We start from the raw sequence: 126,687 nt of genomic DNA on the forward strand, positions 1-126,687 counted from the left end.
CTCATAAACACACACATATACAAATCCATATAGGTAAGAATCCTTGAAGAATAAAGCAGAAAACATCCCTTTCTGTTGTAGGAGGGAATAAGATTTCTGTACATTTCGGAAGGCTTCCTTCCATTTAATCTTACTATAAAAAAATCAATTCAGCCTGATCCCTCTGCGCTTTCATATGTCAAGTTTCACTGACGTCAAAGGGAGTGCCGCATACAGGACAAGTACAGGATTAAGCACGACACAATGTTTGGCATGGTAGGTTTCCTCAAAGATCTACTTAGAGTTCTTACCAGGGAAATTAAGTCAGTCAGCAGCACCACCGAGGGACTGGGATTTTCATTACGTGAATCTTCATTTTATTATGTTATTTCTATTAGTAGGTATGTGGTACATGCTAAGCACACACAGACATACACCCACAAATAGAAGGTCCATGGTTCTTAAATTCAAATACTTATTTTCTTTGATCATTCAGCAGTTAGTGTTTGCAGGCTTGAGCCCATGCCAAGAAGCTGCTATTAAGAGCCTGGCATTGACTTGGGCTCGTTGGTTCCAGCCTCATGCTTTTCTGTCTCCTGCCTGCATCACACTCCTCTAATCTGGGACTATGGCTTTATGGCAGAATGCAATGCCTCAAAGAAAGCCATAAGCTACCCTTGAGAAGCTGGATACTGGAAACAGTATAGTCCAGATAACACCGCACACTGGTGAAGCTGCTTACCAGTGACAAAAAGCAAGGTGTGTTAGCAACAGCGAAAGGACATAATACACATCAGCACAGTACCTGCAGTAGCTCAAGCATCTCACATAAATCCACACTATGCACCATAAACCTGCCCCTCTCTGCCACAGTTCTGCTGAAATCAGAGGAATGACGCATACCAGTAAGGCCTACTTGCATGTACAGAATGTGTAGGAGCAGTTCCTAAAGCAAATGTTCACAAATCCTGTGGCGACAGAAGCATTATAAATATGTTTCAAGCAATACAAATACAGGGAACAGATTAGATAATTAATGTAGCCATTTGATTACTCATGACTGACATTAACATTTTGGGTAGAAAAGATGCCAGTGTAATCTTGTCTCCCATTTCTGTCATTACTGGTACCACGTACTGTGAGGGTTTTTAGAAACTAATAAGAACAGATACTTTTCTTCATCTCTCCTCTATTTCTTGGAGTTAGATCACACCTGAATATGGTAAACAAATGGGTGTTTCTAGATTGGATGGTACTTTTGAATCATATTAGTAAATCCAAATAGAAGCAGCATCAATAGTTTCAGTAAGTGCAAACTGTTCCCTCACCCAGATACCTCCACATCGTTTATGGTACCCGTTCCTGGGCAAGGACAGTGCAAAGCCTATACATCATTTAGGCCCCATTTGAATCCTGCTTTGACAGCTTACGTCTCACAGCACATTTGTTGACTGTGTGCATCCTGTTTGTGCATGATTTATGAAGTTTCCTGAAATATATTTTTATGAACATTATTATTATTTGTGAAGCACTGCAAATGTCAGTACAGATGGAAAAATGGCACAGATTCTTCCATATTAAAGCTTTTTTCTTCTTAGTAGTCAATTGCCAAATTTTACAAGTATTCTGGCTGCAGGAGTAGTGACATGTCAAACATGCATCAAACCACAAGATAGTTTCAGCAGAAGTGCATACAATGATCATGTTGTAAATTCACCTTTTAATTTTCATGGTAGAGTTGCAACTCTGTCTGAAAATCTATTTGCAGTCATATTTTTACATCTTCATCCCTGTTTCTGTTCAGTGCTGAGCAAGATCCAGAAGAACCCTGCATCATTCTGATTCATTCTAGCTATTCTGGGACAGTTAAATGCAATTATAAAAATAAAAATAGTATTTGGTCCTTCAGCAAGGTCAGTTAGAGCCCTTCCTTCTATTAAAAAAATGATCCTTTGCCACTAAATTCTAATGAGAGAATAATACAAGTATCAACACTGCAAGCTTTACCACGTATCAGTGCAGTAGAAAGAGCCTGCCTACCTCTCTGCTGACTTCTGGCCATTGCTGACACAGGCTGCTTTGAAATACACATTTTGATACACTTTGAAATATACCATATTTAGGTAACCTGGTAGGCAAAAATGAACAAGCTTGACTACAGGAATAAGCTCAGTTTCCAGACTAAAGCTATCTGTCATGATTCAATTAAATTACATCCACATGATAAAGCCCTATGCAGTGTAAATCTAATGTCACCAAAGGCATTTTATTCTTGTTTTAGTTAAGTTCCATGACTTTAGGGAAATATTTGTGTACATGCTTTCTCATTCCAGGCTAATGTATTGGTTCACCAACTGTATTCCGTGCTGTTTTGAACTGTCTCACCACCTGGGCTTTACTTGTCTGGGCTTGACAGCTCCAGATGCTATTTCCCTGTTTATGTGCTAGTATGCCTTCCTCTTTACACATGAATGTGCCAGTGGTCATCATCCTGACTTCTCCCTATGTACCTTTTTGCAAATACGCTCCATTAGTCTTGCAAACTACCTTCTTGTGGCTTCTGTGATTGGCTTTGCACCATGTGGTGAGCTTGAAGCAACTCACACTGGAAGTCTGTTACCAAGACATACATAAGAGTATGGCAAGGCATTGGCAGCAGAAGCTCACCAGCATGACTCAGAACAACACTGCACAAGCAAAGGATTTAAAAGTGGTTTATAAACTAATCAAAGCCATCAGCTTCCAGCTGGTCACTAGGCAAGTCACTTCCTATTCCTCTGAGGACAAAATCTTGGCAAGAGATGCCAGCACTGTTTGGAAGGTACGGGAGATAACACACACGATCACTCTAGAGTTCCTGCCCACCAAGGTCAGCAAGTCAGAGATTTCTCCTTTAAAAAGTTCCCAGCAGCCAAAAGGTTCTTGCTTCTGAGATCCTCAGTGAGTTCAGCTGGCCCAGTGCAGAGCCCTCACCTTTGAGGAGGCTGGGCAGGACACCGTGATCAGTTAGCTTTTTAGGCAGAACAGATTCTGGAAATTCCAGCTTCATGTTATTCTCTATAGCCAGTCTGCAGAGATGATAACGCATTTGACACAGTGGTCAGCTGGGATTTTTGCACAGAGAAGAACCACTATATATAAATGCCATGCCTTGGCTCAAGTAGAGAGAAGGAGGCTTCTGTCAGCAGCTGATGCAGTCTGGGAACCCCAGACTTGCAGAGCTTTTCTCTGGCTCCAGAATAATCATCCAAAAGGTATAAGTGCCTCAGCAGTACTATCTCCTGGATTATATTCTGCATATGATCATCTCAGTTTTCTTTTCTCTCAGCTTTTTAGATACTCCTTGGATTCCTGAAATAATAGATAATGGCTTACTGACATGTGAGCAATATCAGGTGCTTCCCAGTCCAAATATCACAATGTGGCAACTGCTCAGAATTTATAGGATGAGCTGGTCCTCCACAGGACTGTGAGATATCTGTTGTGCGGCCATTTCAGGGGAAAACCTATTATATGGACATAATGAACCATGTAACAAGTGGCTTTTTGCATGCACGTATGTCAAACTGTTATCTCCAAACCCCTAATTCAATTTTTTTCTTCTTCAAAATAAACCTGCTCATGTCACCAAAATCCTAAATTGTATACACTACCCAGGATTGGGAGAATATGCTTAACCTGAATGGAATCGAGAACAGAACCTAGTTGCAAGGGAGGGTTTAGGCAGAGACAACAGAAATATCTAAGTCAAAATGTCATTAGATTATTACCTCTATACAGAACCCCAAAACTGTGCATTTTTCAATTGTCATCTGGACCAAAAAATTACATCTTGTTAGAACATGAAACATTTTTATTGTACTGGTACACTAAGTGTTGGTCTTGATGAAAATGAACAGACTGTCCTCTCCTCTAGTCAAAAATAGTTCAAGTAGCACATAAGTGCTCATAGTTGGACTCAACAAATACTCCAGCTATAGGAACTCTAGAGTGAGTGCAGCAGGAGTTAGAAGGGAATTCTCAGAAGACAGAACAGAAAGTTCTCAAGGAAACTTTTGTATCTTTCCAACAATGAAGTAAAAGGTGGGAAATCTGTTTATGAAACTGAACTACAGAGGAGAGAAACAGAAACAAAAAGAGAGGAGTACCTAAGAATAAATGCTAAGAGATAGCAGTGAGAAAAAAGGATCTAACCTTACCTGTAAGTACAGCTGAAAGACATAACAGAAAGTATGTTTTGTGAGAAAGTTTAGTGTTTACCTTGGTATCAATTATTATCATACAAACGTTCATATACTTGAGTAATTTTATGCATATGAGTAATTCCATTGGGTTCTCTGATGAGTTAATTAATGCCATCTGCCCTGCCAAATGTAAATCAACTAAATCACTTGCACTTAAAAAAACCCCAAACAACCACCATATCCCTTTCACCTTCATTGCAGGTAAAAACGTAAAATATAGGAAGACGTGAGATTTTAATTTCTGTGACAATTTCTTACCTTAATTTAAAAAAACACCCTGTGAGGTATTCTACTTTTGTTATTAGAGATCATGGCATACTCTGCTTTTGCTTGCTGAATGTGTAAAGTGAAGACACTGAAAATGGTATTCAACCAGATACCCCTGTAATGGGCATTCTAAGATTTATTTTCTATGAGATCCTATACTAAGCTCTTAATTTGAACACAGGAATGTTTCTTCTCAGGGCAAGAGAGAATGGTGACATGCTCCTCTTTTACTCATTGAAGAACTTTCTACCCCAGTTATAAACCATGTCATAAAAATGCTCATGGATTGGGAAAAATAGTACTAGGTGAGCAAAAAGACTGTGACTGCTGTGTGTAGAGCAGGTGAGGTTGCACAGGAGCTCTGTGAGGTGCCAACAGGATAGGAGTTAGGACGAAAAGCCATGGCTTTCAGAAACGGTTTGTGCTTGCAAAGAGATGGATGGTGGCTGAACACCAATGACGGCACTGTGTGAAACTGCCAAGTGTCACGTCACAAGGTAATAAATACTCTATTGATTTTGTTAGTTTCTCTTGCTAAAGTTTCACATCCAATGAGCAGGAAGTTGCACAGCAAAACCTATTAATAACAACAGACCTGCACCTAACTTTGTCCAAAAGCCATTCACGTGAATCTGTGATTTTTGCCATTGATGGGTGTGAAGAAGAGTGATGGGTATGAACCCTAGCCTTCCATCGAAAGCCTACAGCTGAGGCCTCTAATTCTAATGAAAAATTACAGTTTGGACTGGCCAATCCTAGCAGCTGTGTGAATCTGTCACTGAATTGGATGTGGTTTCAAAGTAGTAATGAAACCTGCCAACGTTTGCAAGTACCTCATAAACCAATGAAATAGCCACATAATACATACTTCTTCTTTATTTCCTGGGAAAATAATTAAGCTTTGTTTTGACAAAATGTTTGTTGGTTTGTTTAAATTTCTGTCTAGGAGTAACTTCTAGTAAGATACTGAGAAATCTGTTTTGCCATATATTTCTATGTAAAGCTGCCACTAAATGACAGCTTCTGCATTCCCAAGAAATTCTCTGATATGCTGAGTTATTGGGCAAAGGACCGTCAGATTTTTTAGGGTTAAGTATAAGTCTGGATTGTAACAGGAACTACACCTCAAGCTTGTGTCTCACACCTAATCTTTCTGTCCCTACACTATTACGTGCTCACTCATTCTCTTCTTCCTAGGTAAAAAATCGTCATTATTCTCCTACTTATGTCAGCATTGTATGAGATGCCTTACTCAGTAATAAGGAAACACCTACTGACTTCAGAAAGAATGCTTTGGAACTTTTCCTGTTCTTACATTTATGTACTGATTTTTGGATTTTGAAGGCTATACAAGCCAACAGAAAGTACACACGTCATCATAGGCTGCTTTTGTTTACATTTCCTCTCATCCACTTCATCTTCCTTTCTCTCATTCCAGAAATGTATGAGACCCACCCACACACACAGACATAACTTTTCAGGTTGTTGTATGACTCCAAGGTTGGACTTTTTTTTTACTGTTTTAGGGAGGGCTTTTTTTTTTACTCTGTTTTAGGGAGCTACACTGCATTCAGCAGAGACGAACAATGACTTCACTCACGAAAAATGAAAATAAACTTACCTGCTTCATTTTTAGTTCTCCTTTTTGGCAAGATACTTCATTATCTGGGAATGGAAAATCTGGTTTTGGAAAATGTGGCAGTGAAATATTGTTGATTTAAAAATAAATTCTATCCACTGAAATTGAAAAAGGAAAGCTTGTTATGGGTACTATGTATGGTTCAGGCTTTGTATTTACTCAGCCAAGGTTTAAGCCTAAATTGGTGGTTTTAAATAGCTTAGTACCACAGCTGCTATCCATCTCACAAAGTTCAAATCAGTTCAACCTTTTCACTGGCATGTGGAATCAAAGCAGACTGTAAGACCAGGCTTGTAGGTCTAGCTAAACTGTTTTCAGCACAGACTGGGAAAAAGTAAAGCAAAGGTGCTTTCACATCAGTTTTCTGAATTTTGACCCGTGAGGCTGCTGATGGCTTCCTCACTCACTGACAGAAAGTGCCAGGATGCATATTTCAGGTATGGTACCTCTCAAACAATTTAAATTGGAGATAATACTTCATCTCCTACTCAGGGCAGAGCATGACCCCAGAATGTCCTCTGCAGATTGGAGGCTGAGGTGATGTGAAAAGGAAAAACAGTTGGAGCTGGCTGAACCAGTTTTCACTCATTTCACTAACAGCTGTCAGGAAGTTATTGAAAAATTCAGTCCCTGAGAATGGATAGTATCACTTGTTAAATTAACCATGTTTAGGACTTTGTGTTGAAACATATATTGTCTGCACTCCATTCTATTCCTTTCTATTAAAATCTTCTACATGCTCATCCATCCTGGAGACCAGTGATGCAGATTTCACAGTGATATTAATTCTGTTTGCCTAGGATGAATATTACTGTGCAGTTACATTGCAAACAGCCAGGCTAACTAACAACATTAGAGTGTCACCCTACAATGCTCCCTGCAAATGATTAAAACACACTAGTGACAGAAGTTAGCTTTGCCACAGTTTTTTTATGGAAAATACAGTTTTAGGTAAAGCGAAGTGGGCTACCTGCTGCTGTCAGAGGAAAATGGTAATTATCTCCAGAAACAAGCAGTGAGGTGACAATATTTTCAAACAGCATAGGAAAGCGTAGAAAAGGATGATTGCTCATGGCTTTTCATGTTTTTAGCATTTTAAGATGTTTGCTTTGGGTATGTGAGTTAAGACCCATTAAAAATAATGAAAATATTCATGTTAGAAATTCATCAGAGTTTCAGACACTCTACGAAGTCAGGGAGTGTAAACTGCTTCTACAAGTTCCTTTTGTTCTTCATATCTGTACAAGCCATACATTTTTATTTTTCAGAAGTAGAAAAAGGAGGAAAATTAAGAATTACTACAAAATTTGTCTCTGGTTTACAGCCAGAAGACCCTACTTGTAGGTGGAATGCAAGGACTTGGTCTTCTACAAGAATGAATACAAAGTAGAGGTTTTGAATTTGGACTGATCTAAACTAATCAAAACTGAGAATTATGTTATCTTAATACTTATAATTTATCGTATTTTGATTTATGACGTATCTCACAAAATGGACTTTTTCAATCCAGAAATCAAAGTTCAGTAATGTAGCTACTATTTTCATGTTTCATTATTTTAATGATATTTCTCACATGCAGCTCTGAAAATTTCTATTCAGTAAACATTAGCATTACTCAATCTTCTTAAGGATTCTGATCAGATTAGTATTCTCCCAGGACTGATATACTACACAAAACTGGTTTGATAATGCAGCTCAGCTCATTGTAAAAAGCCTTTCAAAATGTAGAAATAACTGTACATTGTGTATTAAATTGTCTGCTATTACAGATATCAACTGCAAATAAATTATGAGCAGATACCACTTATTTTATAACAAAACATTACATAAACTATGTTTGCCTTTAACTTCTAAGTATCTTTGTATATTGGACTGGCAGCAGGATATAAACTCTTTCCCACCGCTTGTTTTAACCTGAATATTCTTCCAACAATGGAAGTCAAACAGAATTCAGACTATAGGAATTAATTACATCTCATTGCCAGAGTTCAGAGGAGAAATAGTCCTGATCCCCTGAAAGAAAGCATACAGATTTCTTGGAAATAGATTACTAACACTGAGAACAGATGTACCTTCATCTTCTTGATCTTGCTGCTTACAAAAGCTGATTTCCACATTTCATTCCATTATCAACCACATGACTTTTGGTAGTCATGATTTTGTCTGTCAGCAATTCCCTGGGAAGCAGGCTTGGCTGACCAGTTAAACTATGTATGTGGCTTTGTCAGAATGTGCAGCTGACATTTTTTTGAATAAGTTTAATTTTAACATGCAAATTGTTGGTTACAAAAATGGTGAAAAAAACCAATATAATAAGTTCACAGCAGTGGAGACGCTTAGCACAGTGATGTATTGACCCAGAAAAAGGTCCGTAATAGTGCTGTATAAGCCATTATAGCTCTTTCAGTGGCAGTGATGTGTTGCAATTACCAGTGCTGGGGAGAAATCCTGTAGAAAGGGATGAAGGCAGAAGGGTGGCAATGCAAGGACGAAGCTGTGTACAGCCAGTCTAGAATACAGGGTGCTGTAATAAAATTAATAAAAAGACAATGGCACTGTTTTGTGACTTCTCAAATAACTTCATATTGTGAATTAGGACTACCGATCAACCTTCCACAATGGGGAAGTATTAAAAATGTCTTGTTTTCCTAGAAGACATCACATGCTGTGTCTGCTGAATCCTTCCTTTCTATGGTCAGAAAAAAGCATTATGGCAGTCAATTTGACATTTCTATACACAGAGGAGAAAATTATGAAACTGCCTTCCAGAATGCAAAGTAACACTGAAGGGCAACTGACATAGCTGCTGCACTGAATAAAAATAGCTAGTGAGGTTAACTGTGCACAGTCACACAGGATATGCTTTATTTGAAGAAAGCACTCAGATGAGGATTGTCATTTAGCGCAGGGATGGTTTTACAATATGAAGTGGAAGCATTCGAGCTGATTTGCTGGCAGTAATAAGGCCAGTCATCTTCTGTTTGAAAAGGAAAGAAACACTCCTCAGACCGCGTTATCTTGGTCAGACATACCTGCTGACAGGCTGGATTAAAGTCAATTTGTCAATGAATCCAGATCAAGTTGTATGAGATGAAAGATCTCTCTGGTAGAGCACCAGTGTTCCTGCATTCATATGCTGCCAACACTTATTTTAAGAAATCAAAAAAGTGGTTTTCAGGCAAACAATAGAACAAATTCCATAGCATTTATCACTATACAAAGACAGGAAAAGGAAGAAGTAAAAACTAGACTTTTACATAGCTTCCATGAGTTTATTATAACCTCTGACACAATCAGAAACACAGACTTGAAGATTCCTGAAAAGCCTCTCTTGTCCAAGAGGAGCTATTAATTTTGAAACATGTCCATGATGAGGTGCAAGGTAGACTAAAGGCCAGTGAAGCCTTTTCAAGCACTTTGTTGTTTTAAGGAACATCAAAAGAGGATGCATCTTAGAGCATGTCCTGCTTGTCCTGCTTAGGACATGGGGCATGATGATTTGTAACCTCCAAAATAGGTCCTCAGACTCAATTCAAACTGCAAAAGTTTGGTTTTTTCATACAGCTTTGTAGAAGGGATTAATAGAAATTGTTCATGTTCATGATTCCCTTACTGATGGCCTACTCGGAGCAACATTTTATGCCTATGCTCACTTTGGAACAGCTCTGAATAAATCATTAAGATTATTTGTCAGAAAGTTTTGGATAAGAGTGTGCTTCTCTTTTTGTATCCATCAACAGAACTGAATTTTAAGTCATTAATGAGTCCACTTACATTATAAGCACCTTGAATGAGAATGCCTGTGTGTCTCTAATGGCAATCTTCTGCAAAGGGAAAGAACCATCATTTCTGATGCTGTCTCAAACTCTCACAGTGAATATGTGGTCAACACAGGATCAGGCACTCTACTAGACTAAAGCTCTACCAAGCTATTGTACCTACCTCTCTGCCAGACAAGTATGAAGCCTCACTATTTAACAGAAGATAAATTTTTTCACAACCAACATGGGATAATTTATAAGGTGATATAATAAGCTGATCTATGATGAAGTCTGGTAGCATACTGACTGCATTGTCATCAAGACATTATTGATATTAGTTCCACCATGACAGGCAAAACACATAACGCATTTTAACGCATTTTGACGCTTGAAGGACTAAGCAGCTCTTGTTAGGGAAAGTAAGAGTGTGAAAAGAACTGTAGCTGATAAGAAAGAGCTCCAAGAATCTGTGAGCCACAACCCAAAGCTTCATCTGACTGGTCGTGAGACGTACCAGATCCTTTGAGAAGCTGAGGGAAGGAAGAATTCTTGGGATAGTTCACACATGACAGCAGCTTCTCACTGTGGACAGGGCCGGGCTGTGCTTGCTTCATGCACACCAACTGCTGCTGTGACTAGCCGGATTCATCAGCTTGTAGTAGCTCACTTCTTCCCACAGCTAGAGGCTACTCATGAGATCTTATGCTAGCATAGACTCATTGTCAGTCAAATGGCACACTACTCTAGTACAGAAGCTGTGCTTGAATTGCTTGCAGGTTACAAGAAACTTACATGGCAAAATCTGGCCATCTCTACCCCAAAAGACATATTTGACTAGGTGCAGTCAATTCATATCAATTATCTGCTGCACACAGAGACTAGGATGAGGCAAAAGCCCCTCTGAGCGGGAACACCTTGCTTTTGGAATGGAAAGCACACAAGACTAATCAATAGCGTCAGCAGAACAACAGCTGCAAACAGAAGAGCTCTGAACACCATTGCAAGTTGTGCAATAAAGGATGTTTATTGCGTATAGACCTGCACAGTCATTTATACACTCACTGACCTTGTAAACTCACCCTCTCTGCTTCATGATTATTCTTTACAAGTGATGTACAACAACAACAGTCTGACATTTCACCACAATAAGGGTTCTGGGGAAAAGGTTACCCAGGATCCACTGTGTAGTTAAACTATTCCAGACCCAAGAAGCTACTACTAAACTGAAAGACACTCTGGACAGTAACTGTATGGTGCTTCACTAACAAATTACTATTTTGTCAAATTGTATAATTTGCCCATTTACAATAATATTCCAGTGGCAGCATCAGACCTACACAAATAGTGAACTGCCTTTATCCTTACTTGTAGAAGAATCTATAACTGTGCTTAGAAAAGAATTGCAGTAATGCTAAGTTCAGAATCCATGGATTTTTTTAATATGTCTGTTGTATAATGAATATACACTCTATACTGTATTAAGGGCAAAAACATACAGTGACATTTCAAAGCCTAAGCAATCTTATATGCAAGGTGTTTTAAAACTACCTCTTAAAATAATTTTATCAGAATAAACCTAAATTTAAATTCAACATTCTCTGAACTTTCCGCTTGAATATATTTTTATGCATTATCTGTATATTTTTTGCCAATAAACCCCTGTAGCTGATAACCAAACTGAATTTTCTCTGAAAGAATCACTCACCTCCTTCCCAAGAGAGCAACCACCAACATCATCCTTAAATCCCTCCCACTTCTGTGTTTGACTCTACCTTACGCAAGAATGAGGTAGTGGGTGTGGATAGCTCAGAATCAGGTGTATGGGATAATTGTATCTTGGTCTTCATTAAAATTCTAGTCACTGAAAAGTAGATTTTCTTCAATGAGTTGAGTGTAGGCATTTCATACAAACTTGTGTCCTCTTACATAGCAGAGTTAGGAAACATGACGTTAACTTACCTTGCCAGCCTTAGGTTTGGTCAGAACTGAGACAGGATTCAGGAAAGGAATTTGTATCATCAAAGTCTATTTGCTCTACCTGTTCTACACCCTGCAAATTAATATTTCCATGCGAGCATAAACCTATATAAATGCTATGCTGTATTTATCCGTCATTACATACCAGGAAGAGTTTATACAATGGCAGCAGCATGTGACTGCAATGACGTAATTAAAAAGGAATATTTTTTTGTTAAGAAGACAGGTAAGAGATGACAGGCTAGCCTTTAGTGTTAATAAAATGCTAAATAAACCTGACTGCCTGGGATTTGACTCTGAAACAAACTAAATATTTTGTTTGATTACAAGGCATGTAATAGCTTGTGGATATGGTATTGATCTGACACATCTTCTATTTTACGTTAATATTTGTACAGGGGACGAGCAGGGTTTTTAGCTTAAGCATCCTTAATATAAAAGTCGGAATGGTTAAGGTAATAGCATAGACACACAATATAACATTTATCACCTTTTCTCCTAACTGGCTCCTACTTTAATTTCCAGGATTCATGAACTACCAGCTTTCTCATAATACATGCTGGTATTAGTAATTCATGTTTTCTATGAGTATTGTCCTTCAGTCTAACTTTCTTCTACTCATAAATTATGGTTACTTCAGTAAACACTATTTTTGTCCCAAAAATATCCGCATTTCTTCTGAAGCATCTCAGTCTCTGTCTTGGTCCCACTCTTGATTCAATCTTTCTGAATTCTGGATGTGTTTTATCCTCATCCTACAATCTAGAAGGGCCAATTTTGGAGCAGACATTTTCCTTTCTCCAAATTCTCCATCACATTGTTACCTCTTTCCCTTAAGAATGCCTTTCTTTCCTTTCCCACTTCAACTCTCCTTCTGTGGCTAATTCATCCAAATCATCCAACCCTTTTGTCTCTGTTTTTCTGACATGCAAACATTCAGCAGTTCATCTTGCTCTGTTCTTCACTGTGATTTGATGAATTTCTGATAGTATCAGTTCATGCCTTATTTTTCAAGCATTTTAGCTTGGCTTTTGATCTTCCTGGCTGCTTCCCAGAGAGATCAGTTAGAACTAAATGTGCATTTGTACCTCATTTTCCATTTTCCACAGTGCATATGCAGCTTTTGAATCTTCCGGGAAGACAGCTAAACTCTTCACATAAAAGACTTGTCTACATTGCAAGCACTTTTCCTGTTAAGTGACATCTGTACTCCATTCCCACAGATAAGATTTCAAAGCCTTTATATGTCTCTTGATGGCAGCCCAAGTTAGCGGACTTATCTTGTGAGGTAATAAGATCTGAATTAGCAACATATTCTTATGAGAATATATCTGAGTTAGAAAACTAAAACCTGTGGGGTTTTTCCTATAATTTCTCAGGTTGAATGTAAGAGAGAGAGGAGTAACCAGGATCAGGCAGACTGTTCACATTTCTGTGTCTTCCAGGCCTTGTACAAACTGTCTATTCATTTCCCCTGACACTCCTCTGTTTTCTGAAAACTGTATAGCCATACCATACTGGTAGTTAATCTTCATTTTTCCTCAAAGACTTTCATCATTAATATTAATTCTTGCCCTCTCAAATCAAGGAAGACTCCCAAACTGAAACTCACTGATGTTGGAAGTAAACTAGATTTCTAGTAGGTAGATGGAAAGAACAGCCCTGGAAAGATTACCTTAGCAAAATCTCCAGGCATCATTTTGCCGTGATCTTGCAACCCCCACTGCAGCTGAATATCTACAGGTTGCTCTATCAATGACGTTAGCAGATCAACATGCAGCAGTGTGAGGCTAAGGATGTCAATCAACTGTTTGTCTCTCACACACATCATGACCCTTACTACAACTTTTCAATAAGGTCCTATCCAGTGCATGGAGCACAAAACTCTCTCGCTATCTCGCTATCATTCTCTGGCAAGTCTGATTTACAAGAAGAGGATGTTTCTGAACAGCAGACTACAATCTTGTGAGATCAGAGTACACCTAACCAGGAACAATATGCTTAGTAAGTTTTTTCCAACATGCTGCTCCAAAATGGACATCTTACAATTTTTGGGGGGAGGACTGAAATTAGAGGTGATCTGGGAGAGGAAGGACCACAAGACTGTGAAAGCTCCCTAAGCTGTAGCATTAGTGGAGTCAAGCTTCCTGCTTTCACAAAAGTTGTCTGTTATTTCTGTACAAAACATTTTGACACAAAAGGGATGAAAGCATAGGTAATGGCTATTTTCATGAAGGTTATTGTTACACATATGGAGCACTTAGTTTTAGCTTAGAGGAAAAGACGGGTAAGTACCTTCCCATACTTCTTTTCCTTTCCTTACCCTGCTGATCCCCCCTAAGCTACGTTCTTTCCTACCAGAAAGTGAAAGTGAAAAAAAATTCAGCACCGAAGCCCTTCCTGCATTATAATTCCAGTGCATTATAATACCACTGTTGCGATTTTACATGAACAAGCGCTTTGTAGGTGAAGGCAAATGTTTTCTAAAATTGGTGAGAGCCAGCGGGTACAGAAAAAGTCAGACCATGACATGTAGGTCTGTTTAACATGTCACAGTTTTCAGTCCTACAGTTATCAGGCATTAGAGTCTTGGGTTGCATGGAAAATGTCCAGGAAGACAGGATGAGTAGAAGCAAGATAGTGTTGACAAAGTGGTTCCGAACTCATAAATCACCATGGCTGAAATGCTCCTTGTGACCCACTCTTACGAAATCCGGGTACTACAGTCTGCAGGTTTCACTTCTTGTTCTTTTTTGCAGGTCCAAGCACCATGGCTTTTCAGCCCTAAGACCACTCCAGACCATACAGACATTATCAGACGTTGCAAAGTGCAGGATTTGGACGCCCCTGGGGTTGCTGGGTAACCAGAAATTCCAGGCATTTGGGGAAGGGAGGTACAAACTGCGAAACAATGAGCTCATGTGCTCAAGCCCCTGCTGCACTCTACAAGGTGTGCTAAACATTTTATGAGGGGGCAAAAAAAAGAAGGTCTCTGCAGAGAGGCAACAAATTATTGCTATTATGTAACTGCTATTAGGCAGGCTGCCTGCAAGCCCTTGTTGAACCTCAGTTTCATGAACTTAGGGTTAATTCTTTCACTTTTTAGATTATTAGTATGTCCTGCCCTGCTTGTATTATTTCACTGGCTACTCTTGCTATATTTATTTGCTTAATACTTTTTGTTTTCTTGTATAGTTTTAAGCTTACAAAGAAATAAATATTGATACTTAAGGATAAGTGTTTCACAAAAATTCAAGGAAACCTCAGTGCCTTGGAATATAAATCTAGAGGTACTATAATTACACAGTCTGTGAGAGAATTCAACACAAATTGTTGCTAACAGAAAAAAACCCAATATGCAGATACAAAAAGAAAGTAAGTCTTTTTTCCATAAAATGCAAAGACAATGCAAAGAATGCAAAGACATACCTAGTCACAGTTACAGCAGCTCCACTTTCTAGGCTTCCAACATAACTTGAAAACTAAGCAACATACAGATAAAATAACATGTCAGATGACCATTGTCAATACAAACACGCAAGTATTTGCATTCAGTCACTCACAGACTTCATCTTGCGGTGACACCTCTTACATTCCATGTCTCTGTTTCTTCACGTTTAACAAGTATTGCACAATACAGGCTATCTTAGATGCAGTCAAAAACTGTTGGTGTACAGACCCCATCAAATCAGGTAAACTAAAAATACCATAGCATAGTTTCTCTTCTCATAAACAAGGAAAGGAGAAACAGTGATAATAAGCTTACTGATGCTTACTGAGTCCGAGATTTAGGGGAGACAGGAAAGACATTCTATAGGTTAAAAAGTCATACAGAAGAAATCATGCTTTATAAAAACAGGCAGTGAATGCAATAGTTCTAGAAAAGAGCTCCAACTCTTACGTTTTATGGCATGTTAATGCCTGGTGACAGAAAAAAGCAGTGACTTGGCCAGCCCCGGGTGCTGCATGTCTCTCTCCAGTTTTCCTTCTGCCTGCCCTGAGAGACCTCGCAAATGAAAGCAGCGTTGAGCATTTCTCCCTTGGCTGTGCAAAGGTCCCATGAGCACAGCTTCTGTAATCACCTGCCACTGTTGCTGGAGTCTGCCAGGGAGCAAGTGGAGGGAAGCTCTTCCCACAGCTTACTAGGGGCACTCCTCAATTTAGACCAGGTTTAATTCAATCTATGTTATGCAAAGGAGATGTTGACTCAGAATTATTCCTGAAGCTATAGAAAATATGACCTATCTAACAGAAATTGTTCCTCCACTATATTGGGATTCATCTTGATTCGTTTTTTCTTCCTTAGGTGAAAGACTTTGGATAAATGAGACAGATACAACCATCTCTTGTTTACTCCCTGAAACACAGCAGAACATGCCATACAAGACCACTGCCTCTGGAGGTCTGGCCCTGCTGCACCTACAGCGTGAGTTGCAGAACCACTGCAAGTCCATGAATTTTTGGCCCTTTGACCTGTACCAGAGAAGACTTGATAGTCCTTCCGCTGACTAAGGCTTTACATTTTAATCCCTGCCACCTAACAACAATGAGTCTTTCTTCTGCCTCTGACAGGGTTTATAAGGTCTGTTTCCGGTTTCATCATGGAAATTTAATTACTTGGATACAGCGGGCACAGCACAGGGCATACAGATTCGGAGAGAGCATCTGAAGGGCTACAGGGAAATGCACAATAGGGCTGACCCAAGAAGACCCCAAAACAACGGAGCTCAAAACCAGAGCGTATTTAGAAGGCGCAAGTTCAGCCGCATTTGCCTGCGTGCTGCCTGCATTATCACTGTCCTTCAGATGTGCATAGAAAAGTGGTTTATGTTCCATCTCTACTGCAGTGGGTCTTGTGACTGTATGGAGCTGTATCAGTGACGACACCTCTATAACGATGAGAAGTTTCTCTGAAAGGTGAAGGCAAAGGACTACATCTGTGCAACTAAATCCACCTTACATATAGAGGGGGAGGGATGATTGTATCAAACATAAAAACATTGCAAAAGCCTCGACACATCCCCTGCAATTCCTCCATAGTGAGTTCAAATCCCCATTAATCTGCTCCCTGCTTTCAGCTCACAACCCAATTACACCTCCCTGCGCCCCACATTTCTCAGCCCGTACGCTCGGCCCGTGCCACGGTGGATGCTCAGCCCAGCGTGAGCAGAGCCCCCTCTGCTCCCCGCTTCCCAGGCCCAGGGAGACGGCAGAGCCTGTGCCCCAGCGGGGGCCGGGGTTTACTCTTGTTCACTGCCGCAGCTGTGATGAAATGGAACCGTTCGGCATCGGCTAACCCCTGACATGTGATGCGGACTGATGAAAGTGTGGGATACAAGCCATGTTTGCGTCTAAATCTGCCAACCCCTGCATTCACTTCTCCGTATAAATTAAAGTAGACTCTAACAACGGGCCACTGGTGCTGTTCACAGACTGTCAGGAGCGCTGCCACGGGCAAGGCAGACTAACCACAGGGTTAACTGCGACTCCTAAACCAGGGCTGCGTGTGCGCGAGGGAGGAGGCGCCGCCGCCCACAACGGCCCGCCTCAGCGGGAGGACGGCGGGGCGCCGCGGGCAGCGAGCCCGGCCGAGCCGAGCCGAGCCGAGCCGAGCGGAGCCGAGCCGAGCCGAGGGGCGGAGCCGCCCGCGGCCGCTGGGTCGCTGCTGCGGCTTGGCGGGCGCTGCGCGGCTCTGCCCCGGGCGGGACGGCGGCCTGGGGCCCTGCCGCCGCGGGGCCGCCAGCAAACGGGCGCGGCCTCCTGCCTGGCCGGGCTCATTTTCAGGCCCTGGCACTGAGCGTTGCGGCATCAACATGGAGGCAGGACGTGACAGGAAACGTCCTTCCATTTCTTCTCTTTCTGTGGAAGTGCAGGCTGGCCGGCGCCCAGTCATGGGTGGCTCTGCTTTGGGCTGAATCTGTAGCAAATTCTGCCTCTCACAGACGCCTACCTTAGAAATACCTAGGCCTGTGTTTATGAAATTCGAAACGTCAGCACATAAACAAGTAGAAACGAATTGTCGTGAATGACTTCACGAGTAAAAGGACTTGCTCAAAGCTGTCCCGTCTGCCTGTGTGGGTCAGGCCGCCATTTCCAGCCAGAGGGAGGTGATGCTTCTCTGAAAGAATGCCAGGCTCTTTTACCCGACCAATGTACCCGCAGTTACCAGAGTAACACCTCTTCGAAATCACTCCATCGGTTAGATCCAAGTGGCCCAGAGGCTCTGGAGACAGTCGTTTTGTGTAGGATGCGGGAGCTGCCATGAGACGTACGGCACTCAACCCCATGACAGTTCATAGGGAGGATTTCTTCTTTTACTGACCTGTGTAAGGCAAAGACTGTGCTCTTTATCTGGACATTAAACTCGGAAAAATGCATGATCTTTGGCACACTTCATCAAGTATTTTCTTCTGCAAAGAAGAGAGCACAGTTTCTTTAAAATGTGACATTTCACACCGAGAGTATGATATCAGTTGGCTGGAAATTCGCTGACCATGACCAAAAATGTTTCTCCACACTTGTTTGTGTGGTGAATGCTGCTGCAAACATCTTTTTTTTTTTTTTTTTTAGTTTAACCAGCTCTGCTACACCCCTACTTGTATCTACTGTCTTCAGTTTCATCAACTACCAGCAACTACTCTACACATTCAAGACCCATTACAACTGTCTCCTGTGCTGCTTCTCATCTATCGTTCACCATTTGGCACTATGTCTGCTAAATGTCTGACCCAGTGGACCAATTCCAATCACATCTATCTAAAAATGCCTGGTTTGTGGTAGAACAACTATTGTTCTAAAAAACCCACCATGTGAGATGAGTCTTGCTGAGGTCCTAGAGACCACAAATCTGTTCGAGAACATCCTTGGAATACACATGCCTTAATGACGCAGTTAGAGGTCACATCTCAGAAACCAAAGAGAGAGTTGGCAGAACTGTCTTAGCTATATGCTCTCTTTCCACCCAAACCCAAGACATAAGTTAAGGAAATCGGAGAAGAAAAAACCATTGTTCCCACATAGGAAGGGTTAAGGCAGAGTTACCTAGCAAGTCCCTCACTTCAGTGGTGAGCAGAGACAGAAGATTTATTTTAATACAGTGCAGCACATATATCCGGTATTATTGACTACGGTGTTAAAGCAAAACAGTAATTTGATCAAGCCTTTGAGCAGCTATAAACAGAGCTGCCAGTTTATTTCATTCCTATGAGAAAGCTTAAAATTCCCTAGCTAGAGTGATGGAAGCCACCGGTAGCATTTTGCATCTCTTTCTCAGGACTCTTGCTATGTTTTTCTCAAGCCTCATTTTCAGTGCAATCCCCCCTGCCTGTTTTAGCCACTTGCAGCCACGTTTCTCTGCATTCATGGGTGTGTGCATTTGCCACTGCCACCACTGCCACACACAGAGGTGGAATTGCAACAGCCAGCCTGCAGACTGGGGTAGTACGTGGCACTGATGGTCTGGCTGGTGTGAAGACATTGTTCCCGGAGCACCAGTTGCACAGCCCTGAAAATCTGCCCCGGTGTCCCAGCCCTACACAGGGATGGCATTGTTTTAATGTCTGAAGCAAAGTCCTGAGCACTTAAAACCTTACCAGGAAGTCTGCTATTAAAGATCATCTGGGGCCTGGCATTAGATAGTAAGTCCATTTGAGGGCAAGGACAGTGTATTTATTTCATGTGTATACAGTACCTAAGTACCTACTACAGCTGGGTTACGCCTCATGATTGAAGGTGTTGCCACCATACATGTAGATGAGTATATGAATGGCGGATAACTGTCTCTGCAATAATGAAACCCAACACATGGGGAGGCAATGCGAGCTCATCATTATTAAATGGTGAAATCCTAGAATAAAAGAAAAACTGCCAAAATGCAATGAGCCATTGCTCATTTATGCTTTTCCTGAGAAGAATCAAACTAACAGTTTTGAATTGCCTTTGCCTAATACCATTCTTGAGGTCCTGTACACCTTCATGCTCTATTTTGATTGGGATAACTGGCCTTTCCAGATCAGACTTGGAAGATTATTTGTCATGCGGGTTTTACACTTAACCAAATAGCAGATACATTTTTTTTTCAGTAAAGCAATTTGAGCTCAAATCTTCCCTAGGCAATTCTGGAGAAGAAAATTATTCCTCTTTTCAAATACATTGATTTTTTTTTTCCAAAAATTTCATTTCCTGAGTTTTCATTAATCACTGAATAATGAGAAAGGCTTTAGTTAATCAAAACCTACCTTGGCACGATGTCTGAAACTCACCTGTTAATCTAGTACCTCCTAAAGTTACTATGCTTTTCTTCCAGTCCAGTCATGCTCATCCATTCAAATCCCCTCTGCCTGGCTCAGAACTGGAACCTGAACTTGGCTTATCCACCTCTCAGCAAAGAGGCCTCCTCAGCAGTTTAGACAGCCAGGAAACAGGTTTCTCTTAATTTCTTCTTTTGGAACTCTTCCCCGTGCATACACACGACTAAACCTTAATTGTCCCCAGAGAAAAAAAATGGGGAGAGGGTGACTTCTACTGGCTGAAAGTGGGAAAGTCTCTGCTCTGATGAGTATGTAAGTATATCCACAAAACAGAGCAGTTGTTTTACGGGGAACAGAAGCCATTCTGGGGCACCCCAGGTGCAACAATTCAGCTTTCCACCAGTTTCTCACTGGAAATGTTTCCCCTATTGAAAGACCAGGACGATGCAGATGCAGTATTAATACTGTGGTCCCTGGGCTTTTTGTGCAGGACTAAGCATATTCTGAGCTTGGCACACAAGCCACAGTAAAAGGACAATACCCCATCTTTTTTTTTTTTTTTTTTTTTTTTTTTTTCTTTTTTTTTTCCAGGTTGGACTCGATGATCTTACAGGTCTTTTCCAACCGTACTGATTTTGTGATTCTGTGATTCTGTGATTTTAGACACTGTCTAACCATATATAGAGGGCTCTGTTTCATAGATAACAATGGAAATGGGAGATAAGTGTTGGATAAGAGAAAACATGTCAGTGAAAGCCAGCTGATTCAAATTTTCCATGGAGCACTTTTTCACACTGAAAAGTGCATGGAAAGACTGATTTGGAACACTTTTATTTTGAATTTATCGGATTGGCTTGGGCTCCCGAGAACTGAAACAGAACTGCAAAACAAGTTAAAATGCTTCAGTCTGACATTTTGAATTTTTTCCCACTTATTTCATTCTGAAATATTTTGGTTTAAATTTTTTTTCTTAGAATTAGCTAGACACCAAGATAATTTCAGGAAAAATAAGCCCCTATTATCCCTGTCCTCCTGAAGCAACCTGAAAAGTCTTTTTGAGACAGAAACTGAATTTTGTTTTGGCTTCAGTGAGAAAACTTAAAAAGCTTTGGTTTCAGTTAACGTTTTTTATTATTGTTTAAGTTCAGCTACAGAACTGAAAGCTCAGTTGCTTACAGAGCTACACATTAGGATGAAGGTGCTTTAGTACTCCACAAATCGGCAGTAGCAGCCCATCCCCATCAGTGTTGATGGCTTTGTAGGCATCACAGAAGAAATTAGCTTTCAGGAGAGCTTAGAAGGAGAGCAATGCAGTGACGACCTGGAATTTGGCAAGGGAAAGCATGAAAGAACTGGATGGGGGTTTGATGGAGGACAGGATCATCAGGAAAGCAAAGAAAAGGCTGATTCTTCTCTCGCTGAAGAAAGGGATTGCATCAAGCTGAACTGCCATGGTCTTTCCAAGGCAAAGCCCATGGTCAGTGGGTTGATGATAACATCCCCTCAGATTCCACAGGAAAACAGGGCCAAGGGTAAAGCAGCCAATGTTTGCAAGTTCAGTGTAAGCAAGCATCCGGAAGACCAGAAACTTCAACCCAACTAACTGAGACTGCAAAGCAGATCTAGAGGTTACCCCAGAGCAACGTCTTCTATGAGCTTATGAGCTTCCCAGTGCTTTTCCCAGGTCACGGAGCTGTCTCTCAGCTCTGCCAACTGGTGGGCATGTGCTCGTGGAGCTGATGAACCAGCCAGCAAAGCCTCCTGCCAGGGGCGGGATGCCTCTTGCACCCTCTGCACCGCCAGTACAAGGTGGAGGAGAGGCAGCACAGGCTTCAGCACTGCCCTCACACCTGCGGTTGTCACCCGAAGGGACTTTTTTCCTTTTGCATGGGGGTGTGTGTGTGGGTGTAGGTCTGAGGGAGGTGCGGGGCCACCCCAGAGTGGTAGGAGCACTCGGCCCTGGCACCTGGTGGGCAGATGCCCCACATTTTCCTTTTTTGTTCTGGCTCAGTTGTGCGTGAATGAAATCTGCTGGCAAAACCAGCAGGGCACGGGGGCCTCTCTCCTTGCCTCTGCCAAGAACGTGCCAGGGCCACATCGTGCCCCTGGTAGCTCAGAAGTCACAGCTTAGCTGAGAAATCCAGACAATAAAAATAAATCAGCACCTACAACAATAGATTCAGAAAGCACTGATGGAACCATAAAGGCAGGAATAGGCATGATTTAGTTCATCTTTCTTTGGGAAATATAATTCAAAAGGAATTGCTTATAGCACAGAAGAGAGAACTCTTACCAGCAGTGACTACAGTATTGCTTGGCCCCTTCTAATAATGTGTAATAACCTCAGAGAACTGTAAGTTTACAGGGATTTACAGGGCCCCTTTGCCATGCAGTACGGCTCGACAGAGAGCCCCTGGGTAGCTATGATGCAGTCCTTTCCAAAACCTGAGCAGCATAATCCCTCACTGTCCCTTGCTACCTACCCAGGTTTACAGGCCACACACACTCCCTTGGGCAGAGCCACCGAGCCAGCCGGGACTGCGCTGCTTGCAGGACTTAAGCCCCTCTTTCTGCAAAACACCCCGCTGAGCTGTCTGGTTTCATCAGTTTGCACTGAACCATCCTGGAGTGCAGAAAAAAAATACAGAGGCACCAGACTAGATCCCTTCTGTATAGGGCCTAGGTGTTTTTGTCTTTTTTAAAAAAAATTATTTTCTCTAAATTAACGCAGGTGAAATATGACCTTTCTAAGAAATGCCAATATTGTTTAAAGCTACTTGGAACAAAACCTTGCTGCTTATTTGGGATTCAGACAATACAAGCCAGCATTGGGGTTGCCAACTGACATGAACCAAAAAGCAGGACTTTGCCTCTTTATTTAAATAGCAGGTCAAATAGCTAAAAATAGTGATTCATGTGACCTTGCCAGGGTGTCTGCTTACCCTTGTACAAACAGAGCTTCAATAAGTACAAAATTAAAACTGCAAAATTTGGAGCGGTATTTTTCTCCTGACATAGGTTGTCTCCCAAATGCAGGAGCAAGCTTCCTACCTGGGGCCATCTTGGTGCATCACAGAAATATTTCATATACTTAGAACAGTGTTCAAAGTGTTGAGAGATGGACAAGCAGAGTCTGTTACACACCTGGGCTTCTCGTTCTTCTCAGCCTTCTTGGATTTTGTCAGTTGCTGATCCCTGAAAGCGCCTTTTCTCTCTTTCTCCTCCTCATTCCTGGTTTACTTCCACTTCCTTCTGCATGTGTGTTTTCTCTTTCTGTTTCCACGGTTTTCATCTGCCTGGGAAGAGCCTGCAGACCTTCCCATTCAACAGTATTATTAGATGGGTAAAGCCATGGTAACCTTGAATCAATTCTCATTTTAATCAAAGCTAGCTCCTTTTACCTTCTTTCTGCTGACAACGTCTTCAGTTGTTCAAGGCACTTGAGAGAGTCTGCCCCGCTTTCTGCGGTGACCGGAGACAAAGCTACAGGCACCTGAAATAAAAATGTAGAAGTTACCAGGTGGCAAGGGCCTCCCTGGAGTAGTAAGCTGCTGCTTGCCAAATTTCTACCTCAGCTCTTAAAAGCAGATCACTTGGATTGGTTTTTACTATCCCCATTTTGCACAGTCCCCTGCCCCAAAATAGACTTCACGAAGCTCTGATGAAGTAGGATCTCAGCTCAACTTTTCTGAAGTGGACAGCTACTAACAGGACAGCTCTACCATGGGATCATGGCACAAAGTGTAAAGGCAAACCTCCATCACCCTTACTCTTCAACTTTTGCAGAGCTGCAGGCTGATGACCTTGCTTTCCCTTTCATCACAGGATTTTAGTCCACACCAAGAAAGAAGTCCTTTCTTAAAAGACACAAATGCATAGGACCTTCTCTGAAGAGGACCAACTGTTTCTCGCTTCGGTTAGTAACATAACGCTCTCACTTCCCAGTCCACACTTTTCTGCTTTGTTTCTGTTCCAGAGGCACACGTTCAGGGCATTCAGCACCACTTGAGAAACAATCTTTCAATTTTTTCTTACTACGTATCATTCTGGGGAAAAGAACACAGAAGATCTAATGCCGGGAAGAGGCGCAGCAGCTACTTGGAGTCTGTTTCTGCTGGGTCCTGTGTCTACAGTGAAAAGAATTATGCCTCAGCGCAGGAATTTTTAGCTGAGAGAAGGAAAACGCTTACGCAGAAGCAAGCACCTGCCTGCTTTTTACTGTTCACCTCACAGGAGACACTGGAGCATATTTCATTCCTGCTCTCAGTGAGGAGAAGACTCTATACATTTCAGCCTCAGCTTTACACTGGAAACTATACCGTTATGCACGATACATGTTGTCACAGTGTTTGTGGACCTGATATGCCTCTCCTGTTTCTGTTTCCACCAACATATCTCCCCCAGCTCCTTGGAGGAGGATGAGCAGAGAGGGTGGTGTGTCCAGAAGTGTTTCTGCCTGATGCTCTGGATCTGCTTCTCCTGAACGGCCATTTTGCTCTTCCAAGCACAGCTCTAGAAAGCAAAGGCATGTGCTGTGAAGTCAGTTCTTGGAACTGAAAAACAACTAAAGCAAAACCCACCTGAAGCCCTATAGCAGTTTTCTTCTTTGCCTTCTGATGCCCTATTTTCTGCCGTGTCTGCTGTGCTGAATGGAAATGATTTGGAAAATGACATCTCAGTCAGCACATTCCAGAAACCAGTCGAGGCCCTCAGGCTTGAGCTCATCCTGAAGAGTAAACCATTCATGCCCTGAGAGGCAGTGACTGAACAGAGGCCATGGGACAAGCGGGGCTGACAGAACAACACTCTACGTTCAGCCCCACCAGAAGCAACATTGAGGTAAGAGCTTCACTCTCAAAACATCTGCTTGATCACAGAATCACAGAATCACAGAATCACTAAGGTTGGAAAAGACCTGTAAGATCATCAAGTCCAACCATCAACCAACACCACCATGCCCACTAAACCATGTCCCACAATGCCTCGTCCACACGTTCCTTGAACACCTCCAGTGATGGTGACTCCACCACTTCCCTGGGCAGCTTATTCCAGGGTCTCACCACTCTCCCAGTAAAGAAATTTTTCCTAATATCCAGCCTGAACCTCCCCTGGTGCAACTTGAGGCCATTTCCTCTAGTCCTGTCGCTAGTCACTTGGGAGAAGAGACCAGCACCCACCTCTCTACAACTCCCTGTCAGGTAATTGTAGAGAGCAATAAGGTCTCCCCTCAGCCTCCTCTTCTCCGGGCTGAACAACCCCAGTTCCCTCAGCTGCTCCTCAGAAGACTTGTGCTCCAGACCCCTCACCAGCTTCGTTGCCCTTCTCTGGACACGCTTCAGCACCTCAATGACCTTCTTGTAGTGAGGGGCCCAAAACTGAACACAGGATTCGAGGTGCGGCCTCACCAGCGCCGAGTACAGGGGCACGATCACCTCCCTGCTCCTACTGGCCACACTATTTCTGATACAGGCCAGGACGCCGTTGGCCTTCTTGGCCACCTGGGCACACTGCTGGCTCATATTAAGCTGGCTGTTAATCAACACCCCCAGGTCCTTTTCTGCAGGGCAGCTTTCCAGCCACTCGTCCCCAAGCCTGTAGCATTGCATGGGGTTGTTGTGACCAAAGTGCAGGACCCGCAATTTGGCCTTGTTGAACTGCATACAATTGGCCTCAGCCCATCAATCCAGGCTGTCCAGATCCCTCTGCAGAGCCTTCCTACCCTCAAGCAGATCAACACACCCGCCCATCTTGGTGTCGTCCCCTGCAACTTGCTAAGGGTGCACTCAACCCCGTCATCCAGATCATCAATAAAGATATTAAACAAGACCGGCCCCAAAACTGAGCCCTGGAGGACTCTGCTTGTGACCTTCCGCCAGCTGGATTTCGCTCCATTCACCACGGCTCTCTGGGCTCGGCCGTCCAGCCAGTTTTTTACCCAGCGAAGAGTGCACCTGTCTAAGCCACGAGTCGCCAGCTACTCCAGGAGAATACTGTGGGAGACAGTGTCAAAAGCTTTACTAAAGTCCAGGTAGACAACATCCACAGCCTTTCCCTCATCCACTAGGCAAGTCAGCTGGTCATAGAAGGAGATCAGGTTGGTCAAGCAGGACCTGCCTTTCATGAACCCGTGCTGGCTGGGCCTGATCCCTTGGTTGTCCTGCACGTGCCCCGTGAGCACCCTCAGGATGAACCTCTCCATAATCTTCCCCGGCACCGAGGTCAGGCTGACAGGCCTGTAGTTCCCCGGATCCTCCTTCCGACCCTTCTTGTAGATGGGCGTCACGTTGGCAAGCCTCCAGTCATCTGGGACCTCCCCCGTTGACCAGGACTGTTGACAAATGATGGAGAGCGGCTTGGCAAGCTCCTCCACCAGCTCCCTCAGCACCCTTGGGTGGATACCATCAGGCCCCATAGACTTGTGAGTGTCCAGGTGGCATAGCAGGTTGTTAACAGCTTCCTCCTGGATTATGGGGAGTTTATTTTGCTCTCCATCCTTGTCTTCCAGCTCAGGGAGCTGAATACCCTGAGGATACCTGGTGTGGCTATTAAAGACTGAGGCAAAGAAGGCATTAAATACCTCAGCGTTTTCCTCATCCTTGGTGATGATGTTCCCTCCTGCATCCAGTAAAGGATGGAGATTCTCCTTGGCTCTCTTTTTGTTGTTAATGTATTTGTAGAAACATTTGTTGTTATTCCTTACGACCGTGGCCAGATTGAGCTCTAGCTGGGCTTTTGCCTTTCTAATTCCCTCTCTGCATGACCTAACGAGGTTCTTGTACTCTTCTTCAGTTGCCTGCCCCTTCTTCCAGAGGTGGTAAACTCTCCTTTTTTTCCTGAGTCCTCAGTCACCCCACCGCCTCTCCTTCCTTGCCTATCCCTCCTGAAGAGCTTATAGCCATCTGTTGCAGCACTCCAGTCATGCGAGTCGTCCCACTATGTTTCTGTGATGGCAACTACGTCATAGCTGTCCTGCTGCACAATGGCTTCCAGCTCCTCCTGTTTGCTGCCCATGCTGCGTGCATTTCTGCCTGATGCCCCAAATAAAAGTGACGGTGCCAGCTACATTTATTAACTAGCCAGCAAAGTGGTAATTTTCCTCTCTGTATCAGGCCAAGTGTTCTTCTGAACACGATGCACAGCTCTGGCCAGCTACCAGATGAATGATCAGTTCCTTTTTGAAGCCTACTAATGATAATACTGAAAAAAAGAGCACTACCTGAATTCTAGCTGAGATTAAAAACATGTTGCAGAAAATTGGACCAATGTGTCAGCACTTTTCTATTGTGTTCTAAATTAATTTCATACTAAAATGAATATACTAAGGTGGGCAAGATGACAGGATGTTGACATTTTTGTCCTTGAGGCAACAGTGACTCAGTAATGACTGCTTTCGTCTGAGTGACATATTCTGTACGATGTAGATAGCTGAGTCAGAAATAAGGCTCTAAACAGCTATGTGTTTTGCGGCCAGAAGCTGATGAGATCACACCTGCATGCAAAGACAAGTTTCCAAATATCAAATAACTTCACTACCATGAACAGGAAATGGAGAAATGCCTTCCAGGCAGCTCTACATTCAAATGAGCTAGGTGAATACTGATATTTAAACACAGCTGTGCAATAGCTTGTGTTAATTTTACCCTAAAGACTGCAGTTCACATCATATTTGCACTCAAGTGATATCATTGTCATCGAATTCTCATAAAAAATAAGCAGACATATTTGTATGGCATACTAATGTGAGCTAAGATTTTTATGCAGTGGCAAAAATGTTGACCCTAGCTTATTTCTATAGTACCCATTAATCATCAGGAGACATAAGAAGTTCTATATATGATAGTACAAAAGCATATAAAGCAACAATTTCAGTATCCCTACAATGGCTGTGGAGAGACATAGTGTCCCTTAGAATTGACCTGTAATGAAATGTTGTGTTAAGTGCTCCGCATCGTCCTAAAGGACAGTCAAATTAATTATCCCTTGCGTGAAGCTTTCTTTTGTGAGTTCTTCCATGCATGTGTATCGACAGTAGATACACAATATGTCTAGTGTAGTGCCCAAGCACTCCACAGATGCCCTGCTTCAAACACTGGGCATTTGGTAGTGAGGAGAGTTAACCTCATTTGACAGCAGCTGGTTGCTGGATTCCTATTCCCACCCTTTACTTTCATGGAAGCTCAGTGTCTAGACAAAATTATACATCTAGTTTTTCTCAATAGCCAGCAATGAAATACAAGCATTTGAGAAGGTATGGGTTTATCTCACAGATATCAAGCACATCTTTTGGCACAGGCTCAGTCCTTCTCTGAAGGTAAACCCCTTTCTGCTGCAGCACAGCTCCAGCACACTTTCTGTGAGTGAAAGTGAGGTTTCTAGTGCACAGATAACCATGCTCCCGTACTTCTGCTTTATGCTTTGTGGCAGTCCATATCAAACCAAAAGAAACACTCAGCAGACATCTGAAAAAATGCACTCCATATGCCTGGAAAAACACAGATTATTGTATCCTCATTACCAAAACCACTTGGAAAGCAATCTTACTCTGTCTTCATGATACATTAAACCGATGTAGTCCATAATCCCAGAGCTGCTTTCTGATGACTTACATCTACAGAGACACACTTGTTCAGCCTCCCAGGAGGGGAGTCCTAGACACTGACCTAGACTCCACTTTTAATTGATGACCACAATCCCTGTTAAGCTGCCACCTCTACCTGGTACTAATAGTTTTTCGTCATTAAAACCTGGAGGGAGTCAGTAAACACTGACTGTACATTTATGGTATGTACTTGGTTGAAATATAGGACACAGCAGAATTTTGAAACAGGGAACAGTCGATCCAGCCTTGAGCAGAGACCGGCCCCGGATGCTAGTGGCAGCCCCTCTCCTGACGTTACCCAGCAAGAGCAGCTCATGCTGCAAAATGTGGCAGGGAAAAGTGACCAGGACAAAGCTGGGGACCAGCTGCAGGTCCTTGTCTCAGACTGACCCAGTCTTCTGGCTGCATTAGGTAGTACGGGGCTTCAACATTGGTACCACAGGTTTAATTGCCCAGAAAGACTTACTTGAGAATTGCATTCAGCTAGAGCTCTTTCATGCTCCCAGAACCTCAAAGAAAAGGAGAAATAGCATCATACTCCATTACTACTAACCCATGGGACAGACAGGCTTCTAAACCCTTCCACACCATGTGGGGAAAGTCACAGACATAGGACAAAGCATCATGGATGACAGCATCTCTGCAAAGGTTATGGCTTCTTCTCTCCTTTTAGAGGAGCCTGCACGCTGCCTTCTTGCTGCTACCCCCCACAGCTCACTGAGATGTATCCTGTGCTTCAGCCAGAAGGTTGTGCCACATCTGCAGTCAGTGCTTTCCTGGGGCAACATGGCAGTCTTCCTTGGGAGACGCATTTCACCAGGACAGAGCCTTGCAAACAGTGGCCTAGATTCTCAGGTCATAGAAATCAGCAACAGTCACTGCTGTGACATGCTAACTGGTACAATCCTGATTTCTGACCAGAAACATGTCTCTACTCTTCTCCTGCCCTCTGCCGTTTACACGGACATTGGTATCAAACACTGAAATCACAGAAGTATGTGAATCTGTATGTTCATATTTCATCAGACAGCATAGCAGGTAGTGTGTGCTCCAGGCAAATTTTGTAGTAATTGCTTTCCAGGATAGTTTCAGGGCAAAGTATATGGTGCAACATTGACTTCTTATTGTGCTTAATAAATTCTGAGCTGAAGAGACAACAGGGTTGGCTTGAGCAGGCAGAGGGACTGCTTTGTTCTCTCTGCCAACTGCGTAAAGCATCCCAGGAAGGGTGGGAAGTGACTGGGACACGTCTGCAGCCCCCGGGGCTGCACTATTTGGGGCTGCTCTGCTTCTTAGTTTCCCTTCACCCCATGGTTTACACAATGGGGTTCTGCAGACAGTTGTTCGCTAAAGGAGGCAACTGCTGTTTCTATTGCAGCCAGCAAAGGCAGATTCCTCTCTAGTTTTTCATGAGAGTGCCTACCACTACCTTTTACCTGGACGTTATATGAAGAAGTACGAAGTTGGTGTTAAAACAGTAGAGTTAAGAAAAAAAGATACATATGGGGTTCTGTGGAAACTCCATCTCTGGACTCTATTGCCAAGGTTCATCCTCTCTCTCCCTATCCCATAACAAGAGATAGCCTTTCCATTTGGGCCACTGCTTTGGCTAGAGACAACATGCACTCCTGATCCTTATGGCAGCAGCACAGGGAAACCTGCAGCAAGAGAGTGGCACTGACTGTGTGTGGCACAGATATGGGCATAAAGAATTCAAGGAAAGCCACACGTACTCCTGAACAAAACACAGTGGCTTAGGAGCTCCTTGCTAAGCATATGGCAATACCACATTCCTGCTGATTTGAAACCCAGATCACAGCTTCATCACTAAATTGCTGACAGAAAAGTGAAGACCATCCCTGCTGAACACTGGAAGATAGGACCCTCAGCACAACCATTGGGGTTAGACAGGATGCTTTGTTGACCCAGCACTGGCCCCAGCCATGGCCTCAGTGCCTGCAGGGATGGCACTGAGCCAGCATGGAGCAGCCCTGGGGAAAGGCAGGCTCTGACCAAGCAGCACTGGCTGGCACCGGGACCCTACTTCCCAGCCTTGCTTGGGCCAGCTGGGCACTGTCCTGAGCCCTGCGAGTGTGTTCCATGGGACGATCCTCCTGGTCTCAGCAGGATGGGCCAGGTGAACTGCTGCTGTGGCTCCAGGTGGGCTCCCCCTGTGGCTCAGGGACACACCGGCACAGCCAGGCCCCACAGCAGCAGTGTTTCTCATGCCTGCCACTGTCTGCTCTGCAGGAAGGCTCTGGCCCCATGGAGCAGTGTGCACCCATCTCAGTGTTACCCAATGTCAGCTCCGAGCTGGTGCTCAGTGAGGGCATGCGGGTGACCCAGGGCCACATGATGAGGGACAGGCTTCTTCTCCTCTTCAGGGAGTCACTGCTCATCACCAAATTAAAGACTCTTAGGCCACAGCTTCCTCTCCCCAAGCCATGGCCCTGAGACCAGGACAGGGACACCCTGGGAGCAGCCTGACCTTGGTGCTGGATGCACCAATGTCTGCTCCAATGGCAGACATATGGTAGAGGTGAGCGACTGTGCTCTTAGCTGCCAGCATGTGCCCAAGGGGCAGTGCCCATGGGCAGTTGCTGCCACCAAAGCCTGAGGGCCTCTGCCAGGCAGGACTCCCCAGGGGCCCCCAAGGAGGCCACCTCGAGGTCACTTCCTGCCACTCCTCTCTGCAGACCTGGCATCACCTTGCACCTGCAGCTCCACCTAGCCCTGGGCAAGCTGTGGGTGGTAAGCAGCAGGAACGAGGCAGCCAGGGATGAAGAGGAGGGGGAGTAAGGCATTGCTGAGGACAGCAACTCCCTTGTCCTCATCTGGTCCTGCATTGCCACTTTCTGGTGAGTCTCGGTGCCCTCGTCCTCATCTGGTACTGCATTCCCACTTTCTGGTGAGTCTCAGTGCCATGGCCCTCCTCACACTGTCAGTGCTGATGGGTACCTGCAAGAGCAAGTAAACCCGCCTGCCACCTTGTGAGCCAGAATCCCAGGGTTGCTCCTTGTGGTGCTGGCGGGAGTATTCAAAGCCTCACCTGGAGCCCTTGGCATTGCAGGGCTTCCTCCAAAACATCCTCTCAGAGCTCCTCTCGGTTGACCTATATGAGGAGTGGATGCGCGCTCTGTGGAAGCTAAGCAAGCAGGATAAGGTGGCAGAACTGAAAAAGTAAGTGTGGCAAGTGGTCTGCCTGCTCTGGAGGAACTGGTGGAGACCAGGGACTTGCCTGCAAAGCGACTGTCTCCTTGCAAAAGCTATGTTTTCTGCCAGCTCACTGTTGCTGCTCTGCGGTTGGATTTCGGGGAAATTGGCACAGAGGAACATTTCTGTCATTAGAGCACTTCCTAAAGACAGTGGAGATTGCTCCATGAATTGACTTGCGTCAGAAGGTGAGAGAAGTGGCAGTTCTTAGTAAAGGTCATCCCCCTGCTGTAGAACACATGTGGCCAGGGAACCTTCTCTTGAGTGGGCTTGGATGAAATCAGGAGCTGGGAAGCAACGCTGTGCCTCCTTCCTGATGTGTGGGAGCATTGAAAGCTGGCTGAGAGCACCCGGAAAGCTATGCAACACAGCTGCTGGCTTCCAGGTGCCCTAGGCACTCCGAGGTGACCTGTGTAGGCAACTTTATGTGTCTACTTTATCAACATTATGTTCCCGTTCCCTCAGGGTGGCAACAAGTTGCCTGCAGCCAATCTCCTCCTCCTCAGGTGGTTACTCTCCCTGCTCCACCACATCAGCCAAAACTGTTCCACCAGCCGGATAAGCTCCAGCAATCTGGCCATCCATATTGGGCCAAATATGCTGATCCCAGCCAAGGACAACCTGCTTCTACTGGAAGTGTTAGTGGAGGTGACCGGCAAGGGTATGCTGTATTTACCAGCTGGCTACAGCCTTCCGGGCTCATCAGAGCTTTGCTGTTCAGAAGCATCTTGCTGCCTCCTCTCTTGAACAAATGCTTGTGGAGTAGCTGCCTGAAAGAGCAGCCCCACAGCTGCAGCATTCTGTGCAAAAGCAAGGGTCAGAAATGGGAAAGGCTGTCTGGTATGTTTTCAGCCACCTGGGTTGAAACACATGGTTTGATGTGTGCAGGTGACAGGCCTGGTGGAGTTTCTCATCGAGAACTGCAGAGAAATCTTTGGGGAGGAGATGTGTGGCCTTTCCAGGCCACCACCTAAGGAATCAGCAGCACCCATCAACAGCTCCACAGGTATGAGGATGGACTGAGGATTGTCACAGGCTGGGGATTCTGGTCCTATTCCTTAGTGTGTTCCTGGCTGTCATCTGTGCAACAGACCTGCTGAGCCCTCAAAACTTGACAGAGGTGCCTTGCTCCTGGAAGGCTTCCCACACATTCAGAGTAGCAGGATTCACAAAGCAAATATCATGGCCACTCTTCTGCATCTGCTCTTCACTTGCACATTCTTGCTCATGAGTTGGCGAGCCTCATTGACAGGGCTTTAAACTAGATTTGAAGGGGGAAGGGGATGAAACCAGGCTGCCTAGAGATGAGCCTAGGGGTGGTGTGCCGATGTTGGGGGTGAAATCGATAGCTCAGCTCAAGTGCATCTACTCCAAAGCACGCAGCATGGGCAGCAAACAGGAGGAGCTGGAAGGCATTGTGCAGTAGGACAGCTATGACGTAGTTGCCATCACAGAAACATGGTGGGACGACTCGCATGACTGGAGTGCTGCAATGGATGGCTATAAGCTCTTCAGGAGGGATAGGCAAGGAAGGAGAGGCAGTGGGGTGGCTCTGTATGTTAGGGAGTGTTTTGATTGTCTAGAGCTCAGTGATTGTGATGACAGGGTTGAATGCTTATGGGTAAGGATGAGGGGGAAGGCTAATAAGGCGGATATCCTGCTGGGGGGGTCTGTTATAGACCACCCAACCAGGGCGAAGAAGCCAACGAGGCGTTCTACAAGCGACTGGCAGAAGTCTTGCAGTCGCAAGCCCTTGTTCTTGTGGGGGACTTCAACTTACCGGACGTCTACTGGAAATATAACACAGATGAGAGGAAACAGTCCCGGAGGTTCCTGGAATGTGTGGAAGATAACTTCCTGACGCAGCTGGTAAGGGACCCTACCAGGGGAGGTGCCCTGCTTGACCTGCTGTTTACAAACAGAGAGGGTCTGGTGGGAGAAGCGAAGGTCGGAGGCCGTCTTGGGCTTAGCGACCATGGAATGATAGAATTCTCAATTCCTGGCCAAGTAAGGAAGGGGGTCAGCAAAACCACTACGATGGACTTGCGGAGGGCAGACTTTGGCCTGTTCAGGACACTGGTTGACAGGGTCCCTTGGGAGATGGTACTGAAGGGCAAAGGGGCCCAGGAAGGCTGGACCTTCTTCAAGAAGGAAATCTTAAAGGCGCAGGAGCAGGCAGTCCCCATGTGCCCTAAGAAGAGCCAGCGGGGAAGACGACCGGCCTGGCTGAACAGGGAGCTTTTGCTGGGACTCAGGAAAAAAAGGAGAGTTTACCACCTCTGGAAGAAGGGGCAGGCAACTGAAGAAGAGTACAAGAACCTCATTAGGTCATGCAGAGAGGGAATTAGAAAGGCAAAAGCAAAGCTAGAGCTCAACCTGACCACGGTCGTAAGGAATAACAACAAATGTTTCTACAAATACATTAACAACAAAAAGAGAGCCAAGGAGAATCTCCATCCTTTACTGGATGCAGGAGGGAACATCATCACCAAGGATGAGGAAAACGCTGAGGTATTTAATGCCTTCTTTGCCTCAGTCTTTAATAGCCACACCAGGTATCCTCAGGGTATTCAGCTCCCTGAGCTGGAAGACAAGGATGGAGAGCAAAATAAACTCCCCATAATCCAGGAGGAAGCTGTTAACAACCTGCTATGCCACCTGGACACTCACAAGTCTATGGGGCCTGATGGCATCCACCCAAGGGTGCTGAGGGAGCTGGTGGAGAAGCTTGCCAAGCCGCTCTCCATCATTTGTCAACAGTCCTGTTTAACAGGGGAGGTCCCAGATGACTGGAGGCTTGCCAACGTGACGCCCATCTACAAGAAGGGTCGGAAGGAGGATCCGGGGAACTACAGGCCTGTCAGCCTGACCTCGGTGCTGGGGAAGATTATGGAGAGGTTCATCCTGAGGGTGCTCACAGGGCACGTGCAGGACGACCAAGGGATCAGGCCCAGCCAGCACGGGTTCATGAAAGGCAGGTCCTGCTTGACCAACCTGATCTCCTTCTATGACCAGCTGACTTGCCTAGTGGATGAGGGAAAGGCTGTGGATGTTGTCTACCTGGACTTCAGTAAAGCTTTTGACACTGTCTCCCACAGTATTCTCCTGGAGAAGCTGGCGACTCGTGGCTTAGACAGGTGCACTATTCGCTGGGTGAAAAACTGGCTGGACGGCCGAGCCCAGAGAGTCGTGGTGAATGGAGCGAAATCCAGCTGGCGGAAGGTCACAAGCAGAGTCCCCCAGGGCTCAGTTTTGGGGCCAGTCTTGTTTAATATCTTTATTGATGATCTGGATGACGGGGTTGAGTGCACCCTTAGCAAGTTGCAGGGGACGACACCAAGATGGGCGGGTGTGTTGATCTGCTTGAGGGTAGGAAGGCTCTGCAGAGGGATCTGGACAGCCTGGATTGATGGGCTGAGGCCAATTGTATGAGTTTCAACAAGGCCAAATGCTGGGTCCTGCACTTTGGTCACAACAACCCCATGCAATGCTACAGGCTTGGGGACGAGTGGCTGGAAAGCTGCCCTGCAGAAAAGGACCTGGGGGTGTTGATTGACAGCCAGCTGAATAGGAGCCAGCAGTGTGCCCAGGTGGCCAAGAAGGCCAACGGCGTCCTGGCCTGTATCAGAAATAGTGTGGCCAGTAGGAGCAGGGAGGTGATCGTGCCCCTGTACTCGGCGCTGGTGAGGCCGCACCTCGAATACTGTGTTCAGTTTTGGGCCCCTCACTACAAGAAGGTCATTGAGGTGCTGAAGCGTGTCCAGAGAAGGGCAACGAAGCTGGTGAGGGGTCTGGAGCACAAGTCTTATGAGGAGCAGCTGAGGGAACTGGGGTTGTTCAGCCCGGAGAAGAGGAGGCTGAGGGGAGACCTTATTGCTCTCTACAATTACCTGACAGGGAGTTGTAGAGAGGTGGGTGCTGGTCTCTTCTCCCAAGTGACTAGCGACAGGACTAGAGGAAATGGCCTCAAGTTGCACCAGGGGAGGTTCAGGCTGGATATTAGGAAAAATTTCTTTACTGGGAGAGTGGTGAGACCCTGGAATAAGCTGCCCAGGGAAGTGGTGGAGTCACCATCACTGGAGGTGTTCAAGGAACGTGTGGACGAGGCATTGTGGGACATGGTTTAGTGGGCATGGTGGTGTTTGTTGATGGTTGGACTTGATGATCTTACAGGACTTTTCCAACCTTAGTGATTCTGTGATTCTGTGATTCTGTGATCAAGCAGATGTTTTGAGAGTGAAGCTCTTACCTCAATGTTGCTTCTGGTGGGGCTGAACGTAGAGTGGTTGTTCTGTCAGCCCCGCTTGTCCCATGGCCTCTGTTCAGTCACTGCCTCTCAGGGCATGAATGGTTTACTCTTCAGGATGAGCTCAAGCCTGAGGGCCTCGACTGGTTTCTGGAATGTGCTGACTGAGATGTCATTTTCCAAATCATTTCCATTCAGCACAGCAGACACGGCAGAAAATAGGGCATCAGAAGGCAAAGAAGAAAACTGCTATAGGGCTTCAGGTGGGTTTTGCTTTAGTTGTTTTTCAGTTTGTTTTTCAGTTCCAAGAACTGACTTCACAGCACATGCCTTTGCTTTCTAGAGCTGTGCTTGGAAGAGCAAAATGGCCGTTCAGGAGAAGCAGATCCAGAGCATCAGGCAGAAACACTTCTGGACACACCACCCTCTCTGCTCATCCTCCTCCAAGGAGCTGGGGGAGATATGTTGGTGGAAACAGAAACAGGAGAGGCATATCAGGTCCACAAACACTGTGACAACATGTATCGTGCATAACGGTATAGTTTCCAGTGTAAAGCTGAGGCTGAAATGTATAGAGTCTTCTCCTCACTGAGAGCAGGAATGAAATATGCTCCAGTGTCTCCTGTGAGGTGAACAGCAAAAAGCAGGCAGGTGCTTGCTTCTGCGTAAGCGTTTTCCTTCTCTCAGCTAAAAATTCCTGCGCTGAGGCATAATTCTTTTCACTGTAGACACAGGACCCAGCAGAAACAGACTCCAAGTAGCTGCTGCGCCTCTTCCCGGCATTAGATCTTCTGTGTTCTTTTCCCCAGAATGATACGTAGTAAGAAAAAATTGAAAGATTGTTTCTCAAGTGGTGCTGAATGCCCTGAACGTGTGCCTCTGGAACAGAAACAAAGCAGAAAAGTGTGGACTGGGAAGTGAGAGCGTTATGTTACTAACCGAAGCGAGAAACAGTTGGTCCTCTTCAGAGAAGGTCCTATGCATTTGTGTCTTTTAAGAAAGGACTTCTTTCTTGGTGTGGACTAAAATCCTGTGATGAAAGGGAAAGCAAGGTCATCAGCCTGCAGCTCTGCAAAAGTTGAAGAGTAAGGGTGATGGAGGTTTGCCTTTACACTTTGTGCCATGATCCCATGGTAGAGCTGTCCTGTTAGTAGCTGTCCACTTCAGAAAAGTTGAGCTGAGATCCTACTTCATCAGAGCTTCGTGAAGTCTATTTTGGGGCAGGGGACTGTGCAAAATGGGGATAGTAAAAACCAATCCAAGTGATCTGCTTTTAAGAGCTGAGGTAGAAATTTGGCAAGCAGCAGCTTACTACTCCAGGGAGGCCCTTGCCACCTGGTAACTTCTACATTTTTATTTCAGGTGCCTGTAGCTTTGTCTCCGGTCACCGCAGAAAGCGGGGCAGACTCTCTCAAGTGCCTTGAACAACTGAAGACGTTGTCAGCAGAAAGAAGGTAAAAGGAGCTAGCTTTGATTAAAATGAGAATTGATTCAAGGTTACCATGGCTTTACCCATCTAATAATACTGTTGAATGGGAAGGTCTGCAGGCTCTTCCCAGGCAGATGAAAACCGTGGAAACAGAAAGAGAAAACACACATGCAGAAGGAAGTGGAAGTAAACCAGGAATGAGGAGGAGAAAGAGAGAAAAGGCGCTTTCAGGGATCAGCAACTGACAAAATCCAAGAAGGCTGAGAAGAACGAGAAGCCCAGGTGTGTAACAGACTCTGCTTGTCCATCTCTCAACACTTTGAACACTGTTCTAAGTATAGGAAATATTTCTGTGATGCACCAAGATGGCCCCAGGTAGGAAGCTTGCTCCTGCATTTGGGAGACAACCTATGTCAGGAGAAAAATACCGCTCCAAATTTTGCAGTTTTAATTTTGTACTTATTGAAGCTCTGTTTGTACAAGGGTAAGCAGACACCCTGGCAAGGTCACATGAATCACTATTTTTAGCTATTTGACCTGCTATTTAAATAAAGAGGCAAAGTCCTGCTTTTTGGTTCATGTCAGTTGGCAACCCCAATGCTGGCTTGTATTGTCTGAATCCCAAATAAGCAGCAAGGTTTTGTTCCAAGTAGCTTTAAACAATATTGGCATTTCTTAGAAAGGTCATATTTCACCTGCGTTAATTTAGAGAAAATAATTTTTTTTAAAAAAGACAAAAACACCTAGGCCCTATACAGAAGGGATCTAGTCTGGTGCCTCTGTATTTTTTTTCTGCACTCCAGGATGGTTCAGTGCAAACTGATGAAACCAGACAGCTCAGCGGGGTGTTTTGCAGAAAGAGGGGCTTAAGTCCTGCAAGCAGCGCAGTCCCGGCTGGCTCGGTGGCTCTGCCCAAGGGAGTGTGTGTGGCCTGTAAACCTGGGTAGGTAGCAAGGGACAGTGAGGGATTATGCTGCTCAGGTTTTGGAAAGGACTGCATCATAGCTACCCAGGGGCTCTCTGTCGAGCCGTACTGCATGGCAAAGGGGCCCTGTAAATCCCTGTAAACTTACAGTTCTCTGAGGTTATTACACATTATTAGAAGGGGCCAAGCAATACTGTAGTCACTGCTGGTAAGAGTTCTCTCTTCTGTGCTATAAGCAATTCCTTTTGAATTATATTTCCCAAAGAAAGATGAACTAAATCATGCCTATTCCTGCCTTTATGGTTCCATCAGTGCTTTCTGAATCTATTGTTGTAGGTGCTGATTTATTTTTATTGTCTGGATTTCTCAGCTAAGCTGTGACTTCTGAGCTACCAGGGGCACGATGTGGCCCTGGCACGTTCTTGGCAGAGGCAAGGAGAGAGGCCCCCGTGCCCTGCTGGTTTTGCCAGCAGATTTCATTCACGCACAACTGAGCCAGAACAAAAAAGGAAAATGTGGGGCATCTGCCCACCAGGTGCCAGGGCCGAGTGCTCCTACCACTCTGGGGTGGCCCCGCACCTCCCTCAGACCTACACCCACACACACACCCCCATGCAAAAGGAAAAAAAGTCCCTTCGGGTGACAACCGCAGGTGTGAGGGCAGTGCTGAAGCCTGTGCTGCCTCTCCTCCACCTTGTACTGGCGGTGCAGAGGGTGCAAGAGGCATCCCGCCCCTGGCAGGAGGCTTTGCTGGCTGGTTCATCAGCTCCACGAGCACATGCCCACCAGTTGGCAGAGCTGAGAGACAGCTCCGTGACCTGGGAAAAGCACTGGGAAGCTCATAAGCTCATAGAAGACGTTGCTCTGGGGTAACCTCTAGATCTGCTTTGCAGTCTCAGTTAGTTGGGTTGAAGTTTCTGGTCTTCCGGATGCTTGCTTACACTGAACTTGCAAACATTGGCTGCTTTACCCTTGGCCCTGTTTTCCTGTGGAATCTGAGGGGATGTTATCATCAACCCACTGACCATGGGCTTTGCCTTGGAAAGACCATGGCAGTTCAGCTTGATGCAATCCCTTTCTTCAGCGAGAGAAGAATCAGCCTTTTCTTTGCTTTCCTGATGATCCTGTCCTCCATCAAACCCCCATCCAGTTCTTTCATGCTTTCCCTTGCCAAATTCCAGGTCGTCACTGCATTGCTCTCCTTCTAAGCTCTCCTGAAAGCTAATTTCTTCTGTGATGCCTACAAAGCCATCAACACTGATGGGGATGGGCTGCTACTGCCGATTTGTGGAGTACTAAAGCACCTTCATCCTAATGTGTAGCTCTGTAAGCAACTGAGCTTTCAGTTCTGTAGCTGAACTTAAACAATAATAAAAAACGTTAACTGAAACCAAAGCTTTTTAAGTTTTCTCACTGAAGCCAAAACAAAATTCAGTTTCTGTCTCAAAAAGACTTTTCAGGTTGCTTCAGGAGGACAGGGATAATAGGGGCTTATTTTTCCTGAAATTATCTTGGTGTCTAGCTAATTCTAAGAAAAAAAATTTAAACCAAAATATTTCAGAATGAAATAAGTGGGAAAAAATTCAAAATGTCAGACTGAAGCATTTTAACTTGTTTTGCAGTTCTGTTTCAGTTCTCGGGAGCCCAAGCCAATCCGATAAATTCAAAATAAAAGTGTTCCAAATCAGTCTTTCCATGCACTTTTCAGTGTGAAAAAGTGCTCCATGGAAAATTTGAATCAGCTGGCTTTCACTGACATGTTTTCTCTTATCCAACACTTATCTCCCATTTCCATTGTTATCTATGAAGCAGAGCCCTCTATATATGGTTAGACAGTGTCTAAAATCACAGAATCACAGAATCAGTACGGTTGGAAAAGACCTGTAAGATCATCGAGTCCAACCTGGAAAAAAAAAAGAAAAAAAAAAAAAAAAAAAAAAAAAAAGATCACAGAATCACAGAATCACAGAATCAGTACGGTTGGAAAAGACCTGTAAGATCATCGAGTCCAACCTGGAAAAAAAAAAGAAAAAAAAAAAAAAAAAAAAAAAAAAAGATCACAGAATCACAGAATCACAGAATCAGTACGGTTGGAAAAGACCTGTAAGATCATCGAGTCCAACCTGGGGGGGGGGGGGGGGGGGGGGGGAAAAACCCCACAAAAAAAAAAAAAAACACAAAAAAAAAAAAAAACAAACACAACCACAAAACCCACGCCACACAACAACAATAACAAGCCACAACCCACCCAACACCACACAGCACCATGTCCATCAAGCTACATCCCACAATGCCACATCCACACGCTCCTTGAATACCTCCAGGGAGGGTGACTCTACCACCTCCCTGGGCAGCCTATTCCAGTGTTTCACCACTCTCTCAGTGAAGAACTTTTTCCTAATGTCTAGCCTGAACCTCCCCTGTCGCAACTTGAGGCCATTTCCTCTAGTCCTGTCACTAGTCACTTGGGAGAAGAGACCAACACCCACCTCTCTGCAACCCCCTTTCAGGTAGTTGTAGAGAGCGATAAGGTCTCCCCTCAGCCTCCTCTTCTCCAGGCTAAACAACCCCAGCTCGCTCAGCCGCTCCTCATAAGACTTGTGTTCCAGATGGGGTATTGTCCTTTTACTGTGGCTTGTGTGCCAAGCTCAGAATATGCTTAGTCCTGCACAAAAAGCCCAGGGACCACAGTATTAATACTGCATCTGCATCGTCCTGGTCTTTCAATAGGGGAAACATTTCCAGTGAGAAACTGGTGGAAAGCTGAATTGTTGCACCTGGGGTGCCCCAGAATGGCTTCTGTTCCCCGTAAAACAACTGCTCTGTTTTGTGGATATACTTACATACTCATCAGAGCAGAGACTTTCCCACTTTCAGCCAGTAGAAGTCACCCTCTCCCCATTTTTTTTCTCTGGGGACAATTAAGGTTTAGTCGTGTGTATGCACGGGGAAGAGTTCCAAAAGAAGAAATTAAGAGAAACCTGTTTCCTGGCTGTCTAAACTGCTGAGGAGGCCTCTTTGCTGAGAGGTGGATAAGCCAAGTTCAGGTTCCAGTTCTGAGCCAGGCAGAGGGGATTTGAATGGATGAGCATGACTGGACTGGAAGAAAAGCATAGTAACTTTAGGAGGTACTAGATTAACAGGTGAGTTTCAGACATCGTGCCAAGGTAGGTTTTGATTAACTAAAGCCTTTCTCATTATTCAGTGATTAATGAAAACTCAGGAAATGAAATTTTTGGAAAAAAAAAATCAATGTATTTGAAAAGAGGAATAATTTTCTTCTCCAGAATTGCCTAGGGAAGATTTGAGCTCAAATTGCTTTACTGAAAAAAAAATGTATCTGCTATTTGGTTAAGTGTAAAACCCGCATGACAAATAATCTTCCAAGTCTGATCTGGAAAGGCCAGTTATCCCAATCAAAATAGAGCATGAAGGTGTACAGGACCTCAAGAATGGTATTAGGCAAAGGCAATTCAAAACTGTTAGTTTGATTCTTCTCAGGAAAAGCATAAATGAGCAATGGCTCATTGCATTTTGGCAGTTTTTCTTTTATTCTAGGATTTCACCATTTAATAATGATGAGCTCGCATTGCCTCCCCATGTGTTGGGTTTCATTATTGCAGAGACAGTTATCCGTCATTCATATACTCATCTACATGTATGGTGGCAACACCTTCAATCATGAGGCGTAACCCAGCTGTAGTAGGTACTTAGGTACTGTATACACATGAAATAAATACACTGTCCTTGCCCTCAAATGGACTTACTATCTAATGCCAGGCCCCAGATGATCTTTAATAGCAGACTTCCTGGTAAGGTTTTAAGTGCTCAGGACTTTGCTTCAGACATTAAAACAATGCCATCCCTGTGTAGGGCTGAGACACTGGGGCAGATTTTCAGGGCTGTGCAACTGGTGCTCTGGGAACAATGTCTTCACACCAGCCAGACCATCAGTGCCACGTACTACCCCAGTCTGCAGGCTGGCTGTTGCAATTCCACCTCTGTGTGTGGCAGTGGTGGCAGTGGCAAATGCACACACCCATGAATGCAGAGAAACGTGGCTGCAAGTGGCTAAAACAGGCAGGGGGGATTGCACTGAAAATGAGGCTTGAGAAAAACATAGCAAGAGTCCTGAGAAAGAGATGCAAAATGCTACCGGTGGCTTCCATCACTCTAGCTAGGGAATTTTAAGCTTTCTCATAGGAATGAAATAAACCGGCGGCTCTGTTTATAGCTGCTCAAAGGCTTGATCAAATTAATGTTTTGCTTTAACGCTGTAGTCAATAATACTGGATATATGTGCTGCACTGTATTAAAATAAATCTTCTGTCTCTGCTCACCACTGAAGTGAGGGACTTGCTAGGTAACTCTGCCTTAACCCTTCCTATGTGGGAACAATGGTTTTTTCTTCTCCGATTTCCTTAACTTATGTCTTGGGTTTGGGTGGAAAGAGAGCATATAGCTAAGACAGTTCTGCCAACTCTCTCTTTGGTTTCTGAGATGTGACCTCTAACTGCGTCATTAAGGCATGTGTATTCCAAGGATGTTCTCGAACAGATTTGTGGTCTCTAGGACCTCAGCAAGACTCATCTCACATGGTGGGTTTTTTAGAACAACAGTTGTTCTACCACAAACCAGGCATTTTTAGATAGATGTGATTGGAATTGGTCCACTGGGTCAGACATTTAGCAGACATAGTGCCAAATGGTGAACGATAGATGAGAAGCAGCACAGGAGACAGTTGTAATGGGTCTTGAATGTGTAGAGTAGTTGCTGATAGTTGATGAAACTGAAGACAGTAGATACAAGTAGGGGTGTAGCAGAGCTGGTTAAACTAAAAAAAAAGAAAAAAAAGATGTTTGCAGCAGCATTCACCACACAAACAAGTGTGGAGAAACATTTTTGGTCATGGTCAGCGAATTTCCAGCCAACTGATATCATACTCTCGGTGTGAAATGTCACATTTTAAAGAAACGGTGCTCTCTTCTTTGCAGAAGAAAATACTTGATGAAGTGTGCCAAAGATCATGCATTTTTCCGAGTTTAATGTCCAGGTAAAGCGCACAGTCTTTGCCTTACACAGGTCAATAAAAGAAGAAATCCTCCCTATGAACTGTCACGGGGTTGAGTGCCGTACGTCTCACGGCAGCTCCCGCATCCTACACAAAACGGCTGTCTCCAGAGCCTCTGGGCCACTTGGATCTAACCGATGGAGTGATTTCGAAGAGGTGTTACTCTGGTAACTGCGGGTACATTGGTCGGGTAGAAGAGCCTGGCATTCTTTCAGAGAAGCATCACCTCCCTCTGGCTGGAAATGGCGGCCTGACCCACACAGGCAGACGGGACAGCTTTGAGCAAGTCCTTTTACTCGTGAAGTCATTCACGACAATTCGTTTCTACTTGTTTATGTGCTGACGTTTCGAATTTCATAAACACAGGCCTAGGTATTTCTAAGGTAGGCATCTGTGAGAGGCAGAATTTGCTACAGATTCAGCCCAAAGCAGAGCCACCCATGACTGGGCGCCGGCCAGCCTGCACTTCCACAGAAAGAGAAGAAATGGAAGGACGTTTCCTGTCACGTCCTGCCTCCATGTTGATGCCGCAACGCTCAGTGCCAGGGCCTGAAAATGAGCCCGGCCAGGCAGGAGGCCGCGCCCGTTTGCTGGCGGCCCCGCGGCGGCAGGGCCCCAGGCCGCCGTCCCGCCCGGGGCAGAGCCGCGCAGCGCCCGCCAAGCCGCAGCAGCGACCCAGCGGCCGCGGGCGGCTCCGCCCCTCGGCTCGGCTCGGCTCCGCTCGGCTCGGCTCGGCTCGGCTCGCCTCGGCTCGGCTCGCTGCCCGCGGCGCCTCGCCGTCCTCCCGCTGAGGCGGGCCGTTGTGAGCGGCGGCGCCTCCTCCCTCGCGCACACGCAGCCCTGGTTTAGGAGTCGCAGTTAACCCTGTGGTTAGTCTGCCTTGCCCGTGGCAGCGCTCCTGACAGTCTGTGAACAGCACCAGTGGCCCGTTGTTACAGTCTATCTTAATTTATACGGAGAAGTGAATGCAGGGGTTGGCAGATTTAGAGGCAAACATGGCTTGTATCCCACACTTTCATCAGTCCGCATCACATGTCAGGGGTTAGCCGATGCCGAACGGTTCCATTTCATCACAGCTGCGGCAGTGAACAAGGGTAAACCCCGGCCCCCGCTGGGGCACAGGCTCTGCCGTCTCCCTGGGCCTGGGAAGCGGGGAGCAGAGGGGGCTCTGCTCACGCTGGGCTGAGCATCCACCGTGGCACGGGCCGAGCGTACGGGCTGAGAGATGTGGGGCGCAGGGAGGTGTAATTGGGTTGTGAGCTGAAAGCAGGGAGCAGATTAACGGGGATTTGAACTCACTATGGAGGAATTGCAGGGGATGTGTCGAGGCTTTTGCAATGTTTTTATGTTTGATACAATCATCCCTCCCCTACGTAAGGTGGATTTAGTTGCACAGATGTAGTCCTTTGCCTTCACCTTTCAGAGAAACTTCTCATCGTTATAGAGGTGTCATCACTGATACAGCTCCATACAGTCACAAGACCCACTGCAGTAGAGATGGAACATAAACCACTTTTCTATGCACATCTGAAGGACAGTGATAATGCAGGCAGCACGCAGGCAAATGCGGCTGAACTTGCGACTTCTAAATACGCTCTGGTTTTGAGCTCCGTTGTTTTGGGGTCTTCTTGGGTCAGCCCTATTGTGCATTTCCCTGTAGCCCTTCAGATGCTCTCTCCGAATCTGTATGCCCTGTGCTGTGCCCGCTGTATCCAAGTAATTAAATTTCCATGATGAAACCAGAAACAAACCTTATAAACCCTGTCAGAGGCAGAAGAAAGACTCATTGTTGTTAGGTGGCAGGGATTAAAATTTAAAGCCTTAATCTGCAGAAGGACCATCAAGTATAGGTTAAAAAGTCATACAGAAGAAATCATGCTTTATAAAAATAGGCAGTGAATGCAATAGTTCTAGAAAAGAGCTCCAACTCTTATGTTTTATGGCATGTTAATGTTTGCTCCTCGTGACAGAAAAAAGCAGTGACTTGGCCAGCCCCGGGTGCCGCCTGTCTCTCTCCAGTTTTCCTTCTGCCCGCCCTGAGAGACCTCGCAAATGAAAGCAGCGTTGAGCATTTCTCCCTTGGCTGTGCAAAGGTCCCATAAGCACAGCTTCTGTAATCACCTGCCACTGCTGCTGGAGTCTGCCAGGGAGCAAGTGGAGGGAAGCTCTTCCCACAGCTTACTAGGGGCACTGCTCAATTTAGACCAGGTTTAATTCAATCTATGTTATGCAAAGGAGATGTTGACTCAGAATTATTCCTGAAGCTATAGAAAATATGACCTATCTAACAGAAATTGTTCCTCCACTATATTGGGATTCATCTTGATTCATTTTTTCTTCCTTAGATGAAAGACTTTGGATAAATGAGACAGATACAACCATCTCTTGTTTACTCCCTGAAACACAGCAGAACATGCCATACAAGACCACTGCCTCTGGAGGTCTGGCCCTGCTGGACCTACAGCGTGAGTTGCAGAACCACTGCAAGTCCATGAATTTTTGGCCCTTTGACCTGTACCAGAGAAGACTTGATAGTCCTTCCACTGACTAAGGCTTTACATTTTAATCCCTGCCACCTGACAACAATGAGTCTTTCTTCTGCCTCTGACAGGGTTTATAAGGTCTGTTTGCTGGTTGAAGGTTGGAACGGACCCTGTCAAGCAGGGCCACCTAGAGCCAGTTGTCCAGGACTGTGTCCAGACATCTTTTAAATATCTCCAAGGATGGAGACTCCACAACCTCCCTGCACAACCTGTGCCAGTGCTTGGCCACCCTCACAGTGATAAAGTGCTTTCTGATGTTCAAATGGCACCTCCTGTGTTTAAGCATGTCCCCATTGCCTCTTGTCCTGTCTCTGGGCACCAGTGAAAACAGCCTGGTTCTGTCCTCTTTACACCCTCCCTTCAGGTATTTTTATACATTGATGAGATCCCCTGAGCCTTCTCTTCTCCAGGCTGAAAAGTCCCAGCTCTCTCAGCCTTTCCTCATAGGAGAGATGCTGTAGTCCCTTAATCATCCTTGTGCCCCTTCATTGGACTCTCTCCAATATATCTCTGTCTTTCTCATACTGGGGAGCCCAGAAATGGACCCAGAACACCAGAGGGGCAGGATCACATCCCTCTGCCTGCTGGCAATACTTTCTCTAATGCAGCCCAGGACACCATTCACCTTCTTTGCCTCAAGGGTACACTGCTGCCCCATGTTCAACTTGATGTCCACCAGTACTCCAGGTCCTTTTCTGACTTCTTTCCATATAGGTGGTCCCCAGCATATATTGGTGCATAGGGTTGTTCCTCCCCAGGTACAGGACTTGACATTTCTCCTTGTTGAACTTCATGAGGTTCCTGTTGGCCCATTTCTCCAGCCTGTCAAGGTCCCTCTGGATGGCAGCACAACCCTCGGGTGTTTCAGCCACTCCTCCCAGTTTTGTGTCATCAGCAAACTTGCTGAGGGTCCACTCTGCTCCATCATCCAAATCATTAATGAAGATATTAAACAGGACTGAACCCAGTATTGAGCCCTGGGATGACAGCACTAGTTACTGGCCTCCAGCTAGGCTTCACGCCACTGATCACCACCCTCTGGGCCCGGCTATTCAGCCAGTTTTCAGTCCACTTCAGTGTCTGCTTATCCAGCACATACATCAACAGCTTTTCTATGAGAATCTTATGGGAGCCAGTGTCCAAGGCCTCACTGAAGTTCAGGTAGACAAAATCCACTGCACTTCCCTCATCTCCCAGGCCACTCGTGTCATCGTAGAAGTTCATCAAGTTGGTCAAGCATGACTTCCCCTTGGTGAAGCCATGCTGACTACTCCTGGTGATTTTCTTGTCCTTAATGGGCCTAGAAATTGTTTCCAGAATTAGTTGCTCCAGAAGCAGTCAGAAGCTGATGAGATCACACGTGCATGCAAAGACAAGTTTCCAAATATCAAATAACTTCACTACCATGAACAGGAAATGGAGAAATGCCTTCCAGGCAGCTCTTCATTCAAATGAGCTAGGTGAATACTGATACTTAAACACAGCTGTGCAATAGCTTGTGTTAATTTTACCCTAAAGACTGCAGTTCACATCATATTTGCACTCAAGTGATATCATTGTCATCGAATTCTCATAAAAAATAAGCAGACATATTTGTATGGCATACTAATGTGAGCTAAGATTTTTATGCAGTGGCAAAAATGTTGACCCTAGCTTATTTCTATAGTACCCATTAATCACAGAATCATAGAGTCATAGAATCACAGAACTGTAGAATCACAGAATTATAGAATCATAGATTCATAGACTCATAGAATGGTTTGGGTTGGAAGGAACCTTTAGAGGTCATCTAGTCCACCCCCCCCTGCTATAAGCAGGGACATCTTCAAATAGATCAGGTTGCTCAGAGCCCTGACCAACCTGACCTTGAGTGTTTCCAGGGATGGGGGATCTACAACCTCTCTGGGCAACCTGTTCCAGTGTTTCACCACCCTCATCATAAAAAGTGTCTTCCTTATATCTAGTTTGAATCTACCCTCTTTTAGTTTAAAACCATTACCACTTTTCCTACCACAACAGGCCCTACTAAAAGGTTTGTCCATATAAAGGTTGTGGATGTTGTCTATCTGGATTTTAGTAAAGCCTTTGACACTGTCTCCATCAGTAAGTTTGCAGATGACACCAAGTTGGTTGGGAGTGTTGATCTGCTTGAGGGTAGGAAGGCTCTGCAGAGGGATCTGGACAGCCTGGATTGATGGGCTGAGGCCAATTGTATGAGGTTTAATAAGGCCAAGTGCCGGGTCCTGCACTTTGGTCACAACAACCCCATGCAATGCTACAGGCTTGGGGACGAGTGGCTGGCAAGTTGCCCTGCAGAAAAGGACCTGGGGGTGTTGATTGACAGCCGGCTGAAGATGAGCCAGCAGTGTGCCCAGGTGGCCAAGAAGGCCAACGGCATCCTGGCCTGTATCAGAAATAGTGTGGCCAGCAGGAGCAGGGAGGTGATCGTGCCCCTGTACTCGGCACTGGTGAGGCCGCACCTCGAATACTGTGTTCAGTTTTGGGCCCCTCACTTCAAGAAAGATATTGAGGTGCTGGAGCGTGTCCAGAGAAGGGCAACGAAGCTGGTGAGGGGTCTGGAACACAAGTCTTATGGGGAGCGGCTGAGGGAACTGGGGTTGTTCAGCCCGGAGAAGAGGAGGCTGAGGGGAGACCTTATTGCTCTCTACAATTACCTGACAGGGGGTTGTAGAGAGGTGGGTGCTGGTCTCTTCTCCCAAGTGACTAGCGACAGGACAAGAGGAAATGGCCTCAAGTTGCACCAGAGGAGGTTCAGGCTGGATATTAGGAAAAACTTCTTCACTGAGAGAGTGATGAGACACTGGAATAAGCTGCCCAGGGAGGTGGTGGAGTCACCATCACTGGAGGTGTTCAAGGAACGTGTGGACGAGGCATTGTGGGACATGGTTTAATGGGCATGGTGGTGTTGGGGTGATGGTTGGACTTGATGATCTTACAGGTCTTCTCCAACCTTAGTGATTCTGTGTGTGATTCTGTGTGTGAAATAGCGGTCAAGACTTGGAACAGGCTTCCCAGGGAAATGGCGGAGTCACCATCACTGGAGGTGTTCAAGGATTGTGTGGACATCGCATTGCGGGAGATGGTTTAGGGGGCATGGTAGTGTTGGGTTGATGGTTGGACTTGATGATCTTACAGGTCTTTTCCAACCCCAATGATTCTGTGATTCTGTGATACTACGCCCACAACATTAGGGTTTTTTTCCTGATGCCCCAGCACTCTGCGATGTCCCAGGTAATCCCACTGTGTTGCCTCCTTCTGGCTCCTCGGTCCCCCGTGCCAGACACCACTGACTGCCTGGGGCAGGGGAAAGGCTGTCCCACTCTGCCACATGGTCACGGCCACCTTTTCCTTACCATGAGCCTCCCCAGCTCACAGCAGCCTCATGCTTGTCTCTGCAGGAATGGGTCTGGGTAGATGTATGCAAGTGAGAGGCGGTGGAGAGGCTGGGAGTGCGGAAAATGGAAAATATTTAGACAAATTAATGAGCAGTTGCTACAAGTGAGTCACCAAAGTATGCATGCTGTCACAGAGTGGGATCTGTATTCTGCTGGGGAACTGGCTATTTGAAGTGCAAATCTCTAAACTTTTGCAATGACAACCCTTAGATAGCCTTACGTTGTCCTGCAGCGGTCCGCTTGTCTCCTCCAGCCACTGTTTACAAGTCCCATGCCTTCCTGCAGGAGAGAGCCCAGCCTCCACTCGGGGCTTCCCAGGAGCCTGCTGCCCACTGTGAACCCACCAGCAGATATGTGGGAGCACCAGGGCTGTGCTGAGCACTGTGGAAAACTGGGATCATCAGGGAAGTTGTATATTTAGTATTATCTGAAGCCTGCAATGGTGACGTATCACCATCCTGCATTTCGTAAGTGACAAGGGCCTCTGGTAATTACTTTCTCTTCAGAGTCAAGGGATGATAACCCTCTCCACAGGTGGCTGCAAGTTTAAGCCATTTATTTGTACCACACTCTGTAGATATTTGAATCTGACCAGACATTCTGACCCTGTTCACCTAGACTCTGAATCTAAGTATTATAAAGTGTAGGATGCAGATGGTCTGTTGTACTTGTTTTGGCTGTGATGGAGTTAAGTTCTTCATAGCAGCTGGTATGGTGCTATGCTTTGGATTTGTGACCAAAACAGTATTGATAACTCAGGGATGTTTTAACTATTGCTGAGCAGTGCTTGCACAGCATCAAGGCTTTTTCTGCTTCTCACACTGCCCTGCCAGTGAGCAGGCTGGGGGTGCATAAGAAGTTGAGAGGGGACACAGCTGGGACAGCTGACCCCAACTGACCAAAGGGATATCCCATACCATGTGATGTCATGCTCAGTAATAAAACTGGGGGAAAAAAGGAGGAAGGGGGGACGTTTGGAGTTATGGCATTTGTCTTTCCAAGTAACCATTACACATGAACCTTCACTGTGACTGTCTTTGACATTTGACCAAACGCAAGTTAGAAGAGGTGTTAGGACATGTCTTCTGGGGCCTGGTATTTAGAGGTAGTGGTTGGGAAGACAGCTGTGATCTTATATTCTTAGTTGAAACTTGGCAATAGCAATTGAATCTTTAAACAGCAAAAAGTTTCTGTCCTTCATCTCCTGACCCCGGGTAACCTCACATCTTCACTGAGGAGGAGCTCAGGATTCCTGCTGGAGACAAATGCATGCTGCTGGGTGGGACCAGAGGCTTCCCTGCAGATAGTCAGAAGCATGAGAAACACTGATGTTATTGGGAATGGGACTGTTCCCAAATGCTACAGAGCTAGAGAGGGAGCACATCAGTAGCAGCACCAGTTCTGCTTGTCCATCCTGCTGTGGCCAGATGGATGTAAGTGCTGTGTAAGTGCTCACCAATGTGAAGAGCAAGGTCCAGCCAGTCAGGGGAACTGAGAAGAACAGTGGTTCAAGGGGTCTCCCCCAATCCAGTTGAAGGCACTGCTTGCTGCAAAGACTGTTGCAACAGACAGTTGTCACCACCAGTGACCAAAAATCCTGTTTGGGATTTGATTCCCCATGTGACCATCATCCTATGCAAAGATCTCAATAAATTAGGGGCGATTCAGTTTTAGCAAACTGTCCAGTTGTCTGTGCAGCACACCACTTACTAACATGCCATTGGGAGGTGCCGAGAAGCAACAGTTTTCAGACTAGCAGAGGCAGCATGTGGTGGGTTGACCCTGGCTGGATGCCAGGTGCCCACCAAGCCACTCTGTCACTCCCCCTCCTCAGCTGGACAGGGGAGAAAAAATACAACAAAAGGCTCATGGGTCAAGACAAGCACAGGCAGATCACTCACCAATTACTGTCATGGGCAAAACAGACTCGACTCAGGGAAATTAATTTAATTTATTACCAGTCAAATCAGAGTAGGGTAATGAGAAATAAAACCAAATCTTAAAACACCTTCTACCCACCTCTTCCTTCTTCCCAGGCTCAACTTCACTCCTGATTTTCTCTACCTCTTCCCCTCAAGCGGCATGGGGGGATGGGGAATGGGAGTTGCAGTCAGTTCATCACATGTTGTTTCTGCTGCTCCTTCCTCCTAACACTCTTCCCCTGCTCCAGCGTGAGGTCCCTCCCACAGGAGACAGTTCCCACGAACTTCTCCAACATGGGTCCTTCCCACACGCTACAGTTCTTCACGAACTGTTCCAGCATGGGTCCTTTCCACGGGGTGCAGTCCTTCAGGAACAGACTGCTCCAGCGTGGGTCCCCCACGGGGTCACAAGTCCTGCCAGCAAACTGCTCCAGCGTGGGCTCCTCTCTCCATGGGTCCACAGGTCCTGCCAGGAGCTTCCTCCAGCTCAGGCTTCCCACAGGGTCACAGCCTCCTTTGGGTGCATCCACCTGCTCCTGCATGGGGTCCTCCATGGGCTGCAGGTGGATATCTGCTCCACGGTGGATCTCCATGGGCTGCATGGGCACAGCCTGCCTCACCATGGTCTTCACCACGGGCTGCAGGAGAATCTCTCCTATGGGGCCTGGAGCACCTCTTCCCCCTTCTTCTTCGCTGACCTTGGTGTCTGCAGAGTTGTTTCTCTCACATATTCTCACTCCTCTCTTCTCTGGCTGCTGTTGCACAGTTGTTTTCCCCCTTTCTTAAATCTGTTATCCCAGAGGCACTACCACTGTCGCTGATGGTCTCGGCCTTGGCCAGCGGCAGGTCCATCTTGGAGCCTACTGGCATTGGCTCCAGTGGACATAGGGGAAGCTTCTGGCATCTTCGCATAGAAGCCGCCCCTATAGCCCCCCTGCTACCAAAACCTTGCTACACAAACCCAATACACAACATCAGGATAAGGCCAGCTGTTCTGTCTGTCTTTGTGTGTAAGGAAGGGATACTGGATCCAATCTGCACAACTGCCTTTCCAGCCAGCTCAGAGAGCTATGCCTGCTCTACTTCTCTGCTGACTTTTCCTTAGGAGTTTTGAACGTAGCAGGCAAATGAGAACTATTACCCTTTCTATCCTCTACTCCATTTTCTGATCCAGCTACACCAGATCCCTGATTATCATCCAAGGGAATTCAGTCTTGCAACTTAAATGCTGTTATAATTATCTGAGTTTGAATCTCCCTTCCTCCCTCCATCTCTTCCTCCATCTCAGGATACAAGATCTATAAATTCGAAAGGAAGGCAGATGTAGCTGTTGCCTAATAGTTTGCTGTGTATCTGTGACTTTAAATAAGTCAATACAGTGATTCTAAAAGATAATAGAGCTCTATCTTAAAAAAAAATCAGGAATTTCAGTAAGAATGTGTATGTGCTTTAATATGTGTGTTTGTGTTTATATATATGTGTATTAAAGTTTTTAATTCTGATCCATGTGACCCACATGAAGTGAGATGATAAATGTGGCCATACCAATGTGGTAATTCTGTTGGCAATAACATGATCTCTCATTGCTATGTTGATAAGTGTCTGACAAGAAAATTTATGTCTGGGATTTGTTATGCCATGCACTACATAAATCACTGTACATGTCAGTACCAGGACTGAATTATAGTTAGACATTTATTTGATCTCATTCTTCTACATCTGGTGATCACATAAATGCTTTTCTGCATAGATTTTTTTTTTTAATGAATGCAAGCAATATATAATCAGCAGCACGCATTTGATACTCCTACTGTTACCCCTAGCCCTGTCCTCTGGAGCACTCATCTTTGTATTCTGTCTATTGACGAATCTTTGCATCTCCTGTTTCTGGTCCACCCATAGTAACACTGAACATATGCAAGTCCCTACACATCTTTAAGAACATGTATCTAGTTTCTCTACATTATCTTCCGAAAGCTTATAAATTACTTATAGCAAGGGAGATATAGAAGTATTCCATAAAGAGAGTCAATCATTTTTAGGTACTGAATATTATAGAAACTGTCTAATCCTGTGTCCTCCATTTTTGCCTAGGAATCTCTTATCTGGAAATTCACCTTCTCCCAGCAGTGCAGACTGGCTTTCTCATATTTTGCAGATTGCACCCACTGACATTTTCTAAAAGAAAAGAACACTAATAGGAGAAGAGGTGAAATGGGCCATGTGGAGCAGAAACACCTAAGAATATAAGAACAATACAGGGTGGAGTGATCTAGAGCTAAACATAGTCTAGTCAGGAGGTGACTGTGTGCAACTGACAACAGTGGAAGCCCAAGTACTGAGGAGCCCTGAGGTACTTATGGATGTTCCTCCACTGTTTTACTTCATCTACAGCCTCAGCCCATGGATGAGTCTCTCTGGGGTGCTTTACCAGGAAAGCAGAGAATGTAAACTGAGAAAAATACTTCCTCAAAGATACATTTATGAAATGCTTAATAAACACTTAATAAAACCTAATAAATATTTATAGATGTTGAGGAAAAAAAAAATTAGTGTGTCAGTGATCTCCAACTTTTCTATAAAAACACTGTTGCGCTTCATTTGTAATTGCTTCCTTTGAAACAAAAGCATGCAGAGCTTGTGCACAGTGCATACTCTCTCTTTCCTTAGCTGATCATTGCCATGCTCCTATGTACTCACTTGAATGGTGTGCTTGCTGAAACTCAAGGCTCCAGTCAAGAATGAAAAGCTGATCTGAGCTGTCTGCATGAATGTGCTCTGGCACAGCCTGCTTGGAGTAATCCAGGAATGAAAGTTTGACCTAAGCTTGTTTGTTTTTATCAACTCCAGACTCACTCACTGTGAAATTCCAGATGATTGGTGACTCTCCTCTCCCAAGGCAAGGCTTAAGTTTGACAGGTACTGACCTTCAGTTGTAGTCTTGAAGGGAACACAGAGTCACATTGGAACAGCTCAAAGGAAGAAAATAGAAAATGAGGGATGCAAAGAACTGGGATGAAACATCAAGGCTAGGAGCGCAAGCAAGGCTATCACTCCTCCACAATCCTTAGCACCAACCAATTTGTCAAAACAGGCTTAAGACCATGATGCTTCCTGAGACTAACAGAAAAATAACCTTTCCTAAACTTAAGAAATTATCACAAATTCTAATCTATTTCTATAACTTGCCAGTTTCCATATTTTCTGTCAGAGAGAGTGTATCTGGTGATCTTCAGTGCAACATCTGTTAGGAGGCAAAAGAATTTATACGCAAACATAAAGTAACCTTTTTCAAAATAGTATGCCAATTCCTGTGTCCTCCCTACCTTTTTGAATGCAGAAGGCTGAAATATATCAGAACTGAGACAGTTCTAGCATAGCCGGTAACGAGAAGGTGAATCCAAATTCCCTACTTGCTGTGGAAAACCACTCAATGTAGTGCACTCCTGAAGAACCTAAGAACAGAAGAGCTAAAACCCAGTATTCCTACAGGTGAAACTGTCTACTGTTTGTGTTATTGTTACAGAGAAACCATTTTAGACAAGCAATCACAAGGTGGATATGCTTGAAATTCATTGCACATTCACAGCTCACCACTGGAGAGTGGAGGAGGAGAACGCTCCTAGAAACCCTGAAATAGCTATTCTGCTTAAAGGCTTTCACTTGAACTCTGCTTGGGAGACAGGGGTTAGAGTCCACTAAGCAATAGGGTACTAATATCTAGATTTTATTCATGATGCAAACAACTATAAATGCACACCTCGCCTAGACATATAGAACATAAGATCCATTAACTAAGAGCTTGTAGTACCTTGAAACAAATACAATTGCAATGCTAGTGTGTAAGGAGAGATTTGCTATCAGATCAAAGATAATTTTCTTCTGATATATTTGTTGTTTATACCTAAAGACCAAAAAAACCTTAGCCAAATATAGGTGCCCAAGTACAAAATTTAAATAAAAAGAATCCTGCAGAGCAAATAGAGAGGCCTTCATATCTGGACTGACAGTTACCCTGGCACCTAAAATTTCAACAGTGTGCAAATGAATATACATTTCCTTGGCTCACAATTTTGCCATCTTTCTTGCTAGACCCAAGAAGAAGCCACATAGTAAGCATTTTTTTCAGCAAACCTAATACGAAGTATAGAACAAAATCTTCTCCAAATGCATATTTTGCCACTGTTCTTTAAAAGCATTGCTGAGACACTGTGCATGTATGAGACATTGCAGTTGTCCAGCCAGAGGGAGTTCAGGCTTAAAACTTTTGCTAGCCAAGTTTAATATGCTAATAACTAGGTCCTGGGAGATTATTTGTCCTCCAAGAATCGAAGCTGCTAAGTTCCTGAAGAAAAATTTGAAGTATTCAGAGGTCTAGAGAGAGAGGGAAAAAAAGGAAGCTCAACTCCCTTACCAGGACAGTTGGGAATTTCATGGGCATATGAGGAGACCCATGTCCCAGGTCCCAGAGATGCTGCGTTCATTATGCTCAGTGACTGCGTACCATAAGTCATTCCTTGGGCCAAGTTTCGGCATGAGTCTACGTGCCTTCTCCTGGGACAAGTTTCTGTGTTCCAGCTTCTAGATGAAAGGAAGAATCTGCCAAGGGCCATGAAGTACCTTAGTGGCTTGAGCCATTGGTCTCCACTCATAGGCTGAATACTTTTGCAATGCAAGACTAACATAAATGTTAGTCTGAGGGCTATATTACACTCCATAAAGACACTGTGGGAAACTCATCTTGGCCTGGCTGGACACAGCAAGACACTGGGAGACACTGAAGTACCTGAGGTGAAACTGTCTGTATCTCTTCATAGGTCTGCCAGAATAAACAAAGGAATATATGTCAGTTATGTGGCTTGTATGTAGAGCAAATATACACTTAATCTTCTAGTGAATCACCTTTTTCACACAAAGATCATCAGTGATCCCTAGCAGAACAGCTGCTCAGACACATTCGGCTCTGGCCTCAGAAACCTCCCACACCAATGTCATGAGTAAAAAGCTATAAAAGAGCTGGTCTGCCAGATTGGAGGGTCAAATAGCAGCCTGTAAGTGCTTGTAATAGGGGAGACTGTGACTACTGATATTCATTCCTCTTTCTTAATGGTCTTATGCAGAAGCAAATAGCTAGGAGAAAATTTTTTATGAGAAAGTGAAAAATAGGTGACCTTCACAAGAAATTAATCATTTCTGTCATACTTTCTCTTTCATATTGCTGGCATATGTGCCTCAGCTAAGAATTTGCCTTGATTTTATTATTTTTTATTATGAAAAAAAATTATATTGGAAAGTGTCCACTCCTGAAACACTGATCTAGAAAGATTTGCCTATTATCAGAGTTTCTTCTAAAGAATCACATTATTTTTATTTCCTTACAAGAGAACCAGGCAGGGGGAAAATGAGAGTGATTTAAAAATCTCAATAACAAAGAACAGGAACTCACCAGTTTCAAACAAGAATCACTAACTAAAACAAGCTCACTCTTTATTATACACCGTTGATTAAATGCATTATCTGATGCTTTGTCTTCAGCTCCTATCTACAGAAGCTATATTATTACAATTTGAATTCATAAATTTTAGCAAAACAGTAAGCCCACAGAAATAGTGTCCTTATCACTTTATAAGAGATATAAACATTTTTGCGATCATGAAATTTCATGTGGACTGGCTCATATTTTTTAGTTCTTCATAATGACCACTTTGATCTTTAAGGCCTGACAAGTCAAGTTGTTTTGTTTACCAAAATGAAATGTTCTTGTGCATAACCATATGTGCGTGTATCTGGCAGTCGGCCCCTCCTAGACATGTTTGACTCTATTGGCCAAATTTCATAAAAGACGAAGTTGTCTCAAAGTTTTTATTTCCTGCAGGTTGCATGGAGCAGTCAGGAAGAAGGGAGGAGACGCATGCATGCCCCCTCTGGGGAAGGGCTACAACCTTTCTTGAAGTTCAGGGAATCCACCTAGGGACTGCATCTCCAGGTGCAGCTGTGGAGGACACAAAGCTTCAGTGGTTTTGCTGCTTGGTCATCTGTTTCAAAGACAGGCCAGAGCAATCATTTCCACTGACAATTCTCGCAGGACACAGAGGCACCTGAAATTTGTGCGTAGTGGATTTTACCCTGATTCACTGCAGAACGAATTATTCATGAATGGCCTAAAGGTGATATCTTTCTCCTGAGATGTACAAAAAATTAATCAATACCAAAGCAGTAAGGAAGTGTGTAAGGTTTTGTTGGTCACCATGGCAGAGCATTGACAGAGTGTCTGTTTGTCTGTCTCTCTGGTTTTGCCTTTATTGTTAAAGGGGCAAAATAAAGACATGACAGTTTTAACTGTATATGCAGGTACCTACAATATTTTTCCTAGGGTATCTCTGCAAGTATCTTTCTGAAACTTCTCATAAATTATTTTTGAACTGAGACCTACTTTACCCACTTTTAATGAAGACTATTAGGAATACCAACATGCATGCCAAATTACTGCAGGAGCTATCATTAGCTGAGTGACTGAACTAGTCAATTTAAGTAGAAACTAGATAGGTCAAGAGTTCAGTTACTTTGCAGCCCTTTGCTTGTTTCATTAAATCCATCAAGGATTTAAAGCAGCAAGTTATCTAATAAGGAAACTTCCAGAAGAAACATGATTGATAGCAAAGGTCAGAGCATTTCAAGCAGGAGCAGGACCACTGCTGAAAGGTTTATGAACTTTTAACTAAGTAACAGACTTACTTATCTCCCAGTATTTCAGGTCCAGACACATCACAGTCATTAAAGAAAGCAGCCCCTTCTCAACTAACAGCATTTCTATGTCCTTCTCAGCATCTGAATGGGAAGGAAGGCAGAAATAATTTAGAGTTGAGATTTGCAAAACTGGCTAAATGAACTTCCAATTTTGAATATCCCTCCTAGATGTGATTTGCCTGGGAATACAAAAGAAGGCAGTGGAACAGGAAAGAATGGAAGAGTAAGGATTTCTGCCTTGAACAGAAGATGATGCCTAAGAACATGATCCCATACAATAATGCCAAGTGGTTACACCCTAAGAAATGTGGTTTGAAGTTGTGATAAGATTTAATTTGAGAGAATAATAGAATCTAATCAAAGGACAGGTTGGGACTGCTAGAAGAGACACTAAAATTGGAAAAAAAAAAAAAAAGAAGGGCAGTTCTGAAATGAAGTGGAGCAAAGAAAAAAACAGCAGTATTAGTGTTTAGATCTGAAAACATTGGAAATTTTGATATTCCTTTTCTGCTGTTGGATTTAAAATTAAAGCCCAATATAACAATCAGTTGGTCACAACTGGGCTAGATTCAATAAAGGTTAAATATGGAATTTTACTTACCATAAACTGTATTTGCATAATGATCATAAAGTAAAGATTTTGATGATACAACATAAAACATGATTTGAGAAGTCTTTTTTTTTTGGCTTACAGATTTATGTCAAAGTATTGTAAATACAAGTTACATGAAAAATTAGGTGATTTATTGCTAATGTGATAACTTGTCTCTGAAGAAATTACATTTGGAGATCTTCACCTCCTCTCTGCACATGCAAGATAACAGAGGTTGCGAGTGTCAGGCATGTTAAATGCTTGAAATAGCTCTTGCACTTATCTGCAACACAAGGTCATCCATATGTAGGGCAATCATATACACCATTTCTGCAACTTTGAAAATGAAACTGTTTAGTCAGAGTTGAGAGTTGAGAGTTGAGAGTTGCTCATGTGCTCTACTTCTGAGAATGTTCTTGCCTGACATTAGCTTACAAAGAAGCAAATTCAGAACTACTTAGTATTTCAAGGGTTGTGTTGAGCAAACACCCAGCATCCTCCTCAGATGCTTAGCTGGCTGATCTCTCAAAGCCTTATGCTGATCTTGACGGCATTTCTTCGTGTATCTGTTCAGATGTAACAAGATAATGTTGTACTGCCTCATCTGATCTGTTTATCTCTAAAGGTCAGGTAATGTTCTAATGGGATAGAACACAGACAAAAACATAGACAACATTTTAAGTATTAATGGGGCATAGCATCTTCCCACATCACAGTACCTAAATGTCATTAGCCCTGCTGAAGGCAATGGAGCTTCTCACTTGAATAAGATGGGGACGGATATGGACTTGTGAATTTAATTTAAACAACATGGCCCAGAAAACAATAGGAGGGAATGGAAAATTGCTGCTATACATATGAGAAAAGCTACAACTTTTTGTTGTTTAAGATACCTAGCGTGTATATGAGTACGAAAGAGGTATGTCACACTGTCAGACTGTGAAATGCCAACGCCAAGGTATCAGGTTATAGCAAAAAACTCAGGTGTGTGCCAAACTATGGAAAATATCACTGGCATGTATGGAAACCCCAGCAACAGCCAAATACTTTCTGGATTATCTGCCAGAGCAAAAAGAGCTCAAGTCTGGTTCTGCAGAGCCTGTCTGCAGAAGTGTTGGTAGCTTTCCACAGTAACTACCTGGGAGATGTCTGACTGCGTATCTCCTTGCTTTTTGCTCATTTCTGTGACATGGTGAGGGGTACCCTAATGTCCAAAAGGTCTGGAATAAGGCTCTTAATATTATAGACCTAATGGGATCTAAAAGATGCTGTTAGTATGGATGCTGTTACATTAATATATGTGGTCATTGATGAGACTACTCTCAGTTTAATTAGGCAAGTGAAAATTCACATGCTTAGCACTATGTTGTCATGCACCAGACACACCCTGGTGAGTAAAACACCTGTACTGGCAGAGAAAATCTATTAACATAAGACTAAAATAAACACAGCACCAGTGATCCATATTCACCTGTAAAATGAATCAGTTCAATACATTATAGGAATTCCATTGTACAACCATTACATACACACAAGACATGACAACATTTAACATCCGAAACTCCAAGACTATTACAGTTTTATTGAAGTAATTAATTTGCACTGAAATTCAAATCTTCACCCAGGAATGGGAATCTGAATCAGTATCTTTTTTTAAACATTCAGGCACAGCCTAAGTAGAAAAAAAAAAAACAACCCAAGAATGGAAATTTTACCTGAGCTATTTGATTATAAAAACTCTGGATACATCTACTGTGAGCTTTCATCAGACTGACATTTTTTCTCTCCTGAGATACGATGATCTTGGCTCTGGAAGCCTAGAGCTGATGTTCAACCTTGGGCCCAGAACACAAGAATATTCAAACACCTGAAGTTCATTCTTATAAAAATAAAGAAATGTTGTCATAAGAAAGTCCAATATGACCTAGAGACTCAGAGTTGCTGTCAGAAGACAGTATTAGCATTATCAGCGTGACAATAGGAGAAAAGTCTTAACCTGGCAGCACATCTACAGATGAGGAAATATTTGCCTCTCATGAGTTAAAGTAAATCAAAGATAAGATAAAAATGGGTTAATGTGCAGCAGTGAATACTGCCTTAGCTAAGATTTGTAGAAGTTAAGTGCTCTGCTTCCTCTTCAAAAACAGTAAGTACTATGTCAGCAAGAGAAGCAGTGTTCCTTACGGTCTTCTTCCACACGATTTTTTTTCCCCTGGAGAATTGTATACAATGACCAGACAATTTTGGACATCCAAAAAGAAGAAAGATAATGTAAAGGTCTGTTACTATAATTTCTGGGCAACATGGTTGATCTAAGAATTATTTTTCTGTTGGTACCCTGAGTGTAAAGAAGGTATATATAGTTCTAAAAACTTTCCTACAAACATCATGGCTCTTTTCCATATTTATATTGAACACATTTTCCTTATTTCCCACCTAGCATTTCTTGGATGTGTCATTGTCGAGTATTGCTGGTATGTATCTATATATTTTTGAAGTACACACTGTCTATGCTTCCCAAAGGACTTATTCAGAAGAAAAAAACAGACGAACGTGTCTTTTTCATTGCAAAACTACCAAATCAATAAATAAATAAAAATAGGACTATGCAGAAAACCATAGGATTTAACTTGTGTTTGTTAGTTCTCAGTAAGAGATCTCCTATAACTTGTCACTTGGAGGATGCTCTTTATCTGCTCCAGCTTCTGTAAGGGCTTCATTGAACTCTCTAGCCTTTTTCCCTTCCCTTTCCTTCTCCCTTACACATTTCTCATATATGCAAATCCAATATTACCTATAAATATCCATTTAGATGTATAATCTTCACATAGACATGTCTTCAGACCAATCAAATATCTTGGCCTTTTCACAGATTCCTGACTATGAACTTCAAGGTCACCATGGGAAAAACGGTCTTTTAACACCCTTCTTCACTTGGACAAGAGGGCTAATACCAGTTACCAATAATAATTCAGGCCTATGATCCAGGCCTCATCCAAGCTACATGTAAATCTTTCCAGCTTCTGTTAAGATACCAGGCGTAGACCCTCTTCATCCAACCAGCTAAAAATTAATTGAGGCTCTCAGTGTCTCACACCCTCATTGCTGCCCTTTCCTCCAGCACTGGCAAACACAGTCTTTCCGCTGTTTTCTAAGATGGTTTTCTTGTTCTGTCTTTTAGATTGTGTCACCACCTCTTTGAAACCCAAATGTCTTCTCTGTCACATTAAACACACACAACTTGCTTTGAGTTTTAAGGTCTTTCGCAGACTTCTTTCTCCTGACCTGTTAGCTGAAACTGGGAATCAAAGTGCCAGCTCTTGTCTCTGATGAGCAAGTGTCCATTTACATTTTCAAGCAAGTTTGAATTTAAGCATCCCTTCATGCTTGGGAGAAGCTCTACAAAAGCGACTCAGAAAGGTCCTTAAAACTGTCTTTTTCCATGATGCTTTCAAAACCAAAGCCAGATAGGCTTTTATTTTCTGATTCCACAGCCTGCTCTGATGGCTAACATTGCCGATTGTCTTCTTTCATGTCTTTGTTGTCTCTCATTTTAAACATACCATGATTTGATGGGGTTTTTTTAGATGAGGAATTATCTTCTTTTTCCATGTGTTTCAACATAGTTTAACACTAACCAGATCTCCTTCTATGACAAGGTGACCCGCTTAGTGGACGAGGGAAAGGCTGTGGATATAGTCTACCTAGATTTTAGTAAAGCCTTTGACACCATTTCCCACAGCATTCTCCTGGAGAAACTGGCTGCTCGTGGCTTGGATGGGCATGCTCTTTGCTGGGTAGAAAACTGACTGGATGGCCAAGCTCAAAGGGTTGTGGTGAATGGCGTTAAATCCAGTTGGCGGCCGGTCACAAGTGGTGTTCCCCAGGACTCAGTGTTGGGGCCAGTTCTGTTTAATATCTTTATCAATGACCAGGATGAGGGGATCAAGTACACCCTCAGTAAGTTTGCAGACGACACCAAGTTGGGCGGGAGTGTTGATCTGCTGGAGGGTCGGAAGGCTCTGCAGAGGGATCTGGACAGGTTGAATCAATGGGCCAAGGCCAATTGTATGAGTTTCAACAAGGCCAAGTGCCGAGTCCTGCACTTTGGTCACAACAACCCCATGCAATGCTACAGGCTTGGGGGCAAGTGCCTGGAAAGCTGCCTGGCAAGAAAAGGACCTGGGGGTGTTGATTGACAGCCGGCTGAATATGAGCCAGCAGTGTGCCCAGGTGGCCAAGAAGACCAATGGCATCCTGGCCTGTATCAGAAATAGTGTGGCCAGCAGGAGCAGGGAGGTGATTGTACCTTTGTAGTCAGCACTGGTGAGGGCACACCTCAAGTACTGTGTTCCGTTTTGGGCCCCTCACTACAAGAAAGAGACTGAGGTGCTGGAGCATCACCAGAGAAGGGCAATGAAGGTGGTGAGGGGTTTGGAGCACAAGTCTTCTGAGGAGCAGCTGAGGGAACTGGAGTTGTTTAGCCTGCAGAAAAAGAGGCCAAGGGGAGACCTTAGCGCTCTCTACAACTACCTGAAAGGAGGTTGTAGAGAGGTGGGTGCTGGTCTCTTCTCCCAAGTGACAAGTGATAGGACAAGAGGAAATGGCCTCAAGTTGCGCCAGGGGAGGTTTAGATTGGCTATTAGGAAAAACTTCTTCACTGAAAGGGTTGTCAAGCATTGGAACAGGCTGCCCAGGGAAGTGGTGGAGTCACCATCCCTGGAGGTGTTTAGAAGACGTGTGGATGAGGTGCTTGGGGACATGGTTTAGTGGTGAACTTAGCAGTGTTAGGTTAACGGTTGGACTTGATGATCTTAAAGGTCTTTCCCAACCTAAATCCCATAGATTCTATGATTCTGTAACACAACAGCTTTCTGTTCCGTGACTGGGCTTTTATGCAATGTCTACATCAGCAAGTAGTGTGAATCAGTAGGAGCTGATACGGAGCTAATGCAAAGTACATGACTAAAGTAGACACATCCTTAATGTCACAGAAAAAAGAAAAGAAGTATCTGTTACTATTTATACACTTGGAAGGTTGACTGCTCAGTGATGAGGGTCTGTCTATTCCTTTGGGGTGATTATTCACTCACATATCAATTTGTGTTGCTAAATAATGCACTGAATAAACGGGGAAATTTGGGGACATAGTAGAAGCTACACTACTCATTAATTCTACAGTAAAATACTTTTGAATAAACTACTGGAAGCACAGTCTACTCATACACAAATACTGTTCCGATGTCTGGATTATATGAAGACTACCTGCAATCCTCATATTTTCATGGTTTTCTATAGTATCAGCACCATTTTATTTGAATTATGTTTCAGAGCTCCCTCGCTAGCAGACTTTAAACATCTGGGGAACCATAAGCCAGTACGTAACTGGAATGCATAATAAAGGAATAGAGTTTTAATGAGTAGAAGTATCATTATGTCTTTTGCAGTAGATTTTTTTGTACTAATGTCAAATCTCGATGAGTAAAAATGACTGTGAGCCTCTGCTGCTGATGTTTGGAAGTTGATTTGAGCACTTCCAGGCTTGTCAGATTTCGTAACAGAAAACCCTACCCAACCTACAGAGATCCCAAGTGGGATCGTTACCCTAATCAGTGTCAGGCACCTCTGAGAACCCCTAGTTCTAACTAAGGGTAGAAAGCTCCCCTATGATGACAGCATAAGTCTGTGGCATATCAGATGTGCAAAATGGTTTTACTCTCTGACAGTCAGGGCTTTTGTCGATGCTTTTGAAGCTGTGATTAGTGAGAGCCTTGAGGGGAACTATTTTAATCCTCCCTGTTTTTCTTACGGAAGAATTGGTTTTCAGCAGCCTTTACTAAAACAAAGAAATAAAAGGAATTACCTTCACATATTTTATCAGAGAAATCCGGCAGACCATTATCTGAAAGTCAGAAGCAACACTTCACAATAGCAAAGTTGATGGCAGAAATCAGAATTTACATTTACGGAATCATAAAGTTCTCTCTGATTAGGTGGGCTGACAACCTGGTCCTTCTTTCTTCCATACAGTGTTCTCAGCAATTACAGTATCATTAAGTTATACAATTGTCTCTTCAATTAGCAAAGACTAGTATTTCAGTCCATATCTTCTTAGACAGAGTTATAGATCTCCTTAAATGTTTGGGTATCTGGAATAGCACTCCTGCTACTGATGGGATGGATCTGACCAAATACGGTGCTGGTTTTCAGACCATAACTATGTGCTTTCCTTTGCTATCAGATTGGACCACACTGGACACCATCTGCAGCTGCTCATACCCTGTTCAAGAATTTACACAAATTAGCCAGACAGCCTTCGAGAATCACCTCTTGAAGAAAGGAAGAAACAAGTTTTAAGTTTATTTTGGGATACGTACCATTTGTTGCAAGGCCACTTCTGTGTCTTAGGAGTTGAGGCACTGAATTTTCATCTTGCTGAAAAAACTTACAATCCTGTGATCAGGCATGTATGATCAAAGCTGTTCTTAGGTCAGAGGCCAAAAGCTGTCCTTTTGAAGTCCATGTCAGGTTTCTGATTCATTAAGAGTACAACACTTATTGTAAAACTTACTGTGAAACGGAATTAAATGCTCTCCTGAACTTACTTGGCAAGTTTATGGTGTGAGGGAGAGAGAAAAGAGCTTAATCCCTTCCTGAAACCGAAAGATTAACCTAAATCCAATGATAAAAACAGAGGACCTTTATATCAGTGATGGTTCACAGGCTGTTGAGCAGCATTTGGTTCATCAGAAATTTGAGTGTGGCCTCCATGCCAAGATTCAACACTTAACATAGGTGCTGCTAAGTAATCTAAAGCCTAGCCTGTGAAAAGAAGTAAAGCAGAAGGCTCTGCTGAGACTGATATATCCAGTTGCCTCTTATCCTCCAGTGTTATATGTACACCATGATTCCTAGGGTCAAGAAAGTTGCCTGCCTCTTCTCTCCAAGATTGACATGCTGCTGGCCCATCAGCGACAGTGGTAGTGCCTCTGGGATAACAGATTTAAGAAGGGGGAAAAACAACTTTGCAACAGCAGCCAGAGAAGAGAGGAGTGAGAATATGTGAGAGAAACAACTCTGCAGACACCAAGGTCAGTGAAGAAGGAGGGGGAGGAGGTGCTCCAGGCGCTGGAGCAGAGATTCCCCTGCAGCCCGTGGTGAAGACCATGGTGAGGCAGGCTGTGCCCATGCAGCCCATGGAGGTCCACCGTGGAGCAGATCTCCACCTGCAGCCCATGGAGGACCCCACGCCGGAGCAGGTGGATGTGCCTGAGGGAGGCTGTGACCCCCATGGGAAGCCCACACTGGAGCAGGCTCCTGGCAGGTCCTGTGGTCCTGTGGAGAGAGGAGCCCACGCTGGAGCAGTTTGCTGGCAGGACTTGTGACCCCGTGGGGGACCCACGCTGGAGCAGTCTGTTCCTGAAGGACTGCACCCCGTGGAAAGGACCCATGCTGGAGCAGTTCGTGAAGAACTGTAGCCTGTGGGAAGGACTCATGTTGGAGAAGTTTGTGGGAACTGTCTCCTGTGGGAGGGACCTCACGCTGGAGCAGGGGAAGAGTGTGAGGAGGAAGGAGCGGCAGAGACAACGTGTGATGAACTGACTGAAATCCCTATTCCCTGTCCCCCTGAGCCACTCAGGGGGGAGGGGGTAGAGAAAATCAGGAGTGAAGTTGAGCCTGGGAAGAAGGAAGGGGTAGGGAGAAGGTGTTTTAAGATTTGGTTTTATTTCTCATTACCCTACTCTGATTTGACTGGTAATAAATTAAATTAATTTCCCTGAGTCGAGTCTGTTTTGCCCATGACAGTAATTGGTGAGTGATCTGCCTGTGCTTATCTTGACCCATGAGACTTCTGTTGTATTTTTTCTCCCCTGTCCAGCTGAGGAGGGGGAGTGACAGAGTGGCTTGGTGGGCACCTGGCATCCAGCCAGGGTCAACCCACCACAGTAATTCATCTTCATTGTTGATGAGCATAATCATCCCTGGTGCTACGTCACCTGCGATTTCATTCCACACACACCTTATTACTCATGGTCAAGACTGCCAGTGACGTAGACGCAGGTACAGCCATCCCTTTAACATGTTTCAAGTTTCAGGAACACTCACAGCACCACAGAGCGAGGCCAAGTCGAATTATTTTTGACATCTGCAGCAGATGAAAAGTGACTTGGAGAAGAGACTGTCAATGAGCCGTGCAATGTGGTTGTATGTCTCATGTCTGCATTTCTGTTTCAGAGTGACTGCTCCTAATTAGCACTGATATCACCAAGTATAGTCAGGCATATGGTCATGGTATATAAAGTCAAATTTAGTAGTAACTCATTGCTTTCTACCACATCCAGGTGAAAATTTTATGTATTCCCTTTTTACCAGGGACGTCTGAACCCAGGGCTCCCTGCTCTCTCTGGGCATAGAACTACGCACCACAGTGGAAATGTGCAGGCAGAAGAAAGAAAGATGTGTGGGATGTTATTACTACAGTGACCTGCAGTAACCTGAATTCAGTCATACCACTGATTAATTTTTTTTGTACTTACAGAAAGCTGCAAGGTAAAAGCAAGGGGGAACCTCTGTAAAATAACAATGAACACAGCCAGACAGAAAAGAAAATTGCATTAGACATGAACTCATTCTCAATGCTGACTCACAGCACCCCACATTTCCCCCTTGCTGCCTTCAAAACTCTCCCTAATATCCTCATATTTTCAGCTTACAGCTCAATTTACAGTGCCCCTGAAGTGCCCCCCCATTATCTGGCTTTTTGTTTTCCTTCTACTCCTACACTTTCCATTTTTTCCCTGATGCTTGCTGAACCAGTTTTCTCGATCTGTCATCATTACTTCAGACAGTCCGTTAAACTGGGAGGGGGTTTGTAAAACAACCGCCCAAACCCATATTCACACACTTCCTCCTATCTGCAACTGAGTCAACACAGTCCTGAGCCTAATTTAGTCCACCTTTTACTAATTATAAATACAGATGATATGATACCAACTGCATGAAAAAGTCAAATTACACTTTCTTTAGAGAGATTACTTTGACTTTACATTTAAAAGCTAATAAACATGGCTCTAGAGGATGAAGCTTACTTGTTTCATTTACAGAACCCAGACAGCTCCTTTGCAAAGTGTGACTGCGAAACCACCACGTCATTAAAAACCCCCTGAGATTACATGCTCCAGATTTGCAATATCATAAATTGCAAGAAAGATAAAGCCTGCTCTAAGATATGCAACTTAGTTTAATAAAGCACATTATAAAATAACTTGTAACTTACAGCAAATTACACATTTTAGAAAAATAATTTTTGCTTCAAAATTCCTTTTTCTGATGAAGCAACATATAAGCAAACAGATATATACTGCAGAATTGACTGGAGAAAAACAAATAGAAAGGTGTTTATAGTATTGTTTTCTCATTGTCACACATCAGGAAATTGCCATTTTCACCTGAAGGCAGGAAGCACTGGGTGTTCTATCGGAACCTTGTCCTGCATGGTCAATGATATTCTGAACAGGAATGCAAGTCACAGAACAACATCAGTCGCCAGATACCGAATACTTCCTGATGTTCTTTTGATTATTTACTTAGAAGTTCATGAGAAAAAGAAACCTTTATGAATTAAACGTTCCTTTGAAATATAAAGCACAATCCAGCAGCATGTTCTTGTCCCTACAGCTAACACTCTGTTGGGTACTGGTGGTCAGACACAAAGCTAGGCTTTGAACTGTCCTGGAATGACCCAGCTGGGAAGAAATTACATTTAATCAAGTATTTTAAAAAAATATGTTTTCATACATAGGGACCTGCATAGGCTTTATTGGTGTAAGTCAGTCATCCATCTGAGTAAGTGGAAGTATATATGTAAGACAATCTGTGTCAAAGTCAGCAATATGTGCGTGCAATGTAAACAGAATCATTTCACAATGTGTCTACAAATGAAAAGTGCAAACACGAACAGCACAATGCAATCCATTTGGGAAATCAGTTGGGAAATACTGACAATGACTAAATGAAATTTCCCAGCCAAAACACTACCTATTTGAAGGAAGAAAGCAAAGTGAGGACATGGTCCAGAAATTTTCACAGTGGGGAACCTGGAGACAGGGAGCATAACCCCTATCTCATCACCAAGCTCAACCACATCCTCCTGCTGTAGAACATGGCAGCTAGGAGTCCAGCCACTGCTGGAGCAGCAGCTGCTTTGTATTTCCAGAGCTCAATGTAAACTACCCTTCAGATTAATGCTTTTAGGCACAGACTGAACTTTTCCACTGTGCAATCAACTTGCGAAGGAGTTGATTCATGCGACGTTACAAGAAAGCCATTGTCAGAATAGGGTGGTCTCACTAAAAGAATAGATATGGATGTGTCAATGATGTAGCATGTTTAAGAGGCTATTTCCTTGTTTGCAGTCACATGAAATATTATCAGTAGTCTTGTAGTTCAAACAAACATCTGAAAAAGATACCATACAACATCCATTTCCATGAAGGTGTATTACAGAGGACATTGACAAGTCTTTCTTTAAAATTCTGTTATGTTTGTATGTTTCTAAAATTGGAAAAAACATACAGAACAAAAATTCTTAGGTAAATATATTTATTATTGTTGGATTTTTTTAATGCAGAAATACTGTTATTTCAAGTATAGGCTTACAATCCTGTTTCATGGTTCTTTATGCCAAAACAAGAGACAAGAACACCCTGGTCAACTGCATTTTGATCAGGAGAGTCAAACTGTGGTTTCAGATATTTATGCACAAATCTCATTGACAGCAGGATCAATTATATTTGTACATGAAGTGAGAATCTGCCTCAAAAAAACACTAAAAAGATTAAGAACTCTTGCTATCTTAACACCCTTTTTACACAGAAAAGCCACTTGCATACATGGAGAAAATAAATATTCAGGATATATCAAGATATATCCATGACACTTTGACTGCCGCAACATTAAAATGCAAATCAGTCTTTTAATATGGACAACCAGTTGTGACACAAACAGAAACAGCTCTTCCCCCATTCCATAGTTTTAACTACATATAACTTGGTGAATACAATTTTCAGAACAGACCTCTGTTTCACCTGTCCATTGTTTTAAGAAGTTAAAAGCTTAGTTCTTTATCAATGGTTATGAAGCAATTTTCTATCCTTTCATATTTTGTGTGAGTATAAAATACCAAAAGAGTGCTTTCATATATTTCCAAGAATGCCTTGTGCATTAACTGGTGCAGCTCAGAGCAAGATATGGATGATGCTGAAAACAACTACTGAAAAATATGTTTTTATGCTGAAAACAATTATTTCTCTTAACTGAAAGCTCTTTAGCATGGAATAAGGCAAGCGTCAAGGGTCATGTGGGCAATAGGAAATTCTTTTGTAGTTGTTAGTAACATCTTCTTTCTTCCTTTGTACTATTAACAAAAGCTAATGTTAAAGCAGTTATGAAGAGCCAAACAGATTCTCTACTTCCATTTTAATGATAGGATTTGCCTAAGTAAATGTTATCCTCTGAAAGTGAAATTCGTATTTCACGACTCAAAGTTTCAGCCTCTGGACCTACAGCTGGAGTTCTGTCTAAATGCAACAGAGGACACAAAACCATTTCTTAGTTCTAGAGGTCGCCTCACTCAAGGACACCCAACCTGAGCCAGGTCCTAGAGGAATGATGCGCTCACCATCCTGAAATACCGAGGCTGAGTCGGCCGCCAATTATCAACCAGAGGGAGATCAGGTTCATTCTCGGCATTCTTGGATAGGCTGCGGAGCTTCACCATCTGCAGGAGAGCAAAGATCAAAGTGTCCCGATGGAAATGCCTTGGGATCAAATCCACAGCCCAACAATTAAACCAAGGAGGCTGGCCCAGCCCCAGAAGCTGGGGATAAAGTCTCCTTCAAAGTTGTGAAGCTGTCCTTCACGCCATCACCACAAGAACGGTACTCATGTTCTTTTCCTAGCAGTAATATTCTTAGAAATAGTCAAGACAGAAAAAATGGGTCCTATCTGAACAGGACGGTAAAAAGTACCATCGTTTATGTACTGTCTACAGAACTTTGCACAACCACGGAAACTGTAGGAAGTCCTCAGAAAATGTGAACAGAACAGCCTGTACCCTAATAAACCTCTCCTACTCTAACCCTGCCTCAGTGTCTGATTGTTAAGAAGCCTCTGGAATTGCAAGGTGTTAAGGCTAATTTATAAACTAATTGTTCATTTCCGTGGTGGGTCTGTAGCAGAGGATATATTCTGCTGCAGTGACACAAAAAAGTCCATTATTAATAACAGGAATGTAAATCTGGATAATGACTTGGTCAAGGTTTCAAAGGGTTTGTAAACAGGATCTAGAGCTTGATTCTCCTTGGCTTTTTTTTTTTTAACCAATGTATGGTTTTTTTGAGGGATGCTGTAAGAAGAGTTCTGCCCATACTCTTCAAAACTCTACAATGCTCTTCCTCTACTGCTTTCTGATTTTCAAAGGATACAACACATACACCCACTTACAGATACATTACATTCATTGGTTGTCATTGCCATGCACATTAGACAGAAAGTGTATCAGCTGTGATTCAGACACTTGACACTTCCCCGTTTGAATGGCTTACCATGAAAAGCATGCATATATTTTCTCATGTGTACACTTGAAAATGTAGCCCCATGCATGGCACACATCAACTTTGTTCACAACTAGCTTCAATACGCTGATGTATCTACCTTTTATGGTACAGAGTTCAAGTCCAATAGAAGCAGAACTTCTGTCTGGGCTGTAAAAGCTGGGTTCACTGTGACTATACTAATTCCAGTTTGTGGACTGAGCTAGCTCAGGCGTCTCAACATTGCTCTTCACTACACAGCTCAGAAAAGCCAGCTATCTCGGTCTGCCTGAACAATAAGGTCACATTTATAACCAGTGTAATATGCATCAGCTGGATTATTCATCTGACATTAAATTTCAGATTTCAGATGAAGAATAATTTGTATGGGAACAGTAGGAAATGAAAGTAGTTCATCAGTTTTGTTAATACTGATAAAGTACTATTAGAGAAGAGATTGCTGGTTATTATTATTATTTGTGAAAGATCTGCCCTACTCAGTAAAAAAAAAAGCATATATTCAGGCTATAGCTACAAAAAGGTGAAAAAATTAGGCTGCAATTGGATAGAGTTATTCCAGAGTTAAATTCCTATCCTTTCATTAAAAGTAATCTGAGCAGCTAGGCCACCCACTCTACATCTCACAGGGATTTCTGGTGAATCGATTTTTCTTGCAGAGTACAGATTCGCAGTGACTGCACTTATCCTTGTGGCTAATATACTATTACCATCTGGCTGCAAAAGCATCCAAGCAATCCACTGTAAATGCACACTATTAATGAGGCTGCCACAGTAGCACACTTTCAAGGATTAGAAATAATTGGTAACACAATCCTCTTTTATGAATGCATTATTTAGACTGCAGGCACTCTGGAGCGAGGAAAGTCTTTCTATTGGATCTGTATACAGTACCTCACATACACTGCAAATTCTGCCTGACAAGCGGTTATCTCAGGGTAAGAGCCTTTTTACTTTAAATGCTCCAGTTTTTCTACAGTAGGGACAGTTAGAGAACAGTCTCTATGTTTCCCAAAACTCACCAACTTTACATAAGCTGAAAAAAGGCCATGACCCAAATATACCAGTGATCAAAAAGTCTTTTCATGAAGCTGGATCAATGATGTGATCAGTTATTCCTTTAAAAAAGCATTTTAAATCAGAGATGCTCAGTAATGACTACACTTTTCCCAGCTAAATCTGTAGTTGATCTTCTGTAATATAAACCACTAAGCATATTTCTTTTGTGGAAACCAGTCAGACCATATTTGTATTTTTCACACAAGTACCAGCTTTAAGATACCCCACATAATTTTAGTTTTCAAATGGGTGAGGAAACAGGAGGCAGATCAATTCAATAAGCTGTGAAAATTAAGCTGTAAGTTATAGCAACACATTACCGTATTTCACCTCTTTCTTGCCAGCTAAGGTTCCCATCATACCTGAGTTCTATTCTTTAAAAGATAAAGAGCCACATAAATACAAAATACTAACAAATAGATTTTTTTTGTGATACATGCACATCAATCAATACAACGAAACACCTTATCACCTTGAGAACCTAAAATGAAAAGTTATGTGTCTACATATAATATCTACATAATATGTCAGTCACTTGATTAATGTTCATGTTCTCACTATCCTGGAGTCTTGGAATTTGTGATATCGTGTCATTATAGTCTGCTGAGAAGAGGAATAATCTCAAACGAGAAAACTGACTTCTGTGGTACGAGTAGAATCACAGGCTGAAATATGATGAAAGAGGACATTCAAATTTCTATAAATGGGACTGAGAGGGAATGAAGATTAACAAAAAATACTTCTTTATGGTAAGTGATCAGAGAAGGCTTTCAAATTAACAAGAAACTATAGTTATCTGATGCTGCTCCTGTTTGTGAAAATTCAGCTGGTATACCTTCCAGAAACATGGGTATCAAGCACCTGATACAACACTTACATAATTTTCTTGGTTACGTGATGCCATCTAGAATACGGGGCAGACAGAATAACCAATCCCGTTAAATCAGTATTCCAATAAAAGATGTTTTTGAAGGAAGCATGGTGTAAGAGACACATTTGCAAAGTAGAATGTTCAAAAAGTTGGAAATGCTCAGCTGCATTAGGTGAGAACACTGGACTCCTGCTTCATTCAGTGTGCAATATAGTTAGGGTACCTGACCATCCCACTGTATTTCATTGCGGATGGTCACTTTTTCACAGCAGCTGTATTTCATAATTTGTCCAGTGATTACCCTCAAACATTCACCATGATAAGCAATGAACACTTTAAGTGAAGAAGCTTGAGACAATATAAATGGTTGAAAAAATCCAGCATAATCAACGTTGTTGGTGCAAACCTAACATAAGCTTTAGCTAAATGTGTCAATGTTCTGATTTAAATGGCTGCAGGAGAATACAAGTTAATGGCTCGAGCTTTCCTACATTGTCTCTTGGTGTAATGCAGTGTTTTGAACTCTGTGTAAAATAAAAGGTATAAGCCACATCTAGCTCCATCCTTTCCTACTAGCAAGAGTTAATACCATGGGAACACAGGGACTGGGAAACAAAAAGAGAACTACTCTTTTCTTTAGTTGATATCACAAGAGGTCTCTTGCCCACGAGAGCAAGAACTCATATATAGTAACTACTGCTAGCCGTCAATCACACTCCAAACTGCTATAAACTCTTACCATCTACACTGTGTTATGATTTGAGTGATTTATAAAGCTTTCTGATGTTTATGGATCTGAACCACCATGATGTCTGACATGGGCTAGGAAACAATGAGCTGTTCCAAGTAGAAGTGGTCATAATCTCTGCTCAATTAGTTAATGTAGGAGTCATACAGAGACAGATGGAGAGATGTGTCTAATAGGTTGATTGCACATATTAGGTTGTACACTGCAGTCCTTTGAAGATTTTTACAGGTTCCCTATGGAGTCCCAAGGTAGTTTCTAAGGCATTCAGTTCTTCACTGTCCTTTTAATCATGCAATTTCTCACAGAATCCAGTGAGCACTTTCCTTGTCAAAAGAATACAATCAGGTTATGGCACGTAACTAAAAAGAAGGGGGTAAAATATTATCTATTTGAAGTTTACCTGGTCTGAGCTGACTATGATAGGCTCTCTAAGAACAATCCAGGTAATGCACTCTTCGCAAGGCGGAGTAGTGAAAGACCCATGGTATGTCCAGTAGTCATGAGATTTAGGGAAAAGAATTGAAGGATCGAAGTTTGGAAAAGGAGCTTCTTTCCCCTTTGAAAAAACCACAGCAAAACCAAACAGAAAACTCTTCAACAGCTCTAGTCAGGATTAGGTAAAGATGCAGCTCTTGTATTTTAAGAAACAGAGAGACTCAGATACTTCAAAGGTACAAACTAAGGAAACTAAGCACAGATCTATACAAGACATAATGATGCAGTGTAAAGGTTAGTGGACTGAATGACTCTCAGAGATGGGCCCAGAGAAGCATAACACAACATACAACTCCATGATGCTACTTCTTGTACCTGAGCTGACTCACATGAAGCAGAATCCAGTACCAATGTGCTTCACTCACTTCTGTGCAGAAATACTTTTCCTTCTGGCCTCCTTTCTTATGGAAATTCTGCCTATCTATTGAATATTGGATTAGGTCGCCATATAATGAAGTGAAACAGGTACTCTAGATTTGTAATATTTTGTGCTAATAACAAACAAGACAACCTATGAAATGTGAGATTCTTATCACATAATGTTATCTGAGACACAGATGTCTAGTCAGTGGCATTTCCAGACGTTCATTAGACAGCCTATTTCAAGACCGAATGGACCAATTTCCAAAGGTGCCTTTCTTTTGTCACTGACCACTGGGGGAATAAGACTCCATGCCTAGTTTTTAGGTGAGTAAAGTTTGGCAAGATAACTCTCATTTTCACAAAATTATAGGGCCCACTAAAGCCAAAGAAGGCTCATATGTAAATGGAAGAAAGGACTTTTCTTGTTAAGGAAAACCCACGCATGGTTTTATTCACAAGTATATTCTGGCAATGTTGCAGAGCAGAATTTGAAAACTAGAAAGTCAAGCCTCTTGAGGTTTTTTTTGTCCTGAGAATTTGCATCAATTTTCCTATAATGAAAAGCCCAACATTGTTACCTTTGTTTTGATAGCATTTATTTCTTCCAGAATTCTCTTCATCTCTGGTTTGGGAGTTTTCCCTACCTGTAAAGAAGAAAGCATGAGCTAACCAAAGAGTTCTGCTCAATCAGTTTTCTTCTTTCTCCTATTTTTTTATATGTGCATCTAAACATGCATCAACTATAAAATTACAATGCATTAACCCAACCTATCAACCCTACCAGCTTAGTAAGCTATGTCTTCTATCTGTACCCTCTGTCTGTACCCCAACAGATACTATGATCCAAATGAGGAAATTGTATCAGTAGAGAAACGCAGCATCACAGGTAATTTCACAATGCAGCTATTCCTGTTGACATTGAATTTTAGCCTAACAAAGATAAACAACTCTTCAGACTCCCGTACAAAATTTGGAGAAAGTTTCATTCTAGTTTAAAAAGCAGATTTCATGGTCAGATCTACTGTTTGCAATTGTTGATCTCAACACAGATGTCCATCTTTCTATCTCTATTGAATATTAATTAAACATGAGAGAGCAAAGGCCAATATTTCAGGCTAAGACTGCATGCCTCCAAAAGGATTTTAAAAAAGAATGAGTTACATGTATCCTGTGATCTAGTTTTGCCTGGGAGAAAATTCATGAAAGCCTAGGGGCCATATCTGTCCTTGAAATCAGTGCATGATTAGCACAGAAGACAGCTGACTGCTACTGGTCAGAGGGCCACTACTGACATCATGTCCCCAAAGCAGAGGCAAATACATCTGGATTTACAGCTTCCACCAGCCACATAGTGACACAATAGCTGCTGGGACAAGTGTGTATAGTATTGGATACTATTCGAAACAGTATGACTCATGCTCTGTAACTTGAAAAACATGCATTACTGAAAGTCAAGCCCTTCAATGTGGTACGATCCCTAGAAAATATACTCAGAGGGTTTTGCTTTTTTAACCCTATAAGAATAGAAACTCTATAGTAGCAGTACAAAGAAGGGTTGCATGCTTCTACTTACTTGCAAAAATATGGCCAAAACAGCTATTCCATCAGTTCTTCTCACAGCATCAAGGTAATTACTGTATTTGGGATTCCAGTGTAACAAATGTAGCTGGAAACAAAGAAAAACATGTAAAAAAACCCCATTATTGAATAACAAGCCATCAGAGGCTGAATTTAGAGTTCTTCATATACATGAGAGAGTTTGGAGCGACAAAGAATGAGATTCAGGCCTTCAAAAAAAAAAAGGGGGACAGCAATTCATATATGTGTTATATCAGCCATATATTATCATTTGGACTACTATTTGCTTTAAAATAAACTATAAACATCTTAATAGAAAAATTGAAAAAAACCCAGAAATCTCATCTTGAAGCTGAAGAACACAGAAAAGATGCTTAAGTAAGCAGGAGAACATGCAGTTCAGAAGTCATCTACCGAGATGTGATTCACTTCCATTTGGGTTTCAAATTATGGCAATTCTAGCAAAGAATCCATATGAATCTAAGCTCTGTATATTATTAGTCTACAGTTCTCATCTTCCCTTACAATCCTAAAGTGGTAGAAAATCAAGGTTACACATTCTTCCTCCTTTCTGTCACTACAATTTTATACTTCTGCTATAATACCATACTTTCAGAATACTGTTTTAGTAAGTTTGCATTGCTTCTCAGTAATTCAGTCTTGCTGTCCTATGTTTCAAGCCACATTGTTCTGAGAAACTTTTGTTTCACATAGTGTTTTTCTTTTCTTATGCTGTGAAAATTACTTCAACCTGATTCACATTTATAAGAATTGATGGGACTAAGAATAAAATGTCACAGATAAATAAAGAACTACTTCAAAAGCAGACAAATGACAAATTTTGCCCCACCTGAATGATAATGACAAATGTTACTTTACATCCTATTTTAAAGTAAAAAGTGGTGAGTCTTACCTCTCCTGCATATCTCACTCCATTCACAACATGCTCAGAGCCATGGTCATCAGACGAACCCCAATGAAAGTGAAGCTGACGCAACCTGTAGACTCCTGGAAGTGGCCCACCTCTCAGCACTGCAATTGATAATCTGCCACAGCATTAGACTCAAGTATCTTCCAATTCTTTTAAAAGAAATACATATTTTAAAAAAATATTTACATACATATTTACTATACAGATGCTCTATGTTCTGAGACTACTGAGTACCTCTTGGAAATCTGCAGATTTCAGTAGCACTTCAGGCAACCATCTTCAGCTGTATGCACTTACAGGCAGATGAAAATTATTTGTGTCTAGACTTCCATTACAGTCAATAGAGATCATTGTTTTGATTCAGCTGCATAAATTGCATCTAGCACCTTCTGGGATATTCCAAAGACACCTGGACAGGACTGGAAGATGTGATACAAGATCTGTAGAAGAACTACACTTTCCTAAAGCAGCATCTGGAGGCAAGGCAAAATACATTAGGCTATCAAAAATGCCATGAGTTGCCTATGTTTGGATAACTGAAGTAAGCCCCTATGCAGAACAGTCAAGCCTCTAGAGTAATTTTGCTTGCCTTAAGGTAGACACTCAACAGACACTGAGCCAACTTGCTCTCTGGACTCCAATGATTAAGTATGACTCCATCTCTGTTGACTAGAATGGGACTTTAGAGACATAACCCACTTATTTTTAAAAGCCCACATAAGACACCTAAATTTAGATGTCTTAATCTCCTCCTGAATTCCATCTAATATCTACCTATATCAAAGCACACAAAAATAACCATGATTAAGATCAACTACTGAAGTGCCAGATGATAAACAAATTCCCACAAAACACTACAAATTGCGTCTCATACTGCAGGCTATGACTTATTTGTTTAAAAAGCTATGAAATTACTGATGCTGCTTCTGCTATAATGGCTTCTCCCTCCAGCTGTGGAAGAGGAGAAAGAAAACAGCATATGAGCCAGAAAAGCAATCACTGAGAATGCAAGCTATTTTCCTAAAGAAAAGTTCAGCCTGTGATGAACAATACCCTGTATTCTAAATAACCTTAACATTTTTATATTATACACCAAATGAAGGTGGTGTATTCGAAAGGGTCTCACAATAAAAAGGGAAGAACTTCTTCACAGTCACTGAATACTAATTAATATTAAATTCTCATTCACTTTATTTGGAGCTAGAAATGATAACATTCCTACAAAGCATTCAGCAGTTCTCAAGAACAGGTCTTTATATGCTAGAGAAAAATAACCTTAAATCTGAAAAGGAATGAAATCCATTATCATCGCAAGAAATAAAGTACTATGAGTATTCTTTACTGAACATTAAGAGCAAGCTGTTATTCTCAACAAATTCCTTTTACTTGTTCCCACATACATTCAGTACTGTGGCCGATGCAGACACAGTAACAGTAGCAGCTGACAAGGCCATCAATTCTCCATTAAAATAGATCTGTAAGACCAAATAATCCAGTTTAAGGTAAAAACGTGTCATTATTTCCACTGATGGGCCATCAGCAGACGTTTTCGATTGGGCGTTAGGTGAAGCTCTGCATCACCCCTTGCCAACACATTCCTGCTTCACTCATCTATAAATAGACAGTAGCTTTTACTTAGCACACTTTAAGCAGAAAGAATGATGCAAAGACTAAAATGCCTATAAACCAACATCTCCTGAAGGACAAGAAGGTGATTTCTTTCTTTTAATTACAAGTGTGTAGTATAAAACACAGAAATACATGAAATGACAATGTAAGTAAAAGAAGTTTCCCTATGTCAGTAAATGACATTTCCCTATACTTTAAAAGAGGTACAGTAAACAAAACCATTACAAGAATGAAGTTCTCCAATATCTAAAACATAAAAAATCCCAAACTATGTCTGCATAGCTGAAAGTTACTGAGAGAAATCTTTATTTTTTTAAAACATGTGGCTTGGAACCTAAATTCTAAAGGTATCTTTATCCTCTTGGGTTTTTGTTTTCAGAAAATACCAACACAGGTAAGTACACACCCCTATAACAGTTAGAAAAGGAATATGAGGTAAAAGCTTATAAAAGAAACTATGGTATCTTTATATTTTAACACCACTGAAAAACAATTTTGCTTTATTTTTATGTATTTGCATATTTATATGTAACAGGGAATTATTCTAACAATTACTACCCAGGAAATGTTCACCTTAAATATCTGAAACTCCCCATTCAAGGCTGTGAAAGCTGTTTTCCTACCACAAAACACTTACAAAAGGATGCTTTTTTAGAAGGCCCCATGAATCACTCTGAGCTTTCACCTATGACACTGCATGAAACAAAAAGCAAGAACTTTAAAAAAGGAGCCTGCAGGCTCACCCCCTGATATATAGGCAGCTTTTCTCTTAGCCCTCGGAAATACTGCATAATCCTTTTCAGATGGCTAGTTGAATGGCTGGACTTACTTCTGAATATTGTAAATGTGGCATTTCTATTCCTGTTTCTGCTCTGCAGGAAGTAACAGGATGGCCACAGCAGACAAAATGTAACTCCCTCAAACTTGCTGTCATTAAAAGAACTTGGTCCAGCTGCAGGAATATACAAACCAGCCCAGGAAGACAAGGGAGAAAAGTATTTACTCCTTTTTGGTGCCTATTGTTGCAAACTCTCATCCCATTGCTCAGCAACTGACGTTTTTTTATATGGGTTTGCACATCACCCTCCACCAGTGCCTGATACCAGCCATAAAAATGTCATGTCAGACTGAAGCACTTGCTCAAATTCTGTGTGTGTCCCCCCATCCACATTGAAGAACAATCTATCACAGAGCAATCCTTCATGGACACACACGAGGACATCAGTTCCAGTAAAAAAGCTCACTTTTTATCTGATCCATCATAAACTGAGCAGCATGAGACAGAACTGGATAATAAAAGAATTTTTTTTCCACTCTCAGTGTAATCGCTGAGGCAGATGTTTGCCCCAGAGAGGGCAAGAAAAAAACTCTGTATCTCACTCTGTGTGTTTACACAGCAAAATGAAGGTGTGATGCAGTTTGAGTGGAAATGGCCACTCCACTCCACCTTAGTTAGCAGGGTGTCCTTAACAACAGAAATGTGACAAGAAAGTTTTGAAGTAAGTGCATCCACTTGCTGAGCAGCTTAGGTAGGGGTCTGGTTGTTAATCTGCACTAATGTCAATTGTCATCTATCCTCACTAAGGTAAAATTGGCGAAGTTATGCCTACGTAAGTGCCTTCCCTGTTTGCTGTGAAGGCGTACCGTGAAAGTCAGGTAGAAATATGCAAGGAACACCAAACAGACTCATGAAGTGAGTTGTTTATACACATGAGAAGAAATAACTGTTCTTACAAGATTTATGATCCTCACATCCTGCCAAATTTATAAAGTGAACAGATAAACCACAGTGAAATTAAATTAGTAAGGTATTACCGCATGACAAATGAAAAAGACACATTACCTCTGTTACGTTGCTTTATAACAGAATCTAACGGTGCAGTATAAAAACCACAGCTTTTTAACGTCAGTGCCACATTTCAGATGTTATAAAAAACCTCTGCTCAAAAGAGGATCTCTGTACTGAAACAGTGTGGCTAACTGCAGGGATAAAATGTATTTCCTAAAAGGTTTTGGAACTAAAATTTCAGTTCTCACTGAAATTTTATTTAAGCAAGAACTGAAATTTTACTTAAGCAAGCACTGAATAGATATGCAGAAGAATTACTTTTGTTTGTATTTTAACTTCTTACTCTTACAGGGAGACTGGGAAAGAGAAGTGTCTGACAGATGTCAGTCAGCGTGCCACCCACCCTCACCTGCACTGCAACACACCTTTTCCAGTTCTGTGCCTCTTGATCACAGCCTGTTCATCAGTGAGCTCCCAAATCATCTTTCTTTGTGATCTGTGGTAGGACTGAAATCCCCATCTCCAGGGGCAGAAAACTGACAGTCCACTGCGTAAGTGTAGCCTCACCAGGCCCTTGATTGTTCAAGCATTTTTACCTCTAACAATGGAAGTTCAAAGTTAACAGAAACTCAGCTCCTAAATTCCCTGTACCCAAGCTCTACAGGGCTCATATTAATGCTCAGTACCTTCAGGCAGACACTACAAATGATAGATGTGTTAAACACTGAAGGAAGAATTTAACTTTGCTGCCTTTTGCAGTATGCGGTATAGCCATCGAGTGGTATGTACCACAGCAACACAAGCACCAGGATTTAGCTGTGCTATTCTTGTAACGGCTACTGGCTTGTTCCAGTGCACAACGTGTTAAATAACTCTTTGCAAGAATCAACCAAAACCTGAGTGTCTATGGACAGACTTCCCCATATTTTAATTAAAGTTACTGGGGTTTGTCCTCATTGTTTTAGAAGCAGTCAACAAATAAATGTTTACTCACCAGAAGTTAATCATCAAAATCTCATTTACAAAGAAAAATGAGATTTCCTACAAAGTGGTACTCTAGGAAATGCTGTCTACAAGCACCGGTCATGCTAAAAGAGACCGATAAACAGCAAGCTCTTGCTACTTACAGTAACTGTCTCTCTAAATTTTTTTTGCATCATCCACTTCCAAAGGCACACATTCCTTTGATAAGAAATTGAAAGATTCTGCAAACAGCATCAAGGTAACCTTGTAAGAAAGTGTGCCTGCAATGAACTACTCCAAGCCCTTAAATGTCATCCATCAGAAAGTCAGTAAAAGGAGAAGTAGGAATCTGTTTGGCTGATGAACTTCCATAGAAAGTGCCAAGGAGATAACAAAAACAACAGACAAAGCAAGAAGATGAAAGACATCCATTTGGCATAGCCTTAGCGTATCTCTCCCCAGCTGCTGTGTCTGGGTTCCAGTACAACAGGTACGTATCTTTACTGTTTATTAGACGATTGAACACCTTCATCTATCCATCTAACCAAGCTATTATAAAGAAAGCCAAAGAGTCATTAATTGTAAGGAAGTTACAAGCTCTGTTATCTCACACAGCATCATGACAATGGTGCCACCAGTTAGGTGCTCTCAGGACACTTTGCTGGCATGAATATTTTTATAATTTAAAAGCTAATGGACTCTGCTAGTAGAAATAAGATTGCAGCCCCAATTCAAAACAAAACCAGAGTCACTGCTAGATATAAAAGAGTATCTGAGTTGCCATGCAGGCCAAAAAACATAGCAGTGGTAGGCTGTCAAAGTACCCCAAGTTCTGGTATGGATTTTACTGGGCAGAGCTACCTAGGAGGTTTTTATTTCAGCTCCCAGTTCTTTCCTGGATTTTGAGACTCCAGCCTCCACCCACAATGATTTTACAGTGCTTAAGGTCCTTCTTCCACATAGGTATGGTAAGGACAGGCAACTGAGTCCACAACAATCCATTAACTTATACGGACAAGCAGCAGAGGCATGACACAGCTCCTAAAGCAAGTATCTGTCATCAAAGCCTTCAATTGTATAGCAGATTCTTAAGTCAACCAGACTTTATAAATAGCTGGAGGTAAATTCTCCAATTCCTTCCACTAGACAACTCCAAAGATAACAGTAATAAAGCCTTTTTCAACATAATGCAAATGAATTACATTGGATGGCACTTTCCCCAGAAGCTTCTCTCTAATAATTTGAGTTTAAGAAACTGTCCCAATGGTGAATATTCAAAGTATTCCTGGCAGAGAAGACACAATGGAAGTAAAACTTGGAGACATCCAAAGTAATTAGTTTTCTCACTCACCTTTGCAATTTATTCAACAATTTATTTCACCTACCACTAATGAAAATCTAGATAGAACTACAGATACGGGTATGACCACTCTGACTGAAAAAGTTAGTAAAATAAAGGAAGACCTTATTTCTGAGTTAACCAGAAAACTAATTCAGATAGATAGATAAAATGTCTTTGTTCCAAAGGAATAAAAGCTTCATTCCTGTATGATTGCTATTACATACATATGTATTATGCAGCTGGTGGTTCCTTTACGCAAAAAAATAAGTTGCTGTACATATCCTAAAAAAATTAAAACATGCTCAAGTCAGTAGGAGTATGCACAGTGGAATTCGTCCTGCAATTAGCATTTTATTAGAGAAGGAACACCACCCACAGACTCTGCAGGCAATGGTGTAACAAGGAAACATAACAATAAACACTGACTGTTTCTTGCCTTCAAAGAGTTGATAAATACACCTACTTTTTTCCAGTGAGTCACTTGTTATTTTTGAGATCAGAACACAACAGTTACTGAGCAGTTCATCTGAAAAAAAAATTCAGAGCATTCCAAAACTTTCTGCTCTTTGTGGCCACAGTGTTGCATCCATGCTGTAGATTGCTGTGCCTGCATACTCCCTCCCGTGCAAAATCTGAGTAATTATAACAATAATTACTCTGACATTTTATGCAGAAGATACAACCATTGATATATTTGATGCTGTTCCAACAAATCCAAGAGATGGTAAAAAACAGTAAGTAATGGTCATGGAGGTCTTCTCATATGCCACAGCTACATCTCTTTATGATGTGTCGTGTTATCTGACATTAATAATATTTTTATTCAAATAACATTAAAGATTTCCCACTTTGCTAGAAAAGTAATCAAACTCTCGAAGGCATAGTCATTTGTGAGTTTTTACAGTGTATTAACTAGTCCAGCTTACATACATTTTGATCCTCAGTTTTCATGAAACCCAAGTAATTAATTAAAAATCCATTAAATTAAATCCATGCCCATACATATTTAAGATCAATCAACCTATTAGTAAAATTCCTCCTAGTAATTATAGGTGTCAATCCTAGTTATATTGTAATAGAAATTGGAACTTTTAATGCAGTTAAGAAATAAGCCTGCACACTGTGGAAGAGAGACTTTTCAATATTTTACTGAAATTGACATTTATTTTTCCTTTTCCTACCATCCCATATACTATAAATAATAATGCAACTCTGTTGACCTTGATATAAGAATAAAGACTGAGGTATGCATTTGATTCTTCCTTTTTATCACAGTACTAATGCAATTTCATACTTCTGTCAGTAATGTTTTTTCCTTTGAAATATAGCCAACAGTATTAACATGAAACGTCAGTGATTCTGCCAACATAAACTAAATATTTTTAGCACCTTTAGTTAAACAGAACAGACATATCTCTTCAAAATATATAACCCACTAACTCTTAAAAGCTATGCATTATATATGCACCACATTGTATGTTGTCATAACTATGAGTGGATAAAAGATTTGGACATTGAAGCTGACACACTGGAATTTCTCAGCCCTATAATCCTCATTAAGACAAAATCTCATGAATGCCAAAGGGAGTTTTAACAGATTAAATACCGTGACTTTGTGGCAACATCTTATTCATTACTTCATTTATCAGAAATTACATGGGTACAGTTTTCAAATATTGTAACTTCAGCCATATGCACAGTTAAAGATGTTCTGCTGGGCATCTCAGATAGCTTGAATGGAATTCAGTCCTCATAGATAAAGCCTGGACTCCTTGCTCCTGGAAAGCAACACAAATGCAATGGCTTCTGCAAGCTCAGAGATTTACCTTACACCTTAATTCATCCTGCATCAAGCATCTTTGCAGCTCTCTCTATTCCCTAGGATTTTACCTATGGACTTTAAAAATAGTCCCAGGCCTTTCCCACCAGCTGTGCAGGGCACTGAAGTCACAGAAACCTGTGTGTCACACGCAGGCAGTACACAGAGACCTTCTGACAGCCATGAGCATTCAGAGCACACTCTGTCTTCCAAGCAACTTGAGAAATAAATAGTCACTGATAGATAATGACAGCTTGAGATGAAAACAAAACTAACCTGATCTGTCGAAAGAATCATCAAATACAACTCTGCAGGTTTTCCCATTATTGAGGATGGTCTTAGCTGCACCGGGATCATAACTAGCAAACCATGGTAGTAGGGAGCGATCATAATGCACTTCTTCGTTATTGATTTCAATAGGTGATTGATGGCGTCCTTTGGCAATCGGGTAATTTTTGTGCCACTGATCTGGTCCTAGAAAAAAATACAGAGAAATATCATGAAAACCTTTTCCAGCTAGGTGTGAGTTATACTTGTGTTACAATAAATGCAAGCTTGGCTTTGCTTAGCTGCAGAATATCAATTAAATGTATTAATAAGTACGTTACTAATCGCCTGGTTGTTGGTCATGCCCTGTCAGGAGTTTCACTGTATGAAAAGCAATTAGATTCTTCTGTCTGGAATACTGGATACTGCAAGTCATTCAACCGAACCTAAACTCTCATAGCAACCTCAGGACTTTTCTTATTAGCAGACTGACAATATACCAAGGAAGGAGACTCAAGGTGTATACTCCAAGTCCAGCAGTGGCTAGAAATATGATGGGATATACTGAAATCATTCAAATATGGCACCATTTACCCATCTGGAGAGAGAAAAGGCCACTGATATCTGAAGCAGACAGCAATTTGAAGTGTGGATTTCATTATCATGGTTTTATCTAGAACTTCATGTGGAAAAAGCCTGACTGAGGCCATGCTGTTCTTCCTGCAGGAGAGGAGAGCACAGGAACAATAGGCCACTCAGGTTTCCCACCTCTGCAGGCAGGAGGGATCATGGTTGCACCACAGACCAGCACTGCTCTTCCTGCATCAAGGCTAACCTAAAGCTGAATTTTAAAGCCATGTAAAACTTTAAATTATATTAACAGTAGGAAAACTGACTTTATTGAACTGAGGGACCTCTGCCACGGCCTGTGCTTCCACCAGCTTCGCCTCTTCCACACCTGCGAGTGACGGCCAACCAGCCAGGCACGCCATGCCGCGCTGCCGCTGCACAGAGCAGGCCCGCCTGGCGCCCATATTCACGCTCTTCAGGCACGCTCAGGACGTGGGGCCTCCCGTTTCACCAGGGTTCTGCTCCCAGACCCGCTGCCTGCGGGGGCGGCCCCGCTCCCCCACTCACCGTTGTCGCTGTCGTAGCCCCACGGGTAGTAGTTGGGGTTGATCATGGTGTGGCTGCCGCGCCCCGGCCGCCAGCCTCTCCCGGCGGCTCTGGCACGACGGCGGCCTCGTCTCACGGCGGCTTTTTATAGACTCCCGCCAACTCCGTGCCCTTCCCCGCCGCCGGCCGGCCGGCAGGGACAGCGGGTCCCGGCCGCCGGGGGCGGGGAGAGCCGCACCGCCTCGCACCGCCCGGCCGCCGCTCCCGCTGTGAGGCGCCCCCGCCCCCGGCCTGCCGCCCCCAGCCCCCTCCGGCCTCCGGATCCAGGGCGGTTCTCCTCAGAGCTGCCCGCAGGGGACGAGGGGTGCGGCGGTCCCGCTGTGTTGGGGGGTGCAGAGGGTGATCCCGGTGTGGGGCCGCGCGGGGGACCCGGCATGGCTCCCCAGCTGTCCTGGCGTCCGGGGCCGCGGGGAAAGGAGCCCGTCGGGACAGTGCTGGGAAGGCCTGGTGAGGGGAACGGGGCTGCTGCCGCCCGCCGCGACACCGAGTAAATGGGAATACGCAAAAGCACGATGCCTAGAGCTAGGTACAGGCAACGTAGGAATATTTTTCAGATTCCAATAAGATATGTATACATACACACAAAGACAGACGGATGCGCATGTAAAACAGGAAGCTCAGACTGGCTGGTTTCTGAAATGGAATTTACCGCTTCCAGGCAGGCTGGCTGGGCGGTTTTTGGTTGGTTGTAGAAAGCCTGTTTGCCGTAAGACCGCATCAGGTTGGGAGCAGCTGGGTCCCTCGCGAGGAGACCGCACTGGCGATGTGTTTCCCACTCCATGTGCAGCATAACTCTGATCCTGACATCACCTGGGGATGAGGGGATGAGTCCAACAGCTTCTGTGTGCAAACGGCTGTCCCAGGTTCACACCCTTCCCTATGAAATTCTCACATAGGCGCTTGGGCTCCAGCACTGCTCCCTGCTGCGCTGTCTCCCACTGCCTTCGTAAACAGCTTCCCTGCAAATATTCGGGAGCGTTAATTGCCCCGGCCTTTAAAAACGTGCTGCTTCTTACTGCAAGGATTCTTGGAAACTGGAAATCACTACACTAGCTGAAGATCCAGTTCCTGCCAGCTCCAGGTAAAACCTTTATTATCAAATTAAGCATGGGATCTGTTTGTTTTGCTTCAGCTCTAATTCTTCTTTCATTTATCAGGGTGTTATGCATCAAATTGCACTTAAAATTGTAAGCATACTTGTTAGCATGCATGCGTTCCTTATGTGACTCACATGTGACACACAGAAATCAAATGACTCCTAAAAAATATTTGTTATTCTGACACATAGGGAATTATCAGGCAAGTTAGAGAAGACCAAGATTAGCACCAGTGGCATAAAATGGATGAGGGACTGGCTAGGCAGAAGACAAGACATTGGACTGAAAGGTGAATTATTGTGATTTAAATTTTAGTAGACTTTCTGAATAAGAAGAAGTAAGATTATTTTATTTGATAGTAATGAAGTGGGGACAAAAGTACAAGAAAAATGCCAATGGCACAGGTTGGAACTGTGGAGTTGTCATACAGAAAACTTTAGTACCCCTGAACACTGTGTAAACTACAGTGGGTGAAATTTAGTAGCAGGAAGTGCAACACGGTGGTCCTGAATCATGGTCTTGGCTGATATATTTTTTTCTGATCTGAAGTGGAAGTGAAAGAGGAGGAAGAGTGGGATTTGTTGGTGATAAAATGTCAATAAGCATTACCAAGCAGGAACTGCTCACAAAAAAGCCAGGCATAAACCGGGGGCATGTCACTGGAGCTGGAGAGACCCTGGTATGACCTCCTCTGAAACAAGTCTGTCGTCCTCATAAAGCTGAGTTAGGATGAATTGGAACAGGTGCAGGGGAGACAAGGGAACTAAAGAGCCTCTTTTACAAGAGGAGACTATAAAGGCTTCGTGTGCTTTGCATAGCGAACAAATGGTAAGAGGGGAAGTGACAGCTGTCTGTATATATGCATCATCACAGTGGTAAACACCAAGAAATGAGAAGAGTTATTGAAGCTAAAGAGCAATGTTAGCCAAGGAACAGTTACATATACGAGTGCCATGAACAATTTGAGGCAAGATAACAGATGAATGTTTGGAACCACCCAAGGTATTCCAGTAACTGCAATATTAAAAGTGGAGACATGAACAAGATACACAGGAGCTATGTATTTATGCCCTACAGAGCACATTCTATTTCCCACCTCTTCCTCAATTTTCATTTCCATTTCCCACCATCTTCTCACTGCTATGACCTGCAGACAAATCTCCAGATCCAGAGCATCTCCCAGTGACTCAGTACGCTTGCCAGACTTCCAGATGGAGCTATACTGCAAACATGACCATAGCCTATCTGTAGTAGCCCAGGACTATGCACCTGTATTTCCAGTCCAACTGAAGACTCAATAGATACTGAAATTTCTGTCCTGAGCTCTAAGACACATACAGCATTTTTCCAGAGTCACTGTTTGTTCTGAACTCCTTGGCATTTAGACAACGTAAAAGGGACTGTTGAAGGAAGGAAGAAGTAATCTAAGAAAAAGTTTTAACCTTAGACACTTTAACTTAGACCTTTAAATCAAATAAGTAAGTTACTTCTGAGGAAAAAAAAAAAAAAAAAAGATGTCCTGTGCATATCTGCTTTCACTGAGCTCTTTTCCTGTGGGACTTGCGGGTCATCAAGAGTACCAAATGAGACAGACAGGAGACTTTGTCCTGTCTTCTTCCTCTTTGATCCTCTTCTTTTTTCCAAACAGTGTTCTTACCCCTTCCCTGCGGATTTCCCTCCTTTCCCCCAGCCTGAGTACACTGCGTCCCTCAACACCTGTCTCCAGGTTAGCTACTCACTCGCTTCCTTCTCAGAAAAGCCCCGTGTAGATTCCCTTAAAAACACCGGCCTTACCAGCAGGAGACCTCCTCTTCCAGTAAAAGAAAGCCTTTAAAAGTCTTTGCTGGGCTTTTAATTATCAACCATGGCCTAAGTCCCCTGCATGTTATGGACAAGAGAAGTGTTTTAAGCAAACATATAGATGGCATAGAAGACAACAGTTAAAATTAAATTTGGTCTAAAGTGGAGGTTGAAATAAAAAAGTTTACGCAGAGCAAAGTGACATTCACCATTGGACAACAACATGTCGCAATCTGCCACAAACCACAACACAGTATACTCAGCTATGCTTCCAATTCAGAGACTACTCAACTCAATGAAACACATTTTCAGGCAATATGTCAGTAAATGCTTTTAAAGTACAGATAGGTTATAGAAGAAAAAAAAAGCAAATATATTGTATATATTAACAAGTTTTCTATGTGATCTCTAAGGCACTTGAACAAATGTTTTCCCCCCAAATACTGATGTTTCAATGAGCAAAATGTTCAGATATGAGTCTTCCCTGTGAGATTCTGATTAATCATTCAGGTTTTTTTTTCCTATACCACAGATTTTCTCTATATGCATTGCTAAGACATTACTTTGTAAGTTTTAAAGAGGATGCTTTTTAATTTGAGAACAAAAGATAATTCCTCTGGATGCCAGCGAGGGTCCTCCTTGTTTTTGAAAATGTGTATTATCCATACATATATTTATAGTTTTTATTACATCGTAGAGTTAATATTGTTGGTATTTGCTCTTCATATAACAGTAGCAGTCAGAGGACCTATCATGCTAGATATTGTGCAAACATTTAATAATGCCTTCTTCAGAGGCCTGAGAGATAAATGGGAAGCAGGTAGGCAGTCAGGAGCACTGAGAGTAGCTCATAAATATGGAGCAGAATAATGAGACAGTTAGAAATAGGATTCCAGGATTCTTGATGATTCATCTCATGCACAAAATCACTAGAACCTTGACTTCCGAAAAGTTTTGCTGTCTTAATTTCTTGATGAGATACAGAAATTTATTTCAGGGCAGATGACAGGTCACAATTTGGTGGGTCCCATCTGTCTGTTGTAACTAATAAATCTACTGCTGCTTTAGATAATGGTAAAGTCAGGTTTACAAAAAAATATGACAGACTTGGTCTCTAATTTAAAATCAATTTTAAGAATAATAGTTGAGTTCAGAGATGAAAAGTAATCAAGAAGTGAGTTTAAAATTCACTGGACAACATCTATCCATTAAAAAAATAAACAGGCAAATTCAACACAGAATCCTGTAAACTTTCTAGTTAGATAGCGATTACAGTGTTACTGTAAGTATTACCCAGATGGCATATATGCTGAAATGTAGGTCTTCATTCAAGAGTGAAGCAATCTGCTCATGTGTGCCCTGGCACTGAGGCTTAGAACAGTAAGAATTTCACCTCATCTCTTCATAAAAGCAAAGTCTGAACATGTTTGCTGTGAAATTCCCACAATTTGGTGGCTCCTCCCCACTAATGTATAGTTTATATTTCGTTTACGTTGACTTTAAATTGTAAGTCTAAAGTGAAAAGGACTAGTCAAATGTTAAACAGGTGATTAAGTTTACCAGGATAATTTTCTAAAGCTTATACAAACTGTTTATTCTCAATCCTTGGCATTAACTGATGTGATAAAATTCTCAGTCTTAGGATCCGAACACACATAAGGAAAATCTGGAAGAGAAACCCACACTCTTTGTAAACTTAAACAGCAGTCCTACTTCCCAGTCTAAAATGCCCTAGCTCTCACTCTTTCTCTGACCATATTCACTGTAGCATGTCTTTATCAGAAGACATTTATGGTTGAAATGTCTTTAAATATTCCATTAAGTGGTTTAGATGTAAGACTAACCTGAGCACTTTTAGAATTATGGTCCAGATCCTTCCCCTTACCTACCTTTTTAGAAGGACTGAAATATATCAGAACTTAAATAGTTCTGCAATACAGCTAGTGAGAGGCAAAGTTCTAGGACAGAAAGCACAGCATGTATCCACATTCCTTACATGTCATGGAGAAGTGCTCAACAAAAGCATCTTCTCTGTCAGTAAACTAAAAACTCTGAGGAACATGGTGGGAGGGTAGATCTGCAATTGTGAGGATCCATCAGCCAAAGCCTTGATGCTACTGATGGTGGTGGGGACAAAGACACATAAACAACTTCCAGAAATAGATAAAAGGTTGTGTTTGCTCATGTTTCATAACTCACTTCCAGAGAGTGGAGGAGGTTGCCATTTCTAGCAATCCTGACATAGCGATTCCTCTCAAATGACTTTATTTAGGCTTTGCTCAAGGGACCAGGAATTAGTGCAAGATCCTTGACTGATTAGCAAACTATCACCTCTATATATTGTTTCCATTCCTCATGATTATTCACTTCTCCTTACAGATGCATAAGACAAAAGATCGTTAACTCAAGAGTGTGTGGTCTCATTTTGAACAAGAACAAGAATAATTCCCATTCAAAAAGGCAGAGGCAAAGCTGGCCAAGAGATTTAGGTTGGGCAGTTATATTTACTTCTCATACATATGCTTGGACTTTACACTTAAGCTAGGTATTTTTCCATGTAATACTAATCACCATTAAAACTAGGGCTTTGTCAGGAGGGGTGAAGAAATGAATTTAGGTACAGGGCATGCACAAAAAAATTTGTAATAAAAGGCTGTGTACATTCAAAGTATCAATGTAAGAATTACTATATTTCTCTGTAGCATAATTGTGTCTTCATTCCTGGATTTAGACATATGCATTTCTAAAACTCATCAAATCAGAATTTATAAATTTTGCTTTCATTATGAATATAAAGGTACATTTATTCTTCCAAGTTACTCACATATTTCACAGAAATCTCAGAAACTAAGATGCTTTCATCTCTAACTACAGAAATTTCCCATATTGACATTTTGCTGAGAACATGAGAAAGAAGCTATGGCACTAGCCAGCCACACAAAGGGTCAAATTATAGAGCCAGTGAAAAGACTTTTAATGTGTAACCATAGAAATTAATGTAATTGCCAACCTCCTTCTTTCATAACAAAAGAGTAAAGCTTGGGAAATTTCTGTGGTACATTTGTAATTCCTGTTATGAGGTCTAAGAAGAATCAGCTCCTGCTGCATTAGGTTATTACAGGATTCTCATCTAAAGAATCTTGTTCCATGCATGTTTTCTTTTCAGAACTAAGTGAAGAAAGAAATATAAAGAGTGATTGAGAAAGTCCAGTATTAAAACAGAAAATTTCCTTATTCCATTATGAGGCAGATCAATAGCAATTACAAGATCAGACTTATCTTTGATCACACGCCTGCCAATTATGTAGCGTACGCCAACCCCAGTTTTGGCTTATTCATATAAACACTGATACATACTGCATCTTTAATTCAAGCATTTCTTCCCAGACAGTAATTCTTTCCTTTTCTCTTTGCCTCTTCCTCCTCATCCCTACTTTGTTTGTATGAGGGAGAACAAGGCAATGGAAAAGCATTGCTCCCAAGAGTTGAGCCTTTGCCAAAAGGCTATGCTTACTAAGGCCATGCTTACTAAGGCCATGCTTACTTCTCTAGAGTTATATCTATATTTGTAATACTGAATTGCTTCTGCAAGAGACTGAGAATGCTAACTCACCCATTTACATCTGTTTCATCCCCAAAATAAACTTTTAATATAGTATTTACAAAATGGAATACAGAGCAGAAGGAACAGATAAGAGATCTGTGGGTAAGTTGTCCAACCTATCTGTGGTTCCCAAATTGTAAGCAATGAGACTATGGCATGTGTTTCACTCCATCTTCAGAGATTGCATCCAGAGCCTTTAAATGTGAAACTTGGTGGTAAGTATACATAGCAGCTTAAGCAGAGAGAATTTGAGAGCTGAAGGTCCTCTGGATATTTTGCGGATCACCAGAAGAGAGCAATGAAGTCATACGTCACAAGAATGGCTATCAGCTGCTTTTAACGAAAGCTGACAAAGTTATCTGTAATTTTACTTGAAGAAAGGAAGATGCACAAATACTTCAGTTATTTGACCTTTATTGTATATGAAACCCCCCAAAACTTGAAAATCAGCTGGTCACACCCAGAAAAGTAATTGGCTTAAGAAATACTAAGTAGACAATATTTTCCCATTTGTCATTTCATTATTGCAACTCAACATAGTGGTGTATTGATGATAAAATGTAGATGGAAATGATAACGTAAGGATTTCATATTTCATCTTAAAAAATAATCAAAAATATTGCTAATGGCAATGACACGCTCTTTTAAGGGAGTGACTGAAGCACTGCTTTTCAAAAGGATATACTCAGAAAGTGTCAGCTTAGTCTCATATCTATACATGAAAAGCATCCGAAAGGAAGAAAATCCCAGTATTATTAGCTACTAGGAAAGCCCTCTTACTGAACTGCTGATCAGCTACAGTGCTACAGGTAATTTGTACAGTAGGCATGTTATTCAGTAAATCTGAGAAATGAACATATGCAATAGAATAAAAATACGAGTGAAATGTTGTGCTGACAAAAGGGAGGCATTTTAGTACATGCTACTTGATATATATGAGCTTGCCTAAAACTAGCCTAGAAAGATCCAACTACAGAACTGCAGCATATTGGAAAAATCTGTTGGGATCAGGATCACATAAACCAGCTGGCCAAGCTTTATGACATCATCTTGATGTCATTTCTCTGTCTGTCTGCTTGGAAGTAATGCAGTAACTATGGAATGAGGAGCACCACAGCACTCTAGCAGCTTAAATACCTCTGCAGTTTTCTGCAGATCAAATAAACAGCCAGCTGGTCACACCAGTTAATACCGTACTGCTCAGCTATAAACTAAGTGTTTTCCCTATTCATCTTCCCAATTAGGCATCTTTACTGATAAATCACTGAGTGATTTATTGGCTAGGCAAGAAAAAAGAAGAGGGAAATAAAGGGAAGAAGAGGGATATGAAACCTCTATTGTGTGACAAAATAGCCTGAGCAAGGGACATATGGAGCCCTTGCTGTAAAGAGAATGGGAGCTGAGTATGGGAAAAGGATAACAGAGACTGATATAAATTCTGGGGCCAGGCAGAAAAGAGAAAGGGGACTGAATAGGAAGGGGCAGCAGTGAAGAAAAAGATGGAAAAAGATTTGTGGCACAAGAATTATTTGCATGATTGAAGATGGGCTGGTTGCCAGGAGTCCATAAAAAAGGAAGGAGAAAAGGAAGGCAGCTTACAAAGTCTGTGAGTGGAGAAGCGAAAAGAGCCAATGGCAAGGTCAATAGTATGTCCAGTAAAAGCAGTAATGCATTGGTACAATCCTGCAGTATATGTAGAGTCCCCATCCTTGAAACTTTGTACATCTATGATCAAAAACAAAGAGGCAAGTCAAAGAGATTACGCTAATTTGAATGAAATTAAGGTAGCTATGTATTCAGATACTATGAAGATTTGGTCCAGTAGAGTATCCATTTTCATTCTGGAGTGAAATTTCATTTGTTTTATTTACTGGCAGAACTTTAATGACCTGACCACTGGGACAAAGTACACCCTCAGCAAGTTCAAGGGTGAAATCACAGGCTGCTATCCAGAGGAACCCAGACAGGCTGGAGAAATGGGCTGACAGGAGCCTCAAGCAGTCCAACAAAGGCAGTGCAAAGTCCTGAACCTGGGGAGGACCAACCTCCCTGCACCAGGACGTGCTGGGGGCCCACTGGCCAGCAGGCAGCGTTGCACAAAAGGGCGTGGAGATCCTGGTGGACAACAGGTGGAACATGAGTCAGAGGTGTGCCCTTGCTGTTGGTCCACACTGAGCTGCATTAACAAGAGCGTAGCCAGCAGGCTGATGGCAGTGGTAATTTCCCTGTCTTCAACACTCATGCAACTGGTTCTGGAATCCAATTTTGAGCCTGCTAGTACAAGAAAGACATCGAATAAGTGTTGCGAGTGCAGTGGCAGGCTAGCAAGACAGTTAGGGGGCTGGAGCACATGGCAGGCAAGGAGAAGCTGAGCGCGCTGGATTTGTTCAGTCAGTAGTGCAGGCTAAGAGATACGCCTGCTTTAATTCTGTTTCACCTCAGTGCCTGACTGTGCTGGTTTTAGCTGGGATAGAGTTAATTTTCTTCATAGTAGCTAGTATGGGGCTGTGTTTTGGATTTATGCTGGAAACAGTGTTGATAAAGCAGGGATGCTTTAGTTACTGCTGAGGAGGGCTTACACAGAGTCAAGGCCTTTTCTGCTTCTCACACCACCCCACCAGTGAGTGGGCTGGGGGTGCACAAGAAGTTGGGAGGGGACACAGCTGGGATAGCTGACCCCAGCTGACCAAAGGGATATTCCGTACCATATGATGTCATGTTCAGCATATAAAGCTGGGGGAAGAAGAAGGAAGGGGGCTACATTCAGAGTGATGGCGTTTGTCTTCCCAAGCAACTGTTACGCGTGATGGAGCCCTGCTTTCCTGGAGATGGCCGAACACCTGCCTGCCAATGGGAAGCAGTGAATGAATTCCTTGTTTTGCTTTGCTTGCCTGCACGGCAAAAGTAAAGCCTTGCTTTACCTGTTAAACTGTCTTTGTCTCAACCCATGAGTTTTCTCACTTTTACCCTTCTGATTCTCTCCCCCATCCCACCCTGAGGGGAGTGAGTGAGCGGCTGTGTGGTGCTTGGTTTTGGCTGTGGTTAAATCAGCACGCTGACTGAGGAACGATTGCAACATATTACAGAAGAGTTTTGGAATGATTGTTTTGTGCCTAGTACAAATATTTATATAAAATACCTTCTATTTTAATTAGGAATTTGTGGAAAATAATACAACAAAAAAGAAGCTCCAGAAAGTGCCATATTGTTTTGCAGCTGATTGCGCATAGCACGCCTGGCAGTGTGCAAAAGACATTGACACGGTGCTTTTCATTGAGCATGCCATAGTTGGTGTGACATGTCACAGCCAAGAAGCCAGTTTGTCATATGCCTTCCACTTCACTGAAATTCGTGCCAGACTATGGAAAACATGGTAGGCATGAATGGAAACTTATCAACAGCCAGATCTTTGTCTGCCAAAATAAAAAGAACAACATACTGAGTTAAATTTTATTGCTGTTGTGTCACAATCACCATTTTTCTCCACAGCTTCTATTGTCAAAGAGCAGAATCTGATACTTACGGATTAAGAGTAGATAGGTCTATAAAATATCTTTCTGCCAGGAATTATTGTATTTTTATTGCTACTTATCTACAAAATCCCAGAGGTGCTATGGCATACTCTGCTCCACCACTTACCTTATTTAAAAGTCCACATAAACAAAAATCTACACTGAAACAAGAAAAAAATGCGAATTTTGTTAGTATCAGTAATTTTGTCACATTCTTAGGTAAAGGTTTTTTATATGTGGATGAACTAGAAAAAAAAAACCAAGTAAACACATCTAGGTGAATGTTAAAAATGTGTTGGCACTCGTGGCTGGAACCCTGGGTAAAACACTTGCTGTATTTCAGCATATGTTCCCATCTACCCACTTTGCAGACCAGTGCAGCTACAACACATAATTGTGAGTTCATTTGGATACTTTGTGAATGCCATCCAGCCATTTCTGTTGACTGCATTGTTTTGACTGCTACCTTTCAATTCCTTTCAAAGCCCTGGAAAATATTTGCTTCTTCATGAGTGCGGGCACACATGCACACACATCACCCGTGTTTACGTGTCAGAGCCAACAGGTTTGCTTCATTGAATATACACCAGGCTATGTTGAACAACCAAAGCATGCTCAAGAAGTGTATTACTAGATGGACAGAGGACCACATTAGGTTCAGGGTCACAGCTTGTATCACTTCAGTAGTGGTGTTGGTAATGCAAGACAAAGTACAGTTTGCAGCCTGCAGTGACCATCTCCTGTGCAAAGAGAAGCACGCTTTTCTAGGCCAGACATAGGTAAGCAAGAAAGCATCACCAGGAGAAAGATTGATGATGGAAGGCCCCCCCCAAAATCCTGCCAAAATTTAAAGGAAAAAAAAAATCATGAGAGCAAACTCTAGAACAGATCCTGCTGCTGTAGAAAAGCCTGGCACAAGTTAAGCAGTAAGATAGATAGCCATTGAGACAGACTGGCAAAATACTCTGTAGATCTTACAAAGTACATATAGATAGAGAAGCAAGAGGAGGAACCATGTCCACAGCAAGACCTGATGCTGGATACATAACACTGAGCCATAGGTTATTATGGAAACATAAGCAAGAGGGGTTTCTGGGCTGTGGCCAGTGTAATTATGTATATGGAGTTGGATTTAGCTTCTGTTATGGTGAAGGCCATGCCATTTCCTTCCCCACGTGCAACTGGGGGCATATTCCAAATGGAGTAAGTGTAAATAATGAAGTCATTTCTATGCTTTAACTAAGTGTCCATATAGTGATGGAAAAACCAAAGCCAGATCATAAATTCCAACAAACACTAACAGGATAGATGGATTATACAAAGATTCCCAGTGGCAAGGAGTAGATGGGAAATCTTTCTGCAGGTAATACTGCCTTGTGCCCTATCCGTCTGGGCTGTTTGGCAAAACTCCACACCCTAGTTTAAGATTATGTGAATGTTCTCACATATTCGCTTCACCAATTCCAACTAGGGAAGCTTGACATTTTTTGTGCATCAGACAGTGAGTCAGAAGATGAGGCAAGGAGATGTTCAACAGTGTGTTTTCTTCTGACTGGTTATAACCATGCATTGCTATGATGCTTATTTACCGGTCACGAATTTTTCTCTATGCATGCATAAATGGAATTAATCTTCTCCTTTTCCTGCTCCATAAGGTATTCTTGAGTTCCCTTGCTGACATGGAAATATGTACACTTACATTCATGACGTCTATCCAGGCAACAAGTTTTAGGGGATGTCTTTTATTCAACAGCTCAGTCACAGTAAATATTACCAAGTGAAGAGGCTACTCACTTGAACAGGTGTATTATGAACTGGACCTTACAATCCTGTAATATGAAGACACAAATGCAGGTATTCAGAAATGGATCCACTGTTTAACTTGAAGTTTTATGGTTCTACATGTAGTGGTGCCAGGCCAGGCAAATCTTTTCTGAATCATGGGACTTCATTTCCTGATGAAAGACGTTTCAATACAACAAGAAACAGAAGAAAAAAAAGAAAGCTGTTATGTAGTGTTGCTTCAGCATTTAGAGAATTACAGAGCAAGCGAATACCAGAAACTTGTTTAAAAATGGCTAACCCTTCAGTCAGATCCTGTGACAAGTGAACACCGTGCTTCCAGCATGGATGACAGAGAGTAACTAGGACAGCCGAGCTCAGCAAAGTAGCACGAGCAGCAGATTTTGTCAGATTTCCAAAAATTACTATTGACTGGCAATGCTTGCTTTTATTAAATTTAACTAATACAATTTTAATTATTTTATGCTATTAAATATTAACCATTAAAAGTTCAAATTGATTGGAATATAAAGCAACAGAAAGCAAAACTCAGTGTAACTCGGATCATATCCCTGAGTAAAAGGTCACAATCAGGGTCCAGCAAGAAGTTGCTTTCATAAAGAACTGCCAGGCAAGATTCCTTGCATTAGACTTTTGCTCCCCATCACCTCTAAGAGGAGGAGGAGACACCTGTATAAACAGCAAACATGATTTTTGGTTTTTAAGGCTATGGGAAGCACATATGGGAACTCTGGTTGGGAACGTTCAAAATATTTTATGGGAATTCTTAGAGTGGCATAGAAATAGTCTGATGATGGACATCAGTATAAGAACATAATTATTTTCACTGTTAATTAATACTGTACCATATTCTCTTTAAGTCCTAGCACAATTACTACTTTAAAGGCAGAAGACATGTTCCATATCCTCAACTTTATTTAGATTACACTACTCCATGCCTTTTTCAGAATTTTTCAGTAGTGGAAGTTATAGCAAAGTGCCTAAGACATTAGGCATGGAAAGTATTGTTTCTAAATTTGCATCCCCTACCTTTCCCAACAGAGACAATGAAATCAGTGTTTCAATTATAGGTCTTACACACTGTTGGGCAACAAATCAACTTTCATCTGTTTATTCAAGGGTCAGTAGCATTTGTTTAGCTATAAATTTAGGTATGCTGCAGACATTGATGCCATCTGTTGCTTAATGATGTCTGACAAGAAACACTATTCCTTGGTTATACTCCTACTCCAACAGAGATTTATTACACAGACAATGCACAAAACTGTGGGAACTCTTAAATTGGGGCTTAATGGCGGGCAGCCTGCAGCGTTCAGAAAAAAAAATCACTGTTCTCTGAAAGAAGCCAACTTTAATGGAAATGTCTGGTCTTTAGTTCAGTGGAAAAATTATATCATAACCATGAAGGATGATTAAGACACCATGTGCAGAGAGAAAAGGACTATGTAGACTGAAAAAGCTAGTCCGATAGGCTATTACTAGTGTGCAGGGCAATGTGTCCTGCAGTCCTGGTCTCATAATTACTCAAATCAGCCACCAGTTTGGTGCATATCAGTGGGAGATTTTCATCTGTAGTTCCTCTTACCTTGTGACAGGATTCTTTGGGACTTCAGAAATAGAATTAGCTGGACTCTTCTCAGCCTATAGAAGCAAAAACAGTTACATACATAGACTTTGCATTAATAAACATGCAGGCAAAATGTAAAAGCTTTTTAGGTAGAAATGGATACCAATCCATTAGTATCAACATTTATTTAAACACAGGATCCTACAGCTCAAGAATAACTTGGATAAGCTGCATTTGTTTCAATGCTTATTTAGTTATTCCTGCTGGACTAGAGGAATCTGCACTGTGTGGCAGCTCAGGCCGCCTCTTAGCTGGAAGTGGTATCAGAAATGTGAATGTTGAGGAACTGGCTCCACCGTGTGGCCTGTGAAAATGAACATTAAAAGCCCGGCAAGAAGCAGCATCCTTCACTTCAGTTTTCAGTAAGGATGTTTGCATTGTCTATGGGATAAAGGTAGGATGAGTAGTGGGAATGTCAGTAAAAAAAAAAAAAAAATAGTGGGACGAATTGGAAGAATTAAAAATCTTAATCCAATGAATCTTTATTATTGCCACCATACAGGTCTGAGAGAACTGGCCCATGGTCTCACTGCTCTAGCCCAGCGAGGAAGCTGGTCTAACTCCAGGAAGGAGTTTTGAGTTCTTCGACAGTTTTCTTACAAATCTTCTGCAAGATTCTAGTAACAGTAAAAGAGTGACAGAGTGCTACTCAAATTCACCAAAGGCATATTTTTTCCTAACACCTACTATATATTCTGCTTACCAATGGTATAACAGAATTGCAAAAGCATGAGTTAATGTAAACCTCTGGCTTGGAAAATCAGTGGCAGAATCAGTGAGACTTACTTCAAGAATTCCTGTAGAGATAGCATTCTGTGTAAGTGCTCCTGCTTGTGCTAAGTCCAGGTATGGTACAGTAGTGCAACCACTTCTTCTTCATACCTGTTGGCAACATCACTTCCAGCCTTCCTGTTGGATTTTCTCCTAGAAAGACAGGATGTCATCTCCAGGGAGATCTTGTTAAACAGAGTTCTTAACAGAAGTATTGCAATTTATTATGCCAATCTTTTCAGTTTTCTGAAGCAGAGACAACTCCTTCGACTAGATGGAGTTTGCTCTACTGTCCTACTTAATTTACCATCTCACTTAATGACAATTTTCATTCTCATATATATATTCCTATCAATCCTTCTTCATTTGCACCCATGTTCTTCACAGTCATCCGTATTGAAATTGAGGTATTCATTTAGACCGTAGACTTAGATTATCTTTGCCTCATCCTGATTGCATAGAAGTTGTGTTTCTTTCTTCCCCATCTTCCTTTTTCATGGCTGATTTTCCACCTACTATGTATTTTTTTCAAAAGTAAAAATCAACACGACTTCTAACAAAGTTCACTTTACTTATATGATCTCTGTCATCAAAGATACACTTTCCTTGGCTAATGATTTGCCTTTTCATTTCTTACTTTCAATTACTCCCAACAGCCTTTTTGGTCATTATTCATCAGTAAAAGTGCAGCATTCCTTTTCTGTGGTTTGGAATTTAAGTACCAGAGATTTTAGAAGTTTTGTTTTAAAGAACAGCAAGTGTTTTCCTCATTTAAGTGCATGGAATTTTTCAGTTCCATTAACTTGTATTTACACAAATACTGAATACTTGCCTTTTTGAAATTAAAAGCTTTGAAGATACAATTTTGTCTTAAATTATTTTAATTTGAATGGAAGCAACTTGCAATAATCAATGCAAGATTCATTTCAAGGACAAACACACTTGTTTACTGAAATCCAAACTATAATTGCATAGCACATAATCTCCTGTTGGATTCATGATTAACTGAGAAAGAAATCTGGCATTTGTTACATACAGGATTAAGTGGATTCTACACATTCTTGCAAGTATTTTGCTGTCCAGTCCAAATACAGAAAGCTAAAATTTTCTATAATAGCAATACTCTGTTGGTGTTCATTGTCCTAATAATATCACAAGGTCTCCATCTGTATTCAAATCTGTCTCTGTGTTTTAATGAACACAAAACTTTTCAGCCTTTCTGTCTCTCCCTCACAAATAACCCTGAACTGGTCCATTTCGTTTTACTGCATATTTTTGCAAATCAATATGTACTTAAACGGAAAAGAAAATACTCTTAAAAGTATGTTCTAAAAGAAAATACTTTTAAAAGTATGTTCTTAAAGAAAAGGTGAGTCCGATTTGATCTGTAATTCATCACTAGCTGTACATTAGCTGTACTCTTTTTTTGGGGGGGGGAATGTTACAATACATTCTATCAAATTCTTGGTTTTGGAAATAAAATAATTCCTGAATGCATGCTTTGTGCTGCAATATTGACAACGATAAATGCCAGGATTCATTGAGATGACAGGCAGATAGATGAGGTGGAACACACACTGTATAGCTGCTTCCTTTGCTGAGTGAGTCATGGGACAAAATGCCTCAGGAAGAAATAGATGTTTTATTTTGCTAAACTCACTGACAATATGAACATTCTTTAACTGTGATTACTCAGCAGATAAACACCAGCAAGCAGATCCAGGAGAGTCTTTCTTTGAGATACAGTAAAATTAATATATATTATTTTCATTTTGTAGTAGAAATGCATAACCATAGCTGGTTGTATACCAAGGGTCGTACTAGGAATTCGCAGTTCAGTTATGAATTTACACCCGACTGAAAGATGGCCACAGCTGGTGGGAAACTTGTTTCAGTTAGTAAAAAACCTTTGAAACTGTAGGAATAAGCTTTTAATTTTCTAGTAATTGCTTTTGTGAGGTGTGGGAAGCTGGGAAGGTTTCAGTGTCTGTCAAAACCTAATAGGTGGTAATTAATTTCAATCATTTGCCTGCCCTGCTGAAATTAATATATACATCATATACATTCAAGTAGTCAAGGATTTAGTGTACCACCCTGATTAGGGTAATTTTTTTTTTTTAATTCATCAGTGCCCATGTGCTTTTTTCTCTATTTAATGTAGATGAGGCAGCAGGATTAGAGTCCACATAAAATATTCTTAGTTTGTTACCAAGGTAATCAATACTAAGCTGCGCTATTCATCGAAGAGAGAAAGGCAATGGACCAAAACTATGTACCCTTTATTCTTCAAGAGAAAAACAAAAGTGTAAAGCATATTTGCAATGAGGTTGATGCTTTTGTGTAGTAATAGTTTGTAGACAGAATGGAATCAGAGCAAATCCATGAGGGAGTAATATAAATTTCAGACAGTGTTTTCCTTTGTGCCAACATACAAAGCATGTGTTTGCTTGTTGGAACCAGAACTACTATGTCAGTAGTTGATAAACTTCTGCCTATTCTGCTGTTCAAAGGCAGTAGAGGAAATATGCAAATAAAGCAAAGTGCACTCAGTATCTGATTTTGTGGGCAATTAAGATATTATTTCACTTTAACAAGTTTCATTTGTGTGCTTAAAAGGTATAAATTAATCAGGAAATTTCAGAATGATGTAACACTTCAGGTAACTGATCCATGTACTTCTTGCAAGAAACCAAATTCATACCCAAGTTAGTGATATTCAAGATCAGACATGGATGTATGAATTTTGGGAAGATATAGGAGAATGTTTGTGTCCAGGCAAGACATAAACACTTTTTTTTGTACCTGTAAACAGAGAACAAGTGATACTGTTCTGATGTCTCATATTTTTGAGGATCTGTTTGATTGGATACACAGAAACCAGGATGAGATATTAATCTAAACTCCAACAGCTGAAAAGGTGCATTACTAGAGTGTCTGTCCACCCTTGCATTACAAGCATATGTATCAAAAAAAAAAAGAGTAGCAAGGTTTTCTAGTAAGTTCTTGTTGCTTCCAATCATCACTCAGCATTAGAAATAAAACCAGAAATAATTTTTTTATGTAAGTCAATTTATTGGTTCTCTGAAGACACAAAAGCTGTTATTTCAAGTGCAGGCAACTAATCTTGTTTTATTGCCCCAATAACAAGAGATTAAAACATCACAGTCAATGGCTTTTAGGTAGAAAGATTCAAACTCTTGTCTCAGTTATTTGTGTTGAAATTTTCTCAACACTAAGATCAACTGCGTATGGATATAAGAAAAAATTTTACATGTAAGACGTAGTACAGTAGAAAAAAAAAGTTGCTTATGAACTTTCTGTAGAAACATTTTTCTGTGTTGAGAAGATGTACAGATTCAGGAGTTTAAAGAAGATCTAAGAGACTCTTAAAATCAATACCGTTGCAAGTGCTGCACTCGTAATATCAAAAGCTGAACTTCTGATAAAATTAAGCCAATGCCAAAACATTTGTAAACAGGATTCAATCAATACTTTAGTTTCTGCTGACATGAACTTGGTTTTTAAAATGAAACTGCTTTATACTAAGCAAAATACACTTCTAATAAAGTGAAATATTAATTCTCAATGGGAATTCAGCAATTCTTCGAACATTTCTAGATTAATACAAAGGATCAAACTCTGCCCTCAATTTCATTCCTGAATTCTCACTGAACTGTGCTGATAATAACAGAGAATTTGTCCAATGTTGCCCATTCATTATGTCCCTGTTGGAGCACAATTTTTCTAGTAAAGGTGAAAAGTGAAATAGTGATGGAGAACTGGGAAATGCATATTCTAGCCATTTGTAACCCTGCTTTTTTCAGACTTTGACATATCCCTTATAAATGTTGCCGTGAACACATTTGTGGCAACATCTCCAGAAGAACGCCCCCTGCCACCTACTGAGTTAGAGGAATACAGAGAATCCAGAAGCAGCTTCATTTGCAGGAGACTTTACACACCACCTTTGACCACCCAATCTCCTGTATGTACAATCCTGAATAATCACCCTGATGGTAAATGTAATGTAGTAGATCTTTACTCACATAGTCTGCATGTGGGTTCAGCCTAGATGGTACTTGTGTTATGCTGTTTAGGAAGCATGCTGAAATGATAAAGTTTACATGATGAAGGACAGGGGAAAATGATTTAGAAGTTTCTGCCTGCCAGTGATTCCTTGCTCAGATCATACGTGCGAGTTGATATGTCTCCCCAGAAAGTAAGAGAGCTAAACAGACTCCACTTAGAGTCTCTAACTACACAGAGTCACAATAAATAAACACTTATGTGACTTAACCTGGATTTTTCAGTAGTGGGGAAGACATATGACACATATGAGTCATCCACAAAGACCCTCTCCATATGCAACAAAATCCCTAATAGGTGAAATCATTAATAAAAAAACAGGCAGAGCATCAAAACTAAAAATCCATCATCCTGGGAGGTAACATAGTCAGAGTAGCAGAAGAAAGGCTCTTCCCCCTCAGCAATACTAAAGCTACTATGCTAAATACAAGGCAACATGATACCAGCAGCACTCTACAGCTAGATGGGTGAAGTAACAACAGCAGTGAAAGAATAAAAGATCAATGGGCAGCAGCAGGACATGGCAAAGACAGCAAATGCTGAAATCACAGCAAAGTATCTTTTCTTCTTCACACACAGAAGCTGAGTATGCTTGATTGTATCCCCAGAATACTAATCTAATCTTGGATAACAAACTATGAACAAGAGAGGGAAGGAAAAATCTGCTATGTTAAAGAGGAACTTATTCTTTGGATGTTTGCACTGGAGGTGGGCTATCTGAGGAAGATCACTACTAGAGATGCTATAGGAGCAGGCATTTTACCTCCTGTTCGTGTACTGTTGACCCACTGTTATTTCTGCTTTCCTGAACTGCTGGTTCATTTTTTTGCCTTTACTACATTTCCTTTGAAATTAATTTTAAATATTGAAACTCAGCCCATTTTTCTTCCAAGACCACATGTCAGAGAAGTGACACTATCACAAATGCTGAGGCATTTGTGATCAAGAATCACATATATCTCACATTTCCTTATTAAGGTTAGTATTTGCATACAGTATTTTTTCTGCGTTCAAAATCATATTCAGTTTTACCACTCAGAATTTCAAGCTGAGAAACACAGATCTGGATCCAGAGGAAAAGCAGTAGACAGCAAAAACTAACTACACTTTGGGATGCAGGTATTTTCTCACTCAGGTGCAGCAGAGTGAGACTTGAGACTTGAGACTTCACTTGAACGAGGCTTTCACTACCCTGCCCTTCACAGGCTGAGGTGGGCGCCAGTTATCAACCAGTGGGTTCACAGGTTCATTCTCACCATTCTTGGAAAGGCTACGGAGCTTCGCCATCTGCAAGGAAGAAAAATTACAATGTCCATGTGAATTCACCTGGAAGCAGTGTGGACCTTGATGCCTAGAACAAACTCTGAGACAGAAAAGTTATTTTCTTATATAATGAAAAGCATACTGGTAGAGATTATTGGTAGAGATCACTGCAGCCCAACAGCTAGCACTGTTTCTGTGGATCTTTACACTCTTCATCCACAGAACAGTGCATCATCTGACCCTTGCCTGGGCTTCTTTTAGATTTTTCCCTGACCCACACTCACAATGTGGAAGAAGAGTAGGGGCCTCCTTTGACCTGTTGGAGCTGGACTGCAGTCAAATCATTTGTGAAAATACGTCTAGCCATGAAAGAGGATGCACATCTAAGTCTATGCAAGGTAGTCTGATAGAAAAAGCTGGTCTGCAGAAGTTCATATTTTGTTCTGTAAGGCAGAGAAATGTATGCCGACTGGATTATTACATTCAATCATGAATTCAGCACTTAGCTGTTGTTCTCCAAATTAGTTTAAATCCAGTGTTGCTTTGTTAATTGTTACCCTTTCATCAGAATGCAAAATAAATCTGTTCTGAAAACAGCCAAATCAGTAAAAAGGCTATACCCTGACTTGTACTGCTGAAGGAGAAAATAGTATAAATAACCAAAAGTTTTAATGCAAGAACTAAAAATGTCACATTACCCAGACTGGGTCTCTATTCTTTTTCCTGTGTAAACGCACATTTGAGCTATATGAATACAATTAGTACATTAATTTGTATTAGCATTCAGGTTTGCAGGTTCTAGCTAGTTTGATCCTTCTCACTGACAGCTTTTAGGAAGTCAAGATCTGGACCCAGTTTAAGCATTTCTTAAATTAGGAAACCAGCTAAATGCTAGTCTCACTTGACACTTAATGCAGAAGCACAGAGAATGAACTGAGGCTGCTGTGATGGCTGAATTTTGTGGCTCAGGGGCACTTCTGCCTATGCAGGTTTTCAAGATCCCAAGAACACTCCTGATAAAACTATTCCAGGAGGTGTCTAGGAAGACAGCCTGATTCTCAAGGTCAGTTTTACAGTCCATCTCAACAGTCCCCTCTGCAGGCAATTTCTCACAGTCCTCAGTTAAAGCTTTCCTTATCAAAAAAGGCAAGGTAACATAGGGCTTGCAAATCATCACACTGACATACTGAGACACTGTTGAGAACTGGTAAAGGAGTAGCAGGACTAGCTGGAGTTTACCTGGTCTGAGCTGACTTCAATCGGCTCCCTCAAGAGAATCCAAGTGATGCACTCCTCACAGGGTGGTGTAGTGAATGAACCATGGTAGGTCCAGTAGTCCCGAGATTTGGGGAAAAGAATTGAAGGATCGAAGTGCTGAAAAGGAGCCTCTTTCCCCTTAGAGAAACAGAAAATAATTCTCTGCAGTAACTCTAGGGATCTGCATCTTAAAATACATCAAGTATCTATGTTATTATAAAGGGAGTAATTAAATATAAAGATTCATGCAAAAGATCAATCTCCTTTTCTTCCTGTCAAGCATTTGCCCTGCAGTTAACAATAACTGACATTTTGATTCCATTAATAAATTAAAATAAATTACAAACTAAATTGCACTGGACCAAAGCAAATTCATTGTTACATTTTTGTATTCTGGAATTATCAAAATCATGAAGTAGAATTGCTAAAGTATACCTAGAGGTTAGGTTTATGTTGAATAATAATGTTAAATAACTATCACAATTCTCTGCAAAGAACTCTCTTTTGCATTTGTATCTATGCAATAGGTATAGACTTTGGTCCTTAGATCATTAATTAAACTGAAAAACAGTTTAGAGTAGGTTTGCAATGCTATTTGTGCTAGTATCATAGGAAGACAGAACCCAGGACTGGTGCAGAAACTGTACTGTGAATCCCTTTTGTAAATTGATTCAGTTCCATCTTAAAACTAATAAAGTTTTTAATCTCTCTTACACTGACTGGGACCTTACTCTATCATTCCTACTAGTTTCTTTTCATTTCAGGCTAACTAAATTCTGATTCAGTTATATGCATTTGTTTTGGCCACTGCTGTCCTCAAATTCAAAAAGTTTTTCATTTCTTCTTGATATTTGCATACTAGCGTATTTTTACAGAGCAGCATCAATAAGACTATCAATCGTGCAGGCAAGGATTGATACCAAATCCTCTACAACAAGAATACCTACAGAAGTGAGGAGTTATATGTTTACTTAAGTAAAAGAAAGTGTCTTGCCCCACAGTGCAATGTATTTTGCCCCACAGTCCAATGCATCACCTCTGGTGCTACTGTTAGGTATCAGAATGATGCCAAAAAGAGTGAATCTGAACTTCTGATTTCTGCTTCTGCTGCTTTTCAACTACATCATATCACAAAAATTGTTTCGATACCTTGGTCTTAATGTTATCAATTTCTTCAAGAATTCTCTTCATCTCTGGTTTGGGAGTTTTTCCAACCTGTAATGAAAAGCACAAGTACTATATTTTTTCATTGTGTTCCACAGTATTCGAATGAAATTCAGTGTATCCCATCTGTCAAGTTAGGCAGCAGTACTCTCAGAGCATCTAGTACAGACTGACACAAAATTATGAATGTTAAAATAACATCCGGAATAGGAGACTCAAGTAACTGGCTTTGCAATTAAAAAAGTTGTTGAAAGACTCTACAAGGTATCTCCCACTGTCTGAGGAATAAACTGCTCACTCAGACAGTGTCAACTACCAGCCTAGCCCTTGGCTCCTGGTTTGAAAGCAACCCACAACCACTGTGAGACGTATGAGCACTCAGCAAAGTGTTGATAGTCTGAACAGCTGCAGTTCCTTCAGACACTTCAAACATTCTGCAGCACGTATACAGTCAGATCAGACTTGATGTAAGACACATGATGAGATTCATGTCATGACTTCCTCAAGCTATGGGGTCACTTTATTGCTTGTGTTCATGATGGTCAGTACCTCCAAAAGCTTTGACACGGCTCTGCATCCCAAAAGAGTAAAGACAGTCTGCATAAGACATGCTGTTATTGCCATGTCTTGTTCCAAAATAGATTAAATTGAATTCTTCAGGAGATAGTTCAATCTCTGTTTTAGCAATACGCAAAAACCCAGTCATGGAATATGACAAACCCAGAGCAAAACAACAGCTCCTACGCTGACAAGCAAAAAGGAAACAAGGAAAGACCAGAGAAGGTATAGTGATACTACTTTCTTTTCTAGACCTTTTAGCTGACCTTAGCATAGTTAATAGGAACATAATGTTACATAGTGTAAGTTGTGTTTTACAACATAAAGCTTTAGCCTAAAATGGACCAAAAGAAATGACAAAGGAAGAATTACTGAAGGACATAGTCATAGGGGAGAACCTGGACAGGCTTTGACCTTCTGTCACTTTCAGTTTAAACTAGAAAAAGGTCAGGCTGACTCACAGTATAACAGCATTAAAATGGCACTGGATCTAGCCTGTCCAGGGACACTGTGGCAAAATTAATTACATCCACTTGCTATTGCTTGTATGCATGCAGCTTACTAGAGATAAAACAATAAAAGGAGAACTTTGGCACTGTGTTCAAGCTGAAATGCCCACCTGCAGGTAAAATGGCAGCCACATAGCTGAAGTTTGCATAATATATCACTATTAGATTGTCTGCCTGTTAGTGTTTCTCAGTGTCCTAGACCACAGGCAGATTTGATAGTAGGATTGCTTTCTTTCTGTTAAGTTTATAAAAAAATCAATTGGCAAATACCGGTACAGTATTATTTTGTTGTGAAGCTGCTGTATTTCAAGGTTAAAATGTTCAGTGAACTTCTTTTACCATCAACTCTTTCAAGTACTTGGTCTTTTCGGAGCAGGTTTGTTGATCTCCTTTTGATTCCCAGCTTGTGCGGGGATCAGCAAGAGATGAAGGATGGGAATCAGTCAACATAACCTTGCTGACAGGTAGATACAATACCTGCTAGCAGAAAAAGGACAGGAGGAAACACTCTTCCTAGGCAGACTGTCCTCCTCACTCAGCACACATCACAGCACAGAGCTGGTCAGCTATCAGGGACAAAGTTAGCAAGTGTCCCAGGCTTGAAGTCCTGTGTGTCTTGTTCAATACCACCCGTGATATGTGCCACTGGTGTCATGAATGGTGTCAGAAGTCGGCTATGAACGGGTTAGTGCATGGAACCTGGAGAGCCCAAGGACAAATGTGACTTCAGTCTGTTCATCACTTTGCATGTTTTCCTGTAAAATGATACAGTGCAGGGAAAAAAGATGGGAACTTTTCCCCTGGCACTAGAGAAAGAGGAAAAATACATAAAGACTGAATATTTGCCACTTACTTTCAGAAAAATGCCCACAACAGCCACACCATCAGGTTGTTTCAAAGCTCCAGCAAAATTACCATGTTTTGGATTCCAGTGCACCATATGTAACTAAAAATCAATGGAACCTCAGTTATAAGAGCAAGGAATTGTCAACAGCACAATCTTACAACCTTTTACATTAAATTAAGAAAAGTTTCCAGTACACAGTAAGTAAAGGAATTGGCATGAAGAAGAAAACTATACATAAATATTTCCTATTCCCATTCCCATGCTTCCATGCACTCACACTTTCTATAAATATCACTTTGCATTTAATTGAAGCATAAAAGAAGAAAAATTGAGTTTACCACACAATACCTTTAAAAATTAATCAGACAATTCAACTATAAACAATTTAACCAAGCACGTGACATGCAGGCATGCAGTGCATAAAACACCTAGTGACACGCACTTCATCTCAGGTAGAGTTTTAGACCATCATGTTATGCAGATAACAGCTCAAGGATTTACAGTGGATCGTATGCAGTGCATATGTTATTGTTTTGTATATCTTACTACTCTCAGCACATTGTACTGGAAAGAAGTGGAGATAGTAACCTGACATTTCTTTCTCATTTCTACTTTCAACAATGCTGTATTTTCAGGGTATATTTCAAGTTTTTACATCTCCTTCCAGAAAATCTCTGGCTCCTGCATATAGCTACAAATGCTGCAACCAGCAGTGTGGAATCTCAAAATAAGTAGTGTCTGGAACATAGCGCCATACAAAAAAAATAGGAGTCTGGTGCATATTTTGAATGCAAGTTTTTGTCACAGTAACAATTATTTAAAATAACAACAAAATAATTTTCCCTGAATAGAAATTCATGTGTTGTTCTCTGTTTCTTTTCTCTTGAGCATAAAGGTATCAGTGGTAAGGATGAAGGTGGAGCAGCCATATATCTTTGGTTGCATTCTAGCAAAATTTCATACATTCCAGGCTTTCTTCTCCTGTCAACAAATATTTGAGTACTGCAAACAAAAGCAAAGGAAAAAGTCTGTGCTTGAACTAACCAAGAAATAGGTTGAGGAAGCAGAATTTGTCTGTTTAGTTGGCCACAGAAAGTAGAACACTAACACAGTTTGGCTGTGGCTAAGGAATGGGAAAAAAACCACCAAACGATCTCCCACAGTCATCTCTGCAATGTTTGTGCACACTGACCCTGCAAAATATGCCCAAATTTTCTCCTATGATAGGTGGGCAAAGCCCCTGTAAGCTCTGCACCTTGAGGGTATAGGTGGAAGGCAGGAAAACACTACTGCAGACTTTTTGTGGGTGTAGGCATACATTTTGAGCCTATTCTCAAATAAGATGGAGGAAGGAGGTAATATTTGCTATTAATTCACTAGCATCAATAGTGAATTCACATATTTATTACCTGAAGAAGTCTTCATAGCAGCCATTAATTTTAGCAAATTTGGACAGCAATAGTGCAGGAGTTTACACTACAAAAAAGCCCAAAACATCTGTTTTCCACAGTTCCCAAAAATAAACACAGAGATTTTAAAGCACAGATGTTCAGAAACTAGAAGATACTCTACCACTCTGAATCAGTTTTAAGGTGGATCTAATTTTGAATGTCAGTTTATCAAATGTGCTTTTAGTGAGTTTTTCTATTAATGAGTTTTGCTTTCTGAAACTAACTTAGTAATTTAAGCTACACCAGAAATGGCTAAAAGCCAAAAAACATCAGCAGAAAACAGATCTTCCTATTTGGAAATAACAGATCACTTTGTCTCAAATATTTTTAAAACATTCTAAAATACCAGCAAAACCTCTTGCTTGAAGAAGCAAATTCCATGTCAGTATATACTTGCAAAGATGCATTTGTTGGCAGATGCAACTTATCCCACTGCACACCGATGAATCTTCACAAGTTTCATAGACAGATTTTAGAGAAAAATCCATAGCTAAATACTTGCAAAAGGGAGAATGGTTAATCTGTTCAGATGCACAATCAGTCAAATTCCAGTTAGTACTGAATACCACTATTAAAAATAAGTCCTACCTCTGCTGCATACTTCACCCCATCTATAACATGCTCAGAGCCATGGTCATCAGAGGAACCCCAGTGCAAGTGAAGCTGACGCAGCCTGTAGGCTCCTGTGAGTGGCCCACCTCTCAGCACTGCAATTGATAATCTACATCAACACTAGCCTACAAAACACTGACATACACATTTACTGAACAGGGACCCTTACTTTGAAAGTGTGGAGCACCTCTTGTAAATCCAGCTAATTGCTGTGGGGGTCACAACACTCACCAGTTTACAAGATTGGGGCTGAATTCTGTTATCACTCAGGAAGAGTCCTGTTTGATGCAAAAACTGTGGAAGCTGCTGTGAGTCAAGCACAGAATCAAACCCCAGAAGCCCAACAAGCCCCTTTCTCTTGGAAAGTGGACACACTATAGTTCCTGATGTGGATAGAGAAGGAAGGTATTCACTACTGATTCTGGTCAAGAAATGGTATGTTGTGAAATGGTTGGGGATAAGACTGTGAAATTAACCCAAAGGTGCTTTGAAGCGTACCTCTAGTCCATGACTGGCGTACCGTATACAGCTCAGACAACTAAACAATGGTTACAGCATAGTTTGCTGCTTCTAAAAAAAAGAAAAGGATCTATTTCTTGAAAGTGAGGGAAGAGAAGAAAGTTTAGGTCAAATGAGTTAGAAAAGTGTTCTTGAGAAAGCAAAAGCTATAGTCCACATTTAACATTGCCACCAGTGAAGCAAATTAAGAAGCTATTATTTCTGCTGTTCTTAGCCAAATAATGCTGACCATGCATCACTCTGACAGTTTACATCAACTCTGACTTTCAAAACATCGCACCTGCTCTTTCAGTTTGGGGATTCTTTTGAGCAGGGACTGCTTAGAGGATAAGCTCTCAAATATATTTTTCATTCATCACCTAAGGTAGGAATGAGACATGTTTCCTTACACAGAAAGCTGATAATGTAGTTCACAACTGCAGTGCCAGAAGACCTTGTTTAAATAGCATCCAAGTTTGACAGCTTTGAAGTTCAAAGTTAACATTGAAATAATATTTAAATCCTCTTGTGCTCAATGGTCTCAAATTAATTCTTGATATCATATCTGTTGGAATACCTACACAGAGTAAGAGGTTTAACTTTGCAGTTTCTCTTTGTAGTTGGTAGGTGTCACAGCCATTTGGGGGGGGGGGGGGGCAGAAACAAAGCACTGTGTTAGAAGCCTTTAATGGAAAATATAATACGTAACATAATAATAATAGTTGTGGTTGTTGCTGTTGTTGTTGTTTCACTTTTGAATGTAGGAAAAATAATGCATAGACTCTAAGGCCCAAATCCTCACAAGTATTTGCTTGCCTTTGCAGACTGGAATCAATGGTAGGCAGGAACTTTCAGGAGCTGAATTTATGTGATCTACCTACATTTACAAGCTAAATCAATATCAGAGTTGGAAACTCATTTAGTGGTCGTTTCTTACAAGTGGCCCTTTCCAGAGCTCAAATACTGTGAAACACTTGGAAACAGCACTTCCTAATGGTATGCAGATCTCCCTAGCATAAAAATAAATCTTTTCAGCATTCAAAATTTTCCATGTGATTAGATCAGAAAAAGGCTAACTTCAAGCTAGATTTCTTTTTCCAGTTAAAATCGGATCTGTGACTACTACTTACACTCAGCTGCTCCCACCACAGAAGCCAACAAATGAAGGCAATGTTTATGAAATGCTTCCTCATGTGGTTTTTCAGAGCTGTCAAACATTGTATTTGATTCCAATCAGCCACATCCTTATGAAAGGCTTGAGCCCTAAACTACTGTTGGGTTGATGGTTGGACTTAATGATCTTACAGGTCTTTTCCAACCTTAGTGATTCTGTGATACTGTCCAGCAGCCTGCAGAAAGTTAGTAACAGGAGCAGGGCGTGAATGTACACACTGGGTGTCCAGAGGAACAACAGAGATGATGGGGAGGGTAGAGGCAAGGAGGGAACTGAGGGAAGATGATTCAGAGGAAGGGCTGTGCTCTGCTTGGCCAAATCAGGGTCTTTCTCCAATAGACTTCCCTGGGCAGACACATTCTTGAGCAGCCTCTGTCTAAACATTTCAGCCTTTAGGAAGCTGCAAAGACAGAGCAGAACCACCATGTGAAAAAGTTCGTAATCAATTTACTTCCCGTGCTTTGAGTCATGGCATTGATTTTATGCAGTACTTGTGGAAGAGCATTCCATATTATAAAGTGCAATTTATGGTTTGTCTGAGGCCACTGTGTAGAAACTGTGGTAATAAATACTAAAGCACCATACAAACACATAACAAAGAGATGGTTCCCTGCCCTAAATAGCTTAGATTCTGTCTGCAAGATGTGGAACAATAATGGGTAGCTGTAATGGTAAATAAAGGAGTCCAAGGAAACAATGAGCTCATCAAGATAAACAAGAGAGATAGTGATCTTTCAGTGTACTGCAGATATATTTCATTAATTATATAGCTTACTATGAGCAGAATTCCAATACGAATGGCATCAAAGCAGATGCAGAAAAATACAATGGAAAGTAACTCTGTTTTCCATTAATTAGATTGCTTTCCTTCTTGATAAAGGACTGATCAATATTGCATGCTCTTGAGATGTCTTTGCATTATACGGTATTGTGAATTTATTATTCATTTTGACTGTTGTTGCCTGTCTGCATTCAGAGCTATGCACTGATATAGCTCTGGAATCAAGTTTTGAACAATCTAACTCGGAGATTAGAGACTGCTCTCTCTCAATTAAATAACAAAGCCATTTCATAGCTTTCCAGAAGCTATGAAATGCTATTTCCAGAAATGCTATTTTCATAGCCTTTTCAGGCTGTGGAGGCTCTTAAGACTTCCCATACAAAGAGAAGAAATCAAGATCACAGTTGGTGGAAACACACGAGTTTTGCATTTATGAAGTGCCTCAGAGCGTGCACTAAAACCCCCTGGGTGACACTCTCTCCCCTTACACAAAACCTGAGGAAGCGGTGTCCACACTGAAGGAGGTGACTTGGGGAAGAGAAGTCCACCTTCCAGCTGAGCCTGTATTTCAGGGGTGCCCCTACAGCTACAGCCTGCCTGTCCCACCTATGGACCTAAACATGGCTGGATCCACCAGAATAAACTCTGGGAGCACTTTTTTATGTACCCAAATGACTTTTCTCTGCCAGCCTGCATAGGCCAGGTACCGCAGGATGCGTTCCGATTCCCAGCGCTTTGCAAACCTCAATTCCTAACAGCTCCCAAAAGCTGAACCAAAAACCAACCTGATCGATCAAAAGTGTCATCGAAGACAACTCTGCAGGTGCGCCCATTGTTCAGGATGGTTTTCGCTGCCCCGGGATCGTAACTGGCGTGCCAAGGGGCGAGAGAAGCGTCGTGCTGCACCTCTTTGCTGTTGATCTCAATGGGCGACTGCTTGTCTCCCTTGGCCATGGGGTAGTTTTCATGCCAGCGCTCGGGTCCTGGGGAGAAAGGCAAGGAAATGTCCCTCCAGCTCCTCCCCGGCCGGCCCGGCGGCCCCGCGCCCCCACTCACCGTTGTCGCTGTCGTAGCCCCACACGGACTGGGCCATGGTGCCGCTGTCCGCGCCCCGTCCCTCACCCTCTGCGGCGGCTCCGGCGGCGCGGTGGCCTCCTCCCTCCCTCCCTCCCTCCTTCCCTCCCGCCCCGGGGGGCTTTTTATAGACAGCCGCGGCTTCGCGTCCTCCCCTGAGGGGTGGGCAGGGGGAGGGCGGCGGCGGGAGGCTGCGAGGCGGTCGGGGGTGGGGGGCGGTGGGGAGCAGCGGGGCGGGTAGAGCCATTTTCTCCCCCCCGGACGAGGCAGAGGGATGCCGGCGGGACCCAGCGGCGCCCTCCAGCTGCCTCCCGCAGAGCGCGCCTCAGCCCGCCCTGCCGCGGGAGTGGGAAGGGGGGCTGCGCCGCCCCGAGGGCCCGAGGAGAGCGGGCGGGCGGGTGCTGGTGCTGAACCTGAGGCAGAAACGGCGGGAGCGCCCCGCAGCCCCCATGGAGGGCCGTGGAGCCAGGCCCGGGCGGAGGAGCGGCTGCGTGGAGCGCTAACCTGCTGCACAAGCACGGGGAGCCAGCCAGAAGGGAACGCAATAGCCCAGCCCGGCCCAGGCTGCACGGTTTTCCCCTGTTCGCAGGCAGTGTTGCAGGCGTGAAGTCCGCCCGGATGGTTTTGGGCGAGCTCCCAGGGTGGGCTGGCTTCAGAGCTGTGGCTTCACTGTTCTCACAAATACTCCCATTTAACAGTTCCAAAAGACACTGTATTTGCCTGAAAGGATATCTCATAGCCTGCAAAACCATGCTGTTATGCAAAGCTAGCCTCTGCCAGCCCCAAATGAGGTCATTCCTGGCTATTCCGTCACATTCGGGTTTGACATTGTCCAGTCGATTCTCCTTTGTGCAGGGAGCTTTACACCAAATGAGTTTTTCATGTTAGGCAACTTAGCAGTCGATGTTTCGGTTAGGACAACAGCTGTTTTTCAGATGATGGAGAGTTAGTAGTGATCGGTATGGTTGTGTTACTTGGCTTTGTCTCTACATCTACGTTGAATACACAAAGCTTTTCTTTCAAATGCCAGCTTCGCTGCAGTCTCCTTTGGATTTGTCAGTCTGTGTTACCACTGCTGCAACTGTATCTACCTTGAGCTAATAAATACTACCTCAAACTATGTACCTCAAGCTAAATAATATCCCAAACTAAATATTTGCGAGTCAGCCAAGAAACGTTGCGAACCATGGAGATTTCCGACATAGTTGCAGTGAACTTGCTCAAATGCTCCTTGTACCCATCAGCGCTGGAAGTAGCATGGAGAGGCTGTAAATCCTTTCTATTGGTGAGGTACAGGGAAAAAGTTGAGAAGCTGCAATATACAGAGCCTAAGATTGATTTGGTCATATTTCATGTTCCAAAACCAGCTGGAAGATAAAGGTTCCCCTCTAGCTTGCTTATATAGCTAGGCTAATAAATAACTAAATATGGACTTTGTTTAGGGTAACTACAATGATTTCCTTGAACTTGTTTAGGAAATTCTTCTTGCTCTGAGGTTAATCCTAAGTAGACATGCCCTTTGAGAGAAAGGTAGGACAAGATCTCTCACTTTGGAATGTGCATTTGAGAAGATTTATGTAGAGTTGTATCTTTACATAGAGAAGATATGTCAGATTGAAACTCACTAAACCTTAGAAACTTACACGATATCGTAAGAGACATTCCCCTTACCATCTTTAAAGATACAAAGATGTGCTCATTATCAAAGTGTCCTTCAAAAATTTAGTTCCTCCTATCTTCCTTAGGCAGAATTCAATTAACAAAATACCAGGAGGTGATTTAGGTACAATGGTATGGAAAATGACATCTTTTCACTTTCAAAAGAGAACTCTGAAACAAAAGAAAATACAATCTTTTACTCTGTCATCGATCAAATGGATAATGTCACATTTGTTGCAAGGACAGGCATGTAAAATTGACACCTGTTGCAATTTTAACTCAGAAAGCTTAGACATTAATCCTTTTGAAATGGTTTCTACCTCATCTTCCTCGAGAGAAACATTTGTGAGCTCATGAAATTCTAAATGGAGCAGCTCATTTTCTGTCTGCATAAACAGACAGCTTTAGCGGGCTTGTTTATTGAAGGCTCAGAGAGACTTTTAATCAACTTCATATATACAAGGAATGCTTATTGGAGCCATTGATGGAGGTAAGGGACATGACACAGAGAAAGGTGCAAGTCGGTTCTTTCCCTAGTCTTTCAATTCATTGCTCTACGTGAGAATTTACACAATCTTCTCTATCAAGAAGCCCAATGCCTACAGCAAAAGTCTTCAATTCTAGCTTTCCAGTGAGCTGGTCCTGTTGAACCCAGAGGAGCAGCTCTTTGTCAGCTCCTGAACATTGCGGCTTCTAGGCACTGACTTATGCGTAAGCGACAAATGCTAGGATTAACAGTGTAGGTACTTGGAGTCAGCCCCAGGCACTGAGTCATATCACAGAGTTTCACTGACTTTGTGGTGGTGGTATTCTTTTCCTGCCACTTTCATCATCAAAGATAGAGCCAAAGGAAAATGTAGTAGCTTTATCTGCATTAAGACATAATCACAATAAAATTATTTTTGCATCCCTTAGGATCTACCTTCATGTTTATCATTTTCTTCTGATATTGGCTCAGAAATTCATTATCATCTAACTTGCATAACATTGCGTTCTCCAGGAAGTAAATACTTCTGTTATGAAAAACCATTATAACTAAGAAAAGGCCGCACTTAAGAACGGTGTTATCTAGTGCATTCACAGCTGCATTGCAGTGATTTGTTTCCATTTGCTAAACCTCTGACATGTTTAGAAAGCCAACAGCCCTCTGAAATAGCAAAGGCAAGAGCATAACAAGATCAACCTATATAATTCATGAAAAACTTCAGGATTTCTGTGAGCCCAGCTGCAGTACCTTCACCGACAGTACCGCAGTGTGCCACTGATGAAAGCATCTTCACAGTATCTTCTGAAAAGAAATGATATTATATCCATTGTTCAGCTGGGGAATTGAGGTACAACATTTTTAAGGATGGCATTCATAAAAGTCATCCTACATCTCTCACACACTTTAAAAAATCCTGGCTGAAGTTGTTTACCTCTGAGTAGGCAAGAAGACTGCAAAACAGCAGGGAATCCAATACAGCCCTCCTTACTGAATGCTTTAATCAGGTCACACTCGCTCAGGAACATATCTGCATGCAGTAGTACTCAGCTGGCAGCACTGTAAGACATAGCAAGTTGACATCTGTTTCACCAGAAAGATAAGGTTTGAGAAGTCAGGGAATGAAAGGTAAGAGGAAAACAGGGGAATTGAATCAAACTGACCAAAGCGAATGGCAGATTTCAGCAGCATCATTAATGGCTGGGTCTAAAAGGTGTTAGTAAAGTCATTATCTGTGATTTTAGTTGCAGAAGGAAAGCTGTGCTTTTGTTCATAGCGTTCTGATTTTGTCCTTGCAGGTAGAATTCATCTGAGCATCAACTGGTGATTGCTAGTTGAAGTGCAGGCTGAATAAATACTAAATCTGGCTTCTCTCAGACTGTCCTTTTAGAATGGTCCAAGAATACAGCACATACAACGCAAGGACTTAAGTAAAAAGCAAGTGACGTAGCATGGAAAGTGATTTCATTAAAGAACGCAGCAGATGTTTTAGCTTTGAAAGATGCCTGCCAGACAGCTTCCTATCACTGCTGTCTCTGTAAATATGTAATATCAAAAAGTAGTAGAATCCGATCCCAGTGGATATAAACCAACAGTCTTCATGCTAAACTGCTTCTCTGTTATGATAATAAAACCACCCATGCAAAGCAACCAGGTACATGCATCATGTATTCCTGCAACTGAGGAGAAATGCAGTGGGATGAAATGAGACCGAAAGTGAGAGGTTTTAGCCTACACGGTAATTGCAGACACGCTCTTGTCTGAAGCTGGCACCCAATCACAGGATCACAGCTGGGCACCTGGTGACAACAGTTTGCTTCAAAAGCTTGACAGAATAAATAAAACATAGTGGTCTGTTGGATACCTAACCGGTAAGGTACTTTTCATCCAAAAGAGGATTTTGTACATTTGCCACCTTCATTTGAAAGATCAAAACAGAGGGACTAGTACTAATTAATGGGCTATAGCTATGGGACACTGTCTGTTGGACTTGCAACTCACATGCAGTGTTTGCTTCTGCCAAACAAACAAAAGGCATAATCATGCTTATCTCACTTACTAAAACACCTTACCTGAAATCAAAGACACTTTTTTTGAGTAAAGAAAGCGGGAATAAGCAGAGCCTGGAAAAATGGCTGAGAGCCGTGGCTTTACCCAGGGCACACAAAGCACATACAGAAGAATGATGCATGGAAAAGTGACTTAGAGCAGCTTTGGAATCTGCCAGCCGTGGCTGGCTTGGCCAATACCTTGACATAACTAGAACAACCAAAGTGCTGCTCTGCCTCAGCATGCCAGTTTCCAGCAGTCTCCAGGGGCCAGCTGGGAATGGCTGACTGTAAGGGGACACACAGAAGTAAATACGCCAGCAGGATGTAATTCAAGAATTCCCCTGCTTGCAGCTAAGCTTTCCAGGTTCCACCGTGCTCAAGGCTATTTCCCACGGGTGATTTCATGCAATGGGCTTTACCAGAGCACAGATTGTGCCCACAATGAGCACATTGTTAAATAAGCAAAAGCATTTACTCAATGCCTGTGGCCAATCTAAATATAAAATATATTCCACTATATTTAATAGCTTGTGGAAGAAAACAATACAACAGAAAGGAATCTGATAATACACAATATGGAAGGGGCAGCAATGTTTTTTGACATATTGCACATTGCATGCCAGGCAGTGCAAGAAAGGCATGTCACTCCGTGCTTTTGATTGAGGGATGCCATGGTGGCGTGCCATAGCCAAAAAGCCAAATTGTCATATGCCTTCCACTTCACTGAGATGCCGTACTACGGAAAACATTGTAGGCATGAATGGAAACCCCCATTGATGGCCAGATCGATGTTGGAAGATCTGCCAAAGGGAAAAGAGAAGCATATTGGGTCAATTTTGTTGTTTTTATACACAATGAGTTCTTTAGCTACATTTACTTTATTTGATGAAAAGCAGAATGTAGCATATCTAGACAAACATTAGGCAGACTTTTAATGCATCTTTCCATTTCAGAAGGCATATAACTCAGCAGTCTGCATTTCGGAGTCTAGGACCTTGCTTGCAAAATCCCATCATTCTCCTGTTGTGCCTCAGAACCTACATTACCATTTGCAGAACTTAATATTTAGTCCATGAGATACAATAAACATGCAAACAATAAGCCAGACTTCAGATTTAGCAAAAGGAACTAAAAGGTAAGTAAGTTTTCCTTGTGGCAATCTAGTAAAATGAGCATAGACTTAAAAGAGCATCGGTAGGAAAAAAAAAAGTAAATTTATTAAATACCATGTACAGATCTAATACAACAAAAATATACTGCCTGTTTAAGACATGTCTTCCATATCTGAAAAACTAAACTGATAAACTCTGCTGGAAGATGACTCTTCTCTTTCTCCCATAGGGATTTGCTTGTATGGCATTCACACTGAAATCCAAATCTGAGCTGGGCTGTCTACTTTTATACACACTGGCACAGTCTGACCTGAAATAATCCAAGTATGAGAATCTGACCTATACTGTTTGCTTTTATAAACTCTGGACGTGTCTGTTTGGAAATTCCAGCAGATTGGCAACTCTTTTATATCAAGGTAGAGTTTTATGTATGACCTTCATCTTGCGTGATACTCTGGCAGTAACATCTACCTGGGAACAGTCCTAACCAGACCACAGAAATGCTAAGATGAGGCTGGAGGAGTTAATAAGAGCTTTACAAAAGACATCTCAATGATATATGTCACATAGTTAATGATGCAGCAAATCAGAAATACTTCATACATATTTTCCAGTGAGACACATCCTTCTAAAAGAGAATTTTATAAGAAAATCATTGGATGTGTTTCCAGCCCCTGAAATATGCCCTCTGTGGGTAGCAGAGATTTCAGCTCTTAATCATCTTCCAGAAATCCCTTGAGATGCCTGTCTCCCAAAGCCCTGAGAAAGTCGCTCCTCATGAGTCCATACCATTTGTGCACTTTGAAAGGTCAGAGCATAGAATACCATTTTTATCAACACCTGTGTTTCTCTTCACTTTAATGGAGTCAATATTTCACTCTGAGACCACAAGACACCTTTGAAAGCATCATCTGTAGGTCATAGAAAGATAACTTGATGTGTGGAAGTATAAACATTTGTATGTGCTATAGCAAGTGTAAGGAGTAAGTAATTAAAAAGGAGTCAGTATAAGGAACCCCATGCTTGTCAAATACACAAATTTCAGAAACACATACTGAAGAGCAGGTATTACGAGAAGAGAGGGAAAAATACATAAAAAAAAGCCTTCAGTAACTGAAAAACAGTATTGGCTGGAAATGTTAATGTTGTTCTCAGAAGAACAGTTTAAGAAATTAACAATATACCAAAAGTGGTTTTGGGTTTTTTTTTTAACAAACCCCACAGAAGCAGACTAAAAGATTGATACGCAGTGATCCTAAGATGTAGTTTTTAAAAATCTGTCTAAGGATACAGTAATAGAGCAGTACATTATTTTGCAGTTGGTAGTACATTACAGTTTCATGGACAAAATCCTCAGATCCCATCCTCTGTATTGTAAATCCCATTTCTATGAATTTGTACTGGTGCATCTCCATGGGCTCCTGCAATATTCAGCTTTCTCTAGCATGACCAATTACAAGCTTGGGCTGTGGATTCTGCAACACATCTGCTCTTTAAAGTTGCCAGTACAACTAACTGTGAAATGCTGTTGTTCTGACAGTTTGGCATGACTCAGTACAGTGGTCTCTCCTGCACAAAAGATTTTGCTAGTTGCTCTCCCTCCATTCCTACCCTTTGGTTTCTTGCTGTTCCTCAGTATCTTTCTTCAAATTTCTTTAACTTTCTCTGTGGTGTTACCCTCCATTCTCCACAAAGGTGTTGGTTGCCCAATGCATCTTGACATTATGTATTTTAAAAAAAAAAATACTCTTTTTTCTCCTGAATTGATGCCAAGACTTCATGATTGGTTTTGGTGATAGATGCTAGACATATTTTATGTGATCCAATCAAACTCTACCATTCAAATCTTTTAGCCATTTCAGTGACCTTACTCACATACCCACCGTAGTGCTGAAGTACAGAAATACGTTCGAAGTATGGAGCCAAAGCACTCAGACTCTTTCAGAACTGAGCTCTTGACTCTTGACCTTAAGGATGCTTCAGTGCTACCTATAAAAGCAGCAAAAATTATCAATGTAATACTTACCTTTTGGATATTTTAATTGAGGGGGTTTTATTAATAAACTCTTTATGTCATTGTGGAACTGTTCTTCCTAGACAAGGTCAGAATATTTTTCTGGCACAAATACTCCACATCTTCCCAACTTGTCTGCAAAGAAGACTAGTAAGGGCCTTGATGTGATAAGCTAGAGGTAAATAAGGAAATTATTCTTCATGCTAGCAATGAAGACAATGATTACTGTTATATTGTGCTGCACTTCATGCTTTTTTGGAAGCAGTAACAGCGTTATACCAAGGAGTGACACTGAAAGCTGCCTTCTGGTATTTGCTACTTCTGCCACCACAAGAATGGTCATGGCTTATAGTCAACACATAAAGAGCTCAGTAATAGTGAGCACTGAAACTCTTTGTTATCCTAGCTTGGGACCCCTGACCCAGAGCATGCAAGCACTGTCCGCTGGTAGCCTCGTGTGTGATCCGGCACTACAAACTTTGGCCTTCCCAACAGCGGTGATCCTATATCCTCCCCGGATTGTCACAGGCACAGATCCTAATCCTGGTCATTGTAGGAGAACACAGTATTAACTGTGGAAAGTGGTTGAGAATGCAAATAATTCTCTTTGATTCTTCACATTTGCTGGGGGCTGGGTTGCTGTCTTTCTCTCAATTCCAGTGATTTCAAGAAACTCTCCTTTCTACATAGTCAAGCAATCATTCTAGACTTTAGAAATGCTTTTGGTTTGCTCAGAGTTAAAATCAATGAAACCTTCGTGTTCAGGATGCACACCGAGGTGCATTCTCTGAGGACATGAATGATGCACCAGTTCACTACTGCAAAACCTGGATACAAAATGTAACCCACCTAATTCGTTTGTAGTCTTATTGGTTAGTTTTAAGAAATATGCTGGGCTGGAATGGAGAAATGAGGATGAAATATATGACAATGAAGAATCACAGATCAGGAAATACCTGTAAGAACTCTCAAGCCAACCAATACTAGCGGTTTATATAACCAAGCGGTATCTGCCAACTTCTCAAATATCCCATGTGGACACAGCAAAGATTTCCCAGCTATTCAGAAAGCAAATTACTCCAGGACAGCACAACTGTAGTGAAAGGCATATGACAAGAAATGAGAAGCCATTAAATCTAGTCCAGTCTCTAACACTCATGTCCTCTGAGGACCTGTGGGTGTCACTCCCTGGCCAGTGTTCACATTATTGTAATCGTGCAGAGAGTACAGCACCCTACTCCCTATCTCACAAGACTGTTTTAAAGATGAATAATATGATATGTTATTCATCATAACAGCCACACGAGTGCTACATGTTAGCCACCTACTTGTTATAGGAACACCTCTATTGAAGGGGGGAAATCTGATCTCTTCTGGGTGTCTGCACTGCACAGCATCACCAATCTATTTCATTGTTTTCTTGTAGAGTTACAGTCTGCAAGTAGCATGCTGGGTGGAAAGAACAGCAGACTGAACACTCACAGCAATCTGAAATTTATGTTGATATTTCTCAGTTTGCGTCCCTACAACATTAGTGTTTGTAAAGCTAGTTTCACTATTCAGTCTTCTTCTGTGTGCTTCTGGCTGGGCACTTTCCCAGCTTTAACTACATGCTTTTTGCAAAAGTTCTCTACAGAAATTACAGCAAAGTATTTTAAGGCATTATACATGGAAAATATTTTTCTAAATTGCATCACTATACCTTTCTTGACAGAGGCAATGAACCCAGTGTTTCAATTATAGGTCTTACACACACTATTGGGCAACAGGCCAACAATTTTCATCTGTGTATTCCAGAACCAGTAGCATTTGTTTAGCTATAAATTCAGAGATGCTGTAGGTTATGATCTTCTATTGGGACTGGGACAATACGTGCCATGATTAAGCCCTTTCTCAAAACAGTTCAATCTAATTAATTACTTCCCAATTAAACTCCAGAGACTAAAACCTAATAAAATGTAATAAAATAAGGTATTTCTGATGAGTGCTACTGCACTCATTGTTTGTCTTCCAGATGTCTTAAATCTAACTACGATGTAAAAAGAAAGGTAGAGAATACGTGAGAGGAACATTACAGTCATGCAATTTATGTCTTTTCCCCCTCTCACCTGGAATGTCTAGTATTATTTTGGACAAAGCAAGAGTAAAGTACAAGGCACATCTTGAATTCCTCAGGAGGCTAGAACTGGATGACATTTCTGCCCCTAGCTTTTATATTTTTATCATGTGAATATATTAAACTGTAAAGGTAGAGCCAATCTATCTTTAATGTGGATATGTCTTCATTTTCTGGTAACAAATTTTCATATACAGAGAACACACATACTTGTGCAACCAAAATATGTTTGCAAATGTAGACAAGTAACTTCTTAATATTAGATCGCTAGTTATGAAAAATACAAAATTTTGAATAAACATTAGTGGCACCAGAAGTAGTATCATAAGTCAAATTCTCTGAATTAATGTCAGATGTCAGTTGCTAAACTGAAGATTAAAAACAAAAACAAGGTAAGAAAAAAGGTTTTTTGAGTTCAAACAATTTTTAAATCCACTTCTACCATTGACATAATTTTCATCATTTGGTTTATTTTGAATTTTTAAAAATAAATCTAATTTGAAAATAGTGTTGCTTAACAAAATGAACGTGTCGAAACGAAATGTTTTATTTTCTAGTATTTCTCCCATTTCTTTCAATAATCCCTATCATCAGGTTCATCTTAACACTCTGCTGAGAAACTGCATAACTTACCTGCCTAAAAAATTTTGTTCAGCTCTGCTTTCAGTTGTATTACTATAAAATCCAGGGATCTGTATGAGATTCCAAATGGACTTATCTTTCTAGGTGCAGCAAACACATGAAGGTCTGTAAACTCAAATACCTGCTGTCAAAGGCAAGATTTCAGTCATTAGGCTCTTAATTTTTACCCAAATCCTCCTAACACCCACAGATAACTCCCTTTCTCAACTGCAAAGTCCAGTGACTTGTTTTCATATGCCTTCACCTATGATGATCTGGGAAGGAAAGGCAGATAAGGAGTTTCCTCTGTCAGCCAAACAGTGCTCACTTCAGCAACTTGTTAATGCTTTTTAAGAGGGATTTTTCCCTCCTGAAAATCAGTTGAAAAGAAGAATTTCTGATCAGCTGTTTAGAGCAGCTGAAAGGCAACAGTACAGCTGGTACAACTGCAAGCTGGTGCAACTGTAAACAATCCTTGCACATGCTTTCATGGCGTGGTACTAACAGTTTCTTAAAAACATGTCTCACAAGGGCTGAAGAAAATCCTCATCCTGTAGTGCCACCCTTCTTTTCAAAAGGTTTATGTTCTGAACAAGTTTCTCAGTTTGCAAAGAATCAGAGAACCCAAGGCAGAGAAGAGTAACAGCAGAGAGTTTTATACTATCCATAGAAAATTTGATGC

General features: G+C 42.1%; 2 protein-coding genes across 3 annotated transcripts; both read right to left on the reverse strand.

The window, feature by feature from the left end:
• Positions 1–70,478: 70,478 nt before the first annotated feature.
• On the reverse strand, positions 70,479–86,467 carry LOC104263227 (carbonic anhydrase 3-like). Its single transcript, XM_059815488.1, has 7 exons — positions 86,422–86,467; positions 85,294–85,491; positions 77,458–77,576; positions 76,540–76,632; positions 75,545–75,610; positions 74,509–74,664; positions 70,479–70,598 (listed from the first exon to the last, which is right to left on the reverse strand). The coding sequence occupies exons 1-7, from the start codon at positions 86,465–86,467 to the stop codon at positions 70,479–70,481; spliced, it is 798 nt and encodes a 265-aa protein (XP_059671471.1).
• A 19,460-nt stretch (positions 86,468–105,927) lies between these two features.
• Positions 105,928–115,967, reverse strand: LOC104260887 (carbonic anhydrase 3). 2 transcript variants are annotated; one of them, XM_059815373.1, is made up of 7 exons: positions 115,931–115,967; positions 115,660–115,857; positions 112,398–112,516; positions 110,365–110,457; positions 108,430–108,495; positions 107,263–107,418; positions 105,928–106,047 (listed from the first exon to the last, which is right to left on the reverse strand). In XM_059815373.1, exons 1-7 carry the CDS (start codon positions 115,965–115,967, stop codon positions 105,928–105,930), a joined length of 789 nt encoding a protein of 262 aa, XP_059671356.1. The 2 variants fall into 2 exon arrangements, with proteins under 2 accessions (XP_059671356.1, XP_059671357.1); XM_059815374.1 differs by having other exon boundaries at positions 108,430–108,463; positions 110,339–110,457.
• Positions 115,968–126,687: the final 10,720 nt, after the last annotated feature.

The sequence above is a fragment of the Gavia stellata genome, chromosome 3 (assembly GCF_030936135.1).
Source record: "Gavia stellata isolate bGavSte3 chromosome 3, bGavSte3.hap2, whole genome shotgun sequence".
Lineage (NCBI taxonomy): Eukaryota > Metazoa > Chordata > Aves > Gaviiformes > Gaviidae > Gavia > Gavia stellata.

Coding starts and splice junctions, on each gene's coding strand:
- LOC104263227 (XM_059815488.1), bottom strand. CDS start 86,467: ATGATCAACCCCAACTACTACCCGTGGGGCTACGACAGCGACAACG. Junction 85,492..86,421: donor GGGCTACGACAGCGACAACG/GTGAGTGGGGGA, acceptor ATTTTTTTCTAG/GACCAGATCAGTGGCACAAA. Junction 74,665..75,544: donor TAAATGCTATCAAAACAAAG/GTAACAATGTTG, acceptor GTTTTTTCAAAG/GGGAAAGAAGCTCCTTTTCC.
- LOC104260887 (XM_059815373.1), bottom strand. CDS start 115,967: ATGGCCCAGTCCGTGTGGGGCTACGACAGCGACAACG. Junction 112,517..115,659: donor TGACACTTTTGATCGATCAG/GTTGGTTTTTGG, acceptor TATCAATTGCAG/TGCTGAGAGGTGGGCCACTC. Junction 107,419..108,429: donor TTGATAACATTAAGACCAAG/GTATCGAAACAA, acceptor TGTTTCTCTAAG/GGGAAAGAGGCTCCTTTTCA.